This window comes from Betta splendens, chromosome 8 (genome assembly GCF_900634795.4).
Source record: "Betta splendens chromosome 8, fBetSpl5.4, whole genome shotgun sequence".
In the NCBI taxonomy this organism is placed as follows: domain Eukaryota; kingdom Metazoa; phylum Chordata; class Actinopteri; order Anabantiformes; family Osphronemidae; genus Betta; species Betta splendens.
The window spans coordinates 15645575-15779693 of record NC_040888.2 but is presented as its reverse complement, the minus strand read 5'-3'; the positions used below and the strand labels follow the sequence as shown (position 1 = coordinate 15779693).

The 134119-nt window shown below is 41.7% G+C and overlaps 1 protein-coding gene and 1 long non-coding RNA gene across 21 annotated transcripts; one reads left to right on the top strand and one right to left on the bottom strand.

The window, feature by feature from the left end:
• Nucleotides 1–17787: 17787 nt before the first annotated feature.
• hdac5 (histone deacetylase 5) lies at nucleotides 17788–130454 on the top strand. 20 transcript variants are annotated; one of them, XM_029159357.3, is made up of 32 exons: nucleotides 17788–17939; nucleotides 32887–33037; nucleotides 39235–39332; nucleotides 41088–41166; nucleotides 41614–41687; nucleotides 71487–71576; nucleotides 79107–79369; nucleotides 79491–79650; nucleotides 79757–79862; nucleotides 80720–80850; nucleotides 81453–81584; nucleotides 81763–81872; nucleotides 82201–82317; nucleotides 82616–82727; nucleotides 88466–88579; nucleotides 88688–88881; nucleotides 88956–89074; nucleotides 89183–89378; nucleotides 93558–93669; nucleotides 94550–94683; nucleotides 95587–95707; nucleotides 95924–95973; nucleotides 96057–96164; nucleotides 96253–96308; nucleotides 96423–96510; nucleotides 97469–97588; nucleotides 98532–98629; nucleotides 98768–98886; nucleotides 99015–99148; nucleotides 115577–115658; nucleotides 115799–115979; nucleotides 126375–130454. In XM_029159357.3, the coding sequence occupies exons 4-32, from the start codon at nucleotides 41147–41149 to the stop codon at nucleotides 126412–126414; spliced, it is 3381 nt and encodes a 1126-aa protein (XP_029015190.1). In that variant the 5' UTR covers nucleotides 17788–17939; nucleotides 32887–33037; nucleotides 39235–39332; nucleotides 41088–41146; the 3' UTR covers nucleotides 126415–130454. The 20 variants fall into 20 exon arrangements, with proteins under 20 accessions (XP_029015190.1, XP_029015186.1, XP_029015180.1 ...); XM_029159353.3 differs by having other exon boundaries at nucleotides 41445–41687; XM_029159347.3 differs by having other exon boundaries at nucleotides 40861–41166.
• Nucleotides 101721–106122, bottom strand: LOC129604438 (uncharacterized). The gene is made up of 2 exons (XR_008695287.1): nucleotides 104925–106122; nucleotides 101721–104688 (listed from the first exon to the last, which is right to left on the bottom strand). It is a non-coding gene; the product is annotated as an uncharacterized LOC129604438 (long non-coding RNA).
• Nucleotides 130455–134119: the final 3665 nt, after the last annotated feature.

Genomic DNA, 134119 nt, shown 5'->3' with positions numbered 1-134119 from the left:
AAACTCAAATCCTAATTTGGCTCGGCTTGGTGAGAGAGATTCCTTTTAATTTGGGAAAAAACAAAAAGAAAATATAACTAGGAAAAGAGATAATAATATTTCTAAAACGACTATGTGGCTGAAAACATCTAAAATATAATAATTAGGACCAAACAATTTTTTTTAATTAAAAAATTTAATATTCGGGTAAAAATTAATTAGGTCAAAGTCTGCCCTGGTGGTCGAGACGGTGGTTGCTAAGGGTTGGCTCGTGGGACCGAGCTTGTTTTGTCTGTACTGAGGATACAGACCAGTGTGCAGATCTGAGCGCAGTCCAAAGGGTGTGGACAAGGAAATAAAAGACGGCTTCTGAAATACGGAGCGCGTTTGCAGGGGGAAGTGGTTTTGAGATACGAGGGACCCGGGTCTTAGAGGGGCCTGACGGTGAGGGACCACTTCCGAGAACCCTGTCGCTGATCTGAGCGGTTCCCTTCCTACGGAGACGTCCGTGGAAGAGAAATTTCGAAAAAAGGTTCCGGCCGGAACACATAAAAATCTAAGGCAGGAAACCGCCGGGACTCTGAAAGATGGGTTCGGGGCGATCTAAGTCTCCACCACCAGACTGCAGCATTACAAAATTAAAAGTAATTATAAAAGTAAAACGTAAATATGGTTATTAGTGCGTTTCATGTTTCCATGAGTGGGAAACTGGTTATGGGTTCAAAAGGAGAATCGCTTTGTGTAAGGACATATGCACCTTAAAAGAAAAATTAGAGACAAAAGAAAATACTTGAAAAAGCAAAACTATCAAAACTAAAGCCCTAAAAGAAACAAAAGATGAAAGTAACGGAAAGAAAGGAGATAACAACTCTGGGGAAGAATTGTTTGCACTCTGCCACAGACACACATACACCACACACACACGTTGTCACGATCTGGGTTTTGTGTCTAGTTGTTCCTGTTTTATTTTGGTAATCTCCTGGTTTCTGTTCCTGTTTTAGCTTTACTTCCGGGTTTTGTTCTCGTCACAGCTGTCCCTGCTTCACCTGATCGTTATCCACACCTGCACTGTATCAGTAATCAAGTCACATTGTATTTAACCACCACCAGTGTCCTCAGTCCCTTGCCAGATCGTTGTTTGTATGTTACCGTTGTTCCAGTTCATTGACTCTGAGCCTGCCACGTCTGTCTGGATTATCTACTGTTACCTGTGTATGACCCCGGACCGTTGTGACCTGAGTTTTTGGATTAAATATCAGTCTGTGACTGTTTTGTTTCTTGGTTTTTTTTTTGGCGGCGAGTCTCCTTCACCTGCGAGGAAGTATGGAGTTCACCTGCGCCGAGCTACCCAGCGACCTACGCGTTTATTTTCAAATCCTCGCGGAGGATTACCGACGGGCGGTTAACCCGGAGAACCAGCGCAGCGCCGTGGAGGTGGCGATCTTGACGCTGGAGGACGATGACAGCGTGTTGGAGCGCCCCAGTGTTCGTCGCCTCTATGAGCGACTGTGCGCGAGGTTCAATGAGCTAAGCGACGCGCTCCGCACCACGCCAGCGCCGGTCGCACCGCCGAAGGTTTCGGTTTCCTCCTCCCCGCCCCGTCGCACCGTTGTGTCTGCACCAACCTGCCCAGCTCCATGTTTGTTCCGCTGGGAGGATTTCCTGCACTCATGCGGTCCCCAGTCCCCAGTTCAGCCGTGTGTTGCCCAGTCCCCAGTTCAGCCGTGTGTTGCCCAGTCTCCAGCTCAGCCGTGTGTTGCTCAGTCTCCAGTCCAGCCGCGAGCTGTTCAGTCTCCAGTCCAGCCGCGAGCTGTTCAGTCTCCAGTCCAGCCGCGAGCTGTTCAGTCTCCAGTCCAGCCGCGAGCTGTTCAGTCTCCAGTCCAGCCGCGAGCTGTTCAGTCTCCAGTCCAGCCGCGAGCTGTTCAGTCTCCAGTCCAGCCGCGAGCTGTTCAGTCTCCAGTCCAGCCGAGCCCTGTTCAGTCTCCAGTCCAGCCGAGCCCTGTTCAGTCTCCAGTTCAGTCGAGCCCAGTCCCGGTTCCAGTTCAGTCGAGCCCAGTCCCGGTTCCAGTTCAGTCGAGCCCAGTCCCGGTTCCAGTTCAGTCGAGCCCAGTCCCGGTCTCAGCCCAGTCGAGCCCAGTCCAGGTCTCAGCCCAGTCAAGCCCAGTCCAGGTCTCAGCCCAGTCGAGCCCAGTCCAGTACTCAGCCCAGTCGAGCCCAGTCCAGGTCTCAGTCCAGTCGAGCCCAGTTCAGGTTCCAGTCCAGTCGAGCCCTGTCCAGTCGAGCCCTGTCCCAGTACAGTCGAGCCCTGTCCCAGTACAGTCGAGCCCTGTCCCAGTACAGTCGAGCTCTGTCCCAGTTCAGTCCAGTCACGCTCCTGTCCCAGTTCAGTCCAGTCACGCTCCTGTCCCAGTTCAGTCCAGTCACGCGCAGGTCTTATCCCAGTCAGAGGACTCCACCTGTCGAACGGGTGCTGTGCACACCCGATCAGGCCCGACGTCTCCTCCGTCGAGCTCGGCAGCTGTAAGCAGTCATGCCGGCTCCGGAGGGGACGCCGTCCCAGTTCCTGTCGGCCATGTTGCGGCCGTTCCTGTCGGCCATGTTGCGGCCGTTCCTGTCGCCATTGTTGCGGCCGTTCTAGTCCCTGTTCCTGTTCCCTGTCGGCCATGTTGAGGCCGTTCCCAGTCGGCCATGTTGAGGCCGTTCCAGTCGGCCATGTTGCGGCCGTTCCAGTCCCGTTCCTGTTCCTGTCGGTCATGTTGAGGCCCGTTCCAGTCCCTGTTCCTGTTCCTGTCGGCCATTTTGAGGCCGTTCTGTCGGCCATGTTGCGGCCGTCCCCGTTCCTGTTCCTGTCGGCCAAGTGAGGTCGTTCCTGTTTCTGTCGGCCAAGTAGATGCCGTTCCTGTCCCTGTCGGCCAAGTAGATGCCGTTCCTGTCCCTGTCGGCCAAGTAGATTGCCGTTCCTGTCCCTGTCTGGCCAAGTAGGATTGCCGTTCCTGTCCCTGTCGGCCAAGATTAGAGCCGTTCCTGTCACTGTCCAGTCTCGGGGCTGTGCAGTCCAGGCGGACCTCCATGAGGAGGTCGGCCCAGGCTCTGCAGTCCCCGCGCACCTACAGGAGGAGGTCGCGCCAGCTGCAGTCCCCGCGCACCTCCAGGGGGAGGTCGCGCCAGCTGCAGTCCCCGCGCACCTCCAGGGGGAGGTCGCGCCAGCTGCAGTCCCGCGCACCTCAGGCGGGAGGTCCGAGATTGCAGTAGGAAAGGAGGGGGGTAGAGAAAGACGACCAGAAAAGGAGAAAATAAGGAGGGGGAGAGAAAGTAGAAGAAAGGAGAAAAATCAGGAGGGGGTCGAGAAAGTAGAAGTAAGGCGGAATAAGGAGGGGGGGAGAGAAAGTAGACAGAGTCACGGGGATCCAGGAGGGGGTCGCGCCCGTCGCAGTCCCGGCGGACCTCCAGGAGGGGGTCGCGCCCGTCGCAGTCCCGGCGGACCTCCAGGAGGGGGTCGCGCCCGTCGCAGCCCCGGCGGACCTCCAGGAGGGGGTCGCGCCCGTCGCAGCCCCGGCGGACCTCCAGGAGGGGGTCGCGCCCGTCGCAGCCCCGGCGGACCTCCAGGAGGGTATTGTTCCTGGCAGCTCGGCCCCGGCCGCACCTGCATCGGTTCCTGGCGGCCCGGCTCCGGCCGCACCTGCATCGGTTCCTGGCGGCCCGGCTCCGGCCGCACCTGCATCGGTTCCTGGCGGCCCGGCTCCGGCCGCACCTGCATCGGTTCCTGGCGGCTCGGCTCCGGCCGCACCTGCATCGGTTCCTGGCGGCTCGGCTCCGGCCGCACCTGCATCGGTTCCTGGCGGCTCGGCTCCGGCCGCACCTGCATCGATTCCCGCCGGCCCGGCTCCGGCCTGGTCTCCACGTCCGTCGTCGCCTCTGGTTCCTGCATCGTCTCTGGCTCTGCTGCCGGACTGGTGGCCTCGCCCTCGGCGCCGCCTGCTGCTTGGATGGCGCTGCCTCCTGCGGCGCCGTCCGCCTCGACTCCTCAGCCTCCTGGATCAGCGTCCGCCAGGAGGACATCGCCGTTCGGGGGGTCCCCGTGGACGCTGGCCCAGACCAAGGGCACTGGGTGTTGCCCCTCTGCCTCAGCGGCGGCTGGGCAGGATCTCACCGCGTCTCCACCCGCCTTAAGAGGGAGCGGCGAGACGTCGTTGTTGTTTTCCTGGTCATGACTCTGTTTCCTGTTTCACGGACATTAGTGTTGTCTTCTTGATTTTGGGACTCGGTCTTGTTTTGTTTTTCTGTTAGGTTCTCTGGTTTGGCGTGTTTGGGCGTGAGTTTTGTTTGATGGGGGTTCCCGTTTTGCCCTCCCCCCAGTCCGCCCTCCGCCCGCCCTGTCCGTGTTCTGTGCGGGTTGTCTTTGGTTCTGTCCCTCCGCCGGTCCTCCCTCCGCCCGCCCTGCTCGGGTTTGTTGTTTTTTTTGGTCGTCTGGAATCCGCCCTTGAGAGGGGGGTACTGTCACGATCTGGGTTTTGTGTCTAGTTGTTCCTGTTTTATTTTGGTAATCTCCTGGTTTCTGTTCCTGTTTTAGCTTTACTTCCGGGTTTTGTTCTCGTCACAGCTGTCCCTGCTTCACCTGATCGTTATCCACACCTGCACTGTATCAGTAATCAAGTCACATTGTATTTAACCACCACCAGTGTCCTCAGTCCCTTGCCAGATCGTTGTTTGTATGTTACCGTTGTTCCAGTTCATTGACTCTGAGCCTGCCACGTCTGTCTGGATTATCTACTGTTACCTGTGTATGACCCCGGACCGTTGTGACCTGAGTTTTTGGATTAAATATCAGTCTGGCCGCATCTCCTTGTCTATCGTCTCATCGCTGTGCATGTGGGTCCGTTCATTGCCGCTCTCTGACACACGTCATGTCAAGAGCAAATGCTCCCATTGTTTCTGCTCTCTATTCTAATGCAGAACTGAGCGCGATGAGGGTAAATCCGGATCTGGACTCCTTTCCCACCATCAGCAGAAGAACCGAAGGAGAAGAAGCGCCTGACCAACAACCAGAACGGGGTGGAAGCTCTGACACCACAGCAGCTGGAGGACACAGACCACAGCATGGACGCCTCAGCGACTCCACAACGTCTGCAGCCATCACGTTCTGGGCTCCTCAGATGAACCAGCTACTACAAGCGTGTGTGTCTGACACAGACACCTGCTTATGACAATCAGCAAAGGAAAACAAGGACAGAGCAACAGCAGAGTGAGAAGACGTGCTCTGACACAGACACTGGTTGAAACAACAGGAGAGGCTTCAGACGTGATCGGCCCAATAGAGCTGCATCTGAGGATCCAGGAAAGGTCTGTCATCGAGGAACAACTGTCCCATCGAAAGGCTTCACCCACTGGCGCTCACATCAGACTGATGGTTGGGGAAGGAGGAAGGTGACGGTTCCTTTTCACGTGACGTACAAGACGGTACCGCAAACATACACACACATTCATACACGCAATGAAGAAACACGCTCAAATTCATGTTTATGCTTATCTGCTTGCAATGAAGAATCGCTTTTTGCTTAAAAAATCCCACAGAGTGATTTTCAAATTATGACAAACAGCTAAATGACAACTGCTGCATGACTTTACAGTCTGATGGGTTCAAACTATTTTAACTTGCAAAAAATTCAGTAATAAAATCCTCTATGTTTCTAAAAGGGTTTGTGCACAATATAGGTTTGTCTGGCCAGACTAGAAGACTATAGGAAACAAAACAGACTATAGAGAAAACAAAACAGACTGTAGAAAAAGAAACAAAAAAAACAGACTATAGGAAGACTGAGACTGACTGAAACAGACTATTAATGACTATTAAAGGGAAGACGACTATTAGAGAGAAGTAATAATAATTACTGTACGTACCAGACTATTAAAGAAAACTTATTCTTTCACTGTCTTGTGCAACATCTGACAGCGAGACACCTTGAGATTTATTGTTGCTTTCAAATTTATGCCCAGTTAATTTTTAGGAAGAGATCTCATGTGTAGTTTAGGTATTTGATTGATTTCCACTCCAGACGGAGTGCAGGTTACGTCTACAGACATTCTAAATAATCCCTCTTTTGTTGCTGTTAACTTCAGCTCAGCTGTGCTCTTATCATTAGCTGCTGAGAGGGGGCTGTAACTGAGGCCCTCACACAGGCTGCATCACAGCTTATGATTTCACACACACACACTGACAAACTGACCTCAACTTCCCTCTTTTGGGATGAACACAGGTCTGCACTTGCGATTTCTTTTCCTAACGAACAAAAAAGATTTTTATTTTTATTCTACAGTTCCACACGTCCCTCTGTGAAAACATGATGGAGACAGATGACAGGACGTGGGTCCTTTCGTGAACAGATGTCAACGGGGTGGAGACTGGTGAACGACTTCTGACCCCATGTGACGTATTCACCTACTTTGCATAGTTTTAGAAAACTTATTTTTATTCTGCCTGTTATGTGCAGCAAACAGTGAACTTGGTACCTCCACATTCTAATGACACACTACATGCTTTTGTTTTTATTTTTATTTTTCAGAGGAGGCTCTGACCCAACACTCAGCCTTACAGGAAGCCCTGCTTCCCTGTGGCTCACACACAGACATGATGTAGGTTCGATCAGAGGATGTGAACCAGTGGTCATCGCACCTAAATCTGACCACAGACCATGTAAACAACATCACCCTCTGGAAGAAGCCATAGATGGCGTTACTGCAGACACCACTAAGCTACTGAATCATTGGATGCTACAGGCCACAAAGAGAGCCTGTCTAAATTACACTTTGTTCAGACAAAGGTTATTTTCTGGGTCATTGTAATTACAGCTGATGGCAAATCCATCTCACCCAACAGAGTTGAAGCAATTTGAAACCTGCCTAAACCGTGCACGTAAAAACAGCTGATATCTTTTCTAGGTCTTTGTTCTTATTGTAGGACCTTCAGTCCTAACTTTACTGTCTTTGAGGCCCCACTCAGGGTTCTGATGCAGACATCTTCATCGTCCACTTCTTGTCTCACGTGGACGTCTGAGGCTGAACAACGTTTATTGACCTCATGCTTGCTCTTCAGGCTCCTACCTTGGGTCTTCCTGATCTGACCCTATGCGACCTTTCACTCAAACAGTGGATGAGAGATCAGGTTGTACGACTTCTGTTCTTTGTCCTCATACTGTGTCTTTGATTCTTTTGGAAAACATCACTCTACAGCCCGATGGCTTAGATGCAACACCACTTTGCTCAACATGCTGAACGTTACTATCAAGAGGCCGTCTTGAAGTCTGGCTCTTTGCTAAGACACTACTCTGCTCAGGCTGCAGAGTTGATCACATTGACTGAAGCTAGTAAACGAGCAGAAGGAGAGTCTGTTTACCATCTACACGGACTCCCACAGACGCTCTGTGGAAGCATAGGAAGCTTTTTTGAAGTCTAATTGCAAACCTATCTCACTTCATGATTAGGTTCTGCTTTGCTGGACGCTGTCCTGCTGCCTACAGCTAATGCTGTTTGTAACTGTCCGACTCACAACATCAGTGATGACTTTGTTTGTGCCGACATGCAGCTGCAGACGCTGCTGCGAAGGTCACTGCCCAACAACCCCTCCCTCTCCTGATCCTCGTTTCCTCTCCTGATCCTTGTTCCCTCTCCAACTCTCTCTATCCTTTCCTTCCTCTCTCCCTGTGCTTTAAACATTTTCTACCTCGCAGGAACACAGACTCTGGCTGACGAATGGTTCCACCTGTAGCCATGGAGTCTGGTTTGGGCCTGATGGCAGCCGTGCCGCCCAAACACCTTTTCCCCACAATTCAGATTTCCAACAGGTGAAAACAGGCGACAGGACCATTACACCATCCAACGAGGGGACTGGCGATCGTTAGGAGTTCAGGAGGAAGCATTGGGACTCCAAACGATGGCGAGGCCCCCTTCCAGGTCCTTCTGACGACCCACCGACTGGTGAAGATCACAGAAAGAGTGACTTGGATCCACTCCATCCAGGAAGGTCCCGGATCCGACAGACGACCCTCCATCTACACCACACGAGAAAACCACCACTGACGAAAAGAATTAAGAAGGACGACCCTCGCTGTGCTCACACACGCACTGAGGCGAGGCCCTGCCGTGACCGTTCAGCTAAGGGTGAGTCCAAGCGCCGCCTGAAGCTGCGCCGGTGAATCACACTATCAGACCATACATCTACACACACGTTCCTGAGGAAAACACACACACGAGCAGCCTTGAGTTGCCGACGCTGGACGACGTGTAGACTCTTCACATCACGGGAGTGACAGTGACTCAGAGGACATTGGGAGGAACCTGACGGTGATAACGAACCCCAAGTGTCTCTGTGATCAGCTGATCACAACCTGAAGAACTCCAACGAACTGTCAATACATCAACACACAGGTTGGAAACAATTTAGCGCTACTGTTCAACAGGAAGAAGCAGATTGTTACAAGACATCAATTGTAACCATGTTGCGTTAAACATTTTATGTTACTCTGATTATTGCCTTGATCATATGATGTTTCCATGTAACTTTACACAATACTTTTGAATGAGAAAATTTCACATAATTCACAACACTGAGTTTAAATATTAATTTGGTGTTAATTTGCTTCACAATCACTTATTCATGCTTACAATTCGTTTTTATCCTTCATCTACAGATGACAGAGGTTATGAGACAAAACGCATCATCATTCTGGTTAAATCCCTGAATCTCCTATTCGCTCTAGACGCAAATGTACAATTAAAGATTCGAAAGCATGAAATCTATCTTAAGATTATATGAATCAGAACCCCACCGGAAACCTATGGCTATCATAAATTAATTGTCTTATTACATTACAATCGAATGGCCGTAGACATGGTTGTTAGCAGAGAAAAGAGGCCTTTGTGTATGTTTGGAGACGCATGTTGTACTTACATCCTGAATAACACTGATTCTAATGGTATTGTGGCGAAGGCGCTACACACGGGCCTTCAGAATCTCAGCTAACTCTGGTATAGGTTCTTTCCCTTGGAATGGCTAGACGAAATGTCTGGAAAATGGAAATCTGTTCTAATGTCCACAGCTGTTTCCTTTATCATTGAGAGGGCTGTGATTCTCTTGTTGGTTTTTGCGTTTTATCCCACTGGTTAGAGGTCTCATCATGCGTGCGACCTCAGCAACACTCGTATCAAATGACACAAGGCACTATGTTCAAAAACCCCAACTCTAACCTCACTTAATGACTTTGACGATGGTATGGGCTCATTTTCTTCACATGCCGATACAGAATTTATCTGTATAACTACCACCAAAGTGAAGGTTATTTTGAATCTGAGAGTTAATACCCTATTGTTTCATTTGCAAGGATCTTTTATTATTACAGGATGTGATGTTGACAATTTTTATTCCTTTATGGTTTGATTAATGTGTAATCAAAAGGGGGGGAGTGTTATGGAAAAATTGTCTCTCCTTATTTTTATGTGTCTTCCTTATTTCTATGCATTTTCTATGCAGTTATTATACGATTTAGGACTTATGTTCTGCAAATAATATCTTTAATGTTATTGGTCTTACTGTATGCATTGACATTTCACCTACATTGTTCAATGGTTGTCTCTGCCTGATAGACTCTCAACTCTAGCTCCCAAACCCAAGGTCGGGGAGTTGTGTCTCTGTCGGTTGAGACTGGTGCTCCTTTCTCACAGATAGTTGGACGTCAGCGCCGGCAGGTGTGAGAAAGTAAAAATCTTCACACACACTGCGACAGGGAGGAGATGCCGTTGCCTGTTAATTTGATGGGTTAGAAAGACATTCCACCCTAGTCGGACAGAGAAGCTAAAAGGCAGAAGCAACTTGAGGATCGTGGGCTCTTTGCCATCACACTTCGTGGTGTGTGCACTGATCTCCCCAGCTGGTTTTTGGTTTGTTGATGTGCACGATCAACATCCATGCTTTTTATTTGCTTTCCCCATTATTTTTATTTTCTTTATTATTTCAATAAATCGCACAAAAGGACAACTCTCTCTCATCTACTTCTTTATGGAAAATTTCCACCACATACCACAAGCCAGATTCCATAAAGTTATACTGTAATAGCAAAGTAGTGCTGGGATACATCTGCATTGACTCAAAATTGTTCTTTGTGTATGTACACCAGACAACTTCCCCTGAGCAGTGGCACTACATCTACACTACAGAAAATCCGTCCGATTTAGCTACTAGGTATGTGCCTGCATCAGAGCTTAAGGGTAGCAGGTGGTACAAAGAACCAGATTTCCTCTGTAACCTCCTGAACCTGAAGTGAGTGAGCTCTTTGAACTAGTGGATCCCGAAAAAGATGTGGAAGTTAGACCACAAGTAACTGCTCTTGCAACACACATAGAAACCAAAGCCACATGACTCACCACAGAACGCTTTCTGCGCTTCTCTACATAGGGTTCCTTCTAGCGAGCAGCATCCTTTTTGGTTCATCAGGCACATTCTCATCAGTCAGCAGACTCCACTGGCAAACATGCATGCAAAGGCAAAGGATGGCATCGCTGTTATGAGCCTCACATAAAAAAGAGCTTGCAGCTGCCAAAAGCCTCATCCTTTTGTCTGTTCAAAAAGATGCATTTCCTGATGAGTACAATGCCCTACAAGAGAAAAGAGAAGTGCCTCGTTCAAGATCAGTCTTGAATCTTGAACCCTACATAAGCAACAGCCTATTGAAGGTTGGTGGTCGTCTTAAACATGCTTTAGTTGAGTCAGAGCTGAAGAATTCAGTCATCCTCCCAAAACAACATCACATAACCAAGCTTGCAGAACACTATCACAAAGAGGTGAAATATCAAGGTTGGCAGTTCACTAAGGGAGCCATTAGGGCAGCTAGACTGTGGATTGTTGCTGGCAAGAGACTAGTCGGTTCTGTTATACATCACTGTAACATGATGTAAGCTAATGGGAAAGTTGGAAGTGCAGAAGATGGCTGACCTTCCCCCAGAACACCTTGACACATCCCCACCCTTTTCTTATCTGGGACTGGATGTATTTGGACCGTGGGCAGTGGCCACATGTGGAGGTGCTGCACATAGCAAATAGTGGGCTATTTTGTTCACGTGCATGAGTACCAGGGGTTTGCACATCAAGGTCATTGAGTCTTTAGACACCTTAATTTGCATAAATGCCCTACGGAGATTCTTCGCTGTCAGAGGTTCAGCTAAACAATTGCGGTCAGACCGAGGCACCAACTTCATCGCTGCCAGTTCTAAACTGGGCATGGGATGACCTGAAGGAAAGCGGACAAGTATACTGAAGTTTCGCCACATCAACGGCTGTTCATGGGAGTTTAATCCACCACACGCATCCCACATGGGAGGAGAATGGGAAAGGATGGTTGGTGTGACACGCAGGATCTTAGACTCAATGCTTTTGGAAAATAAATATGCCCAGTTGACACATGACATGCTTCTGAAGGAAGACCTTAATAGCTGTAAATAATTCAAAGTGTTGTATGGCATTGAATGCCAGACGGGGAGTGTTCTGCCCTCAGTTTTGTTGAAAATGTATGTAACCTTTATTTTGAGTGTTCTGGCACAGTAGCAGCATATGCAAGATTCGATATTATGTTCGGTTCTGAGTCTAAGGAACGCTTTTCCTAAGCCTCCGATAGCGATGGGTGTAAGTTGTTTATTGTTTGTACATTGCGTAACTTCTATAAGTGTTTTTGGACGGATTTGTGTTCTTAGGTTTGAGTTTGATGTATGTTTTTTGATGTGTTATGATAGCAAGGATTTTGCAAATTGCCCCAACTCATTAACATATTACCAACGCACATTTTGAGTTATTTTACGTATCGATTGGTCACCTTTTATCGTCTGTTAAAAGGCTCTTTTCTGTTTTTATTTCAGTTTCACACGTGGATTTTAACCTGTCACATTGTTAAACAAAGGAGCAAGGAGCTCTCTTCCTGGCTCGTGAAACCAGAGTTTGGCTTGCTGTTTTACTGCGTTAGCGCACTGAAAGTGCAATACATGTAGTGGGAGCAATACAGGCACTTTTCATATCTTAGTTGGCCTAGTGGTTAAGAAGCCTGGCTTGTAAAGTTTTTCATCCCGGGTTCGAGTCTCAGTGGGAGCACTGTCTCATCATTATCATTTGACCCACGAAATAACATTGTCGTAATATTTAGTGCATGGATCCCCAAGACTACGAACCGCTGGTCGCCTGTGGTGGACAATTATAGTATTTAGTATAGTTATGTTTAAGTTATGGCAAATTATGGCAGTTTAAAACCGAAAATAAAAAGCTGAACGGTGCGCTCCACTGCTGGTTGTCTAGGTGGTGTCCTGCAAACGATGTGGGATTTGTGGCTAATTGGAGCACTTTTTGGGGAAAACCTGGACTGATTAGAAGAGACGGCGTTCATCCCACGTTGAACGGAGCCTCTCTGCTTTCTAGTAACATGGCCATATTGCTTAGCCTCCCCACTCCGTGACAACTCAGAGCGGAGCCCAGGACGCAGAGTCGCAGTCTTACATGCCTCTCTGCACGTTCTCTACAGCCGCCACCCACTCTTAGTTTAAGAATAATAATAAGAACAAGAAAACCTTTAATAGTCCTGCAGTGGGGAAATTACTTCTCTTATTCTTAGTTATCGCATAGAGACTGTGTCTGCCCCCCGACCACCTAAACTATACAAGATAACAAATCAAAGAGGAGTGACATACCAGAATTTAATAAACATCAAAACAGTTCCTCTTACAGAACAAAGTAACAGTAAGTTAATAAAGTGTGGTTTATTAAATATCTAAATCCTTGTTAATAAATGACTTGATAATTGACCATCACATAGATCTGTTCTGTCTCAATGAAACATGGCTGCAGCAGGATGAATATGTTACTTAAAATGAGTCGGCTCCAATGAGTCACATCAACTATCATGTTCCAAGAAGTACAGGTAGGAGGTGGAGGAGTAGCAGCCATTTATAAATCAGATTTATTAATTACTCCGAGGTCTTAACTGAATTCTCTGAATTCTTATCTGACCTAGCTCTTAGCACAGATAAAGTCATTGTAGTGGGACACTTTAACTTTCATGTAGATGTTGACAACAACTGTCTCAGCACTGCTTTTAACTCCTTAATAGACACTATTGGTTTTACACAGCAGGTAAATGAACCCACTCATCGTTTTAACCATACCCTTGATCTTGTCCTGACATATGGGGTTGAAATTGATAATTTAAAGTTCTTCCCCAAAACCCTCTGTTATCTGACCATTTCTTATTAACTTCTGAAATTAACATAATTGACCTTACAATAGCTGGAAGGAAATGTTACTATAGCAGATGTTTATCTGACAACGCTGTTGCCAGATTCAAGCAGATGATTCCATCATCTTTTGCCTCAATGTCTTGTAGATACACAGAGGAGAACAGTCACCTTAATCCTTATGAACAGGTTGACTGTATTGTAGATGATGCTGCAGCTTCTCTACGTACAATGTTAGACACAGTGGCTCCTCTGAAGAAGAAGACAGTGAATCAGAGGAGGTTAGCTCCGTGGTATAACTCAGAGATCCACAGCCTAAAGCACAGGACCAGACAACTAGAAAGACAGTGGTGTTCCAACAAAATAAATGTAAACTGCATTGCATGGAAGGACAGTCTAATAAAATATAAAAAAAACACTTTGTGCTGCTAGAAAAACCTATTATTCCTCCCTAATTGAGGAAAACAAAAACAACCCCAGGTTTCTTTTCAGCACTGTAGCCAGGCTGACTAAGAGTCATAGCTGTGTTGAGTCTACTATCCCCTTAAATCTCAGCAGCAATGACTTTATGAACTACTTTACTAATAAAATCATCATCATTAGAAAAAACATTCAGCAGCGACTTCTTCCAAACGACAGAAAGCACTGTCTAGATCCATCAACTTTAAATATACCAAATCCTCTGTCTTTCCTAGACAGCTTCTTCCCCATAACTCATATGGAGTTAACCTCAATAATCAACTCTTCCAAGTTGTACACTTGTCTTTTAGATCCAATCTCAACCAGATTACTCAAAGAAGTTCTACCTTTAATCAGCTCGTCCATATTAAATCAAATCAAACAATCTTTACATCTAGGCTATGTACCTCAGGCTTTTAAGGTGGCTGTGTTTAAACCTCTATTGAAAAAAACAACCCTGGACCCTGGAGAACTAGCCAACTATAGGCCCATTTCAAATTTACTCTTTATTTCCAAGATTCTTGAAAAAATTGTGGCTAAACAATTATCTGACCACCTCAGTGGGAATAACCTGTACGAAGATTTTCAGTCAGGATTAAGAAAACATCATAGCAAAGAAACAACTCTGGTTAGAGTCACTAATGATCTTCTATTAGCTTCGGACAGTGGTCTAGTTTCTGTCCTTGTCCTGTTAGATCTTGCTGCATTTGATACAATTGATCATAACATTCTATTACAGACACTAGAACATAGAATCGGGATTAAAGGAACAGCATTGGGATGGTTTAAATCCTATTTGTTGAACAGATTCCAGTTTGTTCATGTTAATGAGGAATTCTCCATATGCACATTCTGTGCTTGGTCCAATTCTGTTTAGCCTATACATGTCTCCTCTAGGTGAGATTATTAGAAAGCATTCTATCAATTTTAATTTTTACGCAGATGATACTCAGCTATATATGTCCTTGGAACCAAATGAAACAGATCAACTAGTCAAAAATCAGGGTTGTTTAAAAGACATCAAATTCTGGATGTCCCAAAACTTCCTTCAACTAAATTCAGATAAAACTGAAATTCTTATTGTTGGGCCTAAAAATCTGAGAGAGACACTATTGAGTCAGATAGCCACCCTGGATGGCATAACATTAGCTTCAGATTCTACTGTGAGGAACCTTGGTGTCATCTTTGACCAGGATCTCTCTTTTACATCATAGATTAAACAAATCTCCAGAACTGCCTACTTCCATCTTAGAAATATAGCTAAAATCAGAAGCATCCTCTCTCAGAGTGATGCAGAGAAACTGATTTGTTACCTCTAGGCTGGACTACTGTAACTCCTTACTCATAGGATGTCCTAACAGCTCCTTAAAAAGCCTACAGCTTATTCAAAATGCTGCAGCCAGAGTCCTAACAGGACTTAGAAAGAGAGATCACATTTCTCCTACATTAGCTTGTCTGCACTGGCTGCCTGTAAAATGTAGGATGGAATTTAAAATTCTCCTACTCACCTACAAAGTACTCAATGATAAAGCTCCTTCTTATCTTAAAGACCTCATAGTTCCTTATGCTCCCAGCAGAACGCTTCGTTCTCAGAGCGCTGGGCTTCTTGTGGTTCCTAGAGTCTTTAAATGTAGAACGGGGGGCAGAGCTTTTAGCTACCAAGCTCCTCTCCTCTGGAACCAGCTCCCTCTTCAGGTTCGAGAAGCGGACACACTCTCCACCTTTAAGATTAGGCTTAAAACCTTCCTTTTTGATAAAGCCTATAGTTAGAGATGGTTCAGGTCACTGGCAATGATTGTTAGTCACAGGAGCCATCTCTTAGTTAAGCTGCAATAGACATAGACTGCTGGGGGACTTAATTTATACATTGAGCCCCTCTGTTTCCTTCTACCTCTTCCGTCCAATAACCCCCCATCATTGTCTCATGTTTAACTAACCTTGTCTCTTTCTCTCCAGTAGTTGTGCTTCTCTCCCGCTCTCTCTCTCTCTCTCTCTCTCTCTCTCTCTCTCCTCCACTCTGTCCTCACCTACAGGTATCATTGGACTCAAAGTTTGGTGTCTTTGATGGGCAGCTGCGGATCCAACCATCCTGCCTGCATCCAGTCTCTGGTCCAACCATCCTGCCTCTGCTCTGTTGTTGTTTGTTGTTGTTGCTGTGCTTTTCTCTCTCTCTATCCTCTCACCCCAACCGGTCAAGGCAGACGCCCACATCCAGCCTGGTTCTGCTGGAGGTTTTTCCTCTCTACTGTTGCTGTCAAATTAAATGCTTGCTGTATATGGGATTTGTTGGGTTTAGTTTGTTGCGATTTGGCGCTATATAAATAAAATTGAATTGAATTGAATTGCGCCTTCCCGCGTGCAGCGTTTGATTTGTGGCAGACAAGCTACTGTAACCCTGATTTCTCACTGTTGGTACGGGCTACAATTTTCTTTATGTGGTATTCTTCTTTAATGCACCACACGGCAAGACAGTACAGCAAATGTACACATTTTTTATGCTACTCTTACCCAACGAGCGTCACCTTTTTTCTGTCCCCTGTCAACAAGGGCAGGTAGGAACTAATGTTAATTACAAATAAAATCACAGTAGCTGAAATGCCATTTTCCAAACATAAAAAAAATAAAAAAGGAATACTAACTAAGGTTACACTACTACAATTAAAAAAAGTGAATAAGGATGATCTAGACCAGGGGTCGGCCACCCGTAACAACCACGTTTTCAATGAAAAAAAAACACTGGGAGCTGCGGAGGGCGGCAATATTATATTATTCGAGAATATTCAACATTTGTTTTTTAACCCAAAAAAGACATAAAAGTCAGGGCTCAGAGGTTTAACATTTTATATCTTATTGACAGAAGATTGTAGCAATTAACAGCATACCTATTCAGTCCTCGTCCCCTTTAAATGGAATACGAGCAACGATCAAGCGTAAGCGTCATATTACGCCTTCTAAAACTATAAAAACTGATTGTTTACAGACAATACAACATTGTCTAGGCTTTAACAAGGACAGCTAACTCACTTTTCCCTGCTTCAAACAGCTGCTGTAACTGAGAGCAACCCGTGCGGCATCACCAGTCAATCTGGAAACGTATTCATTGGTTCGGATGCTTTAAGGTGTGTGAACTGGGGAGGAGACGGCAGCATTGAATGAAGAGCGAGTTGATGTCTTCCCCGCTAACAGGCACATTCATTTGATAATGCACTTACATTGGCAGACAGTTTAGTTGAAAAACTGAATCTTGAATATCAAACTGTCCTTGAATAACATCTATGACCTGCAGTTTCTTCCTTGATTATCCATGATTATTATGGAAGAAGCGCAAATCATCGCCAGTCCAAATTGTGCAATTAATACTGTGTTTACAATAAAGGTAATAAATAATAAGATTTTAATTTAAAATGCACTGTTTATTTTAAACGAATGTGGAAGTGCTACAAATAAATTAGACCAGAAAGCTACGATAAATACATATGTTTACTCTTGCACAGTAAGCATATGTAGAACAAACTACTTGCTGCATTAATGAGTCTTAAAACCGCAGCTGATCACACCGCCCAATGTTGCCAGTTACAATGACACGTCAAAACAAATTCTCGCTACAACTAGTGCGCCACTCCCCCGTTTCTCTCGTAGCCTGCATTTGCACATCCATACATTTGTGTTTTGGTCACTCTCTGTCTGGCCACATGACTCCGAAACACGTCACGTGTTTGTGTAACTTTTAAGAGTTTGACGTCTCCACCATATTATAAGCAGAGGTAACGAGAGAACAACTTTTTTGTTTATCGTTACTACTGTGCTCAGTGTGTGTAAACGTGACCCATAGAGTCACTTGAGCGTTCCAGAATGTCTAAAAAGTGGCTTGTGCTTGATCGGTTCTATTTCATAAATTACATTTAGCGTATATAAACCATACAGACATGTTTATTAGGAGACTAAATATACACTCATGTTTCCTGTGCTGCTCTCTATGGGTTTTGACTGACAAGAAACAGCAAAACCAATCTCCGCCTGTGGGGGCGATAATATCCCAAACGAGGTTTAGTACTTCCACAGAAGAAGAAGAAGAAGAAGAAGAAGAAGAAGAAGAAGAAGAAGAAGAAGAAGAAGAAGAAGAAGAAGAAGAAGAAGAAGAAGAAGAAGAAGAAGAAGAAGAAGAAGAAGAAGAAGAAGAAGAAGAAGAAGAAGCAGAAGAAAAGAAGAAGACGAAGAAGACGTCGACAATAAGTGATAAGGTATAGAGGCCCTATTTGGTGTGCCTCCCCATGGTTTTCTCTGGCCCCTCTCCGGCCACACTTTTGAAAATTTTCTGGAGATGCCTCTATCCATAATATGGATAGGGGACACAGATGTGATAGTAACAAAAGAAAATATTGCTGTTGTATATAGTGTAAAAGAGAGAGAGAGAATTGTAACAGTTTGAAATGCGTGCTGTACACTTCGTAAAAAAGGTGCAAAATGATCTGTTTGTTGCTTGTTTGCATCAATGTTACATGCAGTTACATAACAGATAGGTAGTAGCCTTTTAGTGTGTAGTTGTGTCCTCCGATATTTACATCTGACTGGCAGCGGTTAGAAACAGAAACGTGACTTTCTGGCCTGATATCTGACTGTGTAACGAGAAAATATAACAAAGTAAGGTTGATGAGCAGGAAAAACTCAAGTGTAGCCAACATGTAAGCGTCTGTCTCCATTGGTTTCTATTGAATCTATTTTTAGCCCCAGCAGACTGGTCACGTGGCATGAGGAAGACGTCAATAATGTTGTTGGTGGAAGGAGGGCGCGCGAGAGAGAGACTGAGTGACTGTAAACATGGAGGGGTGAATTGGTAAAAGGGGAGACGTGCCTCGCTTTTTACATTAACATTTCCATGTAAAATAGTAGCGCCGAGGGGCTCTACGGGCTTGACACAGTGAGCGTCGGCGCGAAGCAAAAGGCTAGAGGACACGGGCTATGCGCTAATAAGCGTTCCAGGAGGATCTGCCGACTTCCACTGTACCGTGTGGGTGTCTGCGTGCGCGCTTGACCGTCCATTAAGGATATACCTACCGACAGCCAGGGTAAGGTTGGTCGAAGAATGTTTACAGTGTTAGAAGCGTAATCGTGCGCTTTATACACATTTTCTTACACCAGCAGTGTACAGTTAACCCACTAACTACCTCGCAAACACCTACTGTACCTTCGCTAGATGAAGGACATAAAATGAGACAACAGCTTACTAGCTACCAAACAGTTCATTACATTACAGCTACAGCAATGTCTGCGCTCACACATCAGTAAGAGCAGTTACCGACCAGGAGTTAACTTCATTGCTAGCGGCTAACGAGGGCACAACAACCGGCAACCAAAAGTTTACTAGCCGCACAGCGACTGCAAAAGCAAACAGATGACAGTAATTAATCTCCTGCACTCGTTAACAGTGTATCATGGACAGTGGAAAGCACTATTTACTGACTGTTGGTTGCCAGTTAATGACATCCACCCAAATAACCTCATAACACAAAAGCTTAAATTGGATGATTTCATTTTCTAGAAGCTTGAAAGTTACCTTTATGCAATTCTAGTATTACCTTGTCATTGTATCGGGTTAGCTGGATTGCTCATTGTCATTAAACCAAAGTAACAAAATGGTATTTTTCTTGTACCCCACAAAAATGTGACCCTATACAGTATTTGAGTGTAAATCACAAGAACTTACAGCCACTATAGGAAGTGCCAAGAATAAGTATTTTGTATATTGGCATTATGACATAGGTTGGCCCAGAAACCAGGTGCACTGAAAAACTGCAAGGGTTGCTTGAAATAGGAACTGCATCGTTTGTGTGATGTGATCACAAATGTCACCAAATTCAGATTGTCACAATATGTCTAAGCTGATTAAACCCAAACAGCCATGCAGGCATGGCTTTGTTTTGTCTTGTCTCACAACCATTAAATTGAAGTCTTATAATGGTAATAGCAGTTTTAAACAGTAGCAGTAGGGTTTTCTTGACTTTTGGGAGGAACTTCAGAACATTTTTCCGTACAAACATTGGATGGCTGGTCTGAACATATCTCTCTTAAGGTTAGTCTACAGCATTTTATTAGATGCTGCATCAGGTAACTTCGCTACTTCGCTTGAGCTTATTGATAACCATACCAACATTGTCCTGTCGCCTTGATAAACTTGGTAATTCATTTCCTCTCCACAGTGGCTAATATTCCAGGTCCAGAGGTCACAAGGCAGACACAAGACATGATGCTTACTCAACTGTACATCACAATTGGGGGTTTCATGTTGGCAGAATGTAGGCAGAAACTCGCTTTTATGTATCACACACAATACCAAATCACCTTTGTTTACAGACAATCTGTCTAACTGGTTGAATGTATAACTAAACACTTTAAATTTATGCTCTGTAATCCTAACCAGCTACATGAAAATCAATAGTCTAAGTTCTTTGTTTTGTGCTCACATCAGCTGATAAAGGTAGCAAATAGTGTGCAGATACTGTGCCATTGTTATCTCTGTTGAATGGGAGGGTTCAGTAAAACATTCAATTAATAACATTTTTCTTCGTAGAAATAGTGTGTTTGTAAAATTGGTGACAATCAGATCAATTTCCATATCCAATTAATGCACAAAACCATAAAATCACATACAACGGTATTACTTTATATTGAGACAGTAAGAGGCATAATTAGCAAGCTTAAATTTTAGGTAAGCTGTTTATATTGGTACATGCATAGTTGCAAGTGTCACTACCACTATAAAAACATCTGCCATTCCACATGGAAATCTAAATTTGAATTGGAAAGGGTAGATTGACTGGAAACCCAAAACTCAAACAATCAAGCAATGCTTACTGTATTTTTGTCACAAATTCTGTGATCAGGCATCTACATGCATCTACGTTATAGCATTTTCAGCTGTTGTGGTTTGAAGGTTGACCTTGCCATTTACACATGGCTTGCTCAAGGTACCTATATGGTAATGATTTTGGCAAATCTACTTCTGTCATCACAATATTATAATATTATACTATTAAATATTAAGCAAAGGGCATATGAATTTCTTCAGCTCAGGTGGTAGCGTGTCGACCTCGGAAGGCAAAAGGTCTGCGGTTCGATCCCCCGCCTCAGCATCAGGTGTGTCCCTGAGCAAGACACTTCGCGCTAGCTCCCAGAGCGCTGCTCATGTGGCAGCTCACTGCTCCCCCAAGGGGGATGGGTTAAATGCAGAGAATGAATTTCCCCACTATGGGAATATTAAGGGTTAATTTCTTTCTTCTTCTTCTTTCTTTCAACTAGCCAGTGTCTTTTATCATTACCTGTTTTTGTAACCACACAACCTTTTTGTATCTTTTTACTGTCATTCTGTTTGAAAAAGTAAAAAGCACAGTAGGAAATCATCAGGGCTAACCAGAAGTTAGTTTTTGTTCTATTTACTGTATTCTGCAGATACTCTACACTGTGTGCACAAATTTTGGGCAAGTTGTATTTTTGAGGATTCTTTTTTTTTTATTGTACAACTACAGTGCTCAATACGTTTCTCAATAGGGTTTAAGTCAGGTGAGAAAGTGGGCCATATCATTAGTTTCTCATCTAAGGCCTTTCCTGGGCAGCCAAGCAGTGGAATACTTAGATGTATGTGATGGAGCGTTGTCTTGCATAAAAAAACAACATGCAGACTTTTTCCTTTTACCATTGCTTGAAGCAAGTGTTTTTTGGCAGTAGGTCCAAAAGTTGATTTTGAGTCCATTTTCAACCCGAAAAGGTCCAACTAGCTCATCTTTAATAATACCTGCCAATACCAGTACCCCACCTCCACCCTGCTGGCATCCACGGGCTCATCCATCTGGTTCGTCATTTAATGCTAATCTCATCAGTCCACTAAACCTTTGATAAGTCTGTCTTCAGATATTTCTTATCATTTCAGCTTATGTGTGTTGTTCAGAGGTGGTTGGGATTCAGCCTTTCTTAGCTTAGCCATGTCTCTGAGAACTGAACACCTTGTATTTCTTGACACTCCAGGTAAGTTGCAGTTGTGGAATATGACAGTACGATAATAGGTTCCTGGTAAGCTTCATGTTTGATTCTTCTAAAATCTTTGGAGGTTAATTGCGCGTAAACGTGTTTCTTTCGACCCTGTTGACTATTTGCTACAAAACATTTCATGTTGCATCCCTTTGGAAGACTTTTTACACTTTTTGACTTTGCAGAGTCAGTTCTTTTTTTGGACCATTTTTTCTGAGGAGTAGAATCTGCCTAATAATTATGCACACCTTGAGATAGGGTGTGGATCTCCTCAAGCCATACCCTCCCACGTTACACAAATACACATCACCTGATATGCATTAAATTCAACAAGCCTTCAAGTTTATACAGCTTGGGGTTGGCAATTATGGAAAAAATGATGATATAGTGAAAATAATCACTTGCCTATTAATTGTGCACACAGTGTATATTATTGTGTGTACCTCCAACTGTGACAGCAATCAAAGTGTGCAAAATAATTTCCCTCTGGGATTAATAAAGTTTTTTTGGATCTTGAATCTTGAATCCCTCCATCTAAACTTGCCTAAATGTCTCTGCAAATAAACCTGATATTGTTTTTTAAGTTTATAATGTGATCAATAATATTATAATAGGTAGGTAGGTTTGAGCTTTTCTTAAGCTTACTTAAACTTTTTTGATGATTGTTTATGTGGTAGCCCGTACAATGTGCTTCCGTGAGACGTACAGCAACATAACCCCCGCTTCCCGTTCTGGAAATTCTGAAATGCTGTTTGACATGCTCATTTATTACTGTATTATTGTATTCTGGTAGCCAACACATGATAACTTGGTGGGGATCCACATTATTATTTTGTGCTGCAATGCTTCTTGAACATGAACTGGTAATTCATATTCTGTGCAAGTGGTAGGATACATGCACGAGCTGTTGCTTTGGAGATGCCCTTTTTGTGATTCCTGCTTAGTAAGGCTCATGTTTTGATTTTCTGGGACCTTTTGTTAGCATTACATTTGTATGATCAATGTTTTTAGGTTGATTTTTAAATCAGTGTTTTTTGATTGTTGATCTTTAAATCAAATCAAAAAATTTCAAATTATTAAATAATCTGTTGACTGTTGAGCTGTTCAACAGCTCCATTATTAGGAGTTACTTTGAGATGTCAGACTGAATTTGTTTACAATAATCAGAAGCTAATCATTAAAATTAATCATAGTTCATCGTTAATCGTTAGCCATAGATTGCGAAAACCCATGGTTTGCTCTTTCTTCCAGTCAGTCTTCCAGTCATACAAAAAATCATTGAAGGGTTTCTGAACACACTAAGAAACCTGTATTTAACTAATTTGGATATAATGTTCATGTTAAGGGACACTCTGTGGTCTAAATGCTTTCAGGGTGAAGCTTTACCTTAATGTTAACGTCATTGCTGTAGGCCAGTTTGGATTGACAGTAAATGCACTGATGTGTTCTGGAGTTGTCTTCAAAAATCTTATGTTAAGCAAAACTCTGCTCTACACACATCGGCTAGTTTTACACTAGGCACTCATCAGCAAACATATTTTATTATATAGTATCTGAAACACTGTAATTTACAATTACACATCTGCCATGTAACAGGATGGAGATAAAACAGTCTGTCACTAGTAAGAAAATGCACAGTGAATGCTGCCATGCTGAATGTATTCCTGGAAAATTGCTTAAAGTAGCTGAAACACTTAAATGAGACTAATCATACTTTTCATTTTAAAGAATATTTGACTTCAATGTTTTAGTAAGGTCTCTGTAAATTTTCATTCCATAAAACCCTTTAGATCGTCCACACTGCCCCTGTCAATGTGTGGTTTTCACTCCCCATCAGTAAACGCTCTGTTTTCTGGGCGTGTCGCAAGAGAAACTGCTTGACACACCTCTGTGCGGAAGCGCATACCTTTTTTGTTATTTTTTTTATAATTGGCTTCATGGATACGAGCCACCGCACGGTGAGGATGCAATCGATGGCAGTAGTGCGACAATGAGAATGCTATCCAACACAATCCTCCACAGAAGAAGACCCACTACAGGACTCATGGCTACACGGTAATTAAATACACTCTAACAGAGCTACGACAATGGCTAGCTGGTCCGGTAGCGTAGTACAACCATATATCTATGGTCCCGAATCTGATCCTGAAGCTGACAAGAAGGCTGTTGAAGTCACCAAATTTTGGCTGATGCAAGATGTGTCTCATTGGTAATGTCGCATTTACTTCAATTTATGTATGTAATCTGCTAAGCGACTAGAGGTTGCTAATGCTAACGCTTATGCTAAATGGCCTATGCAGCTTGAATATTTACAACACGACTCACCTGGAAAACTCTTGTTAATAGAAAACACTACTTTAGCTTACATTATTCAAATAAATTAAATTTTGAGAACATAGCTGAAATAATATATAAATACATTTAACACTGTTTTTGTCTTACTTGTGCTGCTGCTCTGACATAATATTATTTAAATATTATTATAACATTCAAAGCAATCACTGCATGACCTACCTGGGAACAAAAAAGCATTGGTTCAAATTATATATTCACCGCCTTTTACTGCTTTTAATTATGTTTTTTGATCATTCTTGATAAATCTGACAGTAATATGTTGATGTATCTGAATTTGTTACAGGTATCTAGTCTACAGAGGCTAGTGAGCTGGGGATTCCTGAGGTGAAGAATCTGAGTTGCCATTTTTTCATGCGTGGCTTGTAGAGGAAGGCAGAGTTTCCTGATGGATAAAACACTAAAACACTCACTGTATGTTGGATGTGGAATAACTCCTTTACCATTTGAGTAGAAATGTGTTTTTTGCTTGTGCAATACTCATTAAGATTTTTTATTTATTTCAATTTATTTTTACACATGCAATTTATTTATGGCCGATTTACCTTTTATAGCTTACCATATTAGAAAGAGAAAACATGTAGTTTCACTACTATGATTTCCTAAATAAAAGTGTTTTCCCCTCAGAAAAAGACAGTATTGTGCAATGTATTGGGTTATTTAAGAAGTCTGGGGGGTTAAAGACAGAAGCTTTTGCAAGGCCTTGCAGATGAAATGCTTGATGTAAGTAGGGTAAACATACCATGTCCTGGCTAGGGGGTAAACTTATGTTGCAGATTTGATTCTGCAGTAGGACAGGTATAGTTGTAGACAGATGACCAGGGAGATGTGGTGATCCTTGTTCTCATCACTATTTGGAAGACTGAGCGGAAGCAGTCCTTTACCAGATGGAAGCTGTGGCTGTCCTCACCATCACCTCATCAGAACAAAGGTACTGCAATCAGAATTGTAGATTCGTGAAATGTTTAGTATTATGTAGGTCAAAACCTTCTCTAATGTAACAATACACAATACCAGACAAAAATCAAACTAAACAAGAGGACAGGCCTGCCTGTGCTAAAATAACAGATAAACAGTTACAATTCAAATATAAAATCTAAACAGTATATACCAATTAAAATTAAAATCTTCTATTGCCTATCTTACTGTTGGTACATACAAATGTACGTACCTTCACTCCTGAGCTGGGCAGCAGATGCTTGTGTACCAACAGTCTGCAGTGATTTCTCTGTTTCACAGCCTCTTTGCATGTGGGTAACTGGGATGTGACCCCCTACACTATAGAAAAAGACAATGTTACATTTACTGTAAATTGTATTGGTCCTACAAATATAATGGCTATGGTACACAAGCTATAGGTAACTGAACAGATAGGCAGCAGTTATTATAGAGATGTGACTAATTAGCAACTAGGCTTGCAACACAACACATTTACCATTCCAACTAATCATGTTCGAATTTGATAGAACAATGACATAACCCAAAATCACAAGTTGATTTAGGCTGTGACACAGGACGGGGTAATAACAAACATAACCCTGTTCATCTACAATTTCTGATTGTGGTGATCGTCCAGCTGTAGCTCTAAAGTGCAAAAGCCTAACAATATGCTAACGGATGACGCAACACACAAATAGGAGCAGCAGCACATGTCAACAGGACAAACGCTCGATCCACTGCTCCCTGCCTGTCGCCGATCAAAGGCCCATAGCTATTAGCTGTTCCCCACACACGCGTGTGAATGCGCCGACTTAGAGTAGCACATTTGAAAGGGACAAAGGCTCGATTGACTGTCTGTAACCATTAGCAAAGCTAGCTCTTAGCTTGTCTCACATGTGTGTTACTACATTTTAAACAGACCAACTAACATATTTAGACATCACAAGTATCAAGCATGTTCTTGCTACAGCGAGCTAGATCCACAGCTCCCTTCCTGTAGCCACTCGAAGGCTGAGAGCTATCAGCTGTTCCGCCCAGGTGTAGGTGCAGAAAAAGGCCAAAAGCTACACCCACTGCTCCCTGCCTGCAGCCGCTCGAATGCCGATAGTCATTAGCTTTTCTCAACACAGGTGTGTGGCTGCAGGATCCCACATGAGCACATTTGAAGGGGACAAAGGCTCGGTCGACTGGCTGTAGGCCTTAGCATAGCTAGCTGTTAGCTTGTCTCAAACATGGGTTACTACATTTTAAAGAGACAAACTAACATTTTAAAACATAAGTATCAAGCATGTGCTTAGTTCAGTGAGTGGATGACGGACTGTAGGAATAGATCCCTTTTTACCAACAGGAGCCGTGAAACAAATCCAGCATTGTATGCACCCTTGTTTGAAATGCACATACGTATAAATGCTGAGGCAGTGTTTCTGGCACCGGTCCGTTTAAAATAAACGTGACCCACAAAGTCCTCACTCGTTGATCCCTTGGTAAAGTCAATAGACTTTGGTGTTGGTTAAAACACCCAAGAACTGAACGCTTTTTATGGGAAGACTTGGGCGCTGCCATGCTCGTCTGTTTACGTTGAGTGAGAGGGGGGAAATGGAGGAAGTCCAGTTTTTGTTTGGTATCATTGTGGGGGTGGTGGTTCAGGATTTGCAGGGAGGACTTCCTGCTTCTGTGACGACAGAGGGGGGAACGGTTTCAGAGTAGGACAAGGTCTGTCTCCATTGGATAAAGTTTCGAAATGTAGAAAAAGGAGGAAATGCACTTTCCTTGCTCAATGTGTGTAAATGTGACCCATAGACTCATAGGAACGCTCCAAAATGTCTAAAAAGTGGATTGAGCATGATATGACCCCTTTAAGACAGCGGAAAATAGCTGAAGCATGTAAAAGACAGATTAATGGATTTGAAGAGATTGAGTTGTATAAACAGAGCTGAATGTTTATATATATATATATATATATATATATATATATATATATATATATGTATATATATATATATATAATATCTCTTAATCTAACAAAAACATCTAAATCTCAAATAAATAGTTTTAGGTTCAAGAGATAAAAGAATAGCTTAAAGTTATGGAAACATTTAATACACCTGAAAGTAGCTGCAGAGGTAAAAGTTTGAGCTTTGGAGGAAACGTGTGCAGGTAATCGCTAAACGGCAAAAGAGTCTTAACTAGTCGTAATGAACCAGTTGAAAGCAGAAATACTGCTATTTTTAGCTAAGAATTTGGATTGGTGCTATTATTTTTGAAAGGATCTTAACTAGTCATAATAAACCAGTAATTACTTACTTACTCATTACCGATTCACAATTAAGCATTCAAAGGCAGAAATTATTCTATTAAAGCAAAGGTTTAATGCTTTTATTTTAGAATTTAGGGAGGATTTAGAGATGTGTGTGCTTCATAACTTAATTAACTTAATAGTCTCAGTACTTGTCAAAATTAATTATTTGAAAAAACATTAATTAATTTTCTTATTATCTAGTCACAATACCCCAGCTGAACGCAGAAATATTGCCATTTTTAGCTAAAGGTCTGGAATGGGGCTTTTATTTGGAAAGGATTTGCAGGGTGGGTGTGTTTTTAATAGGTAAACTGTAAAACAGTCACATTAACCAGTCACAATTACCCATTCAAAAGCAAAATTAGTGCTATTAAAGCTAAAATTTTGAATTAGTGCTTTTATTTTGAAAGGATATGGAAAAGCGCTGTGCAGGTATTTGCTAAACAGTATATTATTCTAATTAACTACTCATAATAAACCTGGTGAAAGCACAAATATTGCTATCTTTAGCTAAAGATCAGGATTGGGGCTTTTATTTTGAAAGGATGTGGAGAAGCTGTGTGTGCTTAATAGCTAAAATATAAAAATCTCATTAACTAGTCAAACTTATACATTCAAAAGCAAAAATAGTCCTATTAAAGCTAAAAGTTGGATTGATACTTTTATTTTGAAAGGATATTGAGGACACCTGTGCAGGTAATTTCTAAACATTAAAATTGTCTTATTATCTAGTGGAATCGTGTAGAGGGTGAAGAGGAAGGGGGCCAGTACAGTCCCCTGTGGGGCCCCCACACTGCAGGTCAGAGTGTCAGACACACAGTCCCTGGCTCTCATAAACTGAGGCCTGTTTGTGAGACAGTCCATAATCCACTCCATCAGATGGAGGTCCACACCAGCCTCCTGGAGGCTCCTGACTTTAGGAGTCTGGAGCTGATGCCGTCTGGTCCAGTTGCTTTCCTTGCCTTGATCTTCCTGAGCTCTCTTCTCTCCTGGGTGCTGGAGAAGGATGGGGGTTGAAAGAGTGTCTCAGTGTGGTGTGAAGTGAGGGGGTGTTGTTGGGATGAGTGACCAGTCTGGAGGGCTGACGGTAAAGGGCTTTGTGTAAAGGTGTAAAGGACTGTGGGGGGGTGGTAATCCAGTGGTATGGGGTAACAAAAGGTTCGGAGGCAGCTGCTGGGGAGGGTGAGTGGGTGCTTGGTCAAACCTAATAAAGTATGAGTTCAGCTCTTGACCCAGCTCAGCTCCCCCTCAGCCTGTGGGTGTGGAGCTTTGAAGCCTGAGATGGTTTTCAGGCTCCTCCACACCTCACTGACATTGTTCTGCTGCAGCTGCTTCTCCATCTTCCTCCTGTAGTTGGCCTTTCCCTCACGGATTTTCCTCCTCAGCTCCTTCTGCACCCTCCTCAGCTCCTCCCTGTCCCCTGATTAAATGCTCTCTTCTTCTCTTTCAGCAGAGCTTTAATATCAGGGGGTCACAGTGATATTAAAGGATATTAACGGCTTGTTGTTGGTGAAACACCGAACCCGCCTGGAGGGAACGGTGTTTTCATAGCAGAAGTTAATGTAATCCGTTACACAGTCTGTTATTGCGTTGATGTCCTCCCCATGTGGGTCGCAGAGCTCCGTCCACACAGTGGTGTTAAAACACCTGTGTACAACAGGTTTATACACAGGCAGGAGATGCAGGATGTTGTGGTCAGCTCTGCCCAGTGGTGGGAGGGAGGATGCAGTGTAGGCCTCTTTGGTGTTATTATAACATGTGTGAACTCCTGTGGCAGGTAGAATGGCCTCATGCCCACCGCTAACAGCTCAATGTCTCTGTTACAAAGCTTCTCTCTGACAGTTTAATGTCTTGGCATACACCACCTCATGTTCACAAACACAGCCAGACCCCCTCCCTTCCTCTTTCCGCTGTTCTCCATTCTGTCCGCACATAGCAGATGAAAATTGTGCAGGGCGACAGTCGAGTCCGGTATGAGTGGAGTCAGCCAGGTCACCGTGAACAGCAGGACGCTGCTCGTTCTGTACTGCAGCTGATGCCGTTTGAGCGCCACGAGCTCGTCCATCTTGTTGGGGAGAGATCTGACGTTTGAAAAACAAAACTATATAAAAAATAAATAAATAAATAAAAACTATATAAAAGCTGTGTACAGGTTGTGTACACTAATGCTACTAACAAAACACTAAAGAGATAAACTTAAATAAGTGAAGAAAGTGATAAATTGAAGTAAGAGGACAGGAGCTGTTGTGACCAGCAGCCAGCCCCTTGGCGCTGGAGAAAAAAAAAGTCGATAGCGACTAAAGTGTAGATCTGAAGGCTTAGCCAGATACATCATTAGAAAGAAGACAAGTACGCCTACAGTTTAGTGAAAAAATTACATTGATTGAGTGAGGATTGTGGCTGTATAATAATAAAAATTACAACAACTAAACAGTGAATGCTGGAAGCATTTACTGTGATGACAGAGATTGTGTGGACACATTTATTGAAATACTTTGAAAATGTAGATCTGAATCAGAGGTGAAATCCATTAGGCTTCTGCATGTGGGAAACACAATTTAAAATAAAAGTTTTCATTAACAATAGGCTGCCTTCGAGTAGAATTAAACAAATAAATTATAAGTAAATTAAAACTTGCAAATCTTTTTTATGTAAAGTTTGTTCAAATCCAAAAAAGGTAGTCTATTAGTTTTCTGTCTTACTTTTGTCATTTTGTCCTTGCCAGACACTGGGGATCTAAACTGGTTTAAGAGAGCTCTTCCTGTGTACTGTAGGAGATGGTTGAAACAGTATTAGATTTTCACAGTCAACAAGATTGATGCGACTTATCATCCTATCTGACAGTACACACAATTAATTAGAAGATTAAGACGTTCTCTCTAGATATTATTAAATTATAACCAAATAACAATAACCAATAACCAAAAATACAAATTAAAATACTAATATAAGTGCAATAAAAACAAAAACACTTAAAGGGTCTCCTTGCCACCAAGCATGTGTGTCAAGCAGGCTGAAAGCCATTAAATTCCAGCTCGTTCAAGCCTTCATGCTATAAAATCATCCATCCATCCATCCATCCATCCATCCATCCATCCATCTATCTTCTACCGCTTTTTCTTATTGGGGATCACTGGGGGTGCTGGAGCCCATCCCAGCTAGCTGAGGGCGAGAGGCAGGGTACACCCTGGACAGGTTGCCAGTCCATCGCAGGGTCACATATATAGTAATATTGAACATATTGATATGGTAAAATACGTATATTACTTCACTGTGTTATGAGATTCAACAATAACAAACTATAGCTACTGTAAAACAATATCTACAGTAACTGTCTTCCTTATTCTAAAGTTTTCTACAGTCTAGCTTATAGACTTTACTAGATGTATTTTGTTTTTGTTATTAAAACACCACCTTCAAGTTGTGCCCTGGAATTGTTACTTAAAATAGGTTTGATTACACTGGAATTCAAACCTCCTTTCAAACACGAGAAGGGAGGTGGCCAAAAACAGTTTGTCAGCCTGCGGATGGCAGCAATTATGAGTTGCTCCATCGGTACATTTACAGCCATACATTCACCACTTTGTATTACTGCTAATTCAATTTTACCTCCCTGTCCACAAAAATATCTGAATATTAAAATTTTAACCTGAATAACTGTTTATATCAACACATCACATTTGAGTCCAGTCCTATTACATACACTATACACAAATGTAACTCTGACTATATATCATTTTATCCAATGTTCACTTACTCTTGCTGCCTGTTTAGGGAAGAGGTGCTCAGGTAAAATGTTACCAATGCAGCCAGTTCTCTGGTTGCTAGGCAGCACTTCCTGCTCATCTCCTAGATAGGAGAGGGTCCATGTATTTTAGGATATTATGGTGCGAAGAAGAGGAGGTGGAGTGAGAGAGTGAGATGTTTTGATTCATTCGGAGCTATTCCACACAGATAACCCACAACATTAAAGCCACTGCCAGGTAAAGTGAATTCCTTTAGATTGGGGTGTACTGTCAAACAAGCGTAAACAAGTGTAAAAATTAAGTTGGCCAGCAGTTTAGCCTGTCACAACGGGTTAGCTACATAACCTAAACTATGCAAACATGTAAACACGTACAGTGTGTCGTTACATTATCTTGGCCCTGACATTGTTACCACGGCACCCAGCCCAGTTGCTATAGTTACACAGCCTCTTTTTTTTACTCAATACTGATTTTGACATATCAAAGTGTAAACTGTTTTAGTTTTATTTATTTGTGTCTATTGCCTCCCCTTCCCAAAACAGTCAGGTGGTGTGGTACACTATGGGTATGTTTCCAGCCAAGAAATGGGCTGACACAGTTATTCAGAGCCACAATAACTCATTTAAGCAGTTGCCAGGTAACCTAGTCTGCATATCTTTGATGGGGCAGGATATGTCACAAAACAATTGTCCATAACATTTTGCAATAAATATTGCAATGTTATGCATTGGGTTTTATGTGCCACTTCATTTTGTAAACTCACTTGTTCGTTGGTCATTGGTTTATTGATGGGAATTGTCAACCCAACCAAAGACAATAATAACAACGACAAAAGAAACTCTCTAAGTATTAATTGAGTATTGGCATAAAATAACAAGACTGTTTTTATTCCCTCTTTTTTAAATTGGATCAATTTGTTAAAGTTTATAATCTGTATGTGTATATTATTATTTACCAAAGATTGAGAGATCTAGATTGAGTTTATGAAGTTGACTAATTCAGGCACAATATTTTCTTTATTGTCTCTCTGATCAAATGTTTCAAGGACGTTTTAATACATCATGAAGTAAGTCTGGTTAACAGGTTTACTAAAATTACTTTGAACACTAATATTCCAAAATTTGTAAATGAATCAAATTCTTTGTTTAAGCATACAATGTGTTGAAGCTGTATTCTATTGATATAGTTCAGTTGACATGAAATTTGTGAGGTGTGTAGAGAAGGCAAAATCGAAACTAAACATGTTGCTTTAAATAACATTACATCTAATTAGCCTGAGCCTCACCTGAGACTAACATGCAGAGTGTGTGACAATGCTATGTAACCTTCTTGTTCCTTTTAGTTCTGTGTGTCAATGCACACCAGTAGGTGGTGCCAAACACCTAAAGAACATCCTAAATCAAGTGCTGCCTATTTTACTAGCAGGCAATAATTCCAGTTCAAATGCATTATGTCATCCAAAAAAAAATAAGAACTATAAGAACATTGCCAAGGAGAAACAAACAAATAATATAAGCAGTTAACCATGATTCTAGTTTTACCCTTAAAACTAAAGTGTTAAAGTGCAGGTAGGCCCAGTTAACCATTTGTTGCTCCTGTGAAGTTGACATACTGGTAAATTCACGATAGGTCAGTGCAGAATCAGTCAATAGCAATTGCTGTACAGTGTGGGGTGTTTACATTTCAGTATGATTGTGCCCAAGTTGCTGTCACATAACTGACTGGTGGTAATGCCACCTATGATTAATGATTAAACAGTTGTTATTGAACTAATTAAATCTGCCTTCTCTGATTTCAATTAAGTGTCAAATTTAATTTTCTCTGTTGCAGAGAAGCCAACTTTGAAGAATTAAGTCTGATTTGTCTGTGTGAACCACATGGCTGAAACAGACAGACAACTTTAACACACATATATGTACAGTGGAAGGCTTGAGGAAAGGAAGTCCTGAATTAGCCTTCATGAATTCATCACAAACTTCAGGTAAGTCTCAGATTATCTGTAAGATGTCCTTCATATTGATGAAACAGGAGTGAGACAGGAGCATGGTTTGTACTAGTGCAGGTGTCGAGCTCCGGTCCTCGAGGGCCGGTGTTCCTGCTGGTGTTCCAGCTCTCTCTGCTGATCACCTTGATCAGGTGTGTCAGTTGGCTTCTCCAACTTGTCATTGACTGAACACACCTGGTCATGGTAATCAGTAGAAGCTGGGGCAGGGAGAGGTGGAAAACCAGCAGGGCAGTGGCCCTCATCGGCATCAGTCTGACACCCCTGTTAGTGTCTGGCTGCTTGGTTGGTATGGTGGATGTCATCTATAGTTGGCACTCTTTATTTGTGCTCTATCTAGACATACTGTAATGGCATCCTGTGGTGACTCTCAGGGAGTCTTTTACACACTTTATGTTGTAAGTTTCATAGCTTTCAATGTCCAGCTCAGTTTCTATGGAAGCTTATTAGACTCAAAATTCAAATGGCAATGCATTTGTCAACACATGAAATAACAAAAAACTAAACATAAATCAATAAATACACAAATATATGAAAACTAGACTCTATCACTAATGCCTATTTAAAACTTCCAGTCACACTCAGTATAATAAAGGTTGTGCAAATATCCACATTCAGTATCACATTTGCTCAATAGTTACTGTCACTATTTTTTCTCTTTCGGGTATGCATGCTGTTTCTGTGCGGGTCTACATATTGTTCAGCCATGGTTAACTTTATTAATCTCACGTTTTTTAATGGAAAGCTGTGTACAGATTTTGAGATTAAAAAAAAGATTCTTAACTGTGTAATAGTTTAATAACTAGTCAAAATTTACCAGTCAGAAACAAAAATCTTGACATTTAAGGTAATAAATTACATTGGTGCTTTTATTTTAAGAGAATTTAGAGGTTGTGTGTGAGTGATTACTAAACTATAAAATAGTCATTAAATAGTAATAATTTATCATTCAAAAGCAAAAATAGCCTTATTAATACAAAAGATTTACATTAAGCCCTTTCAGAATAAACGCACCATAATAAGTGTGTGTGTGTGTGTGTCTGGTTATTTGCTGAATTTGAAAATAGTCTCATTACCAATCTGTAATTATTCAGTCAGAACCAAAAATGTTCCTTTAAATCAAATGAATTGCATTGGTGCGTTTATTTTGAAAGGATTTAGAGGAAATGTGTGGGGGTAATAACATAACTGCCAATTAGTTTTTAAATAGTCATAATTAAACATTCAGTGGCAAAAACAGTGCAGTTCCAGCTAATAAATTGCATTAGTGCTTTTATTTTGAAAGGAAGTAAGGGAAGCATGTGTGGGTAATTACTAAACTGGTAATCTATCTTTAAATAGTCATAATTACCCAGCTAAAAGCAGAAATACTGCTATTAAAGCTAATTATTTGGCTTGGTGCTTTTATTTTGAAAGGATTTCAAGGGAGTGTGTGCTTATTTACTACACAATCCAATAGTGTAGTTGACTAATCAGTACTAAGCATGGAACTGCTGTGTACACTCAGCATAAGGAGTTTGACCTGTCAGTCAAATCTGCAGCTGCAGCGTTACCATGGAGATGAAAGGCGGAAAAATCAGGCTTACTCTGCTTTGTGAAAGCAGAGTTTCGTCCTTGATAAATAGGCTTATTCCAGCAAAACCATAATAGTTATTACAAAAATATTTTCATTTTATGAATCCCAAGGCTTCCCTAAACAACTGGAGTTAATTTTGAGGTCGATAGCGACTAAAGTATAGGTCTGATGGCTTATCCAGACACATCATTAGAAAGACGACAAGTATGACTATGATTTAGTGAAAAATTACATTGATAGAATTGAAGGTGTTGCTTTAGTGACGGGTTAAAGTAGAAGTTCTGTCTCTAAAAAGCGAGCCCTCGCACTCTAGCTGTGGCATCACGCACTCTAGCTCACGCAATAAAAAAAAAACACATGATATTTAGACCCTTACAAGTCGAAAACTATAAAACATACAAGGACGCTGATTTACAAGGAGAAAGTTGAACGATGATGGACGCCTTTGAAGTTTAAATGACGTTTCTATGCCAAAGTATGACGATGACAGAAGCTGATGAAAAGAGCCAAGTTGATAAAAAGTTGAAGTATGATTCCCATAGACGAAAAAAATTACCAGTCAGAAACAAAAATCTTGCCATTTAAGGTTATAAATTACATTGGTGCTTTTATTTTAAAAGGACTTAGAGGTCATGTGTGAATGGTTACTAAACTATAAAATAGTCATTAGATAGTCATAATGTATCCTTCAATATCAAGAATAGCCCTATGAAAGCAAAAGATTTAGATTAAGCCTTTTCAGAATAAAAGCACCCTAATAACTGTAAGTGGTTATTTACTGAACTGTGAAATAGTCTGAACTGTGAAATAGTCTCACGATTGGAAAGTATTCAGAACCAGAAATTTTCTAGTCAATCTTGCCATTAAGGGTAATAAATTGTAATTGGTGCTTTTATTTTGAAAGGATTTAGAGAAAATGTGTGGGGGTAATAGCGTAACTGTCAATTAGTCTTATATAAATAATCATAATTAACCATTCAAAGGCAAAAACAGTGCAGTTAAAGCTAATAAATCATCAACATCACTCACTCTAGCTCACGCAATACACACTAATGGAAAAGCTGAAAATGTAACAAAAAACACACTATATTTAAATGCTCACAAGATGAAAAGTATAGAAGATACGAGGACACTGCTTTATAAGGAGAAAGATCGATGATAGACACTTTTGAAGTTGAAATGATGTTTGTATGCCAAAGTATGACGATGACAGAAGCTTGAACGGCGATTGTACGATGAAGCGTTGAGACAATGAAAGCGACCGAAAAACGGGGCGAAATAATAACAAAAAGAGGAAAAATAAAGAGCGAAGATATCAATAGTGTAAGAGCTGTTGCCACTTCTCCCACTAATAAAGACCGAAGATATCAATAGTCTGAGAGCTGTTCAGCTCTTCCACTAATAAAGAGCAAAGATCTCAATAGTGTGAGAGCTGTTCCAGCTCTCCCACTAATAATGACCGAAGATATCAAAAGTGTGAGAGCTGTTCAGCTCTCCCACTAACTAGTGCTTCCTGGTTTTCTCTGTACCTGCCCTAGCAATGGCCAGGCTGAGAGGGGAACGGAGCCAGCCTGCTGGAGCGAAACTGCTCTGTCTGCCATCGTTTTTCCTCAACATCAATTCAATATTCAATGGCCGAAGGTCCTGCTGTAGATTATTTAGAAGAAGAGTTCTACAGCATAGTCTGATAATCGTGGTTACCTGTATGGGTCAGAGTACAGCGCAGACGAGTTATGCCGTATGGAGGAGTACGAGGCTGCCTGCAAGGAGTAGGACCCGGAATCCAGCAAAGCCAAATGTTGGCATCCACCAGCCAGCAACCACCAATAGCCAGCATCCAGTATTCGCAGACCAAGAACCGGCAGCTAAGAGGAGCTGCATCATATCTCTGCACCGCGTGCGGACTGAATAGCCCAGTGCTGCAATTAATATACCGCTGCCGTTTTTTTCTTGGCTCTAAAGTTGCGGGTTCTACTGCTAATGAGAATGTGTGGAAGCATTTATTGTTGTAGCTTGTGTTGTGAAGTTTGAGTAAAGTCATGAGCTGCTGCTTGTCGTGTTTTGGACAGTCTATCCCTGAATATCCCTGTGCTGAACTTCACTGCTGCTGATTTTGTTCGGATGAAGCTGTGAATTTTACTGCTGATGACACACCATCAGTATTGGGCTGCATGTGAACAAAGAAGCTAAAAAGTACCTTCAGGATACCGGAAAGAAACTGGAAGAAACAGCCAGGACAGAACGGTTGAATGAGCACTAAGTAAGTAATATATTTGCTTTAGTTTGCGCTGCAAAGTTTGAGTAAAGTTACGATCTTCTGTTTGTGTGTTTTAGACTGTTATAAGTAATGTAAGCTTATGTTGCTAATGCTAGCTTGTGTATTACTTCCGAGTAGCTGGTAGCAACTGATTGAATATTACTACTTCATTTTGTGTTAATATCAGCTTCATCGCTGCCGATTCATCTTCAGTGAAGTAGGGAATTCTACTGCTGACGGGGAAACATGTGTGGTATTGATAATTAGTTCAAGCAAGCAGCAGTCGAGGCTAGCTTCAGAAGACCAAGGACAAACCATAAAAAAGCCGGGACAGAACGGTGGAATGAGCACAGAGTAAATAATATATTCAACCGTTTATTGTTTTAGCTTGTGGTGTGAAGTTTGAGCACAGTTATGAGCTGCTGATTCTCGTGTTGTGGACTGTCAGGGATAGAATTAGCTTCTGTTGCTAACGTTAGCCTATGTGTTAGCTTGGCTAGCAGCAACTCTAATACTAATAAAATAATTGATTTCATCCTTTTGCAGGTAATATCAGTTGGTCTCGTATTGGCACAGAGACTCCGTAAAGGGAAAACCGTCTTCTTTTGCCAGCCACTAACAGCAGATGAAGAAAAGAAGAGGGTTTTGGCTAAATGAAAAATCTTAGGCTTTCTAACAACTTTGCTTTAATTAAAAATAAAAGGTTGTGGATCGACTTGGAAACAGTGTCTTTATTCAAATATATACCACTCTATTCTCACCCTGGTCTCATCCACTTTCCAAGCTCGGGTCCTCTACCAAAGGCTAGGGAGCTTGAGGGTTCTGCGCAGTATCCTTGCTGTTCCTAGGACCGCACTTTTCTGGACTGAGTATAGTACATTGAGCTTGGAGCAGGCTTCACTTTTTGGCCTTTTGACCTGGCTGGAGACGGCTGTCTGAGCGCCCCTCCCCCACTCATCGTATATATCTACAGAATTGGCGCTTTCTTCGCTACACGGCTGCGTAGTCTGTTTTCATACAGCATTTACGAGTTTAACTCTAGAGGGCTGGGAGGGTTGGAGATCATTGGCTAGGGGGTGCATTGGTTACCCCATACAAGGGCATTTTCCACCTGGTTTGACATCGATAGAAGTGGGAGGCTTGCTGCCTCCATTTTGGATCTTCCATGGTTTTTTTTTTTTGTCAAAAGTAACTGTTGGAAAATGTATGGATTTATGGTTATTGTTTTTTGAGTATTTGGTGACTGTGCTGTGATTGTTGTTGCTGGAAATGGTTTATATGGTCGGAAAGACGAGAGTCTAAGTTGCTGAGGTTTAGTGCCCCTTCTCAGCTGGACCAATGCTGGGGCAGATACAGAGAAAACCAGGAAGCCCCTGTTGTAGTCTTTGAGCCCAAGGCAAAAATTCTTCTGAGCTGTGTCAGACGACTTGACAGAGGATGACAGAGGAATAAATTATAATTTGTTATTTTTTTATTATATATATATATATATATAATTATATATAATTACATCTTGAGTCTTATGTGTTGAGCTGTTCGGAAACAATATTATTTATATTTGTAAGATAACCAACAGGTTGCAAGTTTTATTCTATTGTTTACGTGGAAGCAGTTTGTGTTTGTGAAGAGAACTGCATAAACATAAAAAAATCAACACAAAAATACATTTATTTCTACACACAAATTGGCAGTTCTATCAGATTTGATATTTTAAAAGTTACAAACAGTTGGTTTATTTGCACACCTATCAGGTAAAGTGTTTGGAGTCATGTGTTCTTGACTTGATGTATATTCCAGTATCTTTATTCTAGTGGGTAATGTCTGATTCCACGTGACATGCTTTTTGATTTGGTAGCACATAATTAATTATTCTATATGAGGTATTGTTTAAAACTTTATCTTGGACTGAATGACGTGTTCACTGCCTGCATGTAATTTGGTTGTTATGGATACAGATATAGAATATAATGTTCACACTCACACAGAAAGCAGTGTGTCTCCAGGGGTTGATGTGCCTCAAATAGACACGCAGAGATGAGTCATCCACTGAGCTACTGCAGTACAAACACACACACGGAGGCTAACAGACAAATACACACTTTTAACAGATGTGTTTTGTATATGTGGCCACTGACAATGCCCAGAGCCATCATTTTTGCTGCCACAGCAATTTTGAGGACGAAAACACAAAACAAACCACATGTAATTAACATGTACAACAAGAAATATTAGTAGTAGTATAAAAGAATGCTGTATAATAGAAAAGCTGAACAGTTGAAGTCAATGCAAAACGAAATTATCAAATTAATTTGGTTCCTAAATTTTTCCTTTCCTGTATTTTAGATTATGTACTTGAGTCATATTGAGGCAGCACTGAGTACAGACACAACTGGTTACACAGGAAGTGAGGATGAATGTGATGAAGAGGTTATATGATTAAGGTAAGCATGAAATGTATCAATTTCATCTTTCCTGAAAGGAAAATTGTCATAATAGTCAGCCCAGAGATGAAAAGCTTACAAATACAGCAAATTACAAATAATCTACGTTGTTAAATAAATTTGAATATTCTACTTGGATTTATTAAAATCTTTTCAATCCATTGTGATTGCTTACATAAATTTATTTCATGTTAATCCTGTATTTTATGTAATCCATACACTGCATTAGCCATTATACTGTTAAAACCATGGAACCTAGTTCTTAAAGTAAAAACTGATAAGGTAGGCTTAAAGAAGGATATAGTACATTCAGCAGCTCAAAATAAGAGAATGTGTGGAACCGTGAAGTAAGGAAGTAACATAACATGTAAGTAAAAATAAATAATTAAAGCCACATAGTAACAATAAACACATTATTATGTAATTAAACATAATAATTTTGTTAAAAAACAATTTTCATAATGATGTTGGAGAAAGTGCATATGCTAATACTGACAAGTGTGATGGATAGATTGAAAAAATAATCTTAAGACTTGATATTGTTTTAGATAGTGCCATAGCGACACGTTTTAACATATGTTATTATAATTGACTGGTGAGCTCTGGGAAATGAAGTGCAGGAACATGAAGGGTAAAAGCTTCAAACCTCCCCTCCCCCCTTAGCTCCTCCACCCCACCCCTGAGCTGTAGGCTTATAGCTTTCTCTCTTGTCTATTTTTATCTGTGACTCCTCCTTCTCCCTGACAAGCTATTTTCAGCTGTAGTCCCTTCATCAACACCCTCTTCATCTCCTTTATATGTTTAGTAAATTATTTTTTTCTCTTCGCTTTTCTATTCCCTGTTCTCGCAACCAATTAACCAGCACAAAGCTGCTGCTAAAAATGAATGTATAAAGGGAAATTGGAGATTCGATTGCGAGGAGTGCCGTTTTGTAATGAAAGTTCCTTTCTATCCATTGATCTACTTGAGCTGTATAACTTCCGTATACCCCCCCAAAGCGATAGTCATTTCACCAGAGAGCGTCACAGACACTCCCACATGGACACAAACAAATGCCAGTGACTCTTGTGAACATTAGCCAACCAGCAGCTTTTTCTTATTGCCTGTCCTGTCCTATTTGAGAGATGGATATGAGAACGACGTAATCCCTGGCTGATTTTTTTGTAGGATGATTTTAACCCACAGCTCTTCTTTTTCAGCTAAACTTTCCTCACATTTTCTCATTTTTTTATTACACTACTCCCTCTCTCTCTCTCTCTCTCTCTCCCTCCTTCCTTCCTTCCTTTCATTCCTTGCTCTCTGTCATTCTCTCAGCGCTTCATTCTAATTTTGGAAGCATGGAACCTCAGGGAGCGCTCTCCCAAAGCTTTTTACGTCCTTGCCTCTCCTCCTTGCCTTCCTCCTCCTCCTCTGCCTCCTCCTCTTCTTTTTCTTTCGTCAAACAAGAGGAGAAAAGCATAAGGATCTTTTGATGCACTATACCAGAGCAATTTGGCTTCTCTTTGCCTCTATTTTTCTTGTATTGCAGTGAGAAGCCATGAAGAGGCAGACACAGCTCTGCTGTTGAACCAATCCTTTACATCACTTCTCAGCTAATGGAAATGCACTTTTTCTGGCAAGAAAGCACATTCCATTGATTTACTCCTGGTTTTGTTTTTTAATGGCTAATGGTTTACTGCTTGGCAAGCTTGGCAAGGAATTTAAGAGGGTTCAGTGTACCAGAGGAAACACAGATGTTCCTTTCATTTACCACAGGGACTGGTACATCTCAAAACATACCAGTTATTTTCTCTGGAAATGGACGAGTATTCTGCATGGACCTGGACTCCCAGTGGTGAATATTTACTGACCAGAGAGTCATATTTCAGATCACTAGTGATTGTGGCTTGTCTGTGGTTGAGGCTGCAGGAGACTGGTCATTACATCACAAACTTCACAGCTTGAGACAGTAGGAGTCCCAACGCAACCAAACCAGCTTTTGTCTAAAAACTCTAATGGAATCTGTAGTGAAATATTGAAATATAATTTAACAATTTAACAAAAGCAAAGCCTTTGGTTGACTGAAAGTTTTCACTTAATTCATTATTAATTTTTGTCATTTCTTTCCCTTAGTCCACAACAACTTGAATCCTAAGCAAAGCCATGCTGGTATCTTGGAAAAAAAACTGACAAAGTAGAACACTACCCTTTGTCTTGGCATGCTGTTGCATCCTACAGTGTCAGGATTGTGCACCATGTTGCAGACCATTTATGAGACTGAGTCCTGTTTTTCCTCGACCAGCACAGACAGCCATCACCAGTCTCTCGACCTTCTGGGTGGCAGCAGGGGCTCCACCACTATCATGACCACTTCTGGTGAGTCATATCTGGCAAATGACAGGTGGCATTAGCGTGGCACATGTATTTCTAAGATCAATAAGTTACTTTGTGTTTTGTGGGACATTTTTTCTAACACAGAGGCAAGTGTGTGTTTTGAGGCTGTTATTGGTTATTGGTATGCTACACATTTTGAACAGATAGATACCGGTTAGAACAGGCATAGAACAGATAGAACAGGTTTAAATTCTTTAAACTGTGTCTTTAGAGGCATAGAGAGACTTAAGGCAACTTTATTATGCATGTTGAAAAAATATTATTATTATTGTTATTAATATATATTAATATAATTATTAATAATATTATAATTATTAGTTATATACTGTTTTAAACAGGAAAAAGGAAATTTGTTATTTTATGAGGTGAATATAGACTTTCAAGGCTTTGTCATACTGATCATCGGGTAACGTTACAATAGTTTCAGATTGTGAATAAGACAAAAGTGTAATATTTAGCTTTTTATCATTAATTTCTTTTTCTAAATCAGTCATTCTTGGCTATTCACCTATTTAAGGCTTTTTAAAATTCAAGAGTCGGAAGAATTTCTGTAATAGATTCATGTAGTACAGTGACACCACTTTGCTTTCTACGTCACACTGTGTCTTCCAACACTGCTGTTAACAGTCAGTCTTTTGCTCTACACAACCTGAAAGTGTTATGTTCATAATTGCAGACCTATTTTGGTTGTTCTTCTTCTTCAAGTCCTATCATTGATCCATTTGGCTGTTAAATAGCAGTAGGAATAGTTACAGTTTTGTTTGAAGTAAAAAGTAAAACCCCAAAGTTAGGTCAAAATGGTCTGGACTGTAGCTTGTTACTATCTTGATGTGAGCAGGTTGAGATGAACAGGATGCTTTGATCTAATCTTCTTTAAGCAATTACAGTGTTGGCTTACTAGTAATTCCAAGTCAGTATGTTTGTCTTTGTATACGTTGACACTTTACAGACTGGAGTACAATGGCCACTTTCTTCTTTTTACTTACACTCGAACGTAAGCTACTTCCAACTTTCCAATCAAAACAGAGTGGGGTGGGAAAGTTTTTTTTTTTTAGAGGTAGTAAAAGCATTTCCACTTATTTTACTTTGAAGTTATATAATCCTTACCTACAATCAGTTGAGCCCCAGTTAAAAAATTAAATACTGTAAGCATATTATTGTGAATTTAAAGTTTGCAGAAAAAAACGACAACCAGACCAGAGAGTTCCAGACATCCCTCTACCTGGACACTTCCTCCAGCTCTTCCGGTGGGACCCCAAGGCGTTCCCAGTCCAGCCGAGAGACATAGTCTCTCCAGCGTGTCCTGGGTCTTCCTTGGGGCCTCCTACTGGTGGGACATCCCCCAAAACACCTCCCCAGGGAGGCGTCCAACCATTAGATTCAATTCTTTAACTCAATTTAAATATTACCAATTCAGACCAAAAATTTTACAAAAAGTTTGTTTGTTTGTTTGGTACTACCTAGATTGATAGTTTGATGATGAAAAGTAAAATAGTAAATAATAAAATTTATCAGAAAACTGAGTCTAAATTAAAGTTGCTGGATATAATATATATATATCCGGCAACTGGATATAAAAACCGAATCAATTTCTTAAAATTAATGCTAAAATTCACAAGAGAATTAGTTTGCTTTATCATTTTAAGGTATTGCCCTCCTAGTACACGCAGCCATTTAACATATACAGTAGGTAACATTAGAATACTGACCACTGCGGTTTAGGTCTGCCATACCATAATTCTCCTACCTCTTTCTATAACAACACAATGTATGACTCCTCTCTTTATCTGAGCTTCAAATTTGTCCACAGAACACAAGCTCAATTTGATGGTTACCAGGAATGGTTCTTTTCTGACGGCATTGTGCCAAGTGTCAAGTTTGGTGGAGGGGGGATTATGATAAGGGGTTGTTTTTCAGGAGCTGGGCTTGGGCCCCAGTGAATAGCAGTTAACTCTGAATGTTGAAAATTCCCATAAACACACTTCTCTTGTGGACCTCTCATCTTGTAGACAACCTTTACAAAAGATTTTAAACTGTTATAGCTGCAAAAGGTAGACAAATGTCATATTGAACCCTATGGCTGTGTGTGAATTTAAGTGAATGGGAGTCAGGGCAGGTGTGTGAATGCTTTTGTCAATTGAATAGTATTTAGGTTTGTCATTATTCAATAGTCTTAAAATATGTGAACTTCAGATTCCTAGTTCAAACAAAACTTTTTTGGAACAGGATGACCTGTTTCTCTGGTGATTTTTTTCCCGTGTAGGTTTATGGTAATATTGACATGCACTGAATGAATTGCTATGACACTCACAGAGCTGAAAGCAAAGCTGTTCCAGCTCCAGCAATATGAAAAGTAAATGAAGTATTGCTTTGACAAACAATGTCAATGTGTCACTTGTTACTTGAACATTTAAAAAAAATTAGTCTGGCAACACTTTTTTTTCTTATGAATTCGCACTTGTATTAAGAACATAGACATGCTTCTATTCATAATATCTGGGGATGTGTATATGGGCATGTACACTATGAAATATGATGGGAAAGCTGGACAGTAGCAATAGTAGATAAAATTATTTAAATTTAAAAAATTTAGCTTCACATTTTCCATGTTGAATACTGTCCAGCTATAGCACCAAAATCTCGTTCACAGGACTCACAAGGTGAACGAACATTTGTTTGGACAATTTGTGTCTTTCTTTTATGTCTTTATTCTAGTGCATGAATTGCTGTTTGTAAGTGCATCTGTAATAAGTTGGAGGTTGATATGGTTGAATTAAATGTTTCTTGGTCCCCACCTTTTTGGTAGATTGTACGGTAATGTGTGTGTTTACCAGACTATAAATGTCTTCAGTTTGACGTCAGACGCTGGTTGCTGTGGAATGCTATTCTCTTGCCACACACACACACACACACACACACACACACACACACACACACACACACACACACACACACACACACACACACACACACACACACACACACGCAGGGGCAGTGAGTCACTGTAATGGAAGGGGGAGACACGTGCGTCACAGCAAAATGCCAGAATATTTGTTTAGGTAATTTAGATGTGAGTGGCTACACATGCATGGCCAAACATATACACAGACACATGCCTTTATAATTTGCTTGCAGTTTTCTGGCTTTCCAACTTTGTCTTGCAGCGGTCTCAGTGCCTTAGATTAAGGGTTCTAAACCAAAGAATCTGGATAGCTTATTGCACATGATTTCACATGTGAGTTATAACAAATGTTTTACTGGATTATCACAATGGATTTTCATTAAAAGTTACTAAAAGTGCCACGTTATGCCTTAATTCGTGCCTTAATGCCTTAATAAAGGGAGTCTTTGGTGACCTCTAGTGGCGCCTTTTGTATGTACAGAGGGAGACCCGCATGCACCAGCTAAAAGACAACATTGTGTTCGTATTTCCGACCCGCACTACTGTGGAGGAAAGTTTGTTCAGTTCAATTCATTTCAATTCATTTCAATTCAATTCAATTCAATTCAATTCAATTCAATTCAATTCAATTCAATTCAATTCAATTCAATTCAATTCAATTCAATTCAATTCAATTTTATCTATATAGCCAAATCACAGCAAAGTTATCTCAAGGCCCTTTACAAAGTAAGGTTTAAGACCTCACACAACTAAACCCAACAAATCACACATACAGCAAGCCTTTAATTTGACAGCGGTGGAGAGGAAAAACTCCCTCTCTAACGAGGAAGAAACCTCCAGCAGAACCAGGCTGGATGTGGGCGGCCATCTGCCTTAAACAGTTGGGATGAGGGGATAGAGAGAGAGAAAAGCACAGCAACAACAACAAGCAACAACAAGCAACAACAGAGCACAGGCAGGATGGTTGAACCAGGAACTGGACACAGGCAGGATGGAGGAGAGAGACAGAGTGGGGGAGAAGCACAACTACTCGAGAGAAAGAGACAAGGTTAGTTGAACATAGAAAAATGATGGGAGGTTATTGGACAGAAGAGGTAGAAGGAAACAGAGGAGCTGAGTGTATAAATTAAGTCCCCCAGCAGTCTTTGTCTATTGCAGCTTAACTAAGAGATGGTTCCTGTGACTAACAATCATTGCCAGTGATCTGAACCATCCCTAACTATAAGCTTTATCTAAAAGGAAGGTTTTAAGCCTGATCTTAAAGGGATCATATCATGTAAAATCCACTTTTTAAACATTTTGGAGCGTTCCTATGAATCTATGGGTTACATATACACACACTGAGCATGGTAGAAATGCATTTCCTCCTTTTTTCACATTTTTAAAATGTGAATTTTCTCATCCAATGGAGACAGACCTCATCAACCTCTGAAGCCGTGACCCCGTTGTCGTCACAGAAGCAGGAAGTCCTCCCTGCAAATCCTGAACCACCACCCCCACAATGATACCGAACCAAAACTGGACTTCCGCCATTTCCCCCCTCTCACTCACCGTGAATAGACGAGCATGGCAGCGCCCAAATCCTCCCATAGAAATAGTTCGTTTCTTAGGTGTTCTAACCAACACCAAATTCTCTTCACTTTACCAAGGGATCAACAAGTGAGGATTTGTGGGTCACTTTTATTTTAAACGGATCGGTGCCAGAAACACTGCCTCAGCATTTATACATATGTGCATTTTAAACGAGGGTGCGTACAATGCTGGATTTGTAGTACTGAAGTAAGTACATGCTTAATACTTATAATGTTTTTAAATGTTAGTTTGTCTGTTTAAAATGTAGTAACTCATGTGTGAAGCAAGTTAGTAGCTAGCTATGCTAACGGCTACAGCCAATCGACCGAGCCTTTGTCCCCTTTAAATGTGCTTATGTGGGTTCCTGCAGCCACACATCTGGAGAGAACAGCTAATAGCTATGGGCCTTCGAGCGGCTACAGGCAGGGAGCGGTAGATCTAGCTCGCTGTAGTAAGTACGTGCTTGATACTTGTGTTGTCTTAATATGTTAGTTGGTCTGTTTAAAATGTAGTAACCCACATGTGAGACAAGCTAATGGCTATCGGCCTTCGTGTGACTACAGGCAGGAAGCGGTGGGTCTAGCTTTTGGCCTTTTTCTGCAATCACCTACACCTCGGGGGGGACAGCTGATAGCTCTCAGCCTTCGAGCGGCTACAGGCAGGGAACGGTGGGTCTAGCTCGCTGTAGTAAGTATGTGCTTGATACTTAATAAGTTGGTAGGTCTGTTTAAAATGTAGTAACCCACGTGAGACAAGCTGATGGCTATCGGCCTTCGAGCGGCTACAAGCAGGGACTGGTGGGTTTAGCTTTTGTCCTTTTTCTGTAATCGCATACACCTGTGGGGAACAGCTGATCGTTATCGTCCTTCGAACGGCGACAGGCAGGAAGCGGTGGATCTAGCTCGCTGTAGTAAGTTTGTGCTTGATACTTGTGATTTCTAAATGTTAGTTGGGTCTGTTTAAAATGTAACCCACTTGTGAGACAAGCTAATATCTAGTTTTGCTCACGGCTACAGCAAGCCTTTGTCCCTTTTTAAGTATGCTACTCTGAGTTGGCGCAATCACACGCCTGTGTGGGGAAAGCTAATAGCTATGGGCCTTCGATCGATGACAGGCAGGGAGCGGTGGATCGAGCTTTTGTCCTGTTGACATGTGCTGCCACTCCTGTTTGTGTGTTGCGTTAGCCGTTAGCATGCTGTTAGGCCTTTGCACTTTAGAGCTACAGCTGGTCGATCGCTACAATAAGAAACTGCAGATGAACGCGGTTATGTCTATTATTACCCCGTCCTGTGTCACAGCCTAAATCAACTTGTGATTTGGGGTTATGTCATTGTTCTATCAAATTCTATGATTAGTTAGAATGATTACTGTGTTGTCTTTCAAGCTTAGTTGCTAATTAGTCACATCTCTACAATAACTGCTGCTTATCTGGTCAGTTACCTATAGCTTATGTACCATAGCCATTATATTTGCAGGACCAAGACAATTTTCAGTAAATGTAACATTGTCTTTTCTATACTATAGGGTGGCACATCCCAGTTACCCACGTGCAAGGATGTTGTCAAACAGAGAAATTACTGCCGACTGTTAGTACACAGACATCTGCTGCCCAGCTCAGGAGTGAAGGTATGTACGTTTGTATGCACAAACAGTAAGGTGGGCAGTAGAAGATTTTAATTTTAATTAGTATATACTGTTTAGATTTTATATTTAAATTGTAACAACTGTTATCTGTTGTTTTAGCACAGGCAGTCCTGTCCTCTTGTTTGATATAATTTTTTGTCTGGTATTGTTACATTAGAGAGGGTTTTGACCTACATAATACTAAACATTTTACTAATCTACAATTCTGATTGCAGTACCTTTGTTTTGATGAGGTGATGGTGAGGACAGCCACAGCTTCCATCTGGTAGAGGACTGCTTCCGCTCAGTCTTCCAAATAGTGATGAGAACAAGGATCACCACATCTCCGTGGTCATTTGTTTACAACTATACCTGTCCTGCTGCAGGAACAAATCTCAAAAAAAAACAAGTGTACCCCCTACCCAGGACATGGACTGTTTACCCTACTTCCATCAAGCATTTCATCTGTAAGGCCCTGCAAAAGCTTCTGTCCACAAACCCCCAGACTTCTTAATTAACTCAGTAACCTATACAGTGCACATTGGAGTGTGAAGATAACAGTTTGTTCTAGCTTTGGAGTAGTGGTGCATTTTTTTGGTTGACAATAAAGTTGGCTTTAACTATTACGTATTTCACTGAACTCTGTTTCTGAAGAGAAAACACCTTTATTCAGGAAATCATAGTATTGTCTCTTTCTAATATGGTAAGTTATAAAGGTGAACCGTCCATAAATAAAAAGCATATAAATTATATATAAATAAAAAAAATCTTAATAGAGTATTGCACTCACTCAAGGAGTTATTCCACAGTTGGTCTTTATCCATCATACAGTGATCATTATCACCTTATTATAATTTCAGTATAGTGTGGATGCAATTACACAGCTAACGCTATTTATAAGCTATTGCTAGTTCGGCTGCTCCATAAGTTTGCGTAGTTATGTATGTTGCATTCGGTGTTCATTTGAAGCGTAGCTAAATGCATGTTTGTATAGCCTTCCTTATTATTTCAGTTTCACGAGAGACAGCAGGGGGTGGTGAATGTCGCTAATAAAGCAGAGTGACTTTATCTGGCAACAGAATCCTTATTCTACAGTGGTAGCAATGAAAAGTGTCGGCCTCTACTGTTGTTGGCATCCACCTTTAACGCGGTATCACTGTGTTTGCTGTGATACCGCTGTGTTAGAGTGTGTGCTACGCCCTTTTTGCCTGTAGTTGGCATTTGGCTCCCGCTGTTAGAAGTCAAACGCTGTTGTTCGTCGGTTCATGTGAACAGCTACATTTAAGTCCTGGGTAGTATAATGGTTAAGATAAAGGTCTTGGAAACGTTTGTTCCGAGTTCAAATCCCCATGTCACCAATACTCTAATTTAACTTACCGGAACTGCCCAACATAAACACGCCCCTGCACCAATATGGAGTAGGGGGAAGGGATGAGACGTTTGCCTTTGCATGAGACACCATGTTAATGGCGCAAAGCAAGTTCCTAATCCACTGTGTTGCCTGTGTAATGAAAGTGTGTTTTTGTGCAGATATTGTGATTAATGTGATTCTGGTAAAATATATTGGTGTGGTCTACACCCTAAAAAAGCTTAGGTGAGCATAACGATTGAGAGCCTCTTTTCAGACAGAACGACCAATCCACAGCACTAGTTAGACACCGCCCCCTTCTCACCAAAGCACTTAGACATAAATATCTTTAAGTTCAGTTATAAACTAAATAGTTTAGTTTTTACTAAATTTACTAAACAGTAAAATAGTCCTATTAACTAGTCATAATACACTAGTTGAAAACAGAAATATTGCTTTATTTAGCGAAAAGTCTGGATTGGTGCTTTTATTTTGAAAATATATGGCGAAAGCATGTGAAGGTAATTTCTTAACAGTACAATAGTCTTATTAACTAGTCATAATAAAGCAGTTAAAGGTAAAAATTATAGCTAAAGATTAGCTAAAGATCTGGAGTGGTGCTTTTATTTTGAAAGGATTTCAAGGTGTGTATCTTAAAAAAAGGTAACTCCTTTCGGCTTTATCCCTTCAGGGGTCGCCACAGCGAATGATTCGCATGATAGATTTGGCAGATTTACGCTGGATGCCCGGCCTGACGCAACCCCTCCCGGAGGGGATTGAAACCACGACTCGCTGACCACTGCGCCACAGCCAGGGCAATAGCCAATAGTGTTTCCTTAATACTTAAGCTATAAAATAGTGTCAATAACTAGTCAAATTTACGCATTCAAAAGCAAAAAATAGCACTATTAAAGCTTAGGCTATGTATGGGTGCTTTTATTTTTAAAGGATTGGAAGGTGGTGTGTGGGCTTAATACGTAAACTATAAAATAGTCTCATTAACTAGTCACACTTACGCATTCAAAGGCACGAATAATGCATTAAAGCTAAAGACATAGATTGGTGCTTTTTTGAAATGACTTGTATGTGCTTGTATGTTTTTAATGGGTTGAAAGTTGTAAAAGTTTAAAAGTTGTAAACCTAAAGCAAAAGTAAATACTCAAATAGAACATCATGCATCAATCATTGCAAATGTCACTACTTCTCATACGAGTTTCAGTTACAGTGCCAACAATGACTCACTTTGTAATGTAATGTTGAAGTTATTCCTCAAGAAATGCTGAAACATTAAAACAAATAGCTGAAAGTGGTTGAGACATCAAAGGTATAGCTGAATATATCTATATAAGAAAAAAGACAAAGCTAAATATACAAAATAAAAAAATGTTTGCTTTTATACTGAAAGGATCTGCAGTAATTGTGTGTTGGTAATTAAACCATAAATAAGGCTCATTATTATTATCAAAAGTAGAATTAGTGGTATTTAAGCTAAAGATCTAGATTGGTGCTTTTATTCTGAAATGATTTAGAGGAAGTGTGTGTGCTAAATTACTAAAAAAACAGTGTAATGAACTCATCAGTAATCTGATCTGTAATCTAATGCACAGAGCTGCTGTGGACACTTGGCATTAGGACTTTGACCTGTCAGTCACCTGTTCTGAGCTCAATTACCAATCTACTGCAGCTGCACTGTTCGTCATGGAGATGGTTCTCCATACGCAGGAATCAGTTGTAGTAAGGCTGATTTGCACCCCTGCTTAACAGGCTTGTTACAACAAAGCCATAAGGGTTATCACAAAAATAACTTCACTTTATGAATCCCAAGGCTTCAATGGGCGTTTTATTATTATTTTAATAGCCTTTTGTTCATGTGTGTTTGTAATGTGTTATTGTTGTTTTGTTTGCTGCACCCTGAGGGAGGAGAGTGTGTTACCCTCAGGCTGCAGTGATATGTTGGATGTGTGAAAAATAAATAGGATTTGCACTCTGCTAAGGGAGCACCCATAAAGAGACGATCTCTTCTTGTCTCTCCACCTGCACAGAGCTATTTGGGGTTATGCGGTGTATGGGACACAGCTATTCTCTCTAGTTCAGTGTAGAAATTAGCTGCACGGTTCGTCATTATTTTTAAAAACAGCTAAAACTTTTTTTAATAACTGAAAGTGGTTAATAAAATAAATAATACAAGTATAGTAAGTAATGTGTACACCTGCTCTGATCATGAATCAACAGTGTAATGAACGCATCAGTAATACGCATAGAGCTGCTGTGAACACTGAGCATTAGGCATTTGACCTGTCAGTCAAACTGTTACTGAACTCAATCACTGATCTACTGCAACTGTGCGTTGTCATTAAGACGGTTGTGAACAATTAAAACAATTATGTTCACAGAGTGAAAATTGTGGCTGTAGTGATGAGTTAAAGAAAGAGTTCTGGCTTAAAAAAACGTACAGTGCCCTCACACTCTAGCTGTGCCATCACACACTCTAGCTCTCACAATACACACTAATGGAAAAGCTGATAATTCCTCAAAAACCACCCAATGTCGCCTTCCGTCTACAACGGCGCAGCTGCAGCTTTGACCGGCAGGTCACACTCCTGATGCTCAGTGTAGCAGCTCGTTGCACATTCTCCCCGTGTTTGCGTGGGTTCCCTCCGGGTTCTCCGGCTTCCTCCCACAGTCCAAAGATGTCCATTAGGTTGATTGGCTTCTCTCCATTGCCCGAAGGTGTGTGTGTGTGTGTGTGTGTGTGTGTGTGTGTGTGTGGTGTGTGTGTGTGTGTGTGTGTGTGTGTGTGTGTGTGTGTGTGTGTGTGTGTGTGTGTGTGTGTGTGTGTGTGTGTGTGTGTGTGTGTGACTGAATGGTTGTCTGTCTGTGTGTTTCCCTGTGATGGGCTGGCGACCTGTCCAGGGTGTATCCTGCCTCTCGCTCATAGCCAGCTGGGATAGGCTCCAGCACCCCCGCGACTCTGCATATGGGATTCAGTGATATGGAAGATGGATGGATGGCATTGTATTCAAAACTGGTGTAATTTTCTACTTACTTAGACACAAACAACTTTAAGTTCAGTTATAAACTACTTTACATTTAAGACACTCATGAGGTTTGTGTACTCATATTTATATATATTATATAAAGTACACAAACCTCATGCACTTCCAGTTTACCTGTGGGCCTTCATCACTGCTCCACTTGGTGCATGAATGTGCAATTGCAGGTAATTTCTTTAAAAGGATCTAGGGGGTGTAACAAGGCAGCTATGCATTAAGTACATCACAGTGGGGGGTCATGGCTGGTGTAGGGGGGCTTGGTGGAATGCTACCTAAGTCATGCTAATTTCATGGTGAGATGAGTGTGAAATCCCGCAGGAGCGAGGCAGCGAAAATTTGTGGCTCCATCTGTAGCTTTTATGAAGACCTGTGTGTACAGACAAAAACTGTACGCACATTCAACAACTACAAGCCACAATATATGTGCAATAACCACTTTCAACCCTGTTGAATTTCACATTGCGAGCTATAGTTTCTTTATTGTTTATTATTTTTTTCAAAACTATATTTAAAATTGTATTTAATTGTGTTTTTTGTGAGGGAACAAAGACAGGGCCAGATCATCACAATTCCTTGGAAAAAATCAGGACGCTAGTCTCATTTTAACCACCAGGTGGCACAGCGTTGATTAGAAGCCTCCAAAGCACTACAGCGTAACTGAGGTCCGACTGTTCATTTCTACATGTAACACACATATATTACACCAGACCTATTTTACTATTAAGTTTTTACTATTAAGTATCTGTTGTGTGCTCAAACGTGGGGAGTGTGAAGGGCAACAACTTGTTGATGGCTTAGTTATTTTCTGTTCACTGCAAAGTTATAATTGCTCTGTGTGGTTTAAAACAAGCACGCCACAGCAGCAACACGTTCTTGTTTTCATTCTCTTCAGCTTTTTCGTGTCTTTAAATAGAAGGCGTCTCTTAAAAATATGTACACACCCACCGCTCTAACATCTGATACAACATATTGACTTCACATAATTCCGTGATTATGCGTCGCGGTTTAATTAATATAATTTGAATGCGCATGGCCAAGTAAAGACGTAGAGCGCAGTCCATCTGCGACTACAGCCGCTTATTTAGGTTTTAAACTTCCACAACTTGTTAATGAATGTTTTCCAATTTTCGTAGATTTTACGTAAATGACTGTAATAATCATAGGAATTTGTTTTACAGCAGTTGTCGATTGTAATTTTGACAGGACGCCAGAAATAAGCAGATCTACAGCGACGCATTACAGCAACATGTTTGTTCCTACGTGTTTACTCTGTGTCTGCAGAACTGCAGTTTGACTTGTTTTGACTGTGCGTGTCAAAAACGACACCCATCTAGTTTTAACAAATGTGCAATAATAATTATAAACAGAAAACGCTTGAAAGCCGTTCCGTTTTATATTTCGTTTATTTCGTTATTACTCCTTTCACCTGTACCACATAAAGTCATTGCAGAGCTACAGCCTTGTTCCTACGAAGTTAACCAGCTGTTTATTTCGTTATTTCCTCTTTCATGTCCGTCTGGTGAATGAAAGTGGGCGTGGCCATCCACGTCCCAGAGCAGGGACACTGGGGGAAGGGAAAACACGCATCAACACGCAGGACAAAGATCTGCGTTTCTCTGCTGCTACAGCCTCGGCTGCGTTGGGTTGTTAGTCTCCCTTTCACCTGTACCATATGAAATGTGTTGATCAGCCGTTTTTATTCCCCAGGTTTGAACAGGGCAAACATTATTTTTATTTACAAAAAAAATTAAAACGTTCACATGTGATTTGTAAATGCTGCACTGAGCTCTTTTGCTTTGACGAGTTTTGTGTCTACATGAAAGCGGGCAGAACAACGTCCGAACCAATGAATACGTTTCCAGATTGACTGGTGATGCCGCACGGGTTGCTCTCAGTTACAGCAGCTGTTTGAAGCAGGGAAAAGCGAGTTAGCTGTCCTTGTCGATTCCTTGACAATGTTTTATCATCGGTTAGATCTCTGAGCCCCGACTTTTATGTCTTCTTTGGATTAAAAAACAAATGTTGAATGTTATCAAATAATATAATATTGCCGCCCTCCGCGGCTCCCAGTGTTTGTTTTTTTCATTGAAAACGTGGGTGTTACCGGTGGCAGACCCCTGGTCTAGATCATTCTTATTCACTTTTTTAAATTGTAGTAGTGTAACCTTAGTTAGTATTCCTTTTTATTTTGTTTATTTTATGTTTGGGAAAGGTGACATTTCAGCTACTGTGATTCTATTTGTCATTAACATTAGTTCCTACCTGTCCTTGTTGACGGGGGACAGGAAAAAGGTGACGCGCGTTGGGTAAGAGCGGCGTAAAGAAAAAAGTGTACATGTGCCGTACTGTCTTGCCGTGTGGTGCATTAAAGAAGCATACCACGTAAAGAAAATTGCCCGTACCAACAGCGAGAAATCAGGGTTACAGTAGCTTGTCGGCCAAAAATCGAACGCTGCACGTCGGAGGGCGCACCGTTCAGCTTCTTATTTTCGGTTTTAAACTGCCATAATTTGCCATAATTTACTTACGTTCATAACTTCATACTATAATGTGACCAGCGGTTCATGGTCTTGGCGATCCATGCACTAAGTAATACAACGTTGTCATCTCGTGATCACATGATGATGATGATGAGACGCTGATTTTCCAATAATTAAAATTAAAAAACTGCTTCCACTCAGACTCGAACCCCGGACAAAAAAAATTTGTAGCCATGCATGTTAACTACTAGGCCATCCAAGACCTGATCATTGGTTGTTCTACAAGAGGCTATATGACGTAAGCAACTACGATGTTTTTGGACCAAAAGTGGGAGTCAATCGCCACCTACAGGCCAGAAGGACGTAACACACTCTTCCCGCAGTGCAAACCGGGCACTGACGCGGCAAAATTTGAAACCCAAACACAGTGGGGGTAGACACTTTTACCGGCTGCCTCTGTTTTCATAACTTTAAGCTATTCTTTTTTCTCTTGAACTTAAAACTATTTATTTGAGATTTAGCTGTTTTTGTTACATTTACGTATATTGTGTCTTCCTGTATTTTCAGCAGTTCTTTTAATTAAATTTATTTTAATTTAAATTTTAGCAAATCTGTATCACCTTTCCTCAATTTGAAATTCAACTGCTTCAGCTTCTTCTGCAAACATTCAGCTTTGTTTAAACAACTCTCTGAATTAAACAATTGTCTTCAAATACATTCATCTGTGCTTTACATGCTTTACAGCTATTTTCAGCAGTCTTATGCTGTAAAGCATTCACTGTATTGGGATTTGAATCTTTATTATCACAGTGAATGCTGCAAAGTATTCTTTAAGTTAATCTTTATTATTATTTTTCCCACATACTAGTAGTCATACGTGTCTTATTTTTAATGATGTGTCTGGTCAAGCCCTCAGACCTATACTTTAGTCCGTAGGTCCCCTTAAAGCACAGAGAGTTCCACAATTCCTCCCGTCGACTCCAACGGGAATGTTTTGCTGACTTCTGATTGGATCGCAGAAGGACAGGCATATAAAAATCGCTACTGTGGCCACAATTTTCACTACCCAGACATAAATCTCACCAGTTGCTCATTGATGCCTTGGCACTCATAAAGTGAAATTATTTTTTTTGAAAGCTATTATGGTTTTGCTGCAACAAGCCCGTTTAGCAGGGGTGCAACTCTGCTTTCACAGAGCAAAATGATCCTGATTTTCCTGTCTTTTTTCTGTATGACAGTGGCACAGCTGCAGCTTTGAGTGACAGCTTAAACTTCTAATGCTCAGTGTAGCAACTCTATGTATATTACTGAGTCAGCAGATCTCCGATTAATTAGTGCAGCAAGTTGTTTGTTCTGCATATATTGATTCTGCATGAGTAATAAGGACTGTTTTACACTTATTTAGCCAAAGACAATACTCAAGAGGAGATTGGACAATTCGCTCAGCTGCACCTAGTCTGTGGAACGCTCTCCCAGAGCACACGAGAATGCCACAGACTGTGGACGCTTCGTAAAACGTATTTATTTACTGGAGTTTTCAAAGTCAGCAAAATCCAGAGTCGCTCAGATTTTTTTGCGACATCTGATTCTCCCGCAGGAGTAATATCATAATAAAATCAAACGCTGTACGTGGGAGCGCACACTCGTTCTGTCTAAGCATACAGTACAATTGCTTATTTCTGTTTTGAGCTGCCGTAACTTGGAAATACTACTATACTAAATACTACAATTGTCTGCTAAATAATACAGGCAGCCAGCCCTATTAGTCATTTGTTATTATCTTGTAGGCCAAAATATAAAAATGAGATAATAACACTAATTGTTCAGTAATTACAACATCTGCTTCCACCGAGATTCAAACCCATTAACCCATTAAAAACAATAACTAACATTTAAACCACCAAGACATTGTAACGTTACTCTACGTGGGCCCATATAACATTGTCTTAGTACAGCCTTATAGAGGCCAGTGTCGGGGCTGATCGTCACCTATCGGCCAAAAAGACGGAACACATGCTCCAACGTGATAAAAACAAGGTGATACCGTGCTGAAAATGAAAGCTGATTGTGGTAAAGGCTGACACTTTTAAGTGCTACAACTGTAGGTCTCAAAGAAAAGTGGACGCAGACCGTCCGTCATCGTCCTATTTTTTTACAGAAGTGAATGGGAAAGTTCACAGCATGTTGTAGTGTTGAAAGAATATAACCTTTGCCACCACTATGTATGTTCATGCTGCCAAATACTGTATGACAACTTTCAAGGACAGTGGAGAAGACAGAAGGTGAATGAACTGTTGGCGGGTCTATGTTTACTCTCAGCTGAGACATCAATGACGCTGCGGTGAAATATAGCTACCTCATTGCTAATGAAATCGCAGTGAGTTTTTAAAATGAGTTTGACACCCCTGATTTAAATATCCCAGTGAGAGATGTTTCTGTGCCATGATGTTTTTTAAATCCTCGCTGAAAATCTTTGTACAGGTTAATCCAAGTGAATGACTTGGAAGAGTTAATTATTGAAGTTAACTCCATATGAGTTATGGGGTAAAACTCTCTAAGTAACCAGAGGAGTTTGCCTATAGTTTGCTAGTTCTCGAGGGACCAGAGTAGCTTTTTTCAATAAAGATTTGACCACAGCCACCGTAAAAGCCTGTGGTAGATAGCCTATATGTAAATATTGGTTGATTAGATTCAATATGGATGAGCTGGTTAACGATAGAACTTCTTTGTGTAATCTGGTTGGGATGGGGTCTAAAAGACAAGTGGGTGATTTTGAACTTAACTCCATATGAGTTATGGGGGAAAAGCTCTCTAAGTAAGAAAGACAACTTGGTAAATTTATTAGAGTTGTTGGATCTAGACAGTCATTTCTGTCATTTGGAGGAAGTCGCTGATGAACAGTTTCCCTAATAGTGATAATTTTATTAGTAAAGTAATTTGTAAAATCATTGCTGCTGAGATTTAAAGGGATAGTAGGTTGACACACAACACAACACAACACAGCTATGACTCTTAGTCAGCCTAGCTACAGTGCTGAAAAGCTTCAACTTCTGGCTCTCGAGGAGTGCAGACGTGTTTTCTCTCTGCTCCTACTCTGCTTTCGCTTGCAGTGTCCTTGTCCTGTCTTTTTCTGAGCACCCTGATCTGCTATTCTGGAATAACATTTTTGAACTTGGAGCTAATCAACTGGTCACTCAGCGCATTGGACAAAATGACCCACAAAGAAAAGAATCTCAGAGAGAACCACTCTGCCCCTTGGGGACTTTTGCCTCCGGCTACGTGTGGGATGTCTGGAGCCTCTGTCCATCGAGGATGCAGAGGATCTATTCATATTTTGGACTTTGATAACAGGGCTACTCATGATTGCCTTTGGTGGTGCCCTGCTTTATCGGAAGATTGGAAAGATTGGAAGATAACCGGCCATGGAGCTACAAACGCCGATGGGGGCCATGGTTACTCGGCTGACGGAATTACACCAGAGGGTGGCCCGGATTGAAGGACTGACAACTAACATCTCAGCTTGTTTGGATGATTTGCATCAGAGGATGAGTTGGATGGAGGGACTGATTAGTAACATCTCAGCCCGTTCGGATGCCTGGATTGCAGGACTGACTAATAAGATCTCAGCCCGTTCGGAGGAAGACAAGAGACAGACGGATAACATCTACAGACAGACTGAACACTTGGTTACTATAGTGACAGCCTTGTCTGACAGGCTTGAGGAGATGTTGCGGTTGACCCAAGGACCTACAAGAGGCGATGAAGCCCTGAGTTCTGACCGATTGGAGTATTGCTCTAGACAAATTAGTCATGGATCGTTAAAAGGTATTAGAATTGGCTGTGTATGATTCTATCCCTTCTCTCTCACCCCTCCTTTCCCGGGTCCAATCTAGCTCACCAGCTGTGCCTCTATCTATCCTCAAGCTGGCTGCTTATGGGAATTTCCCCGCTGTGGGACTAATAAAGGCATTCTATTCTATTCTAAAAGAAAGCACAAGGTGCTTTTTTTTATATATTATTAGACTGTGCTTCCATGCAATGCAATTTGTCTTTCTAGTTGTCATGTCCTGTACGTTAGGCTGTAAATCTCTGAGTTATACCATGGAGCGAACCTCCTCTGATTCGCTACCTTCTTCTTCAGAGGAGCCACTGTGTCTAACATTGTATGTAGAGTAGCTGCAGCATCATCTAAGCACCATCAGCCTGTTCATATGGATTAAGGTGACTGTTCTCCTCTGTGTAGCTACAGGACGATGAGGCAAAAGATGATGGAATCATCTGCTTGAATCTGGCAACCGTGTTGTCAGACAAACATCTGCTATAGTAAGAAAGTTAATAAGAAATTGTCAGATAACAGAGGGTTTTGGGGAAGAACTATTAAATTATCAATTTCAACCCGATTATGTCAGGATAAGATTGAGGGTATGGTTAAAATGACGAGTGGGTTCATTTACATGCTAAGTAAAACCAATAGTGTCTTTTAATGAGATAAAAGTCAAAGAGACAGCTACGGTCAAAATCCACATGAATGTTAAAGTTTCCCACTACAATGACTTTATCAGTGCTACAGAGGCAGCCGTTGAAAGTGTTTACCCCCATTGTGCTTTGGTCCCGAATCTGCCACGTCAGCGCCCAGTCTGCACTGCGTGAAAGAGTGTGTTACGTCCTTTTGGCCTGTAGGTGGCGATTGACTCACACTTTTGGACCTAAAACATCGTAGTTGACTATGTCATATAGCCTCTTGTAGAACAACCAATAATCAGGTTTTGGGTTGGGCTGCAAAACTTTTTGTCCGGGGTTCGAGTCTGAGTGGAAGCAGTTTTTTAATTTTAATTATTAGAAAAACAGCGTCTCATCATCATCATGTGACTCACGAGATGACAACGTTGTATTACTTGCATGGATCGCCAAGACCATGAACCGCTGGTCGCATTATAATATTTAGTAAAGTTATGAACGTAAGTAAGTTATGGTAAATTATGGCAGTTCAAAACCGAAAATAAGAAGCTGAACGGTGTGCCCTCCCGCGTGCAGCGTTCGATTTGTGGCAGACAATTTCTCGCTGATTTCTCGCTGTTGGTACGGGCTACAATTTTCTCTACGTGGTATTCTTCTTTAATGCACCACACGGCAAGACAGTATAGCACATGTACACTTTTTTCTTTACGCCGCTCTTACCCAACGCGCGTCACCTTTTTCCTGTCCCCCATCAACAAGGGCAGGCAGGAACTAATGTTACTTACAAATAAAATCACAATGTGACACCTGGTGTCACCACCCATTGCTGGGAGGTGCTAATGTGTAGCAGGTGTTCCTTGTGTGGGTAATCCGGGGTCTGGCATTTAACCCACGACGGAGGCGCGCTCCAGTCGCTGGTGTGTTACTCCATGAGCGGAAGCCTTATCGCTGCATTAGTGTCTATAAGGAGCAAAGTATGTTGTCCAAGTTGACCCAGGTCTGACGTACGTTTTGTAAGTTGCCTTTTTGAACCTGCTGCCATGCTTCATGTGCTTTTTGTTTTTTTCATAGACTACTAGTTTAAGAGGAACCGGCACTATTGTAGTTCCAGCTGCTCGGTTCTTTTTGTGCCTTGGCACGCTCCTTTTGTTAATTACAATTTGTTAAGTACCTTGCCATTGCAAGACGTTTTTTTGTTACGCTCCCTTGTTTTACGCTTCCTTGTTTTATTTAATAATGTGGACATACTCATTGGTCTGCCTGCCTTTCTGCAATTGGGTACCAGTTCTGCACAGCGTTGTAACACACAATAGCTGAAATGCCACGTTTCCCAAACATAAAATTAAAAAAAGCAATACTAACTAAGGTTACACTACTACAATTTAAAAAAGTGAATAAGGATAATCTAGATAATCTTCTTAGCCTCCCTGGGAAAGTCTATGCCAGGGTACTGGAGGGGAGAATTCGGCCGATAGTCGAACCTCGGACACAGGAGGAACAATGTGGTTTTCGGCCTGGTCGTGAAACGCTGGACCAGCTTTATACCCTCAGCAGGGTGCTTGAGGGTTTGTGGGAGTTTTTCCAACCAGTCTACATGTGTTTTTTGGATCTGGAGAAGGCATTCGAACGCGTCCCTCGTGACATCCTGTGGGGGGTGCTCCGGGATTATGGAGTCCAGGGCTCTTTGCTAAGGGCTGTTCGGTCTCTGTACAACCGGAGCAGGAGCTTGGTTCGCATTGCCAGCAATAAGTCAAACCATGTTGGACTTCAGCAGGGCTGCCCTTTGTCAGCGGTTCTGTTCATTATTTTTATGGACAGAATTTTTAGGCGCAGCCAGGGGCCAAAGGGGTTCTGGTTTGGGGACCACAGGATAGCATCTCTGCTTTTTGCAGATGATGTTTTCCTGTTGGCTTCATCAGGCCAGGACCTCCAGCGTGCGCTGGTGCGGTTTGCAGCTGAGTGTGAATCGGCTGGGATGAGAATCAGTTCCTCCAAATCTGAGGCCAGGGATCTCGACCGGAAAAAGGTGGTTTGCTCTCTCCAGGTGGGAGGAGAGTTCCTGCCCCAAGTGGAGGAGTTTAAGTGTCTTGGGGTCTTGTTCACGAGTGAGGGAAGGAAGGAGCGTGAGTTTGACAGACGGATCGGTGCGGCGGCTGCAGTAATGCGGTCGATCAAATGCTTTATATTACACCTTGTAAAACTATAAATACTGTTCAGATCGTTTACAGACGATAAAACATTGTCAAGGCATCGACAAGGACAGCTTACGCGCTTATCCCTGCTTCAAACAGCTGCTGTAACTGAGAGCAACCCGTGCGGCATCGCCAGTCAATCTGGAAACAAATTCATTGGTTCTTTAAGGTGTGTGAACTGGGGAGGAGACGGCAGCAGCGACTGAAGAGCAACTGAATAAAGTTGATGTCTTCCCCGCTGACAGGCACATGCATTTGATAATGCACTTACCTTGGCTGACAGTTCAAAACCGTCCTTGAATAACATCTATGAACTGCAGTTTCTTACCTGATTATCCATGATTATTATGGAAGAAGCACAAATCATCGCCAGTCCAAATTGTGCAATTAATACTGTGTTTACAATAAAGGTAATGAATAATAATACTAATAGTATTTTCAATTTAAAATGTACTCCATATTTTAAATGAATGTCGAAGTGCTACAAACAAATTAGAACAGAAAGCTACGATAAATACAGTACATACGTTTACTCTTGCAGAGTAACTACTTGCTGCATTAATGAGTCTCAGACCTGCAGCTGGTCACACGACCCGATGCTGCCCATTCTCCCACAAAGCTTTGTACCGGAGCTGAAGTATTTCTCACCTGCTGATCGAGTAGTAGCAACACATTAGCATGTCTAGGCGCCTCTACACAGGAGGGGGAAGGGATGTGAAGTTTGCTCTTGCGACTGTGAGCAAACATGAGACAAACAAAAGCTTGGTCGAACTCAGATCCAAGTCATCTGAGTACGAAACACATCACATATCATTCGATCTTGTGTTTCATTCGAGCAGCAGTCTGGAGCTCTCTGCTAAGACTGCTGCCCTGCGACCCATCCCCGGATATGCTTCGATTAAAAATTAAAAGCAGAGGTTTTTTGTTTTTTGTTTTTCTCTAAACGAAAAAACAGTTTTAAATCCAATTCTGTGTGTTTTTGTTAAAAATATTTTTACTCGGTTTATTGGTTTGCATGGCGGTGCTTTTATTCAAATCTGTTTGCCGCCCATAGCAAGTGAAAGGAGAAGCCGGTGAAGGTGGATGGACGGGCGAATGGGAAATTAAAGTTTTCAAAAGAATAAGTCACATAGGCCACTCATTCAGTTACAATGACAAGCACAGTCAAAACAAATTGTCGCTACATCTAGTGCGCCACTCCCCCATTTCTCTCGTAGCCTGCATTTGCACATCCATACAGTACATTTGCGTATTGGTCAGTCTCTGTCTGGACACATGACTCGTCATGTGTTTGTGTAACTTTTAAGAACAAAACAAATTATAAGCAGAGGTAACGTGAGAACGACTTTTTGTGTTTTCCGTTTGTCTCTAAACAATAAAAACATATTAACTCCAATTCTGTGTCTTTTTGTAAGAAACTAATACTTTTGCCTTGTTTATTGGTTTGTAAGGCGGTGCTTTGATTAAAATCTGTTTGCTGCTCATCGCAAGAGAAACGAAAACGCCGGTGAAAGTAGCTGGATGAACGGATGGGAAAATAAAATGTTGAAACGTAAACGGGCTGATTAAGAGTGATCTCAGCGACTCAGTTACAATGACACACGCAGTCAAAACAAGTCAAACTGCAGTTCTGCACACAGAGTAAACATGTACGAACATGTTGTGATGCGTAGCTGTAGATCTGCTGATTTCTGGCGTTGTTTGAGCACAAAACAGATACTTAATAGTAAAAACTTAATAGTAAAATAGGTCTGGTGTAAAATATGTGTGTTAAAGGTAGAAATGAACAGTTGGACCTCAGTTACCACCACCACCAGGTGGCGCAGCGTTGATTAGAAGCCTCCAAAGCACTACAACACTGTAGTGATTGAAACGAGACTAGCGTCCTGATTTTTTTCAGCCGGCTGCAGGATTAAAAATCTTAAGTCAGTGACGCACCCGCTGCACAGTGGCGGCGCGACGGTACTGCAGTAAAAACGCTAGTCACTTTGAACCGCTGCCACTGTATAAACTAAGTGAGATAAGAATTCAGAGAATTCAGTTAAGAACTCTGAATATGGAGCAGCAGGACGATAAACAATACAAAACACAACTGGCTTCTGAATTTTAGAGTCTGGGTGAGAAAGACTCAGAATGAGGCTCTCAAATGAGTTATAACTATGTTTAGGTGGAGGAGTAGCAGCAATTTATAACTAACTATAACTAAGATTTACAAATGACTCCTCACTCGACCTGTACTTCTAGGAACATGATGGTTGATGTGACTTATTGGAGTTGACTCATTTAAAGTAACATATTCATCCTGCTGCAGCCAGGTTTCAGTGAGACAGAACAGATCTATGTGATGGTCACTTATCAAGTCATTTAACAACAAGGATTTAGATGAGAGAGATATGATATTTAATTAACCACACTTTATTAACTTACTGTTACTTCCTTCCGTAAGAGGAACAGTTTTGATGTTTATTAAATTCTGATAAGTCACTCCTCCTTGATTTGTTTGAGTTTAGGTGGTCGAGGAGCAGTCACAGTCTCTATGTGATAACTAAGACTAAGAGGGGGTGGTGGCTGTAGGGAACATGCAGAGAGGTGTGTAAGACTCTGCGTCCTGGGCTCCACTCTGAGTTGTCACGGAGTAGGGAGGCTAAGCAACATGGCCATGTTACTAAAGAGCAGAGAGGCTCCGTCCAACGTGAGATGGACGCCGTCTCTTCTAATCAGCCTAGGTTTTCCCCAAAAACTACTCCAATCAACCACAAAGCCCATATCGTTTGCAGAGCACCACCTAGACATCCAGCGGTGGAGCAAGACAGCCGGCTATATATGTCATTGTTGGTCACAGTAGGGAGGGGTCCAAAGAAAACTATGGAGTCCAACATTGGTTTGGCAGTTGGCATTGTTCAGTTTGAGTGACTTCCGATTGGCGAAAACAGACGTCGAAACAAAAATCAGCTTAACTAATAAGGCTAAACAAAGGCTAGGTATGGCATGATCAAGGCTAAACATAGGGCTATGCAAGGAAAGAGCAAGGCATGAACACGGCAAAACAGAACCTAGGCATGACATGAGTATGGCTGAGCCAAGTTTGGCTGAACATGAACATGGCTGAACACAACATGGCTGAGCAGATGAAAGGCACCAATGCACGTCTTATGTGCAGGGCAGAAAGAGACTAACATGGGCTGGATTTGAACAAAGGCAAGCAAACAATGCATAACTAAAATCCAGAACCCCCTCTGCATGTTAGAGTCCATGGAAAATAGTCCATAGAGAAGAGCTTAGGCCAACCAGCAGCTGGGTGAGTTTGTACAGTCGTAGCACTTCAAAGCGACCACCTTTTTTACCGCAGTACGTGCGCGTCGCCAGCGCGCCACGGGTGCGTCCCCGACTAAGGATTTTTAATCCTTCAGCAAGCTGAAAAAAAATCAGGGTGCTAGTCTCGTTTTAACCACCAGGTGGCGCAAAGATGTGAGGTCCGACTGTTCATTTCTATCTGTGTCTGCACATTAAGCACAAAAAACGATGGCATGGTATTGTATCATTAAATGTAGAGTAGTTCATTTTATATTATATTTAAATTTTTTTATAAATTAATTATTATAAATAGTATAGATTATTATGTGCCTTTGCTCGCTAGTGTGGGCTAGTGTTTGTTGTCAATTGCCGAAGCTGCTGATGTTTTTACACAGTTTTCAGGCCAGCCGAGAGACACAGTCCCTCCTCCAGCCAATCCAATAGAATAATATAAGTATAATAACATAAAATAGGAATCTATATTTATTCATCAATCTGTGTTATAAATGTATTTTATATGCATATTTGCACTCGTCTTCTGGTGTGTTGATCATGAGGAAAAAATACAAAACAAACTGGATTCGTTTCGTTTCGTCCTCTCTTTATATGAGCGACAAACGGAATTCAAGTGTTGTTGTTTTTTCGACACAAGGCACGGAGTTGGATTTAAAGCTGATTTTTCGTTTTGAGAAAAAAGCAGAGAACGAAAAACCAAGTCGTTCTCTCGTTATAGCAGCGCTTAAGTTTAACCAAACTCTTAAAATTTAATGACCTATAGTTTGCTCTGACTCTGAATGAAAAGCCCTTATGACAGATGATGTGTCCAGGTAGAGCTTAACCAGAAATGTATGTATGTGATAATGCAGGCAACGAGAGAATCGGGGAAGTGGCGTCACCGTCTGAAGCAGACAGTGATGTGACGTTCCAACGATGGTGCTGAGGAGCCACCTATTCATAGGCAAATGACTTTGATCAAGTTGTCAATGCGCGCTAGTGTTTGTTGTCAAATGCTGATCTCGCTGCTGCCTTTATACAGTACGTCCTCGTGTGTAAGTACTGTGTCGGGTCTGTGTACGTTCTACGTTTGATTTCCCCCTCTAGAATAAATCAAGCTGTTTTCTAGGTAAATTGTCCAGAAAATAAAATACAAAGAACATCCGCTTCCTTATTTGTCTTGATATAAGCGAAAAACGGAATTTAATCACAGCACCGTGTTAAAACCAAATAAACGAGCTAATTTAATTAGATTTAAAGCCGTTTCCCGTTTTCTCGTTTTGTGGAAAAAAAGATTTTATTCTGGGGGACAAATCAAACAGTTGGAACATACACGGACCGTTTTCTGTTTCTCAATTAAAAAGAAACAAACGGCATTTATTCAAAGCAGCGTGTTAAAAACGAAAAATCGAGCTGAAAAGATTTAAAGCCGCTTTCCGTTTTCTCATTTGGTTTCAACGATTTGGTGCAATTAAACAGTTAAAACACTAAGACATAGGCAATGTGCCCTTTAAACGGAAGCTGCAGTATTATACTTTACCGTAATGACATTTACCACAATATCTGCAGAAAAACAATGTTTTATTACACAGGCAACACAGTGGATTAGGAACTCGCTCCGCACGAGTTACGGCGTCTGATGCTGATTCAGTTCCAAAAGCAAACTTCAAACCCCACCCCCTACTACGTATTGGCACAGAGACATTAACATATTGTCTCCACTCGGTCAATAGGTGTAAAATACTTTAGCTCCGAGACAAAGAAAAAGCTCCATGGGAGATCGGGCTCGTGATCAGCTGCACCTACGTAGCTGTGAGACGCCAAAACCTTTCACTTGACTTTTTAAAACGCTCTTCTTATGGTATTTAACACAGGTCTGGCAGACTACCACTGCTAAGTTGTAGAGAATATCATATAATAAAAATAAATAAATTGTTTCTCTGCTGCTACAGCCTCGGCTGCGTTGGGTTGTTAGTGTCCCTTTCACCTCTAACATATGAAATGTGTTCCTACGAAGTTGATCAGCCGCTTTCAGAATCAGAATCGTTTTTATTCCCCAGGTTTAAAAAGGGCAAACATTATTTTTATTTACAAAAAAAAAATAAAACGTTCACATGTGATTTGTCTGCTTTGATGTAGACAAAACTCTTGAAAGCATTTTACTTTACATTCCGTTTATTTTGTTAGTCTCACTTTCATATCTGTCTGATAATAAAAGTGGGCGGGGCTATCAGTCCCGTAGCAAAGGTAAGCGCTGACTGTGGGGGCTGGGCGCATCAACATACAGGACAAAGACCTGTGTTCCTCTGCCACAGCCTCCTCTTTCAGCCTGTTGTAATTGCAAATGCTGCACTGAGCTCTCTTTTACTTTGATGAGTTTTGTGTCTACATGAAAGCGGGCAGAACAACGTCCATGCGTGCGTCACGCTGAAAGCGGCTGGTGAACCTCTTGGGAACATGGCTCTAGCTCTGCAATGACTTTATGTGGTACAGGTGAAAGGGAAAATAACGAAATAAACGGAATATAAAAAGGAAACGCTTTCAAGCGTTTTCTGTTTATATTTTTAATGCACATTTAATAAAACTGTACTATCGTTTTTTCGTAATTTTTGGTGACATGACAGTGCAAACCGTATGGGATTTTTTTTGATAAACAGCTGGTTAACTTTGTAGGAACATGGCTGTAGCTCTGCAATGACTTTATGTGGTACAGGTGAAAGGAGGAATAACGAAATAAACGGAATATAAAACGGAAACGCTTTCAAGCGTTTTCTGTTCACCCAAACTTGATGGGTGTACAGTCATCTTTTCAGAAAATTTTTAGCATTTGCATGTTGTTGTAAATGAATAACGAAATCAACAAAATCTACGTTTAAAAAAAACAGTGAAGAGTTCCGTGTCTACATGAAAGCGGGCAGAACAACGTCCGTCTATGACTCACTGCCGAATGCGGCTGGTGAACCTCTTGGTAACATGGCTGTAGCTCTGCTAAATAATACAGGCAGCCAGCCCTAATAATCATTTGTTATTTTCGTGTATGCCAAAATATACAAATGTTCAGTAATTACAACTTCTGCTTCCACCAGGATTCGAACCCGGGGTAAAAAATGGACACGTCAAGGCTGTTAACAATAAACAAACCATTACACCACGGAGGCGTTGTGACGTAGCTCTACATGGGCCTATATAACATAAGTATAAGACAGCCTCATAAAGGCCAGTGTAGGGGTTGATCGCCACCTATAGGCCAAATAGACGCAACACAGCTCCAACGCGCTGAGAACCCGGTGATACCGCGCTAAAAATGCAAACAGATTGCCGTAAAGGCTGACACATTGAAGTGCTACGACTGTATAGGGAACCAGATGGGAGAGAGAGAGAGGAAGTGGGTATGGTTCAGAGCAAAAGCTTTGTTATGTTAGAGGGACACAGAATGGGATCATGACACTATGTTAGCTCGAGACAGAAATGGGCAGACTCTGGCAATGTTTCTAAGGTGGTAGAATGCATTTTTGCTTATGGTCCTTGTACAAAAGGCTCTGTGAGACAGTGCGGTTGACAGGAATTCCCACTATCAATGAAGGGGTCTCGATTTGCTGGACAGACACTAAAGCAGAGTGAGAGGATTTCGCCAGCTGACGCCAACTCTTTAATAGCCAGTCTCATAGTAACTAGGGTGTGCGTGGGTGCGCATAGTAATTGCGAGTTGTCACCCCCACAAGTCTTGTTACACGTGTGTGTGTGTGTGTGTTTAGTTAGCCGTTAGCAAGCCGTTGCGTCGGTATATGTATATGTTTGTTTACGTCTTTGTACTGTTTATTATTTCTAGAGACCACACCCCATCTAGCCCATCTCCTGCATTGTGTGTGTGTTGGATAAAATACAGAGACCAAACCCATCTCAGCCCCCTCCTTGCCTCACCACCACACTTACTACTAGTATCGTCCTGGCCTTGAAATGGTGTTCCACAGAGCTAGGTTCCCAACTAACCATCCCCCGCTACCTCCTATTAAGAAAAAAGGCAAGCCAGACCCAGGGAGCACTGTACCACCACCCGGGGTATCACAAGCAGTGCAGCCAGAACCCCCCCCCCCCCCCCCAACATCCACAATTGCTAAAATGTGAGCAGACAGACCATATGTAAGAACTAGGTCTAATGTGTGCCATTTGCTGTGTGTAGGTTTGATTACATGCTGTTTAAAATCCACATCCGAAAAGTCCAGTATGCATGCACACACGCAATATAGGAGGGGTGTTAAAAACAAAAGTGTAATATTCAAATGACATATAGTTCTCAAACATAATAATTCTAAAACCTAGTGACGTGGAAATAATAGTAGCTCTGCCTCCTCCTTTCTCATGAATCCTTTATTCTTGTACAAAACTTTATTCTGGTGGTGAGGTTTCAGTAAGTGTAGCTGCTCCGTTAGTACCAAGCCATGTCTCAGTTGAAAACATACAGCCAATATTATTGATCTTGAATTGAATTGAAATAATCATTAATAACGAACACCTGTTTACTTACATTTAAAAGGGCCATGTTGAAAGTCGGTTGATTATGTTGACATACTTCATTGATTCCCGCAGGCAGCAACCTCCTGCTTCCCACACTAACTCGATACCCACTGAGCCATCAGAAGACTGCTGTATGACTTATACTGGATATCAATCTTTTTAAAACGTTAAATATATATAAAAACTCCCTTCTCACCCTACGCGGGTGGTCACATCCGTTTTCCAAGCTCGGGTCCTCTACCAGAGGCCAGGAAGCTTGAGGGTTCTGCACAGTATCCTTGTTGTTCCTAGGACTGCACTTTTCTGGACTGAGATGTCGGATGTTTTTCCAGGGATCTGTTGTAGCCTTTCCTCCAATTTGGAGGTCACTGCCCCCAGTGCTACGATCACCACAGGCACCACTGTGGCCTTCACCTTCCAAGCCTTCTCCAGTTCTTCTCTGAGCCCTTGGTATTTCTCTAGTTTCTCATGTTCCTTTTTCCTGATGTTGCCATCGCTTGGTATTGCCACATCCACCACTACGGCTTTCCTCTGTTCTTTGTCCACCACCACACTGTCTGGTTGGTTCGCCATTACTATTCTGTCTGTCTGTATCTGGAAGTCCCATAGGATCTTGGATCGCTCGTTCTCTACCACCTTGGGAGGTGTTTCCCACTTTGACCTTGGGGTTTCCAGTCCATACTCTGCGCAGATGTTCCTGTATACTATGCCAGCCACTTGGTTATGGCGTTCCATGTATGCTTTCCCTGCCAGCATCTTACACCCTGCAGTTATGTGCTGGATCGTCTCAGGGGCCTCTTTGCACACTCTACACCTTGGGTCTTGTCTGGTGTGGTAGATCTGGGCCTCTATGGCTCTGGTGCTCAGGGCCTGCTCCTGTGCAGCCAGGATGAGTGCCTCTGTGCTGTCCTTCAGCCCGGCCCTTTCAAGCCATTGGTAGGATTTGTTGAGATCAGCCACTTCAGTTATGTTCCGGTGGTACATCCCGTGTAAGGGCTTGTCCTCCCATGATGGTCCCTCTTCCAGCATCTCATCCTCTGTTCTCCACTGCCTGAGACATTCACTCAGCACGTCATCTGTCGGGGCCTTATCCTTGGCAGAAAGAGATACAGACCACAGATGTTAAGACACGAAAGCTCCTCACCATGCATGGAGGGTTCCACCCCAAATCTAGCACCCTGAGACTGTACGCTAGCCGCAAGGAAGGAGGCCAAGGACTAGTGAGCGTGAGAGCCACTATCCGGGATGAAACATCCAAGATCCATAAGTACATCAAGGATGCTATATATATATAAATATGAGAAGCATTCAATAACGAATTCAAGAGTAGTATATATAGTATATAGTAAAAAATTTGACCAGACAAGACCCAAGGTGTAGACTGTGCAAAGAGGCCCCTGAGACGGTCCAGCCCATAACTGCAGGGTGTAAGATGCTGGCAGGGAAAGCATACATGGAACGCCATAACCAAGTGGCTGGTATTGTATACAGGAACATCTGTGCGGAGTATGGACTGGAAACCCCAAGGTCAAAGTGGGAAACACCTCCCAAGGTGGTAGAGAACGAGCAAGCCAAGATCCTGTGGGACTTCCAGATACAGACAGACAGAATGGTAATGGCGAACCAACCAGACATTGTGGTGGTGGATAAAGAGCAGAGGAAAGCCGTAGTGGTGGATGTGGCAATACCAAGCGATGGCAACATCAGAAAAAAGGAACGTGAGAAAGTAGAGAAATACCAAGGGCTCAGAGAAGAACTGGAGAAGGCTTGGAAGGTGAAGGCCACAGTGGTGCCTGTGGTGATCGGAGCACTGGGGGCTGTGACCCCCAAACTGGAGGAGTGGCTACAACAGATCCCTGGAAAAACATCCAACATCTCAGTCCAGAAAAGTGCAGTCCTAGGAACAGCAAGGATACTGAGCAGAACCCTCAAGCTCCCTGGCCTCTGGTAGAGGACCCGAGCTTGGAAAGTGGATGAGACCACCCACGGAGGGTGAGAATAGAGTGGTATATAGTTATATATAGCTTGTGCCATTTCGACGTTCAAAAAACAAACAAAAATATGTAGACATGTTGAATGAAAGTAACATTAACAGAAGTTGCCAGGGATATGAATAATTTTAGGCTCGACTTTATATTAGGCTAATGGCTGTAATGTTACAGTATTATGATATTTCCAAGCCAGTGTTTGGCTAATGCTAGGATTGTGGCTATTTCTGGCTACATTGTCTCTGTCTCTCTCTCTCTCTCTGTATGCTGCATGCATGATGTAAAAGGCTACTTTGATGTTGACAATTTCCAGACTAATCAATCAGTCACTCTCCCTCTGTCTTTCTTGGTTTTTCCTGCAGTAGTAGAGGTGAAAAGCAGCCTCCCATCAGGCATGGAAAGCCCTCTAGGAATGGCAAGCGAACAGCAGAAAGAAGGAGGCGGAGAAGGTGGTGAGTATTGCTTCTGGGGACTATAAGAATCCTTGAGATTCTCTTGAGGGTAAAGAGCTTTAGAAACGTGTACAAACCAATTAATACTTCTAATGCCTACTCTCTAGAACTCAAATCTAAGACCTTGCTTCTATGCAGTAGAAACTCTATTTGAGAAGCAGGTCAGTGCTTCTCAAATAGTGGGGCGTGTATGTAGAGAAGCATTATCCACATTTAGGGCAGAGGGCTGTGGGCAATCTTCTTCCTTTTGCAACATCTTATCTTTGTGAGACTGGTTTCTCTGCTGTTGCTGCACTGAAAACAAGACACTGAAGTACAGGTCTAAGCTAAACATTGAGGAGGAGCTGAGAGTTGCAGTATTATGCTTCAAGCCCAACTTTGAAAACCTGTACATGTGCTCATTGTAGCCATAAAATTCTTTTAGTCCTTTTTGTTTTGAAGGTCGAAGTGTTTCATATATTGTGAGACTGTTCAATGTAAATGCATTATTATTTATTGATTTTATTTATTCTTATTTTTCAGTATCAAATGGTCAAAAATAAATTGAGTTTAAATAAGGATTTACTTTTTTTAAATTTCAGTCAAATTGATGCACTTTATTTGTTTTTGGTTACAGACTAAAATACAATGTTAATAAAGTTATTCTTTGTTGTAAGATCTACATTTCTTTCTTTTTCTTTTTTATGTTTAATCTCTTTAATTGTTATATTTCCAGGTTATTAGGATGCAGTGCTATGCAGAGCTGTACGTATAACAATTTAATGGATAAATTATACTATTTACAGCTCTGGCAAAGAGTTGGGGAGATGTGAAATGTTTACTTCTTCCTAGGGGAGGGCGCAACAAAAAATTCTTTGAGAAGCATTGCTCTAGGTAATACCGGGTTACAATCTAAAAGGGAAACTACTCTATAATGATATTACAAATCATTGTCTGTTTACATATGCTACAAAGAGCTGCATAATGTATTAATCTTATCATTATCATGTAATCATATTTATTGTATCTCAAGTAGTTTCATTTTTGAGAGTGTTACTGTACCTACAGTACAACAGCTACTGTTCAACATGGTACCTGTATTCTGTTTCAGAAATGTTTCTGTTACAATACATACTGTAGTTATTTTGTTACTTGGTTATGCATTACTAATGTTAATTTAACTAAATTAATTGCCAAATAATAAACGTTAGAGTCCTTCATGACCACCTGGTAAAATTACTAATGACAAAAAAATTCTAGTTTAACTGTCCTCAAACAATATATGGAACAGAGTGCAAAAGCAAAATTCTAACTTACCTACAGATTGTTCAGATACAGAACCACTGGAGGTAGACTTTATTTGGGGCCTTTTGAGCTGTTTATAATCTCTCACTGTTATCTTTGTTATGTGTTATGTTATTTTTAGTAGGTGCATTTAACCATGCCCAAATAGCTTTTATTATTATTATTATTATTATTATTATTAGTAGTAGTAGTAGTAGTAGTAGTAGTAGTAGTAGTAGTAGTAGTAGTAGTAGTTAGTATGTCAATATCTTTACTATGTACTATATATACTACTCTTGAATTCGTTATTGAATGCTTCTCATATATAAAAAAAAAAAAAAACTCCCTTCTCACCCCACGCGGGTGGTCTCATCCACTTTCCAAGCTCGAGTCCTCTACCAGGGGCCAGGAAGCTTGAGGGTTCTGCGCAGTATCCTTGCTGTTCCTAGGACTGCACTTTTCTGGACTGAGATGTCGGATGTTATTCCAGGGATCTGTTGTAGCCATTCCTCCAATTTGGGGGTCACTGCCCCCAGTGCTCCAATCACCACAGGCACCACTGTGGCCTTCACCTTCCAAGCCATCTCCAGTTCTTCTCTGAGCCCTTGGTATTTCTCTAGTTTCTCATGTTCCTTTTTCCTTATGTTGCCATCGCTTGGTATTGCTACATCCACCACTACGGCTTTCCTCTGTTCTTTGTCCACCACCACAATGTCTGGTTGGTTCGCCATTACCATTCTGTCTGTCTGTATCTGGAAGTCCCACAGGATCTTGGCTCGCTCGTTCTCTACCACCTTGGGAGGTGTTTCCCACTTTGACCTTGGGGTTTCCAGTCCATACTCTGCGCAGATGTTCCTGTATACTATGCCAGCCACTTGGTTATGGCGTTCCATGTCCTTCAGCCCAGCCCTTTCAAGCCATTGGTAGGATTTGTTGAGATCAGCCACTTCAGTTATGTTCCGGTGGTACATCCCGTGTAAGGGCTTGTCCTCCCATGATGGTCCCTCTTCCAGCATCTCATCCTCTGTTCTCCACTGCCTGAGACATTCACTCAGCACGTCATCTGTCGGGGCCTTCTCCTTGATGTACTTATGGATCTTGGATGTTTCATCCTGGATAGTGGCTCTCACGCTCACTAGTCCTCGGCCTCCTTCCTTGCGGCTAGCGTACAGTCTCAGGGTGCTGGATTTGGGGTGGAACCCTCCATGCATGGTGAGGAGCTTTCGTGTCTTAACATCTGTGGTCTGTATCTCTTCCTTTGGCCACCTTATTATTCCCGCAGGGTATCTGATCACTGGCAGGTCGTAGCTGTTTATTGCCCGGGATTTGTTCTTGCCATTGAGCTGGCTCCTTAGGACTTACTCGTTGGAGGTATTTGGCTGTTGCCGCATTCCTTGTTGCCTGTTCAAAGTTGCTGTTTGCCTGTGGTATTCCAAGGTACTTGTAACTGTCCTCAATGTCTGCTATTGTTCCTTCTGGGAGTGAGACCCCTTCTGTGTGGATTACCTTGCCTCTCTTTGTCACCATCCTCCCACATTTCTCGAGCCCGAATGACATCCCGATGTCCAAGCTGTAGATCCTGGTGGTGTGGATCAGTGAGTCGATGTCTAGCTCACTCTTGGCGTACAGCTTGATGTCATCCATGTAGAGGAGGTGACTTATGGTGGCCCCGTTCCGGAGTCGGTATCCATAGCCAGTCTTGTTTATTATTTGGCTGAGGGGGTTCAGACCTATGCAGAACAGCAGTGGGGACAGTGCATCTCCTTGGTATATGCCACATTTGATGGATACTTGAGCAAGTGGCTTCCCATTGGCTACAAGGGTGGTTCTCCACAACCTCATCGAGATTGCAATGAAGGCCCTTAGAGTTCTGTTGATGTTGTACAGCTCCAAGCATTCAGTGATCCATGTGTGTGGCATTGAGTCATAGGCTTTCTTGTAGTCGATCCAGGCTGTGCACAGGTTGGTGTGTCGCATTCTGCAGTCTTGGGCGACTGTTCTGTCTACCAGGAGTTGGTGTTTGGCTCCTCTGGTATCCTTACTAATGCCCTTCTGTTCTTCGCTCATGTATTGACCCATGTGCCCACTTATCTTAGCTGCGATGATGCCTGACATGAGCTTCCATGTTGTGGAGAGACAGGTTATTGGCCGGTAGTTGGATGGGACTGTACCCTTTGAGGGATCCTTCATTATCAGGATCGTTCGCCCTTCGGTTAGCCATTCAGGGTGAGTTTCATTCCTTAGCAGCTGGTTCATTTGTGCTGCCAGGCGCTCATGGATTGCAGTAAGCTTCTTTCACCAGTAGGCGTGGATCATGTCAGGGCCGGGTGCTGTCCAGTTTTTCATACCTGAGACTCTGTGTTGGATGTCGGCCACTGTGATAGTCACTGGATTCTGTTCAAGGACGTTGCTGTGGTCTTCCCTCAGATCCACCAGCCACTGTGCATCTCTGTTGTGTGATGCCTCCCTCTCCCATATCCCTTTCCAGTACTGTTCAGTTTCCAGCCTTGGTGGGTCTGCTCTGCTGTTATTACCCTGCCATTGAGAGTACACTTTCGCAGGTTGTGTTGCGAACAGCCGGTTTATTCGTCTGGCTTCGTTATCTCTGGTGTATCTCTTTAGGCGGCTGGCCAAGGCTTGTAGCCTTTGCTTGGCAGTTTCGAGTGCTTCAGGTATGGGCATCTGGCTGTACCTCTTGGGCATCGGTCATCAGCTCATATCAGTTATCATATATATATTTATATATACACCGTACTATATATATTTATATATATAGTACACAAACCTTCCAGGCTACCTGTGGGCCTGGATTACACACCTACACATCACTGCTCCACCTGCGCTTGGAAAGCAGATGAGACCACCCGTGGAGGGTGAGAACACATATACACAGTATATACAGTGGCAGCTTTAGTACCGCAGTACAGTTACGTCGCCACGGTACAACAGGTGCGTCGCTGACTAAAGAAGTCTAATCCAGCAGCGGGCTGAAAAAAATAAGAAATCTCGTTTTAACCACCAGGTGGCGCAGCGTTGATTAGAAGCCTCCAATGCACTACAGCAAAACTGAGGTCCGACTGTTCATTTCTACCTATAACACACATATATTGCACCAAACCTATTTTACTATTATTATCTGTTGTGTGCTCAAATGTGGGAAGTATGGGTGACTGTTGTTTTGGCTAAGTTGGTGTGAGTTTGATCCATTGGTGTTGCTCTTACTATGCATTTCTTTCTAAATATAATAGTTGATGGCTTAGTTATTTTCTGTTCACTGCAAAGTTATAATCGTTATGTCTAGTTTAGAACAGACCTGCGCCACAGCAGCAAAACATTCTTGCTTTCGTTCTCCTCAGCGTTTTCGTGTCTTAAATAGCAGACATCTCTTAAGAATATGTACACACCCACGGCTCTAACATTTGACTGAATATATTGGCTTCACATAATTATTGATTGATTATATGTCGCGGTTTAATTGACATAATTTGAATGCGCGTGGCCAAGTAAAGACGTAGTCCCTCTGCGACTACAGCCACTTATTTAGGTTTTAAACTTCGCATTACAGCAACATGTTTTTTCCTACGTGTTTACTCTGTGTCTGCAGAACGGCAGTTTGACTTGTTTTGACTACGTTTCAACATTTCGATTTCCCATGCGCCCGTCCATCCACTTTCACCGGATTTCTCGTTTCTCCTGCTATGAGCACCAAACAGATTTTAAACAAAGCACCACCTTACAAACCAATAAACCAGGCAAAAATATTTTTTTTTCACAAAAAGACACAAAATTAAATTTAAGATATTTTTTGTCTAGAGAAAAAAAAAAGGAATTATCTTGTTACCTCCGCTTATAATTTGGTGGAGACATCAAACTCTTTAAAGAGATCATGCAAAATCCATTATGGCTCTATGGGTCACATTTACACACATTGAGCATGGTAGAAGTGCATTCCCTCTTTTTTTCACAGTTTCACACTTTATCCAGTGGAGACAGACCTCCTTCCACTCTGAAAACGTTCCTCCCCTGTCGTCACAAATAAGGGAGTCCTCCCTGCAAATCTTGAACCACCACCACCACAATGATACTGAACCAAAACTGGACTTCCGCCATTTCCCCCCTCTCACTCACCGTGAACAGACGAGCATGGCGGCACCCAAGTTCTCCCATAGAAAAATAGTTCGGTTCTGGTGGGTGTATTCACTAACACCAAAGCCTATTCCCTCTACCAAGAGATCAACAAGTAAGGACCTATGAGTTACTTTTTTTTTAAACGGACCGGTCCCGGCAACACTGCCTCAGCATTTATACGTATGAGCATTTTAAACAAGGGTGCACACTATACCTGTGTCGTGTTTCACGTCATGTCCTGTCTTATTTTGTAGTACTTCCTGTTCCTCAGTCTGTTCCCTAGTTCATTCAGCTCACCTGTCTGTAATCAGTTAATCACTCACCTGCGTATTTAGCCACCACCTGTTCCCATAGTCCCTTGCCAGATTGTTAGTTCCATACCTCGTTCCAGTGTTTCGTGTCTAGTCCCTCATGTATTTGTTCCTGATTACCTTGACCGTCGTATCCTGCCTGAACCTTGACTGAACAACTGACCGTGAGTTTGCTTAGCCCTTGCCTGTACCTTTACCGAGACCTCATGTGTACCGAACCTTGCCTGCTTACTGGACTTGAGATTGCCTGCTCCCTTTTGTGCTTCATTACCAAGCCTTGTGTATGACCTGGACCGTCTGACCCCGCATTACAAAATAAACCTGTGTTTAATCGTCACCTTGCCTCTGTGCTGTGCATGTGGGGGCGCCGCCTGTCCAAGTCTGACAACCTGTATTTGTTTCACGACTCCTGTTGAAAAAAGGATCTATTCCTACAGTCCGTCATCCACTCACTGAAGTAAGTACATGCTTAATACTTATAATGTTTAAGAGTGATGAGAACAAGGATCACCACATCTCCTTGGTCATCTGCCTATCGTCTACAACTATACCTGTCCTTCTGCAGAAACAAATCTCCAACATAACCAAATTTACCCCCTACCCAGGGCACGGTCTGTTTACCCTTCCTCCATCAAGCATTTCATCTGCAAGGCCCTGCAAAAGCTTCTGTCCTCAAACCCCCAAACTTCTTAATTCACTCAGTAACCTATACATTGCTCATTGGAGTGTGAAGATAACAGTTTGTTCCAGCTTTGAAGTAGTGGTGCAGTTTTGGGTTGACAATAAAGTTGGCTATAACTTAAAGTACATTAGGTCAATATATAATTTGAACCAATGCTTTTTGCTCCAAGGTAGGTCATGCAGTGATTGCCCTGAATATTAATGCACATTTTTTAAATATTATGTCAGAGCAGCGGCACAAGCAAGACGAACACAGTGTAAATTGTATTTATATTATTTCAGCTATGTTATCAAACTTTTATTTATTTGTATAATGTAAGCTAAAGTAGTGTTTTCTAGATAAGTTGTGTTGTGAATATTCAAGCTGCATAGGCCATTTAGCATAATCATGCAGCTTCTTATTTTGGCTTTTACACTGCGATAACTTGCCACAACTTACTTGCGTACATAACTATACAAAATACTATAATTGTATGCCACAGTCGATATACTATATTGTCCGCCACATCATCGGATTATAGATCCGATGATGTTGATTTTTAATCATCGGATTATAGATCCGATGATGTTGTCTCTTGGGTCAAATAATAATGATGAGACGCTGGTTTTCCATTAATAAAATTGAAAGACTGCTCCCACTCAGACGTGACGTCAAAAGTGGGAGGTAATCGCCATCTACAGGCCAAAAGGATGTAACACACATGCAGTGATGACAAGCTGCTGACGCGGGGTCACTTTTAATTGCTACCACTGTATAGTGAAAGAGCCCACCCCTAGGTCCTAAATGCAAGTGCTTAGGTATGAGGTATAAGGAACTTTGAAAGACTGCCAGTTTTCTAAGAGGTACAGCGGATAGAGCTATCAAAAAGAGGGCTCTGTCCACTGGTTCCCTCAGGAAGTCCTGTATGGATGTATATGACTAATGCAATTAAAACTGAGTAGCATCTTACTTTCATACTTAAATCGCTTTTATGAACAGATAAAAAGTGCATTAAGATGCAAAAGGAAGCAATTGAAAAATAATAAACTTGAACTTTAAAAAACTACTGTAAGGAAGAACTATACACATTTAAGAAAACTAAAACTAAAACTCAGCAGTGTATTCAAGATGAGTAAAGTCAGCCTCTTTGTCTTGATAATTTTTCAGATGAAGGACAAGGAGAAGGCACAGGAGGAGGCAGCATAGGAGGAGGCAGCCCAGTGGACCTGCGGGCAGAGCACAGAGTAGGGTCTCTATCTGGGGCCGTAGCATCAGTGGACACCGCTTTAAGAGAGCAGCAGCTTCAGCAGGAACTGGTGCTACTGAAACAGCAGCAGGAACTCCAGAAACAACTTTTGTTTGCAGAATTCCAGAAAAAGCATGAAGTGCTAACAAGACAACATGAAATCCAGTTACAGGAGCACTTGAAGGTATCATTTTTTATAGGTAACCCCATTGTTAGTCTCAATACTGATTGTCACCTAATCCTTCTTTTGGGGGGGTTCTGTTATGCTTAAGACTTATTTAGTAAAATGTCAATGTCTGTGTAAGCAACAACAGGAGCTGCTGGCAGCAAAACGGCAACAAGAGCTAGAGCAAAAGAGAAAACTAGAGCAACAAAGACACGAAGAGCAGGAGAAACATAGACTGGAGCAACAACTGCTGCTGCTGAGGAACAAGGAAAAAGGCAAAGAGAGTAGGTTACACCATGGTATATATCACTATCATGCTACTGATTTACATATACATATAGATTGCCCTGTTTCTGCATGTGTGGTGTGCCCTGATTGTGGTCTGGGTGCTTTGTGTTTTGGAAGGTGCTATTGCCAGTACAGAGGTGAAACTGAAGCTGCAAGAGTTTCTTCTGAGCAAGAAAGAGCCTGGTCCTGTAGGACTGAATCATTCCTTCTCCCCAAAGTGCTGGTGAGGGTTACAAGACGTCAATATTCCCCTAGACAGACCAGTGACCTTATTTGACATTACCCATTGACTCAGACTCAAAATTATTTCATTAATTGATTTTTTTTTATTTGACTTTTAAAACAATTTGAGACAGATTTATCTGCTCTATCCAAATTACTTATGTTCAACTGACTAAACTCAGGTGGAGTGTTAAAACACTGTTGCTCACTGTTGCTGGGGAACATGTTTACAGTAACCAGGTTACTGTGTATCCACTACCTCATGCTTATTTTGGAGACGTTATTCACATGCTGTAAAGAGGCATACAAGATCATTTCTGACATATTCCTTGTTTTGGTTTATTGTGAATGTGTTTGTTAGTGTGTGTGTAATTTTGTTGTTTGTTTGTTGGTTTGTGCAAGGGTGTGGGATGGGCTGATCACTGAGATAGACACAGCACTCTTTCTCACACTCTAGACTGTCTGAATTAATAGAAACACATGGAACAGTGGCTTATTTTAAACACTTAAAGTTTAAAAAAAGTTAGGTACAGTTTTAGATTAAAATACAATCTTCATCTCGAGAGTGTCACTAGGCAGTCACACCCTTTGTTATGTACATGCTCCCCTGATAAATTACCTGGTTACATGTTTACATAGCAAAGTAATTAGTTTTTGGGCGTAATACAGAACCTGGGGAAAACCTGGGGAATTTTCTAAACTCAACTATGGAAACCTGGTTTCTCATTTTATATGAAATTCCTGAACACGCAGACAGCAACCCAAATCAAATATTATGCAGCATTTTGTTTCTAGACTAAAAACAAATGTTTCAACAGCAGTAGGGTTTAATTGTTGTATATCTGTGTGCATCTGCAGGGGAGGCCAGCACACCTCCCTGGAGCAGAGCTCTCCACAAAGTAATAACCCAGGAACTACTCCCTCTTACAAACTGCCCCCACTGTTGGGAAATTATGAGGGAAAAGATGACTTCCCTCTCCGCAAGACAGGTAGGAAACTGAGAGTGTGTTGTTTGATAATTATGACGCTAGAGTGCTGAGTGTATGTATCGATAAGATAAGATAAGATAAGATAAGATAAGATAAGATAAGATAAGATAAGATAAGATAAGATAAGATAAGATAAGATAAGATAAGATAAGATAAGATAAGATAAGATAAGATAAGATAACCTTTAATAGTCCCGCAGTGGGGAAATTACTTCTCACAACAGCAGTACAGATTAGCGAGAATACAGCGACAGAACAGTTTGTGTTGGCACAGTACAATGCAGTACAGTACGGTGGAATGAGCATGAGGTCATTGAAGGGTTATTGCACAGTAATGAATATAAGTCTTGTACCTATACATGTTTAGTTCATGAATATACAGTATACATGCCTATCACCTATATGAGATTCATAATATCCCTTGTGCATCCTCAGAGACCACACTGTTAAATCAAAACAAACAGAAAACAGTTTAACCTAAAATATAAAGTTTAATGGGTAACAACAATGATATAAATATTATCTTTTAAGTCTACAGTCCTCAATGGACTGATACAGGTTAAGAATTTCATATTCCTCTCTCTTCCTGGGTGTTTTGTCCAGTCTCTGAACCCAACCTGAAGGTGCGTTCACGGTTAAAGCAAAAAGTGGCTGAAAGACGGAGTTCTCCACTTCTTCGCAGAAAGGATGGAACTGTCATCAGCACCTTTAAGAAGAGGGCCATAGAGATATCAGGTGAATCTAAACATATGCACACACTGTACTTTTGTTGCTGACAATAATTAAACAAGAAGTATGACCTTCATCCAAAGACAGCAACAGAATCTCAATATATTTTCTAAAAACAGGATTTCTTATTTTAACACTAAGAATAATGTCTTTTTTTTTGTCTTTTTGTGTATTCCTGGACCAGTCTCCTCTCTCTGTAATAGTGCTCCAGGATCAGGTCCCAGCAGTCCTAACAGTTCAAATACAGCTATCGCCAATGGCAACACAGGATCAGTCCCCAACATACAGACTGAGGTATATAATAGAGATGCTTTATTCTAAAAAATAAAAGGTGAAAAAAAACATTTTTTATTTAAGTGCACTAAAAAATAAAATCATTGGAGTTCTGTGGATCTAGTTTAGAGGCTTTTTTAAGTTGTTGCTCTGGCAAGTCATTCCTGAGAAATGCCTTCCTAATATTAATTATATTAAGGGTAACGAGGCCTTGTGATGCTGGCTTACATGCATTGTAATGTATCTCATTATAGGTGTTCTTTAATTGAACGTCTTGAATGAAATGAATCTGACATGGAGTGTAAACATGAGTTTGGTAACAGCTGTCTGTCTTTCTGTCTGTCTGCAGCTAAGATCACTCCATCAGACGCTTGGGGCTGATGGAACATTGAGTCCTCTGAGTTTGTATACATCACCTTCCCTGCCTAATATTTCCCTTGGCCTTCCTGCTAACACACACATTACGGTAGGTTAATCCAACACATGTTTACCTACAGTACACAAAAACAGATATTTATTTAGCTCTAGCATCTAAATGAGCTATTGTGTAACCACTCATTTGTGTGTTTGTGTACAGTGTAGTAAGTGATACAGTATGTCCTTTAACTTTGCAAGCAGTTTACAATATAAACATTCTAACTATGCTTTTGGAACAGAGTTTAGTATTTAAATTTAGAAGCTATTGATCAATACATTATCTGCCAAAGGAATTGTATAATATCTAATACTTGGCTAATATCATCTTTATACTCATTGTCAAAAAGACCTCTCAAAAGCTTTCTACCCAGCAAGAGGCTGAGCATCAAGCCATCCAATCACTCCGAGGTGGCGGATCTCTGACAGGGAAGTTTCTTTCCACATCTTCACTACCTGCAGGTAAACTTGAGCACGCAGCTTTTTAACAGTTCATTTGATAGTACAAATAATTGTTTATGATTTCAGGTTTGTGGTTTACTTTAACATTGGTGGTGTAATTAGCACTCTTGCTTCAAGAATGTCCTGGGTTGGATCCCACCCTGGGCCCCTGTAATGGCGTGGGTTTTCTCTAGTTTCCTCCCATTGTCCAAAGACATGCAGTTAGGTTGACTTGGAACTCACTGCAGTATACAGTTTTAGCAGTGTCAGCCTCTACCGCATTTGTTGCCATTTGCATTGCGATCTCATAGCATTTTGTTAGGCATTTATGGCCTGTAGGTGGTGATCAGCTCACACATCTACTTCTAAAAATCTGTAGTTAACTGTCTTACAATGCCCTGTAAAGATATCTACACCCTTGGCATTTTTTTGTGTTTTGGTGCCTCACAGCCTGGAATTAACTGAAATGAATGAATTGTTTGAGAATTTGTGTCATAACTTACTAAACATGTTTTTATATTTTTACTATGAAGCAAACAACAAACACAGCACACACTCATACAAACATAAATATGCATATATGATAGTGTATGCATATACATACACATACATCTATGCATTATTATACATAATCTCATAATACTTAAAAAAAATAGTCATGACAAACAGCATTGCAACTACCATAATCACACATTATTGATATTTCATAGTAATAAGTAACAGTAGTTCTTACAACTAAGTTTAGAAAGCCTTTTTATCAGCTCAGGTGTTGAGTGTCCCCCTACAAGGTTGGTAAAGCTGTAGCATAACATTATTCACCAAAAGATGTTCTTGCCCCCAGGCCCCAGTGAAAGAGCCCATCCCTCGACCCTAAATGTTTGTGGCTAGGTATGAGGAACTCTGGGAGACTGCCATTTCCCTGAGGGGTCGAGCAGACAGAGCCATCAAAGCAAAGGCTCTGTCCACTGCCCCTCCCTGCCCCCGGGGGCAGCCACTAAAGTCCTAGATGAGTATACAGATGGAGCGGTTCATTTTCGCTGATTTCAGTCGACTGTCAGTGCCCTTTCTAATGCTGATCACACACTTATCACACCCTCATGACTGTCAGCAGCCCCCCTCCTTGGTCTGTCTGGTGAAGGTGTTAAAAATGTTAATGAGGCCACCCCCATTTTAGCACCAAAGATTGAATTCCAGGATAAAACCAAAAGGTGGAGCTTCAGTATCTGACCTGTATACCTGTATATCTGACCTGGGTCAAATACCAAGTATAGGCACAGTTCTGAGAACAGGACATAGATCTAATAATGTCAGTTCTACACTGTTTGCTAGGGGCAGACAGACAAACAGACAGACAGACAGACCGACAGAAAAATAGTCTGTCTAAACAGTCAAAAAAAATTGAGAAAACTTGAAAAGTTGACAACCGCGTTTGGGACCCAAATCTGGCGCGTCAGTGGCTAGTTTGCACTGCGGGAAGAGTGTGTTACGTCCTTTTGGCCTGTAGGTGGCGATTGACTCCCACTTTTGGTCCTAAAACATCGTAGTTGCTTATGTCATATAGCCTCTTGTAGAACAAACAATAATCAGGTCTTGGGTGGCCTAGTGATTAAGATGCATGGCTGCAAAACTTCTTGTCCGGGGTTCGAGCCTGAGTGGAAGCAGTTTTTTAATTTTAATTATTGGAAAAACAGTGTCTCATCATCATCATGTGATCACGAGATGACAACGTTGTATTACTTTGTGCATGGATCGCCAAGACCATGAACCGCTGGTCGCGTTATAGTATTTAGTATAGTTATGTACGTAAGTAAGTTATGGCAAATTTTGGCAGTTTAGAACCAAAAATAAGAAGCTGAACGGTGCGCCCTCCCGCGTGCAGCGTTTGATTTGTGGCAGACAAGCTATTATAACACAGATTTCTCACTGTTCCTACGGGCTACAATTTTCTTTACGTGGTATTCTTCTACTCTTGCAGAGTAAACGTGTAAAACAAACTACTTGCTGGATTAATGAGTCTTAGACGTGCAGCTGATCACGCCGCCCGATGCTACCCAGTCTCCCACGTAGCTTTGTCCCGGAGCTGAAGTATTTCTCACCTGCTGATCGAGTAGTAGCAACACATTAGCATGTCTATGCGCCTCTACGGAGAAGGGGGAGGGATGTGAAGTTTGCCTTTGCGACTTTGAGCAAACATAAGACAAACAAAAGCTTGGTCGAACTCAGATCCAAGTCATCTGAGTACGGAACACATCACATATCATTCGATCTCCTGTTTCATTCGAGCGGTAGCGGAGCTCTCTGCTAAGACTGCTGCCCCGCGGGATCCCCATCCCCTGGTAAGCTTCGATTAAAAATTAAAAGCAGAGTTTTTTTGTTTTTCGTTTTTCTCTAAACAATCCAATTCTGTGTGTTTTTGTTAAAACTATTTTTGCTCGGTTTATTGGTTTGTAAGGCGATGCTTTTATTCAAATCTGTTTGCCGCCCATAGCAAGAGGAAGGAGAAGCCGGTGAAGCTGGATGAACGGGCGAATGGGAAATCAAAGTTTTGAAATGTACGCGGGCCGAATAAGTCACATCAGCCACTCATTCAGTTACAATGACAAGCACAGTCAAAACAAATTCTTGCTACATCTAGTGCGCCACTCCCCCGTTCCTCTCGTAGCCTGCATTTGCACATCCATACATTTGTGTATTGGTCACTCTCTGTCTGGACACATGACTCCGAAACACGTCACATGTTTGTGTAAGAGTTTGATGTGTCCACCAAATTATAAGCAGAGGTAACGAGAGAACGACTTTTTGTGTTTTACGTTTGTCTCTAAACAATAAAAACATATTAACCAATTCCAATTCCGTGTCTTTTTGTAAAAAACAAATATTTTTGCCCGGTTTATTGGTTTGTAAGGCGAGGCTTTGATTAAAATCCCTTTGCCGCTAATCGGAAAAGAAACGAAAACACTGGTGAAAGGGGCTGGATGGACGGATGGGAAATGAAAACTCAGCCACTCAATTACAATGACACAGTCAAAACAAATCAAACTGCAGTTCTGCACACAGAGTAAACACGTAGGAACAAACATGTTGCTGTAATGCGTCGCTGTAGATCTGCTGATTTCTGGCGTCCTGTCAAAGTTACAATCGACAACTGCTGTAAAACAAATTCCTATGATTATTACGGTTATTTCCGCAAAATCTACGACTATTGGAAAACATCCATTAACAAGTTGTGGAAGTTTAAAACCTAAATAAGCGGCTGTAGTCGCAGATGGACTGCGCTCTACGTCGTTACTTGGCCATGCGCATTCAAATTATATGAATTAAACCGCGACCCATAACCACAGAATTATGTGAAGCCAATATGTTGTATCAGATGTTAGAGCGGTGGGTGTGTACATATTCTTAAGAGACGCCTGCTATTTAAAGACACGAAAAAGCTGAGGAGAATGAAAACAAGAACGTGTTGCTGCTGTGGCGCTGTCTGTTAAATCACACAGAACAACAAAAAAAAAAATAGCTAAGCCATCAACGGTTGTTGCCCTTTATACTCCCCACGTTTGAGCACACAACAGATACTTAATAGTAAAAACTTAATAGTAAAATAGGTCTGGTGTAATATATGTTTGTTACAGGTAGAAATGAACGGTCGGACCTCAGCACGCTGTGCACTAGAACTATACTCTGATTGATTCCTCTTCCAGGTAGGGATGTGTTGGGGCCAAGAGTGCCTGCTCGCCCAAAGGGACGGTTGTGACGGGTGTGGTTGATTCTGGGGTGGTCAGTTGATGCTCCTGCGTATGGTCGGTGGTGTCTGTGGGGACCGGTCCTCGGGTGCCGGAGTAAGGCCTTTTGGATGGTTGGCGTGTGAACGGAAGGCAAGCCTCCCTGCCGGTGTGCCGGGGAACACCTGTGGATGGAGACCTGGGTGACCTGTGTGTGGGGAGTTTCCCTAGGGGTGCCTGCCTGTGCCCGGAGGGGTGTCTTCCTACTGGGATGCTGGCCTTGATCGGGTGGGGCACTGCCTACCCTAGGGAGCCGAGGCCCTCTGGTGGCTGCGCTGCTTGTGGTGCCTGGGCAGTAGTAGACCTTGGTTCTTGCTTATCTGTTCCTGGCTGGGGGGTTGCCGGGGACATTGGGGTGGGTAGTAAAGCTAGTCTTGAACCTGGCACCTTGCTTCCCAACAGTTCAGTTTTATTTATATAGCGCCAAATCACAACATGTGCGGGGGCTCAGTTTTCCACTCAGGGTACATAGATCCGCTGCCTGAGTGGTCTCTTCTGCCAACCTCCACCACCCGGCCTCGTGTTGCAGACCCAGTGTGGTGCCAGGGTATATGGTCGGCCGATGGGTTAGGCCCCGCTCTGTTCTTGTGGGGGTGGCTAACTGGGGACGGGCCCCTCTGGCCACAGGGGCATCTCTTGGTAGGTTTCTGTGGGTCCTCGGGCTCCACTCTCGCAGGCTGACCCTCCCACTGGGGGGAGTGTTTGCCCCTGGTTCTCCTGTTGTTGACCCACAGTGGTCCACTCTGACCTTGGGTGTTGCTCTATGGCTACTGCAGCTCTGCCTGGGAGGTTCTTTGTGGGTGGCTTGGGTTGCGACACCTGCCCTCCCTGTCTACTAGGGTTATTCCCTCTGCTTGTTGACTGGGTGTAGCGGGTGGGCTCCTCCCATCACCCTGTTTTTCACAAGTTACATTGTTAATGCACCAACGTGTGTCTCACCTTTATGGTGAAAAATGTTTTGTTACAGCTTTACTAACCTTGAAGTGGGACACTCAACAACAGGCTTCCGCAACTTAGCTGTAAGTGCTACTGTTACTTATTATTATCACTATGAATAATATGTGATTATGGTAGTTGCGATGTTGTATGTCACGGCTAATATTAAGTATTATGGGATTATGTATAATAATGCATATGCATAGGTGTGTGCAAAGACAAGAAATTGAAATCACTCTGCCAAGGCATGTCACTCAGCAAAACAACTGTTTTATATAATAATTGCCACATTTGACAACACAACAGATTCTTCTCAGATCTCCTGTGGCGTTCTGTGGACCACTTAATACAGATCAGCACACTGTGTTGGGGGTAGCGAGTAGAGAGTAGCAACATCCTCCTTTCAGCTACAGCATGTAGGGGGTCCAGTTCCACCCCCAGTACAGAACCAGCCCTCCTGATAAGTTTGTCCTGTCTATTAGTGCCTGCTACATTAAAGCTGCTGTTCCAGCAGACCACAGTGTAAAACACAACACTGGCCACTACAGACTCAGCATTGTCCTTGTAGAGGTTAAAGGACATGATCCTCCTCAGAAAGTACATCCTGCTCTGAGCCTTCATGTACACAGCTGAGGAGTTCTTTTTCCAGTCCAGTTTATTGTCCAAGTACACTCCCAGTACACCTCCACCTCTTCCTTTTTAATAGTGAGATGGGTGACAAAGTCTAATGTCTATCACCAGCTCTATTCAGTTTTACTAGTTACAGGTAGAAATGAACCGTTGCAGGGCCTCAATAATGCTGCAGTAAATTTCAAACATGTAAACAACTCTGCCTGCTGGTTAAAACAAGACTAACATCCTGATTTTTTTCAGTTTGCTGCAGGAGTAAAGACCCCTAGTTGTCAACTGTGGTCATTTTGAATTGCTACAACTGTACAGTATGTGACCCTTGGTTGAACGGGGGAGCTGTCCAGGGTGTATTGTGCCTCTTGCCCGATTGTCAGTGACAAGTGAGTGTATTGATGTAATAATGTTTTTTTGCAGGGGTGGGACATGATATGGAGACACCACCACCCACCTCTCATTCAGCCCATTCCTCGTTATTGCAGCATGTACTACTCCTAGAGCAGGCCAGACAACAGAACTCAATGCTTGCTGGTACATACATATCCACACACACACACAGGCACACTAAATTCACTAGTGTAATATAATGTCTAACTTTTTGTGTTTTTTTTTTTTTTTGCTTTGGCCTCAACCCTTAAGTTCCTATGTACAGTCAGTCGCCACTGGTTACAGCAGAAAGAGGTGTTTCCAGTGGCATGCGGACTGTCAACAAGCTGCCTCGCCATCGGCCACTAGCTCGGACACAGAGTGCACCTTTGCCACAGTCCCCCCAGGCTCTGCAGCAGCTGGTGGTTCAGCAGCAACACCAACATTTCCTGGAGAAACATTATAAGGTATATAAGATTACACATACATATACATTCAGTTCAAATTCAGGTAACATACTAATGTTACCTTGTGTATACAGATGCTATCAAAAGGAACAGACCTAGCTAGGCCTCCACCTACCCACCAAGAAGAAACAGAGGAGGAGCTCACAGAGACCAATGACATGCAGGAGGATGACAGAGGGGCAGGTCCTCACAGGTGCCATGTTTGTGACAGTCAGTCAGTCATATTTATTGGCAGGTTAGGGTTTATCTGTATATGTGACTGAACCTTAACACTGTTTTTGTGTTTTGATGTTTTGCTCAGACTTCAGAAAGAAGGCTCTGATGACAGTACACATTCCTCAGAACAACTTGTTGTGCATGTGAAGTCTGAGGATGAGCAAGGGGGCATGCACATGAAAGGGGAGAGTACAGAGAGTGAGCTGGATGAAGAAGAAGAGGACGAGGAACTTATCCAGCTGAGAGAGGGCAGTGAGGAGGAAAGGGGGAGCTACACACAGGTTTGTGAAGACAGAGCTTCTGTCTATGGAAACTTGAAGTGCACAAAATTTACTTATACATCATTTAGAACCTGATTGCTGGAGTTGTTTAAGGACTATTCTTATACCCAGTTTGTGAAAACATCTGGGGCCTCATGTACAAAGACTTGCATAAATTACCTTCTAAACTTCGCTTACGTTCGAATCTAGAAAACCAGAAGTAGAAATGTATCAATTTCTACTAAGTACACATCTATGCATGTTTCCTTTGTACATCTCAAACTAGGTAGAATTGAGCGCAAATGATTGAGTAGCACACTCCTCTCATGACACGCCTATAAATATGTTAATTTATTTAAATATGTTGTACGTCTGCACAGTACACTAAGTGGTACCATGTGTGTGCAGGTGTCAATGCTGCAGGTTCCGCAAAGTAGTGGAAATAAAAAAATAAAAGTGATCTGACATAAAGGTGGACGTGTAGCGAAACCACCAAAGTGTTACTAAAACAGGCGGAGGTGAAGGAGAAGACAAACTGATCCCCTGACACTGTGTTCAGCAACTAACAAGTGTAGTCGGTGGTTTAATACATTAAATACCTACATTAATACATTAAACCACCGACTAGTTTTGGCGCTGAAGACAGGACGATATTTGGGGGCGCACAGGTTTTATGCACAACAGTAATTAATATTAGGGCCATTAAATTATTCACTGACCAAGAAGCCACCGTTCTGGTATTACAGTAGCTTCAACTCTGTTGATCATCATTAAACCAGGCACTTTGCCACAATGTTGGTGGCTGTAGTTACATTTGCACGTCAGAGATTATTTGTACATTGATGAAATAAAAATGTTTTCTGTTGACATGTGTCACTTCATCTTGTCATGGTGTTTTTATAGTGTGTCTAGTCAATGGGTCCAATTACATCAGGTAAACCAGCTCTCGCAGTAAACTGCACTTTTTTGTTGCCCCGATCAACCATTAGATCATTGCCTCCCACAAGGCATGGCTCAGCGCAGGGTCTGCAGCTCCCTCTGGTAGCCCCCGTGGCTGCAACCCTATGGTCAACAGCTGGATAGTAGCTGGCTGTGAAGCTTCTCGCTGTGTCGCGAACAGACACATTTTTTGGATCCTCTAATGGATCCTCCAACAGATCTTCTAACTTTGCAGGAGCCCTTATTATACAATATGTTTTTATATTCTCTCATCTAATTGCAGATACGTGGCTGTAATAATTGTATATCACTTTTTCTCCGGTGTGACTAATGATCAGTTCTAATTTCCTTGTTTCACCTCTTAGTGTCGCTAACGGACCATTAGCTGTAGAAAACTCCTTACGCCAGCCAGGGAACTACACATACATCTTAGACGTAGATTAGTACTTACACTGGGGTTTTTTGTGTAAGTACTGTACCCTTTCTACACAGGGGCCCTCACGATGAAGCTTGAGATGTACTCAGCTCTCCAGTATAAAGTCAGTCCTGAATTTAGGGCATTTTGATTATAAAGTATCATCCCAGGGAGAGTCACACACACACACACACACACACACACACACACACACACACACACACACACACACACACACACACACACACACACACACACACACCTCACTCCATTTGCTGTGTTGTAGTCGTGTCTTAGGTAGCTGACTCATCACAGCTAATGTTCAAGCTCTGTTTTTCAGTCCCCCAGATGACTCCAGGTGTTTTTTTTCTTTTGCACTATTCTTTTCACACATACTATGTCTTTATTCTTTTAGGTTTTTCCCCTTAATTTGCAGGTCAGAGAAATAACACATAGTGTTTAGTTTGGTTCGTTAACGTTCTTGTTATTTGCTGTCAATAAACAAAAAGATGGGACGGGATATTCAATATTGGAGAACATATTTTAGTTTAGTTGTTAGAGAGAAATAAAAACACTGTGCTTTTTGGCAGGGGGCAGTATGAAGTTTACTGTAGGTCACCCAACAAAGCATTTAATCAAATAAAAAACAGTAACGTGTTTATCATATGACAAAGTGTGTACAGCTTTTCATTTCTGAATACTAAAAAAAACATTTATTACTGCTTTAAATATCAGCTTTATACTTTTCCCACACGGCACATCCAGTGTAGTCTGCCAAAGTTTCCCTCCGCTGTTTCTTTGGGTGGGTGATTTGCTGGCATTAACAATGTGTATTGCATTTAAGTGATACTTCAGACTCAAAGTACTACGGGATTCAGCTGATTCAGACTCAGCTTTGCCGTAAATGACTTGTTTCCATGAACTCTGAAGAGATTTAAATTGATAATGTCCACTTGAGACATCTTTACTTTTCTCAATTTATCTGCCCCCGGCTCTAGTCTAGTGATGTGTCATTCGTGAACGATTTGTTCAATATGAACTAATCTTTAATATAATCTCTGACTTGGGTGTACCGAATCCTCACAGTGAACAATTTGTTCATTTTCAGCAAGGATTACAGTCTGTGCGTGATAGGTTCATATGGATCCTTACGGATCATTAGATGATCGTGCTGTTAAATGGCAGGGTAAAGGCAGGGCATGAGTCACTTTATTGTGGTGTATATTTGCTTTCCTATGTTTTCTTTCTTGTGGCATTTTGTGTATTATAACTTGTCTGCTGAAGCAAACCATATTGTCTAAGGGTATATTTTTAAGAACCACGACCACTTATAAAACCCCCCACAGGAGGGCTAGAACTTAAAAAGATTTTTTCACTTTACTGTTCGAGAGTTAAAGATCCAAGTCAGTTAAAAGAATCAAACCTTTCTATTCTGTTCCAATTTCAGTGAGCTCTGCAGCGGTTTTAGGCCCCGTTAACGTGCATTGTCAGCAGGTCTAATTTCAGTGTTAATAAATAACCAATCAACCTAATATATATTTATAGTTAAATTTATAGTTAACGTTTTAAAAATATTGACATCGAGAATAAGCAGTCATACAGATGTTTTCTGATGGTTCAGGGAATGTTGTTAGTCTGGGAAGAAGGAGGTTGTCGTTTTGAGCCCAGTTCACCCCACCAGGTCCTTGAGTAAGATACTTCACACTAGCTCCCACAGTATATAGTAATATGTTGCTGCTACCCCCAGTAAGTAAACAGGTCAAATGCAGAAAACATAATTTCCCTGTGGAAATCAATGTCTTGATTATTGTCTTATTTTATGTAATTATTTCACATAACCATAAACGATGAAATAGTTAAAGCTAATATGAAGTTCCTCATTACCTGTACAGCAGGTATCTGAACAAAAAAACAAGGTTTTTGTGTACAATTGCATTAACTTAATGTAATCCTTTATTCTTAAGATATTTACTAGCCCTAACCTGACTGAAAGACTAATTCATGTAATTGTACATGAAGTCCAAGTTTTAGGCATGATTATAGAGAGAACTCCAAAAACAGGATGAGTCACAGAAAAAAAAAACTATGACTTTTTCATAAATGGAAATGCTGAGAGTTTCTTACATTCACACAGCAAATTTTAGCCATAATATTTTGTCATTTTGTAAAACACATACACATGTTATGAGTTTTTATTTTGTAAATATTGTAAATATTTGTAAAAGACCTCAACTATTGACTGGCTCATCACAGCCAGATCTGACTCCAAAGAATCAAGATAGTCACACTCTCGGCAATTGTTGACATAGTTGTGACATCACCAGTTGGTGACTCAGCCACTGGACTTACAGGACTGTGTGTACTTCTGTATATTTTCGTTTGTGTGTGTGTGTGTGTGTGTGTGTGTGTGTGTGTGTGTGTGTGTGTGTGTGTGTGTGTGTGTGTGTGTGTGTGTGTGTGTGTGTGTGTGTGTGTGTGTGTGTGTGTGTGTGCGTGCGTGCGTGCGTGCGTGCGTGCGCGTGTGTGTGCGTGCGTGCGTGTGTGTGTGTGCGTGTGTGTGCGTGCGTGTGCGTGCGTGTGTGTGTTTTAGTGTCCGCCCACACATTCTGAGTCACCCAGTTCACCGCAGGGAGCACAGCAACACTCCCTATATATAGACACTACAGAATATTTGTGTCTGCAGTGCACAGACACAAACCCACAAATGTCTAACACCCTCATAATTATAAAAAGGGTAGAGGTAAACATGCTGTGCTGTGTAATAAACTCATGCACGTAAGCACATACTCACTATTTTGCAGTGAATGGGCTATGAATCATAACTTTCTCCTCTCCATTGTCATCAGGCTTTGCAGCAGCTGGGGGTGTTCCAATTGTCATTGCCCCACAGACCTTTGGGAAGAGCACAGTCGTCACCCGCAGCCACCGTCAATCCCATTAAACACCTCTTTACTACTGGTCAGTTTGTGTATGTGGGGGGGGGCATCAGTCCGCCTACTGACAGCCACAATGCTTGCTTGTTACTTAGCAACAGGGAGGTATCTCTGTGTGTTAACTAAGGGTTCAGAAATTTTTTTTTCTTCATAATATTTTAGGACCTTGGTTAGTCTGGTATCACTTAAGTTGTTTGCAATTTAAGTGATACCAGACTGCACAGAATGCACAAATCTGGATTACAGCATCAATTCTCAGAAAAGTGAACTGCCCAAGGTGATGTGTTATCATGTATGTGTTTTTGAAATAATGCCAGCACAAAAAACATTCACCACATGGACTAAATGAAGCCCTAGACTTATTTCTTATACTTAAACACATTTTTCTTTCTGTAGCAGATTAACTTTGATGACATAACATCTTAAAATCCAGCTTGAATCTTTTTTCAGTTTTTTGTGTTAGTTTTATATAACCACAACAAGCGGCTGCAGCATATAAGGAGCAGCAACAATTCAGGTGATATTGGCTTACTCATTAACTCAGTAAGTTACAGTGGAAGAAAAAAAAGCAGTATTTCTTTTTAATTAGTGCATATAGTGTACCCATCAGCCACACTAAAACCACCATATGCTTTTCACATCAAAATAGTCCACGTCCTAATAAAATGTGAGCGTTATAAGGACTGTGGTATATGTAAGGTGTGTTTCAACATATTTCATTTGTAGCATCTTCTGGAGATCATATGTTACTGCTAAATTTTAATTTTACTCTGCTTTTTAATGCCTTCTGTATAATGCATTATTATAGTCTAGAGACCATATGTTCAATTAGCTCAGGCTTGAATACTGTACTGACATTGGATATAGAATATACAGTATTTACAATTGTCTCTTGCACACTACAGGGCTTGTGTATGACAGTTTGATGTTAAAACATCAATGTGTGTGCGGCAATGCTCACATCCACCCAGAGCATGCGGGGAGAGTGCAGAGCATCTGGTCCAGACTGCAGGAGACGGGGTTGCTAAGCCGCTGTGAGGTACCCAAACACACACACACACACACACACACACACACACACACACACACACACACACACACACACACACACACACACACACACACACACACACACACACAGAGTTGTGTTTCACATCTACGTCGGGACTCACCATTGACATAATGCCTTCCCTAGCCCCTTACCCTGATCATCACAACTAAAGGCACCACCTTTGCTCTAATCTGAACCAAAACTCAATTCTAAGATCAGCCCTAAAATCACATCTTGATCATCAAAAAAGCTTTCAGACTGGTGGGGACCCGCCAAGTGTCCCCACATTGTCACAATGTCCTCACCTTGATAGGAAAAACATGGTTTATGGTCCCCACGTCGAAGGGCAAACATGGTTTATGGTCCCCACGTCGAAGGAAAAACATGCACACACACACACACACACACACAAACACATACACACACACACACACACACACACACACACACACACACAGAGTTGTGTTTCACATCTACGTCGGGACTCACCATTGACATAATGCCTTCCCTAGCCCCTTACCCTGATCATCACAACTAAAGGCACCACCTTTGCTCTAATCTGAACCAAAACTCAATTCTAAGATCAGCCCTAAAATCACATCTTGATCATCAAAAAAGCTTTCAGACTGGTGGGGACCCGCCAAGTGTCCCCACATTGTCACAATGTCCTCACCTTGATAGGAAAAACATGGTTTATGGTCCCCACGTCGAAGGGCAAACATGGTTTATGGTCCCCACGTCGAAGGAAAAACATGCACACACACACACACACACACACACACACACACACACACAAACACATACACACACACACACACACACACACACACACACACATATATATATAATGTGCAACAGTCCTACTTAATCTGTGTCTCTGTATGCGAGCAGAGGATTCGTGGGCGTAAAGCATCTCTGGATGAGATTCAGTCTGTCCATTCAGAGTTCCACACTCTACTATATGGAACCAGTCCCCTAAATCGACACAAACTGGACCACAAGAAGCTATTGGGTACTTTGTCTACATGTCTCTTCCTTGGTGTTGGGCTGCACTTTCTCAAAATAATAACAAAAAATCTATTCCACTATTCTAGTATTTCTTGACAGACGACTTTATGACATTTGACTTGACATAAAATAATTTTCTTTTATTACTATTATTATTATTAATAATAATTCTATTATAATTATTATTGGCATTTTATTTTACATTGAATGGTTGTTTTAGGTCCAATTAGCCAGAAGATGTATGCTGTTCTTCCCTGTGGAGGAATAGGGGTGAGTGTTTCTTAGGAGCTGTCTGTCACTCTTCATTATTCTGGATTTAAGTCTTGAACTGAACTCGGTGCTTCCCCCTACAGGTCGACAGTGACACAGTGTGGAATGAGATGCATTCATCAGCGGCAGTGCGCATGGCTGTTGGCTCGGTCATTGAGCTGGCCTTTAGAGTGGCAGCAGGAGAGCTCAAGGTAAAGTTTTAACAAGTGTAAACACTATTTTTGTCAAAGTTAATTTATGTCTGACCCATTACTCGCTCTGTGTTTGATTTTGAAACAGAACGGCTTCGCAGTTGTGCGGCCCCCAGGTCACCATGCTGAAGAATCCACTGCCATGTAAGCACACCCACAACATTGTTGTTAAACAACTCGATACTGTATGTCACATAATACCATCTTAAGGTATATACTGTACTTATGGGCTTTGATTCTGTGCATGTGTGTGAACAGGGGGTTTTGCTTCTTCAATTCAGTAGCTATAACTACCAAACTGCTGCAGCAGAAATTAGGGGTGGGCAAGATCCTCATTGTGGATTGGGTGAGTAGCTCTGACAAATAAACCTACACACACACACACACACACACACACACACACACACACACACACACACACACACACACACACACACACACACACATCTGCATACAGTACACTCCATGCTATTATTCATTATAACATTTCATTTTTGGTAGTTTGGTGGCGTGTTTTGCCTCCTTATTATTAGAAAGGCTTGAATGCAAAATTCTGTGCAACATTCTGGCTCTCTTGCAGTCCATGATGTAATTACCTGTAGCTGTAGAGCACATGTCCAATGTGAGCCCTTTGACAGCTGAGACTGGCCCTGTACAGAAGATGAAAGTTTGGAGCCTGTAATTCATTTTGAAGTGACAGGATCTTGTGGACCTTTAGTTTAGGAAATCTGTATTCACAGGGACCTTTGATTCATATTAGAACTAAATATAGAATGGTAATTGTTGGTTACAGTTTAGCTGACTAACTAGTGTCAACTACATTTTGACATGCTGCAGTTAAACAAATATAATATACAGTATGGTAAAATGATTTAATCTGTTAATTAATTAGATAATTTGTTTAATTTTGCTACTGCATGTTCCTTAATCAAAAATACTATTTATTTTTTGCTTTGTGTTCTTCTGTTGCTAAACTTTTTGCTTTCAACCTTTTCTGCATGGTTGACAGGGATTTAGTTGTAAGTAATTATTCTGTCTCACTGCACTACTGATAAAAAAGCTCACTGATTTTTCACAAACTGGACAACTAAAAATTGTCAGTTGATTTACATGTGTCTGAATTCACAATGCTTCAGTGTTTTTGTCCTTTAAACTTGAGTGGCCATCTTCTATTCTAACCTCACCGGATTAGATAAATGATTCTGATGTGCCAGCAAGCTGATTCATTCATTGTAGCATAATATGCCACTGACCTTCCCTGTTTTGTCACTGTGATCTCACTATGGAATTCTCCATCTAACCAGGACATTCACCATGGAAATGGCACCCAACAGGCCTTCTACAGTGACCCTAATGTCCTCTATATCTCACTACATCGCTATGATGATGGAAACTTTTTTCCTGGTAGTGGAGCTCCTGAGGAGGTATGCACACACACACAGACACACAGACACACAGACACACACACACACACACACACACACACACACACACACACACACACACACACACACACACACACACACACACACACACACACACACACACATTCTTGTACTTAAATCAAAGTGAGGACCTCCATTGACATAATGCCTTCCCAAGCCCCTTACCTTAACCCTGACCATCACAACCAACTAACCCCGTCTAACACTTGCTCTAATCCAAAGCAAAACTCAATTCTAACATCAGCCCTAAGATCACATCTTAACCCTCAAACAGGCCTTCAAAGACGTGAGGACCGGACAAAATGTCCTCACTTTGTCAAAATGTCCTCACTTTGGTAGGAAAATATTCTGTTTGGTTCTCACTTCGACACAGGTGTACACACACACACACACACACACACACACACACACACACACACACACACACACACACACAGGTGCAAGAGTACCAATTTTAAAGAAATCAACTTTCTATAAAGAGAAATGTTAATGTCTGAGTTTATACTAGTGTAATGCTTGTATTATGTTATGAAGCCTGAGCAAATCCTCTAGAAATTTGCCACAGCTGTTGATTTCTTGGTATGACATTTGCTTTGAGTATTTCACCTTCTCCTTCCTTTCTGGCTTATATTTCCTGTACGCTATGCACATTTACATGGGTGTACTTCATGTCCATGTTCCCCAGGTCATGTGCTGAAGTGTCATTGCAAGACACTGAACCCCAAGTTGCCCTCTGATGTGTCGCTTTAAGCTGCATAGCACCTTTGCCACCTGTGTGTGAAAGTGTGTTTGTGTGTGCGAATGGGTAAATGTGATGCAGTGTGAAAGCGCTTTGAGTAGCACTAATGTTCAATACACAAGTGCAAGGCCATTTACCATACCGCAAGGAAAAGAATCCTTATATCTTTGTCATTCCTTTCAGGTGGGATCAGCTGCAGGTGCTGGATTTAATGTGAACATAGCTTGGACTGGAGGAGTAGAGCCCCCTATGGGCGATGTGGAGTACCTCACGGCCTTTAGGTAAACATCATTGGTATAACTGCTAGGGAATTATTTTGTAGATTCATACAAATAAGATTATACATGATGATGCTTTGTATTCAGTTCAAAAATGCCTTGAAGAAACAACATGCCTAAATATGCCCACTGTATGTGTAGGACTGTAGTGATGCCCATTGCACAGCAGTTCAGTCCAGATGTGGTTATGGTGTCGGCTGGCTTTGATGCAGTTGAGGGTCACCAGTCCCCTCTGGGTGGCTACAATGTCTCGGCCAAGTGTGAGTACCCATTTCATTACCATAGTGATCAGACAGAGGGCCATTTCTGATTTCTCTCTCAACAACACAATTGCTGAAATTGTTTTCTTAATTAGTGTTTCTTAAAAAATTACTTTTTTTGTTTGCAGGTTTCGGTCAGCTAACACAGTTGCTGATGGGTCTCGCAGGTGGGCGAGTTGTTATGGCGCTGGAGGGTGGTCATGACCTCACTGCCATCTGTGATGCATCGGAGGCTTGTGTTTCTGCACTTTTGGGAGACCCAGTGAGATAAAAAATCTTTTTACTATTACTTGTTATATAATATTTTAGTACCATTATTAATACCATATTATAAGATACAACTAGAAAAAGTAATTTCTCAGAAATTACGTGGGAGAGCTGATCTGCTGCTGCAACAATGCCAAACGCTGATTAAGCTGCTGACGTCACAAAGTTGACAACTGCTTAACTGTGTAATAGGTAAATAGGTAGTCATAATTAACCAGTCAGAACCAAAAATCCTGCCATTTAAGGTAATAAATTACATTGGTGCTTTTATTTTGAAAGGACTTAGAGGTTGTGTGTGCGTGATTACTAAACTATAAAATAGTCGTTAAATGCTCATAATTTATCATTCAAAAGCAAAAATAACCCTCTTAAAGCTTTAGATTTAGATTAAACCCTTTCAGAATAAATACACCATAATAATTGTGTGTGTGGTTATTTACTGAACTGTAAACTAGTCTCATTAACGATTGGTAATTAATCAGTCAGAACCAGAATCTTAAAGCAAGTAAATTGCATTGGTGCTTTTATTTTTAAAGAATTTATAGGAAATGTGTGGGGGTAATAACCTGTCAGTTAATCTTTAAATAGTAATAATTAACCATTAAAAGGCAAAAAACAGTGCAGTTAAAGCTAATAAATTGCATTAGTGCTTTTATTTTGAAAGGACATAGGGGAAGCATTTGTGGGTAATTACTAAACTGTTAATCTAACTATCTTTAAATAGTCATAATCACCCAGCCAAACGCAAAAATATTGCTATTAAAGCTAATTATTTGGCTTGGTGCTTTTATTTTGAAAGGATTTAGAGGAAGTGTGTGCTTAATTACTACACAATCCAATAGTGTTGTTGATTAATCAGTAATAAGCATGGAACTGCTGTGTACACTGAGCATCAGGAGTTTGACCTGTCAGTCAAATCTCCAGCTGCGCCGTTGCCTTGGAGACGAAACACGGGAAAATCAGGCTCACTCTGCTCTGTGAAAGCAGATTTTGACCCTTGATAAATAGGCTTATTCCAGCAAAACCATAATAGTTATTACAAAAATATTTTCATTTTATGAATCCCAAGGCTTCCCTAAACAACTGGATTAAATTTTATGTTTGAGGACGAAAGCTTGTAGCCATAGTTGCAAATATGTCTCCTCCTGTTTTTCCCCCCCGATGTCTGCCGAAAATTATCATTAAAGCCTATGGGAGAAATTCAGGATCTCTGCTCACGCTCCTTGTGGTCGATAACGACTAACGTATAGGTCTGATGGTATAACCAGATACATCATTAGAAAGAAGACAAGTATGACTACAATTACAAGTGAAAATTGTGGCTTTAGTGATGAGTTAAAGACAGTTAAGTTCTATCTTAAAAAAAGTGCCCTCACACTCTGGCTGTGACATTGCGCACTCTAGCTCACGCAATACACACTAATGGAAAAGCTGAAAATTCAACGAAAACCACCTGATGTTTACACGCTCAAATGTATAGAAGGTACGAGGATGCTGATTTACACAGAGAACGGTAAGGTTGCTAAGCAGTAAAATAGTCTCATTAACTAGTCAAATGTAGGCATTCAAAAGCAAAAATAGCACTATTAAAGCTAAACGTATGGATTGGTGCTTTTATTTTGAAATAATTTGTAGAAGGTGTATGTGCTTAATTGCTAAACTATGAAATAGTCTTATAACGTAATCTCAGTTAACCTTTCAAAGGTAGAAATGGTGCTGTCAAAGCTAAAGATTTGGACTGGTATTTTAAAAGGATTTTGTTGAGGTATGTGTATGCTTAAGACCTGAACCTTAAAATAGTCTTATTAACTAAACATAATTAACTATTAAAAGGCAAAATATAGTGCTATTAAGGCTAAATATATAGATTGGTGCATTTATTTTAAAATGACTTGGATGGTGTGTATATGCTTAACAAACAAAAAGCTGAAGTTTGCAATAGTTAAAAAACAGACCTAATGCAAAGGTGAATATGGTAATGGAAAATGAACCATCACTCATAGGTTAACAGAGGTTAACAGTAAAAAGGTCTTATTAAGTAATCATATTTAACTAATCCAAAGCAATGCTTTTTAGGCAAAAGATTGAATTGGTGCTTTTATTTTGAAAGGATGTGCAGGAAGTGTGTGTGTGCCTAATTACTAAAATATATAATAGTCTCATTAACTAGTAATAACAAAAACAGTCAAAGACAGAAATACTGGTATACAAACTGAATATTTGGATTAGTACTTTTATTTTGAAAGGATTTGGAGAAAGTGTCTTTGGTAATTGTTAAACTGTAAAATAGTCTCATTAAGTAGTCATAAAAATGTAGGACTTCTGCATTTCTCCTAAAAAGTCTCACAGACTAATGCATTAGACTCTATGGGAAGAATTCTGGAACTGAGCTTTGAAGCAACTACAGGCTAAAGTATGTGTCTGAGGGCTTAAGCAGACACATCGTTAGAAAGAAGACAAGTATGACTACGAACAAGTATTTGCTTGGAGAGTAAAAGCTGTGTCTGTAGTGAGGAGTTAAAGAAAGACGTTCTATCTTTAAAAAACGTGCCTTTACACTCTAGCTGTGTGTTGTGGAAAAAAAAAATACCACGAGAGCTTCTGACGACTCAATGAAAAAAAGAATTCAAAAGTTGTCTTTGTGAATTTATTTCTGAATATGCATACAGAAAAATTAAAAACGAAAGGAAAAGAATAGGTAAAAGAAAAGAAAGGCACCCGGGTGAAGAGAACAAGTTGATGCTCACACAAACTGCACACCAAGGTTCTCTGAAAACTTCTCCTGTCCCGAGTTTTAAAGCCTACAGATAACACAAAACCTCCACACATGAGCTCAAACTTCAGGACAATTTGCCAAGTTTACATGAGCAAAGGTGGCAAAAGAGGAAGGCCCCACTCAAGCAGCACTCTGTTCCTTGTCTAAGTCAAACACTACGTGACAGAGTCATCAAGTCAGACAGTCAGACACTGTCTCACAATGATTAAATCAGAACTAGGCTTCCTGCTCAAAACATAACTGAAGACTCTATAAGATACCTGAAAACCCCTCTTGCTCAGAGGCTTCCAGCAATATACTTGAACAATGCATAGAATGTTTAAGGTTGTGTATGATCAACACTTAAGAATATGAACATGAATCACAAACAATCAGATGATTATTAAGGCATTAATAATGAAAATGATCAGCATTAAGGGATAATACAGTGGCAGCGGTTCAAAGTGACTAGGGTTTTTACTGCAGTACCGCCGCGTCGCCACGGTGCAGCGAGTGCGTCGCTGACTAAAGATTTTTAATCCTGCAGCCGGCTGGAAAAAATCAGGACGCTAGTCTCGTTTTAACCACCAGGTGGCGCAGCGTTGATTAGAAGCCTCCAAAGCACTACAGCGTAACTGAGGTCCGACTGTTCATTTCTACCTGTAACACACATATATTACACCAGACCTATTTTACTATTAAGTATCTGTTGTGTGCTCAAACATGGGGAGTGTGAAGGGCAACAACTTGTTGATGGCTTAGCTGTTTTCTGTTCACTGCGAAGTTATAATTGTTCTGTGTGGTTTAAAACAGGCAGCGCCACAGCAGCAACACATTCTTGTTTTCATTCTCCTCAGCTTTTTCGTGTCTTTAAATAGAAGGCGTCTCTTAAAAATATGTACACACCCACCGCTCTAACATCTGATACAACATATTGGCTTCACATAATACCATGATTATGCGTCGCGGTTTAATTAATATAATTGAATGCGCAAGTAAAGACGTATAGCGCAGTCCATCTGCGACTACAGCCGCTTATTTAGGTTTTAAACTTCCACAACTTGTTAATGAATGTTTTCCAATAGTCGTAGATTTTACGTAAATAACCGTAATAATCATAGGAATTTGTTTTACAGCAGTTGTCGGTCGTAATTTTGACAGGACGCCAGAAATCAGCAGATCTACAGCGACGCATTACAGCAACATGTTTGTTCCTACGCGTTTACTCTGTGTCTGCAGAACTGCAGTTTGACTTGTTTTGACTGTGCGTGTCATTGTAACTGAGTGGCTGAGAGACTTATTCGACCCGTGTACGTTTCAACATTTTCATTTCCCATCCGTCCATCCAGCCACTTTCACCGGCGTTTTCGTTTCTCTTTCGATGAGCGGCAAACGGATTTTAATCAAAGCACCGCCTTACAAACCAATAAAACAGGCAAAAATATTTGTTTTTTACAAAAAGACACGGAATTGGAGTTAATATGTTTTTATTGTTTAGAGACAAACGGAAAACAAAAAGTCGTTCTCTCGTTACCTCTGCATATAATTTGGTGGAGACATCAAACTCTTACACAAACACGTGACGTGTTTCGGAGTCATGTGTCCAGACAGAGAGTGACCAATACACAAATGTATGGATGTGCAAATGCAAGCTACGAGAGGAACGGGGCAGTGGTGCACGAGAGGTAGCGAGAATTTGTTTTGACTGTGCGTGTCATTGTAACTGAATGAGTGGCTGATGTGACTTATTCGCCCGTGTACGTTTCAAAACTTTGATTTCCCACCCGTCTATCTATTCTGAATAAAAGCACCGCATTACAAACCAATAAACTGAACAAAAATATTTTTTAACAAAAACACACGGACTTGAATTTTAAGCTGTTTTTTTCGTTTAGAGAAAAACGAAAAACAAAAAACCTCTGCTTTTAATTTTTAATCGAAGCTCATCCGTGGATGAGTCGTAGCAGAGAGCTCCCGACTGCCGCTCGAATGAAACACGAGATCGAATGAAATGTGATGTGTTTCGTACTCAGATGACTTGGATCTGAGTTCGACCAAGCTTTTGCTTGTCTCATGTTTGCTCACAGTCGCAAAGGAAATCTACACACCCCTCCCTCTCCCCGTAGAGGCGCATAGACATGCTAATGTGTTGCTACTACTCGATCAGCAGGTGAGAAATACCTCAGCTCCAGACAAAGCTCCGTGGGAGACAGGGCAGCATCGGGCGGCGTGATCAGCTGCAGGTCTAAGACTCATTAATGCAGCAAGTAGTTTGTTCTACATACGTTTACTCTGCAAAAATAAACGTATGTATTTATCGTAGCGTAGTCTAAGTTATTTGTAGCACTTCGACATTCGTTTAAAATATGCAGTGCTTTTTAAAATGAAAATACTAATATTATTATTTATTACCTTTATTGTAAACACAGTATTAATTGCACAATTTGGACTGGCGAAGATTTGCGCTTCTTTCATAATAATCATGGATAATCAAGGAAGAAACTGCAGTTCATATTTGTTATTCAGGGACGGTTTAATAAAGATTCAGTATGGTTTTTGACTGAACTATCAGCAAAGGTACGTGCATTATCAAATGAATGCGCCTGTCAGCGGGGAAGACATCAACTCTATTCAGTCGCTCTTCAGTCGCTGCTGCCGTCTCCTCCCCAGTTCACACACCTTAACACTAGGACTACTGGGTTTTCTAAATATACCAGTTCCTACTACAAGGTGTTCCTACGAAGTTAACCAGCTGTTTATTTCGTTATTACTCCTTTCACCTGTACCACATAAAGTCATTGCAGAGCTACAGCCATGTTCCCACGAAGTTAACCAGCTGTTTATTTCGTTATTCCCTCTTTCATGTCCGTCTGTTGAATGAAAGTGGGCGTGGCCATCCACGTCCCAGAGCGGTGACACTGGGGGAAGGGGAACGCTCATCAACACGCAGGACAAAGATCTGCGTTTCTCTGCTGCTACAGCCTCGGCTGCGTTGTGTTGTTAGTCTCCCTTTCACCTGTACCATATGAAATGTGTTCCTACGAAGTTGCTCAGCCGCTTTCAGAATTCCCCATGCAGGTTTGAACAGGGCAAACATTATTTTTATTTACAAAAAAAAATTAATACGTTTACAGATTGACCGGTGATGCCGCACAGGTTGCTCTCAGTTACAGCAGCTGTTTGAAGCAGGGAAAAGCGAGTTAGCTGTCCTTGTCGATGCCTTGACAATGTTTTAGCATCGGTTAGATCTCTGAGCCCCGACTTTTATGTCTTCTTTGGATTAAAAAACAAATGTTGAATGTTCTCAAATAATATAATATTGCCGCCCTCCGCGGCTCCCAGTGTTTGTTTTTTTCATTTAAAACGTGGGTGTTACCGGTGGCAGACCTCTGGTCTAGATCATCCTTATTCACTTTTTTAAATTGTAGTAGTGTAACCTTAGTTAGTATTCCTTTTTATTTTTTTTATTTTATGTTTGGGAAACGTGACATTTCAGCTACTGTGATTTTATTTGTCATCAACATTAGTTCCTACCTGTCCTTGTTGACGGGGGACAAGAAAATGTGACGCACGTTGGGTGAGAGCGGCGTAAAGAAAAAAGTGTACATGTGCCGTACTGTCTTGCCGTGTGGTGCATTAAAGAAGCATTCCACGTAAAGAAAATTGCCCGTACCAACAGCAAGAAATCAGGGTTACAGTAGCTTGTCTGCCATAAATCGAACGCTGCACGCGGGAGGGCGCACCGTTCAGCTTCCTATTTTCGGTTTTAAACTGCCATAATTTGCCATAATTTACTTACGTTCATAACTTCATACTATAACGCGACCAGCGGTTCATGGTCTTGGCGATTCATGCACTAAGTAATACAACGTTGTCATCTCGTGATCACATGATGATGATGAGACGCTGTTTTTCCAATAATTAAAATAAAAAAACTGCTTCCACTCAGACTCGAACCCCGGACAAAAAAAAAACGTTGTGGCCATGCACGTTAACCACTAGGCCACCAAAGACCTGATCATTGGTTGTTCTACAAGAGCCTATATGACGTATGCAACTACGATGTTTCAGGACCAAAAGTGGGAGTCAATCGCCACCTACAGGCCAGAAGGACGTAACACACTCCTCCTGCAGTACAAACCCGCCACTGACGCGGCAGATTTGAAACCCAAACACGGTGGGGGTAGACACTTTTACCGGCTGCCTCTGTATAAAATTTCCATCACACTGTGACATCACGCACTCTAGCTCATGCAATACACACTAACGGAAAAGCTGAGAATTTGCCAAAAACCACCCAATATTTAAACTGCAATAAATCAGAAACTGTTAAAGATATTTAAAAGATGTTTGGAAGATTAATTAATTAAGAAAATGCACAGTCAAAGCTTCCAAACTGAATGTATTCCTGAAGAATTGCTAGAAAATAGCTGAAACATTTAAAACATATCTGAAAGTAGCATAAGCACATAATGTATAGATGAATGTATCTGAACAAAACTGGGTGTTGTTTTAAACAGGGCTGAATATATTCAGAAGAAGCTGAAGCAGTTGAATTTCAAATTAAGGATAATTCAAAAAAGATCTGTTGAAATTCAAGAAACGCTAAAATGAAAAAAGTATGTAAACGATTGCTGAACTTGATGAAACATAGTTGAATGTATCAAAATAGGTAAATGGAGTCCAAGAGCTGAAGGAATAGTTGAATGCTGTGGAAATATTTAAAACAGCTGACAGTAGCTGCAGAAGAAGAAGCTGAATTTTAGATTTGGAAAAGTTGGAGCATTTGATGACGCATGTGCAGGAAATTGCTAAAATTTATAACTCAATATATCTGAAGGAAATCAATAAAGTTATATTAAGAAGTGAATGCATAAACAAGCCTTATTATGCTGTAAAATATTCTAATTAACTACTTGTAATTAATCAGTTGACACATTACTGAAACTAGCCGATGAGTTGAATGTATAGCTGATCAGATCTGCAAAGAAGAAGTTGCAGAGCTGAATGTGCACAAATAAAACAAAAGCAGTTTGATTTCACTAAAAACTATAAAGTGTTTTACACATGACAACAGTGTTGTAATTCTTTCTTCTGAATATTGTTTAAAGACTTGCTCCAGCTGGGTTTCGAACCAAAAATTCCTTCATTACCAGTCATGCTTTCTTGCTACTGGGCCAAACTAGCTGCTTAAATCACTGCTAATAGTGTATAGCTGTATAGATCCTTCTTTAATAACTAAAACTTTCTAAAAGTTCTTAATTTATGATATAGATAACTAATATAGTGATACATTGAGGATATAACTCACTTTATCTGGGAAATGCAAATATTAATTTAGTTGTGTGATTGCATAAACATGCCTCAGACAGTAATTGAACCCAGATCCCCCACTCCCGAGTCAAGGACTTAAACCAATAAGATGGAAAGAAATCCTTAGTCATTTTAACGTGTTTATTTTATTAAACAAAGACTTGAGAGTTGCAACAGTCTCAAAACGCTAAACCTAAAGCAAATGAGAATAATTAAATACAAAATCATGCATCAATCATTGCAATTTAAATTTTAACATATTGTAGTGGCTCACAGCAGATAGTCCCGCCCTGAGCCGCTAAGACTTATGGGTAAAACAATCGTTGTTGTGTTTGTAGTCTTATAGTTAAAGTTAGGATTCAAAATATTGTATAACTTTGGTGAAATTAATTTAGCATCTTGTTCATGTATGGTTGTAATGTAATCTTTTTGTTCTTTTTTGGGTGGTACACCGTGAGTGAGAGGATTGTGTGTGGGAGTGACCATCAACAAGCAGTGATTTGTTGGGTGTGAAAAACAAATGCGTCTTCCTTGCTAGATTTTTGATGATGATTTCACCTATAGATAAGTGCAGGATTTAACTGGACATCCAGTTAATTGCCCTTGCTTGCAAGAGAGACTCTAAAGTACTTTTATTGTATATTGCTGTAGTCTAGAAAGTCTTCACCTGAGCCAAATGTGCATAGTAGATTTCGAAATAAAACTGCAGTAGTGAGTTTTTACTGTATCAGCAAAAGGACAAAGCTGAAGAGCATTTTGTGATTAAAAAAACAACAAATAAAAAAATGTTGTAATTAACATTAGGATTAGTCTCTTATGTCAACATGTAGAGCCTAATCAAAAAATTGTTCATCATTAAGGGTCACTCCTATTAACACCACGTTCTGTTATGGTGCATTACTCACAATGCATTGTGCTATAAATTTGCATATATTGTTGAATGCTGTAATGTTCACTTAATTCCTTAAAAACATCCCCTTAACTATTTGACAGACTAGGTTTAAAAAAGCTTAATGTCTACACCTACTCTTATGGGGAATCAACAATGCAATGAACTCATCAATATTATGCATAGAGCTGCTGTGAGCATTAGGAGTTTGACTTGTAAGTCAAAGTGCTACTGAGATCAATCCCTTTTCTGCTGCAGCTGCGCTGTTGTCATGGAAAAGGCAGGAACCTCCACTGATCAGCACAAAAAGCTGGATTGAGGCTGATTTCCACCCCAGCTTAACAGGCTTGTTACACCAAAACAATAATGGTTATGACAAAAATAACTTCACTTCATTAATCCCAAGGCTTCAATGAGCACCTGGTATGCATTTTATGCTTGAAGATTGAAAATTGTGGCCACAGTCGCAATTTAAAAATGCCTGTCCCTCTGTGATTTTACCCAGAAGTCAGAGAGTATTTTCCATTGGAGTGAATAGGAGGATTTCTGGAACTCTCTGTGCTTTGAGGCAGATACAGACTAAAGTGTAGTTTTGATGGCTTAGCCAGGCACATCATTGGTAAGAAGACAAGTATGACTACAAACGAGTGAAGAAAATACGTTGATAGAGTGAAAACTGTGGCTGTAGTGCGAGTTAAAGAGAAAAGTTCTGGCGTAAGAAAGCGTCTCTCCACACTCTAGCTGTAACATCCCCCACTCAATAGATGCAATTCACACTAATGAAAAAGCTGAAAATTCCTAAAAAAAACACCCTATGCTTAAACTGCTATAACTCTGTTAAAGATGTCAAAAAGCTAAACAAGACATTGATAGTTGAATAGTTGAAGATAGATAGTTGATTGTTTCGTAGTTTAAATGGTGTCTGTAGCTTAAAGTGTGTTGAAGTAGTTAAAGCTCAAAGCAGACAAAGTTGAAGAGGATTTGAAATCCTTCTTTAATTCATTTTAATGGGGGAAAAAAGTTGAAAAAAGCCTAATAACTTGAAAAATATGAAACATACGAATGAGAAAAGTAAAAGCACACTTCTCCTTAAAAAGCTGAACATTGTGATATTGGAATGGTTTCTGTAGCTCAAAGGATGCGGGAGAAGTTAAGCGCGGAAAAACGTACGGAAGAACTAAAAATAATAATAACTAGATAAACCATTTCCATAAGAAAATGCACAGTGAACGCTTCCAAGCTGAAAATATTCCTGAATAGTTGCTGAAAGTAGCTGAAACATTTAAAGCAGATGAAAATAGCTCAAGCATGTAAAGCATAGTTGAATGTATCTAAGGAGAAATAGGAATTGATTAAACAGTGCTGAATATTTGCAGAAGAAGCTGAAGTAGTTGAATTTCATATGGAGGGGACACGACAAAGATTTGCTAAAATTAACAAATTGCTGAAAATCAAGGAAGTGTGTAAGGTTTGCTTAATTTGTTGAAATATAGCCAAATGTATCAAAATGGCTAAATATTGTAATTAAATAGTTTTGATTTCAAGAGCTGAATGAGTAGCTAAACGTTTTGGAAATATTTAATACGGCTTAAATTTGCTTCAGAACAAGTTTTTGAACTTAAATTGATAAAAGCTGAAGCTTTGAAGGAAGTGTGTGCAGATAATTGCTGAACAGTAAAATAGTTTTATTAACTAGTTATAATTAACTTGTCAAATGCACAAAAGCGATATTTAGGCTAAAGAATTAGATTGGTGCTTTTATTTTGAAAGTAATTTGAGGAAGTGTGTGTCCTAAATTGCTAAACTGGAAAAAGCGCTCATTAAGTAGTCCTAAATAACAAAAAAAGCAGTCAAAAGCAGAAATCAAACAGGTTTAAAGCTTGGTTAGTCGCACAAAAAGTTTAATATTCTTATTTTGAAATGATTTACAGGAAGCTTGTATGAGTAACTGTTAAATTGTTTCATTAACTAGTAATAATATGCCAGTAATTACTTATAGACTCATTGCCGATTCACAATTGACCATTCAAAAGCAGACATCCATCCATCCATTTTCTTAACCGCTTACTCCCTAGTGCGGGGTCACGGGGGTGCTGGAGCCTATCCCAGCTGGCTACGGGCGAGAGGCAGGGTACACCCTGGACAGGTCGCCAGTCCATCGCAGGGCAACACATAGACAGACAACCATTCACACACACACTCACACCTACGGGTAATGGAGAGAAGCCAATCAACCTAAAAAAAAAGCAGACATTATTCTATTAAAGCTAAAAAATTTGGTTTAATGCTTTTATTTTAAAATGATTTAGAGATGTGTGTGTTTATAGCTAAACTTTAAAATAGTCTCATTACTTGTCACAATTAACCATTCAAAAACAGAATTTATGCTCATTAAATGCGTAGAATATTACGGTCTTATACGTGGTCCCTTACAACGCTGTAACAAATGAAATGTTATTCATCATGACTGGTCTTGTCTTATGTAACACCCAGTAAACACTGAAACATAAGTGAATAATAAATGCAAGCAAAATCAAATTATAAATGACCTAACACTTAAAAATGTAATACAATAATGAGAATACCTAATTGTAGCTGGTGGACATAGTCTATGTGTACTGTATTTTGCACAGATTAAAAGAAGTAAAGAAGGTAAGTATCTGTATTTCCACTTTGTGCCTACACACAAAGGAAAGCTTGCTGATAAGTTGGAGTCCCTTTAGGAATTTCCTGGCAAATCTGTAGATCAGGCATTAAACATCACACAGAAACCAATCTAATATTAAATGAAAACATTTTGTCCACAGAATACAATGGTATCAGTTTCATGGAAGTTGAAAGTTCTGGTGCATCTGAACCAGAACTTGAGTCCAAATGAAGTCTCTTGTTCTCTTGATGAGCACATTCCATATTTTATGGCTGGTGGTCCCAGTTCTGGGAGAGGCAGCTTCTCAGTGATAAATGTGACAGCCTGTCCTTTTGGAATGATAAGCAGAGGTGGAATCCTGTGAGATTTACAGGTAGATCAACAAAGTGAACTCATGGTTCTTTGATATGGACATTTGAGATGTTGGCGCCAATTGAAACCAGTCTCCTGTGGTGGAGAAAGATTCAGGGTCCCTTATCTCTTGGGACTGGAAAGGACGTAGAGGCTCTTCAATGAGGGAGTTAAGTTCACATGTAGGTCAGCTTACCTCAGTCCAGACGTGGATTGCTACAATTACAAATAAAATCACAGTAGCTGAAATGCCACGTTTCCCAAACATAAAATAAAAAACAAAAAGGAATACTAACTAAGGTTACACTGCTACATTTTAAAAAAGTGAATAAGGATGATCTAGACCAGGGGCCGGACACCGGTAACACCCACGTTGAAAAAAACGTGGGTGTTAAAAAAAAAAACACTGGGAGCCACGGAGGGTGGCAATATTATATTATTTGAGAACATTCAACATTTGTTTTTTATTCCAAAGAAGACATAAAAGTCAGGGCTCAGAGGTTTAACATTTTATATTTTATTGGCGGAAGATCGTAGCAATTAACAGCATACCAATTCCTCATTCTCTTTTATATGGAATACGAGCAAACTATAAAAACTGGTCAGATCATTTACAGACGATAAAACAGTGTCAAGGCATCGATAAGGACAGCTAACTCGCTTTTCCCTGCTTAAAACAGCTGCTGTAACTGCGAGCAACCAGTGCGGCATCACCCATCAATATGGAAACTTATTCATTGGTTAGAACACTTTAGGTGTGTGAACTGAAGAGCCACTGAATGGAGTTGATGTCTTCCCCACTGACAGGCGCATTCATTTGATAATGTGCGTACCTTGGCTGACAGTTTAGTTGAAAAACACACTGAATCTTTATCAAACCGTCCTTGAATAATATCTATGAACTGCAGTTTCTTCCTTGATTATCCATGATTATTATGGAAAAAGCGCAAATCATCGCCAGTCCAAATTGTGCAATTAATACCGGTTTACAATAAAGGTAATAAATAATAATAATAATAGTATTTTCAATTTAAAATGCACTGCATATTTTGAACGAATGTCGAAGTGCTACAAATAAATTAGACCAGAAACCTATGATAAATTCATACGTTGTATGTAGAACAAACTACTTGCTGCATTAATAAGTTAAGTTAATAAGACCTGCAACTGATCACGCCGCTCGAGGCTTCCCAATCTCCCATGGAGCTTTGTCCCGGAGCTGAAGTATTTCTCACCTGCTGATCGAGTAGTAGCAACACATTAGCATGTCTAGGCGCTTCTACGGAGGAGGGGGGAGGGATGTGAAGTTTGCCTTTGCGACTGTGAGCAAACATGAGACAAACAAAAGCTTGGTCGAACTCAGATCCAAGTCATCTGAGTACGAAACACATCACATATCATTCGATCTCGTGTTTCATTCGAGCAGCAGTCTGGAGCTCTCTGTTAAGACTGCTGCCCCACGACCCATCTACGAATAAGCTCTGATTAAAAATCAAAAGCAGAGGTTTTTTGTTTTTCGTTTTTCTCTAACGAAAAAACAATTTTAAATCAAATTCTGTGTTTTTGTTAAAAATATTTTTGCTCGGTTTATTGGTTTGTAAGGCGGTGCTTTTATTCAAATCTGTTTGCTGCCCATACCAAGAGAAACGAGAAAGCCGGTGAAGGTGGATGGATGGGAAATCAAAGTTTTGAAACGTACACAAGCCAAATAATTCATCTCAGCCACTCATTCAGTTACAATGAAACGCACAATCAAAACAAATTCTTGCTAAATCTAGTGCGCCACTCCCCCGTTTCTGTCTGGACAAATGACTCCAAAACACGTCATGTGTTTGTGTAACTTTTAAGAGTTTGATGTCTCCACCAAATTATAAGCAGAGGTAACGAGAAAACAACTTTTTTGTTTTCCGTTTGTCTCTAAACAAAAAAAAAACAGCTTAAATCTTTTGGTAAACTATTTTTGCCTAGTTTATTGGTTTGTAAGGCGGTGCTTTGATTAAGATCCATAAGAGAAACGAAAACGCCGGTTTCTGTAGCTGAAAGGATGCAGGAGTATTTTAGTGCGAAAAAACGTATGGAACAAAAATAATAATTATTATCATAATAAAGATTAGAAAAACAATACAGTGAATGCTAGAAGCATTTACTGTGATAATAAAGATTAGAAAAAAATACAGTGAATGCTTTGCAACATTTACTGTGATAAAGATTAGAAAAACAATACAGTGAATGCTTTGCAGCATTTTTATCACTGTGATAAAGATTAGAAAAACAATACAATAAAGAAATCTGAAGATAACAATAGTGTGAGAGCTGTTGCCAGTTCTCCCACTAATAAAGAATTCTGAAGATAACTACGCTGTTGCCAGCTCTCCCACTAATAAGTTATCATATCACTGGTAACTCTAACTGGTAAACAGCTGTTCAACAGTTACGTAATCTGTAAATATAACTCATACTCACAAGTGCTATAGATCTTGAGTAATTTTAAATAAGGTGTCACATGACCTGACAATGAGGCATCCAATGCCAATAACTGCTTAACAAAACCAATTTGGAATAATTTTATTATAGTCAATGTTGGGGATATGCGAGGAGCACAAATTATAATAATTGGATTTATAGCTCCTGAGTGGAGATACCAATTATGTTTATAATTTAGATTCACAAATCTTGGTTATTAGCTTAAATATATATAACTATATGACAAATGTCTATAGTTTGGCAAGTGAAACACTTACTATTATTGATTTAATAATTATTAATTGAATTAATAATTACTTAATTTACGGGGCACCACCCTGTTTCCAGGGACCAATAACCGATTTGGAATAGCCAATACAGTCTCATTTGTATTTAAGTTAGTTGAAGGGTGAACTCCGTACCATAGCCGACTCAATTCACTAGTGCTGCAAAACCATATACAAATAATCACAGACAACGACCAATTAAATTATGAACGCTTTATTAAACAATTAACATTAACTCTAGTGTCAACACTATCTTGAATAACTCAGCAAATCACAACTTAATCTTATGGTGTGTTCGTCTGGCGTTCTGTATGTGTATGCGCGTTACCTGAGATAAGAGGAGTGTGTGTGTGTGTGTGTGTGTGTGTGCGTGTGCGTGTGCGTGTGCGTGTGTGTGAGAGAGAGAGAGAGAGAGAGAGAAAGGAGGAGGGAGAGCGCCCCCCCCTTTAGGGGCGTGGTGAGATGGCACAGCTGCGCGCGTGTGCCGGTGAGCCCTTTGAATGGAGCGCGCGTGTCTGGCGCTCACAGGGAAAGAAGCGTGTAAAGGAGTGTGAAGTGGGACTAGCGTGGATACGACTTGTGGTCACACAAACACGTGGGGCTATATTCTGCGATATAGTCACGTGATCGCGGAAGCGTGCGGTGGTTGAAACGTGCGCTTGGCGTGGTCGCAGCAGAAACAGAGCACCGCACAGTAACACAATAAAGCACTTAAGCTAGCGAAATCACAGGTTACAACACTTCAATGTGCACCTCTTAGATTCACGTAGATCGGTAACAGCGTTACAGTCACGTGATCGCGGAAATACACAGTGATCAGATCGCGTGTTCAGGAAAAGAAAACACAACAACAAAACAATTACTGATCCCCTAAAAGTTCTACTCTGCTCAGACCTAAGAATGCCTCTGCCTTACTGCGCAATCCTGGTGAGACGATCCGGCGTTGCGTGCGTGCGTGCTTGCGCTGTTGCGGTCCGGTCCGGTCCAGGTGTGCGTCGCGGTGATCGCGTCGCGATCAGCTGATGCGGCGGCGAGTGAGGCGGTTACGCTGGCGGTTTCCTGCCATGTGGCTGGAAGTAGATGGGTGATCAGGCCCGTTCTCTGTGACGACGTCTCCGTTGGTTCAGCTGTTGGCTGCGGTGGAGGCTCCAGGCGGACGGAGAGAAGAAAGGTCTGCAGTGGTCTCGTGTGCGAGGAGAGAAGGGTCCGGGACGAAGTCGGAGAGAAGAAAGGAAGGAGAGATCGCAGAGAACAAGGGGAAACGGGACAGGGTCGGAAAGAACAAGGGACTAGTCTTCGGTCACTGCGACTTTTATAACCGTGTTTTTGGTCACGCCCGTCCTATTGTTTGGTCCAATCAGGATGGCTGACGTCCAAGTTTCTCCTCCGTTTGTCGCTTGTGTCAGCGGGAGTCGGATGTCAGCGGGGGAGCCAGGTATGGGTCCCCAGCCTGGCCCCTGGTTTTGGCGCTCAGATTTGAAATCTTTGTTCTCACTCACTACTATCAGGATGAAACTTTACATGCAGGCCACAGTATTTCCTTTGTCTGAGCATGTGGGACCTTAATAATAATTCTGTTAATAACAGATTATACAGATGAGGTCCCCCAACATCAAGGATTATTCTGATTATATACTATGCATAATAGTAGTGAACTAATCCTTTGAAACTTTAGATAAGTACTAAACAGATGTTAATGTGTTCTTTCTCTTTGTCAGTGCGAGTCCACGTTTCAGTGGCCTAAGGAGAATCCATGTCCAAAAGCTTGCACCTCACTGGAAAGAGTAATAGAGCTCCAGAGTAAGAAATGCATGCACACACACACACACACACACACACACACACACACACACACACACACACACACACACACACACACACACTGTGTATGTTGTTTTCATTATGCTTTACATGTTTCTATGCCTTTTTCACTTTTGCAGGTAAACACTGGTCCTGTCTCCAGAGTTGGTCTCAGTCCAGTGGCCACTCAATATTGAATCCCCTCCTTGCTGCCCAGGGTCAGTCAGAGAAGGATGAAGCAGAAACACTGAGTGCCATGGCTTCCCTCAGTGTTGATGTTGAGCCACTTGACTCTGTTCCTGATAACGCGGGCACCAACAGGTCAGCATTACATGATGACTGTTAGGACTTTCTGATTGTAACCTAATGTCATAAATATATGTTTTATACACCTTAATATATAGATGGTACAGTCGTAGCACTTAAAAGTGTCAGCCTTTACGGTGATCCGTTTCCATTTGCTGCACGGTATCCCCTTGTTTTTTACGTGGTGGAGCGTGTGTTACGTCTTTTTGGCCTGTAGTTGGCGATCAGCCCCCACACTGGCCCCTATGACGCTGTTATGCTCATGTTATATAGGCACATGTAGAGTTATTTGACAACGTCTCCGTGGTGTAATAGTTAGTTTATTGTTTAACAGTCTTGACCCCTCAGTTTTTTGTCCCAGGTTCTAATCTAGGTGGGAGCAGAAGTTGTAATTACTGAACAATCAGCGATGTTATCTCATTTTTATATTTTGCCCTACAAGATAATAACAAATGACTAATAGGGATGGCTGCCTGTATTATTTAGCAGACGATTATAGTATTTTCTATACAGTCGTAGCACTTAAAGGTGTCAGCCTTTACGGCAATCTGTTTGCATTTTCAGCGCATTTTTTTACCCCGGGTTCGAATCCCGGTGGAAGCAGAAGTTGTAATTACTGAACATTTTTATATTTTGGCATACAAGATAATAACAAATGATTAATAGGGCTGGCTGCCTGTATTATTTAGCAGAGCTACAGCCATGTTACCAAGAGGTTCACCAGCCGCTTTCGGCAGTGAGTCATAGACGGACCTTGTTCTGCCGGCTTTCATGTAGACACGGAACTCTTCACAGTTTTTTCAAATGTAGATTTTGTTAATTTCGTTATTCATATACAACAACATGCAAATGATAAAAATTACTGAAAAGATGACAGTACATACATCAAGTTTGGGTCAACTTCGTAGGAACACATTTCATATGGTACAGGTGAAAGGGAGACTAACAACCCAACGCAGCGAGGCTGTAGCAGGCAGAGAAACGCAGATCTTTGTCCTGCGTGTTGATGAGCGTTTCCCCTCCCCCCAGTGTCCCTGCTCTGGGACGTGGATGGCCCCGCCCACTTTCATTCACCAGACGGACATGAAAGAGGGAATAACGAAATAAACAGCTGGTTAACTTTGTAGGAACATGGCTGTAGCTCTGCAATGACTTTATGTGGTACAGGTGAAAGGAGTAATAACGAAATAAACGGAATATAAAACGGAAACGCTTTCAAGCGTTTTCTGTTTATATTTTTTATTGCACATTTGTTAAAACTTGATGGGTGTCTCTCTTTTGAGTTTTCTCTTCGGCTAAATAAGTGTAAAACAGTCCTTATTACTCATGCAAAATCAATATATGCAGAACAAACAACTTGCTGCATTAATGAGTCGGAGATCTAATGAGTCCTGGCGTTCTGGCAGACCTCAGAGAGAGTTTATTACAATTTATTTATTTTTATTATATGATATTCTCTACACGTTAGCAGTGGTAGTCTGCCATACCATAAGAAGAGCGTTTCAAGTGAAAAGTTTCGGCGTCCCACAGCCTACGTAGGTGCAGCTGATCACGCTGCCCGATCTCCCATGGAGCTTTTCTTTGTCTCGGAGATAAAGTATTTTACACCTATTGACCGAGTGAAGACAATATGTTAATGTCTCTGTGCCAATACGTAGTAGGGGGTGGGGTTTAAAGTTTGCTGTTGGAACTGAATCAACATCAGACGCTGTAACTTGCGTGGAGCGAGTTCCAAATCCACTGTGTTGCCTGTGTAATAAAACATTGTTTTTCTGCAGATATTGTGGTAAATGTCATTACGGTAAAGTGTAATGTTGCAGCTTCCGTTTAAAGGACACATTGACTATGTCTTACTGTTTTAACTACTTAACTTGACCACCTTAAAAGTGGTCAAAGTGGTTTATGCTGCAGAGCAGGAGTTATTTTCGTTTTCATTCAGTGAAAAAACGTCAACATTTATCGTGCATAATAAGCACATGTAAAACAAACAAGCTGCTGCATTAATGCGTTGTTGATCTTGAGTCCTGACGCGCCATAGAGAAAGATTTAATACAATGTATTTATTTATATTAAATAAAATCCTCTTACAGATTTTATGTGAACGTCCATAAGAACTGCGTTTAAAAGCGGTGAAGTGAAAGGTTTTTAATGTCAGGAGTATAAGAAAAAGACCATTGGTTTTAGAAGCCAGATGTTGTTTAATTAGTAGGGGATCAGATCAGGGGACTCTGCCGGTGTGCGCACCCAGCTGATTCCTTTCGCCTCCAGACAGGCTCTTGCAGCGACATGTTTTGGGTCATTGTCCTGGAAAAACCGATGCCGTGTTTCAATATACTTTCTAATATGAGGCCCCACTGTGCGTTTGATTATGGACTCCTCGAAAAACTGTCTATCCATAAACCCCTCGAAAATAATCATCGGTCTGGTCCCCACCTAGAAATCATTCCCCAAACGTGGAGTTTAAGGGGATGCTTAGGTCGCGGTTTGGAAACCAAGGGTCCTTTCTTTGCAAAGCTCATTCTGGCAAAATGCTCCAATGCCACAGTCGATTTGTTTTTCCCCGAAACGAGAAAACGGGAAACTGCTTTAAATCCATTAATGTGTCTGGTTTTGAAAACACCGTTTTCAGCTTTATTCGTTTTTAACACGCTGCTTTGAATAAATGCCGTTTGTCCTTTTTAAACGAGATGGTGGGGGGTTCTCGTTACAATAAGAAGTTACTGGACTTACTGGGAGCGTGTCCAAACACATTAACAGGTCCTCCGGGTTTAAAACGTTCTAAAACGACGTGTTTTCTCGTCCTTCCAGCTTTTATTCTGGAGGGGAAAATCAAACCGTTAAAACGTACACGGACCCGACACTTAAACACAAGGACATACTGTATAAAGACAGCAGCGACATCAGCAACTGACAACAAACACTAACGCTGTCAGCAAGCGGCAATGAACGGACCCACATGCACAGCAAAACACAGGTTGACGGTGATCAGACGGTGGTTTATTCCAGGTATTAGGCAGAGGCAGCGTCAGGAACAGGCAAGGTTCATACACGAAATCCAGCATACAACACCAATTCGTCAGGCGGAGAATCGTGGTCAGGCAGGCAAACGAGTTCGGTAACGTGCAGAGCAGAGAACGGGGTACACAAAACACGGCCGGACAGGAACAGCGAACTGGGAATAACGGTAAACACACAAACAACGATCTGGCAAGGGACTGAGGACACTGGTGGTGGTTAAATACGTGACTTGATTACTGATACAGTGCAGGTGTGGATAACGATCAGGTGAGGCAGGGACAGCTGTGACAAGGACAAAACCCGGAAGTAAAGCTAAAACAGGAACAGAAACCAGGAGATTAACAAAATAAAACAGGAACAACTAGACACAAAACCCAGATCGCGACAGTACCCCCCTCTCAAGGGCGGATTCCAGACGACCAAAAAAAAAAAAAAAAAAAAACAAACCCGAGCAGGGCGGGCGGAGGGAGGACCGGCGGAGGGACAGAACCAAAGACAACCCGCACAGAACACGGACAGGGCGGGCGGAGGGTGGACTGGGGGAAGGGCAAAACGGGAACCCCCATAAAACAAAACTCACGCCCAAACACGCCAAACCAGAGAACCTAACAGAAAAACAAAACAAGACCGAGTCCCAAAATCAAGAAGACAACACGAATGTCCGTGAAACAAGAACAGAGTCCATGACCAGGAAAACAACAACGATGTCTCGCCGCTCCCTCTTAAGGCGGGTGGAGACGCGGTGAGATCCTGCCCAGCCGCCGCTGAGGCAGAGGGGCACACCCAGTGCCCTTGGTCTGGGCCAGCGTCCACGGGGACCCCCCCGAACGGCGATGTCCTCCTGGCGGACGCTGATCCAGGAGGCTGAGGAGTCGAGGCGGACGGCGCCGCAGGAGGCAGCGCCATCCAAGCAGCAGGCGGCGCCGAGGGCGAGGCCACCAGTCCGGCAGCAGAGCCAGAGACGATGCAGGAACCAGAGGCGACGACGGACGTGGAGACCAGGCCGGAGCCGGGCCGGCGGGAACCGATGCAGGTGCGGCCGGAGCCGAGCCGCCAGGAACCGATGCAGGTGCGGCCGGAGCCGGGCCGCCAGGAACCGATGCAGGTGTGGCCGGAGCCGGGCCGCCAGGAACCGATGCAGGTGCATCGGGGGCTGCGACAGGAACGACACCCTCCTGGAGGTGGGCAGGAACTATGACGGGAACGACACCCTCCTGGAGGTGGGCAGGAACTATGACAGGAACGACACCCTCCTGGAGGTGGGCAGGAACTATGACGGGAACGACACCCTCCTGGAGGTGGGCAGGAACTATGACGGGAACGACACCCTCCTGGAGGTGGGCAGGAACTATGACGGGCGCGACCCCCTCCTGGAGGTCTGCCGGGACTGCGGCTGGCGCGACCCCCTCCTGGAGGTCCGCCGAGACTGCGACGGGCGCGACCCCCTCCTGGAGGTCCGCCGGAGCTGCCGCTGGCGCGACCCCCTCCTGGAGGTCCGCCGGAGCTGCGGATGGCGCGACCCCCTCCTGGAGGTCCGCCGGAGCTGCGGATGGCGCGACCCCCTCCTGGAGGTCCGCCGGAGCTGCCGCTGGCGCGACCCCCTCCTGGAGGTCCGCAGGAGCTGCAGCTGGCGCGACCCCCTCCTGGAGGTCCACAGGAGCTGCAGCTGGCGCGACCTCCTCCTGGAGGTCCGCAGGAGCTGCAGCTGGCGCGACCTCCTCCTGGAGGTCCGCAGGAGCTGCAGCTGGCGCGACCTCCTCCTGGAGGTCCGCAGGAGCTGCAGCTGGCGCGACCTCCTCCTGGAGGTCCGCAGGAGCTGCAGCAGGCGCCGCCTCCTCCTGGAGGCCGGCGGGCGCTGCGGCTCCGAGGGTGACCGGGACTGGAACGGCCGCTACAGGGCCGACGGGAACCGGACCAGGGACGGGAACGACCTCTACAGGGCCGACGGGAACCGGACCAGGGACGGGAACGACCTCTACATGGCCTACAGGGACGGGAACGGCATCTACTTGGCCGACAGGGACTGGAACGGCATCTACTTGGCCGACAGGGACTGGAACGGCATCTACTTGGCCGACAGGGACTGGAACGGCATCTACTTGGCCGACAGGGACTGGAACGGCATCTACTTGGCCGACAGGGACTGGAACGGCATTTACTTGGCCGACAGGGACAGGGACTGGAACGGCATCTACTTGGCCGACAGGGACAGGAACTAGAACGGCCCCGACATGGCCGACAGAAACAGGGGCTGGAACGGCCTCGACATGGCCGACAGGGACAGGAACGGGGACTGGAACGGCCGCAACATGGCCGTCTGGAACGGCCTCAACATGGCCGTCTGGAACGGCCTCAACATGGCCGTCTGGAACGACCGCAACATGGCCGACAGGAACGGCCGCAACATGGCCGACAGGAACGGCCGCAACATGGCCGACAGGAACGGCCGCAACATGGCCGACAGGAACTGGGACGGCGTCCCCTCCGGAGCCGGCATGACTGCTTACAGCTGCCGAGCTCGACGGAGGAGACGTCGGGCCTGATCGGGTGTGCACAGCACCCGTTCGACAGGTGGAGTCCTCTGACTGGGATAAGACCTGCGCGTGACTGGACTGAACTGGGACAGGAGCGTGACTGGACTGAACTGGGACAGAGCTCGACTGGACTGGGCTCGACTGGACTGGGCTCGACTGGACTGGGCTCGACTGGACTGGGCTGGAGACTGAACAGGGCTCGGCTGGACTGGAGACTGAACAGGGCTCGGCTGGACTGGAGACTGAACAGGGCTCGGCTGGACTGGAGACTGAACAGCTCGCGGCTGGACTGGAGACTGAACCGCTCGCGGCTGGACTGGAGACTGAACCGCTCGCGGCTGGACTGGAGACTGGACGGAACACGGCTGGGCTGGAGACTGAACGGAACACGGCTGGGCTGGAGACTGAACGGAACACGGCTGAGCTGGAGACCACGGAGACAGGGAACCGCACGAGTGCAGGAAATCCTCCCAGCGGAGCAAACGTGGGGCTGGGCAGGCTGGTGCAATCGTGACGGTCCGACGGGGCTGGGAGGAGGAAACCGAAACCATCGGCGGTGCGACCGGCGCTGGCGTGGTGCGGAGCGCGTCGCTTAGCTCATCGAACCTCGCGCACAGCCGCTCATAGAGGCGACGAACACCGGGGCGCTCTAACGCGCTGTCATCGTCCTCCAGCGTCAATATCGCCACCTCCACGGCGCTGCGCTGGTTCTCCGGGTTACTAGCCCGTCGGTAATCCTCCGCGAGGATTTTAAAATAAACACGTAGGTCGCTGGGTAGCTCGGCGCAGGTGAACTCCATACTTCCTCGCAGGTGAAGGAGACTCGCCGCCAAAAAAAAAACCAAGGAACAAAACAGTCACTGACCTGGGCGACGGCTGAGTGCTGGCTGGGTCCAAGTCTGGCCAGATCGTTCTGTCAGCGAGCGGCAATGAACGGACCCACATGCACAGCAAAACACAGGTTGACGGTGATCAGACGGTGGTTTATTCCAGGTATTAGGCAGAGGCAGCGTCAGGAACAGGCAAGGTTCATACACGAAATCCAGCATACAACACCAATTCGTCAGGCGGAGAATCGTGGTCAGGCAGGCAAACGAGTTCGTTAACGTGCAGAGCAGATAACGGGGTACACAAAACACGGCCGGACAGGAACAGCGAACTGGGAACAACGGTAAACACACAAACAACGATCTGGCAAGGGACTGAGGACACTGGTGGTGGTTAAATACGTGACTTGATTACTGATACAGTGCAGGTGTGGATAACGATCAGGTGAGGCAGGGACAGCTGTGACAAGGACAAAACCCGGAAGTAAAGCTAAAACAGGAACAGAAACCAGGAGATTACCAAAATAAAACAGGAACAACTAGACACAAAACCCAGATCGCGACAAACGCGTATTGACAACTTGATCCAAGTCATCTGCCTATGAATAAGTGGCTCCTCAGCATCATCGTTGAAACGTCACATCACTGTCTGCTTCAGACGGTGACGCCACTTCCCCGATTCTCTTGTTGCCTGCATTTGACAAGCATACATTTCCGGTTAAGCTCTACCTGGACACATCATCTGTCATTCGGGCTCTTACGTTTCATTCAGAATCAGAGCAAACTATAGGTCATTGCGGTCTGAGTAAATTTTAAGAGTTTGGTTGAACTTAAAAGCTGCTATAACAAGACAACGACTTAGTTTTTCGTTCTCTGCTTTTTTCTCAAAACGAAAATCAGCTTTAAATCCAACTCCATGCGTTGTGTCGAAAAAACAACAACACTTGAATTCCGTTAATTAATATTACGAGCTGAAACGAAAACCAAGTTTGTTTTGTATTTTTTCCTTATGATCAATAAACCAGAAGACGAGTACAGATATACATATAAAATACATTTATAACACAGATTGATGAATAAATATAGATTCCTATTTTATGTTATTATACTTATATTATTCTATTGGATTGGCTGGAGGAGGGACTGTGTCTCTCGGCTGGCCTGGAAACTATAAAAATATCAGCAGCTTCGTCAATTGACAACAAACACTAGCGCACTAGCGAGCAAAGACGCATAATAATCTATAATATTTAAAATGAACTACTCTACATTTAATGATACAATACCATGACATCGTTTTTTGTGCTTAATGTGCAGACACAGATAGAAATGAACAGTCGGACCTCACATCTTTGCGACATCTGGTGGTTAACACGAGACTAGCACCCTGATTTTTTTCAGCTGGCTGCAGGATTAAAAATCCTTAGTCGGGGACACACCCGTGGCGCGCTGGCGACGCGCACGTACTGCGGTAAAAAAGGTGGTCGCTTTGAATTGCTACGACTGTAGTAGTATTTCCAAGTTATGGCAGTTCAAAACCGAAATAAGCAGCTGTATGCTTAGACAGACAGAGTGCGCGCTCCCACGTACTGTGTTCAATTTTATTATGATATTATTCCTGCGGGAGAATCAGATGTCGTAAATAAATCTGAGAGACTCTGTATTTTGCCGACTTCGAAAGCTCCGGTAAATAATTACGTTTTACGAAGCGTCCACAGTTTGTAGCATTCTTGTGTGCTCTGGGGGAGCGTTCCACAGACTAGGTGCAGCTGAGCGAATTGTTCGATCTCCTTTTGAGTTTTGTCTTCGGCTAAATAAATATGAAACAGTCCTTATTACTCATGCAGAATCAATATATGTAGAACAAACAACTTGCTGCACTAATGATTTGGAGATCTGCTGACTCCTGGCGTTCTGGCATACCACAGAGAGAGTTTAATACAATTTATTTTTATTATATAATATCCTCTACAAGTTAGCAGTGGTAGTCTGCCAGACTTGTGTAAAATACCATAAGAAGAGCGTTTAAAAAAAGTGAAGTGAAAAGTTTTGGCGTCCCACAGCCTATGTAGGTGCAGCTGATCATGCTGCCCGATCTCCCATGGAGCTTTTTCTTTGTCTCGGAGCTAAAGTATTTCACACCTATTGATCGAGTGGTGACATTATCTTAACATGTCTCTGTGCCAATACGGAGTTAGGGGGAAGGGATGTAAAGTTTGCTTTAGCGACTGAACCAAGATCAGACGCCTTGTGCAGAGCGAGTTCCAAATCCACTGTGTTGCCTGTGCAATAAAAGTTTGTTTTTCTGCAGATATTGTGATTAATGTCATTCCGGTAAAGTAAAATGTTGGAGCTTCCATTTAAATGTAATTCAATATGTCTTACTGCTTTAACAGTTCTCACACACACCTTAAAAGTGGTCAGAGTGGTTTATGCTGCAGAGCAGAAGGAGTTGTTTTCGTTTTCATCCAGTATAACTGTTAACATTTACCGTGCATAATAAGCATGTGTATATATATATGTAGAGCTCTCCCCTACGTTTTATCCAGAGTCATTGATTGGTCATTTATGCAAACTATAGGCCATTAAGTCATCCCAGCCCCCGATAATATATATAAAAGTGACGGCAAACGGCATTTAATCAAAGCATCAACATAGAAATGGATTTAAAACCGTTTTCCGCTTTCTTTTTCTTTTGAGGAAAAAACGGAAAACGAGAAAGTGACTTGTTGTCCCGTTTTCCCAGCTTTTTTTTCTCGTTCCTCCTTATAAAAGTGACAAACGGCATTTAATCAAAGCATCAACAAATAAATAAATGATGTTTCCTGTTTTCTCGTTTAGAGGAAAAAACGGAAAACGAGAACATGATTCGTCTCGTTTTCTCAGCTTTTACTGTGGTGGGGAAATCAAACTGTTAGAACGTACACAGACCCGACACACCCAACAGTACTTAAACACAAGGACATACTCTATTAAGACAGCAGAAACTTCAGCAATTAACAACAAACACCAGCGCACATTGACAACTTGATCCAAGTCATCTGACTATGAATAATTGGCTCTTTAGCACCAAATCTTTGGAACGTCACATCACTGTCTGCTTCAGACGGCGACGCCACTTCCCTCGTCTCGTTGCCTGCATTCGCACATGCATCCATTACTGGTTATGCTCTGTCAAGACACATCATCTATCATTCGGGCTCTTACGTTTTATTCAGAGTCAGAGCAAACTATAGGTCATTGCGGTCTGAGTAAATTTTAAGAGTTTGGTTTCTCCACCAACTTAAAAGCTGCTATAACCAGAGAACGACTTATTTTTTCATTCTCTGCTTTTTTTCTCAAAACGAAAAATCAGCTTTAAATCCAACTCCGTGCCTTGTGTCGAAAAAAAACACTTGAATTACGTTTGTCGCTCATATCAAGAGAAACGAAAATCAGTCCAGTTTGTTTTTTGTATTTTTTCTTCATGGCCAACAACCCAGAAGACAAGTACAGAGATACATATAAAATAAAAATAATATAGGGAATATAAAATACTTATATTGTCGTATTGGATTGGCTGGAGGAGGGACTATGTCTCTCGGCTGGCCTGGTAACTGTGTAAAGACATCAGCAGCTTTGGCAATTGACAACAAACACCAGCGCGCACTAGCGAGCAAAGACGCATAATAATTTATAATATTTAAAAATGAACTACATTTAATAATACAATGAACATGACATCATTTTTTGTGCGTAATAATCACCAAACAACCGATATTTACACAGATAAAAATGAACCGTCGACCTCACATCTTTGCGCCACTTGGTGGTTAAAACGAGACTAGCACCTTGATTTTTTTCAGCTTGCTGCAGAATTAAAAATCCTTAGTCGGGGACGCACCCGTTGCGCAGTGGCAACGCAACCGTACTGCAGTAAAAAAGGTGGTCACTTTGAAGTGCTACAACTGTACATAGAACAGTTTATAGGTTCTAAGAATTGTGCTCCTTGAACTTTAAAATGTGATTGACCAATTTACAACTGCCTGCAGGTCTACTGAGGAGCCAATGGAAGAGGAGCCTGTATTGTAGAAGGAGCTCATTTAAAGACACAAAAAATCACGTTCACCTCCTACCAACACCTCTTCTTTTTGAGTTTGTGTAGATACACATATACACAAGGTGGAAATGTGCCACTGGGGAAAGCACCATGGAAGCAGGAGAAGCTGGACCTTTTGAAGAACTCGGACAGGTCTCTTTTCTAGTAGTTCATCACCCAAGGAGGAGCAGAAAACGTTGACAGCAACAGCTCTGTGGAAAGAAGTGGAATGGGCTTCAGCAAAGTTACATGTCTAAACCTGTACACAGCACTACTGAAAATTTCTCCTCTATCCTTCAATCATTTTTGTCTTTCTTTTATTTTTATCTACTACTCTGTTTCCACTGACAGTCGAAAATTAGCATTTAAATCGCAATGTCAGATTCCAAGTAGACGACTTGACTTCTTGTGCATCTGTCAGATACTGTAGATGGGCAGAGGGAACACAAAGTTGCCTGGTGAAGGAGGAAGAACCAGTATGTAAATGAACAGAAGAGGAACTAGGTGCCTTTTGCTTATAAGAATCAATCAGAAACCACAAAACACAATTACTGCAAGCTAACCAGCCAATCATGACTGAAGATACACACTGATGGCACACGTTAGTTCTAGTCAAATTGTTGTCTGAGTTTCTTCATCAGGATGCCTTGATAAGTTGTTCTTATCTCTTTTACACACACATCCTTACCCTAACCCCTATACATGATAACTAAAGGCAGACGTCTAACCCTTGCTCTAATCTGAACGAAAACTCATTTCTAACCGCAACCCTAAAATCACATCTATACCCTTTAACCCTTAAGTGAGGACCAGCCAAAATGTCCTCACTTTACATTAAGCATTATGTATTATGTTTAAGTTTTGACAATATTCATGTTGGCAAGCCATCATTACATGCTAGGAGTCTCCACAAAAATTCTTGGTTTAATATTAATATCCATCCATCTTCTAACCATTTATTCCCATGCGGGATCGCCAGGGGGGGTTGCTGGAGCCTATCCCAACTATCTGCAGGCGGGGTACACACGTCGCCAGTCCATCACAGGACAACACACACGGACAACCATTCCACTCTACTGGCAATCTAGAGTGACCAATAAACCTAATGCTTTTTAAACTGTGAGAGGAAGCTGGAGAACCCAGAGAGAACATGTAAACTCCACACAGAAAGGAATCGAACCCAGGCCCTTCTCCCTGTGAGGCGACAGTGCTACCCACTGCACCACTATGCCGCCCAATATTCTTTTGGAATTTTAAGATCTGGTGGAAGTGTCTCAGGATTAGCTAAGTTCTTTAATGTATTTATTCTTTAAAATGTTACCAAATCAAACTGCATCACTACAATTCACTGCTTCTGCATCAATCCTGTCTTTCGCTGTCACTGATTTAAGTCACGTGATCTGAGCCTGGCCACTTTTTCTAAGTGGGTTCTGGGATTGTGGCATGTGTTTGAAACACCACTATGAACACCTCATTCTGGTTTGTTTTATTGTTGTAATATTTTTTTGTAATATTACCTGTTTATTGTAAATATGCTTTCCTATCCATTTGCCCACATTTACATCGCAATAGAAAAAGAAAGCCTTTATTGGTCATTATCACATGACATTGGTCTTTTGCATTTAACCCATCCCCTGAGAAAGCAGTGGGCTGCCACGCAAGGCACCCGGGAAGCTAGTGCGTGGTGTCTTACCAAAGGACACACTTGGTGCTCTGGTGGGGGTTTGAACCTTCTGCTCCCCAAACCAACACTCTACCACCATAAACTCTCATTTTTCCATATCTGTACATACACTTATGTGTAAAAACACAGAAAACTTTTTTTTTTTTTTTGTATAAGAACAGAGTGTTTTATCCAATTAGATTGGATTTATGAATATGTTTTATTTGGTGATGTTTGTCTAAGGTCACAGCCTGTCTGTTTACAGATAATGAGGATGGCTGAATATTTTAAGGCAGTAATGGTTATTGTTAGAAGTGAATAGTGAGCTCCCCGTTGTAAGGCAGGCAGCTCTGCACTCTACAGGCAGACAGCAGCCACTGCAGAAAATAGCAAGGGATGTTCAGATCAAAGGTCATTGCTGGGTAAATAGGTTGGTCCAGGGATGATTTTTGTAGTCCAGCAGAAAGTTACCTTATAATATCCATTGGCCTTTTTTGTCATAAAAAATATAAATATACAGATATTTACGTGACACATTAGACTTTAGTACAGGAAGTAAGAATGTGATAATAATGACATTTTCCTAGGTTCCACCTGCAACAACGCAAAGATAAGCCACTTGGCCCCTAACTGCAGCATCTTTGTAGCTACTTAGAAAACCAGGTATTTATGTTGTCTTGACAGAAAGCAGCTAAAATATGATAATGGCTGCGTCATGTAAACATTGTTTATTATCACATAAGCCAGTATTGCTCACATAATCCCAAAAGGATACCTTAATAAACAGCGAACAGAAGAATTGCCTTTGTGTAAAAAGCACAAGGTGTGAAATTTTATTCATCTGGTCCTAATAATCTAAACCTGCCTACAAAACGTACCAATTTTATGAAGCTTTATTTGATAAATCTGTCGCTAAGCATTGATTACAAACTACAGTTTAAAGCTTTAGAACAATATGTCTGACGTGTAATTTACTAACAGAAAACGTTTTCTTTTTTTTAACAAAATGTTGGGAGTCATGACTCTAAATAATTATTGACCAGTTACAACAATAGCTTTGGTTTCTAGGTTCATTTGCTTAAAGATCAGTTATCTCTGCCAGACACTACAGACTACAGCCTCATTAAACTCTAATTCTCAGATCTCTCCGCAGTGTAGCGAGTGTAGCTGACTGGGTTTCATTTGTTCAAAGCAATAAAATACTAACATAACAATAGAATTTAGCTTCAGGGTGTGCCCTGGTGTTACAGCAAATGGCAGCACAGCTTACATTGCGGCTGGAGCACCGGCTAGATTTTATACTTGTGATTGAGTGTTGTTTCTATGGATTATTTGCCAGGTGAAATAGATTGACAGTTTTGACTGAATAAGTAAGTAGTGTGTCCAGGTTGTTCAGTGCAGTCACTTTGTGTTGATTTAAAGGATAGGACGCTGTGCAAGTGGCTCCACATACACCAATATTTGCAAACTGAAGCATACATTTTGGACTGAAGCTTTAAAAGGATGGGTATGTACAGATCATTCATAGAGACCACCTACAAAACTATTTGCACCACAAGAGTCTATGTCATGTACATTCAAACACAACATAAATAGTGCTGACACCCCTATTCTTGGTCCAGAGGCTGCACAGCCTCATTGTTGCTACTATCCACACATTAAGGTGAAATGCACACTTTCACAAGACTATTTTGCTAAATGAGTTGATATTGTATTTTTCTTAATATGTTTGATACTGTGGTGTAAATGTAATGTCCTACTATGATTAAAGAGGGTAGGGGCAGTATATTTTTGGACTCTTGAAAGAGACAGGTAAAGTTCAGCATCAGTGTGACTTGTCACCTCTCACTATTTCTGTTTTTGCTGGGAGGCCTTTTGTTAATGTTTCTCTTATCCAGCTCCTATCTAAAAAATGAAGTTTTACTTTGAAATTATCATTTCATAATTACATTCCTGACTATTCTGTCTGTGCTGTAGTTTTCTTCAGACTTTTTCCTGTTGCAACACTACACGTGTTTCGTTCTTGCTGACTCACATGTATATAAAAAGTGCTTCTATGTATTCAAATGTGCAATACATGCTATTTGAGCAATCTATTACTGTGACAATTATTGATTATGACACTTTTTTCAAAGGTTCAGTTCTTGTCTCAGTTTCCTGTTGATAAGTTGTGTTACAGGAGCTTACAAAGGGAAAGGTGTCTCTTCTTCTTCTTTACTCGTATTTCAAGGTTTGTGGACGTTTTATTGAAGCCCCTTTTTATTACTCACTGTAATGTTGTGACATTGGTCCGGACTGTTTTTTTTTGTTTGTTTTTTTAAAGTTGCTGTTAACCTTGTCTGTTAATTCAATAAAGCAATTCACTAAATACTTTTATTGTCCCAAAGGGTCATATACATTATCTATACACATTATCGCCCCAGCACCCAGGCATGCAGACATACAAACATGCAAAAATGGGTCGCTCTCAGGAGGTCAGTGAATTTCAGTGTGGAACTGTGACAGGATGCCACCTGTGCAACAAATCCAGTCTTGAAATTCCATCCTTCCTAAATGTTCCACACAGAAAGGGGCCAGATCAAAACTGTTGGGAGCATGCAAATGTCCAAAATGTCTTGATACGCTGAAGCATTCTGAGTTCCTTTAACTGGAACTAAGGGGCCAAGCCCAGCTCCTTAAAACCACCCCACATCATAATCCACCCTCCACTAAACTTGGCACAATGCAGTCAGACAAGTACCGTTCTCGTGGCAACCACCAAACCCAGACTCGTTCATCAGATTGCTAGATGGAGAAGCATGATTCGTCACTGCAGAGAATAAGTCTCCACTGCTCTAGAGTCCAGTGGAGGTGTGTTTTACACCACTGCATCCAACGCTTTGCATTGCATTTGGTGATGTATGGCTTGGATACAGCTGCTGGGCCATGGAAACTAATTCTATAAAGCTCTCTGCGCACTGTTCTTAAGTTAATGCTTCCAGCATTTAGTGTTATGTTGTTGTAATCTTTATTATTAGTGGGAGAGCTATACAGTTCTCACACTATTGTTATCTTCAGTCTTTATCACTTTTTAAAATTATATTAGTGTAACCTTAGTTAGTATTCCTTTTTATTTTTTATTTTATGTTTGGTAAACGTGGCATTTCAGCTACTGTGATTTTATTTGTAATTAACATTAGTTCCTACCTGCCCTTGTTGACGAGGGACAGGAAAGATGTGACGCGCGTTGGGTAAGAGCGGCGTAAAGAATAAAGTGTACATGTGCCGTACTGTCTTGCCGTGTGGTGCATTAAAGAAGACTACCGTGTAAAGAAAATTTTAGCCCGGCGAGAAACAGCGAGAAATCAGGGTTACAGTAGCTTGTCTGCCACAAATCGAACGCTGCACACGGGAGGGCGCACCGTTCAGCTTCTTATTTTTAGTTTTAAACTGCCGTAATTTGCCATAACTTACTTACGTACATAACTACACTAAATACTATAATTGTCCGCCACAGGTGACCAGCAGTTCGTAGTCTTGGGGATTCATGCACTAAATATTACGACAATGTTATCTCGTGGGTCAAATGATAATGATGAGACGCTGTTTTTCCAATAATTAAAATTGAAAGAGTGCTCCCACTAAAACTCGAACCCGGGACGAACAAGATGCTAAATTAATTTCACCAAAATTATAACATTTTTTGAATCCTAACTTTAACACTACAAACACAAGAACGGTTGTTTTACCAATAAGCCTTAGCGGCTCAGGGCGGGACTAATTGCTGTGGTCCACTACAATATGTTAAAAATTGATATTGCAATGATTGATGCATGATTTTGTATTAAAATATTCTCATTAGGTTTACACATTTGAGACTGTTGCAACATTCAAGTCTTTGTTTAATAAAATAAACATGTTAAAATGACTAAGCATTTCTTTCCATCTGGAGGAAACTCTTTAGCCAAGTCATCTTGGCCGTAGCTAAACGGTTTAAGTTCTTGACTCTGGAGTGGAGGATCTGGGTTTGATTCCTTTCAGAGGCATGAGCATGCAATCAAATTAAAATATTAATATTAGTATTTCCCAGATAAATTGAGTTATATACTTAATGTATCACTAGATTAGTAATCTATATATTATAAATGAAGAACCTTTAGAAAGTTTCAGTTTTTCTATTAGGATGTATACAGTTCCTCTGAGCATTGATTTAAGCAGGTAGTGTGGCTGAGTGGCAAAAGAGCATGACTCTAATGCAGTAATTCCTGGGTCAAAACATGACTGGAACAAGTTTTTCAGCAATTTTTAGAAGAAGGATTTACAGCACTGTAGTCATGTGTGAAACACTTCATTGTTTTTATTAAAATCAAACTGCTTTTGTTTTATTTGTGCACATTCAGCTCTGCAACTTCTTTGCAGATCTGATCAGCTATACATTCAACTAATCGGGTAGTTTCGAGGTGAGGTGATAAATTGAAGTCCCCTTGTTGTTCCTGAGGAATTTCCTGGCAAATCTGTAGTTCAGGCATTGAACATTACACAAAAACCAATTTAATATCAAATAATAGTATTTTGTTCACAGAATACAATGACATCAGTTTCATGGTAGTTGAAAGTTCTAGTGCATCTGAACCAGAACTTTTGTCCAAATGAAGTCTCTTACTCTCCTAATTAGCACATTCTAATTAGGGCTGATGGTCCCAGGTCCGGGAGAGATAGCTTTGCGGTGATAAATTGTGACAGGCTTTACTTTTGGCATGATAAGCAGAGGTGGAATCCTGTGTGATTTACAGGTAGATCAACAAAGTGGGCTCATTGATATGGACATGTGAGATGTTGGCTCCAGTTGGTGCCTATTGTGATAGAGGCCAGTCTCCTGTGGTGGAGAAAGATTTGGGGTTCCTTGTCTCTGGGGAATGGAAAGGACGTAGAGGCTCTTCAATGAGGGATTTAAGTTTGCATGTAGGTTAGGTTGCCTCAGTCCAGACGTGGATTGCTACAGAGTCTTATATAAATATACATACTTTCATTGCCACAGGTGTATATTTTTTTTGGAAATTAAGGTCCCAAAGTCTGGAGGAAGAGAGGAGAGGTGCAGAATCAAATGGTGCAAGTTTCTACAGTTAGTAATGGTTTGGAGTGCCATGTCATCTGCTGGTGTTGGTTCACTGTGTTTGCTGAGGTCCAAAGTCAATGCAGCCGTATACCAGGAGTCTTAATTAAACCAGGACCTGGTTTAATTAAACATGGAACTATGATGGGAGGTTAATAGATAAAAGAGATAGAAGGAAGTAGGAGAATTTTAAATTCTATCCTACATTTTACAGGCAGCCTGTGCAGAAAAGCTAATGTAGGAGAAATATGATCTCTTTCTAAGTCCAGCAATCTCAATTAGCTGTAGGCTTTTTAAGGAGCTGTTGTGGGCATCCAATGAGTAAGGAGTTACAGTAGTCCAACCTAGAGGTAAAAAATGCATGGATCAGTTTCTCTGCATCACTCTGAGAGAGAATGCTTCTGATTTTAGCTATATTTCTAAGAAAAATCTGAAGCTGATGTTATGTCATCCAGGGTGGCTATCTGACTTGGTAATATCTCTCTTTAAAAAGTTGAAAAAACTTGAAAAGCAGTTTTTAATCCTAGATAAGCATCGGCAGCTCATGCTACCACAGCCGCCAAACTACCTTCTGGAGGTTTATAAGTTACTTGGTGTATTAAGTTGAATTGGACTTTACAAATGTACCTAATGAAATTCTTAAATTCTCATTCTATATATTTGGCCATATTCACTTGGATGTAGTGTGTGTCGGTCTGCCTGCCTGAGGAGCTTTTTAAATTAAAATAGAACATTTGAATCTTCTAATCACCCTTAGTAGAACTTCTACTTCTGCCTTTCGAGGAGTGCAGACATGTTTTCTCTCTGCTCCCACTCTACTTTCGTTTGCAGTGTCCTTGTCCTGTCTTTTCTGAGCACCCTGATCTGCTATTCTGGAATAACATGTTTCAACATGGAGCTAATCAACTGGTCACTCAGCGCATTGGACAAAATGTTCTCACAA

Bases quoted from the DNA above. Each gene is read 5' to 3' on its own strand.
- hdac5 (XM_055510658.1), top strand. From the start codon at position 58,106: ATGGAGCTACAAACGCCGATGGGGGCCATGGTTACTCGGCTGACGGAA. The intron at 94,684-95,586 runs GTACCCAAACAC...GTATGCGAGCAG, and splicing joins GGTTGCTAAGCCGCTGTGAG to AGGATTCGTGGGCGTAAAGC. The intron at 99,149-115,576 runs GTGAGATAAAAA...TCTCTTTGTCAG, and splicing joins CTGCACTTTTGGGAGACCCA to TGCGAGTCCACGTTTCAGTG.